The sequence below is a fragment of the Myxine glutinosa genome, chromosome 8, assembly GCF_964187855.1.
Source record: "Myxine glutinosa chromosome 8, kmMyxGlut1.1, whole genome shotgun sequence".
Classification (NCBI taxonomy): Eukaryota; Metazoa; Chordata; class Myxini; order Myxiniformes; family Myxinidae; genus Myxine; species Myxine glutinosa.
Window position 1 is genome coordinate 45,363,714 of NC_136268.1, and position 144,179 is coordinate 45,507,892.

Consider the following 144,179-nt stretch of genomic DNA (forward strand, 5'->3'; position numbering starts at 1 on the left):
ATTCAAGCACCTGCAAGACATGAGCGTCTTTAAATATGATAATTTAAATTTGAGAGATTTAATTACTTAAACGTAATTACTAAAGGCAGGGTGGGACCTGAAATAAATTTTGCATACACCTACAACAAGCAAATTGAAAACGGTCCTTCTCACCATCATTAAATCACTTATCTATCTTATCTAGATAATAATTTATTAGAGTGCCACAAAAAAGCCATCCACATGCCTTTGATGACAACAAATATTCAACAATATCAGCTTCTTGTCACTAAGAACACACATGTAGATCAACGCTGTCTGAACACTGGTGGTTAAATGAAACACTAAAATGTGAGAAATAATTAAACTCCTAACCTAAACACACACACACACACACACACACACACACACACACACACACACACACACACACACACACACACACACACACGCCTAGTTCAATTAAAAATATTTTGGGAATGCTACATTTATTTAATAGTCTTTTCTTCCGTTTAAAAGACCATACCATAGCCAACTATGCCCATCATGATATGACCATATACCATTATACCATAGCCAAAATAAATTTAGCATGTCCCAGAATATAGGGAATGGGCATTGTAGAAGCAGACTTTGTTATCAAATAAACTGCACCATTGTTCATGACAAGCCACAGCTGTTTCTCAAAAATGACCCCCACCTACATCCTCTTGTGTATATAGAGCAAGAACCAAGGCACCCAGCCAGAGAGGTCCATTGACTGGTATGCTGTGTATCTCTCTCCGTGAACATGTATTAAAGATTCTTACCAACGGTACCACCTGAGTTGGGTCTTATTAAAGACCCAACTCAGGTGGTACCGACATCTCTTCTGGCCCATCCATGGACTATATGACCCCTCTTCGGCATCACTGAAACTCCGAGAGTGTTCGATAAGAATAAATGATACTTGGAGACAAATTGAAGACCTGAGTGGAAGATGTACTTATGTCACAAAATAACATTATGCAAAATTATTAGACATGGATTGTTACCTCACTGTAGAATAGAGTTCCTGGTTGTAACTCTCTCTGCCCAAGAATGTGACAAGTACTTCTTCCAATCGAGTCTTCAATTGAAGCTGCAGCTACAGTAGATGCAGCCAAAAGGAACAACTCAGATCCAGTCAAATCACAGAAAACATCCGCTCCAAATCCATTACTGTGAAAATATTCCTAAAATAAAAATCCCCTAAAATGTCTTTCTTCCCAGTGACTGAAGAAATGGGAATTAGGATGGAATGGAAGAATCATAAGAAATACAATGGTATATGAAGTCTGACAATAAAGTTCCAGGGCTGATGTGTGTTTTTCTCGACCGGTGGCAGCACAGGCTTGGGTTTTGTAATTGGACGTGAATCGTAATCTCCTTGTCAATACTGTGTTGGCCGTTGTATTGATCGGTTGTGATTTGTAACCATACCGGTGTTATGTTAAGATTACAAGTGTTGCAATCGTGTTCAAAAGATGAACGACAAATTTATGGAAGAGAATCCTCAAGTTTTTTTGGTTATAAAACTAAACGAAAGTGGCATGGACATTTTCGACAGGTTTAAGCTGGTGTACGGGGAATATGCAATGTCAAGATCACATGTGTTTGAGTGGGCCAAGAAGTTTGTGGAAGGGAGAAAGGACGTGAATGATGACACGCAGTCGGGACCCCCATCGATCACCAAAACGGAGGAAAATGTCAAAAGGATGAGAATGGTGGTCTGATCTGACCGACGTCAGAAACTCCAATGATAGGAACTCATTCTTCATCAATAGAAGAGATCCAGGGAGCTGTGACCAATGAGCTAAATGGCCTTTCAGACTACTTCCAATGGTTACTTGAAGCATGGCGGTGACATTGGCAAGCATGTATAGACTGCCAGCGAGATTACTTTGAAGGCAACCACTAAACATTATTGGTATGTTTAGAATAAAATTTTCTATTGCTTCAATCCCGGAACTTCATTATCGGACCTGTAGGCCTCATCCAAAAAACCTAAACCTTCCACAAAACACCCACTTTAATAAGGATTTACAATGTCATACACATGATTATACCAACGCCTGTCATTCCTCTGTCTTTCCTCCAGCCAGAGGGTAGGAAAAATATCGCAAACTTTCACCAGTCTGCCCCATGTTTTATTGGCTCTTCCATAAACCTAAATCAAATCAAAACTTGCACAGATAAGTGGAGTAAAATGTGTTCAACCGCAAGACAGGTGTTAAAGCTCTAAAAGTGTAAAGTGATATCAGTGTTAAATCCAATAATTAGAGTACTGATCATCTTAAATGCTTTGACAATGCAATCACCTGCTGGACAAAAAAAAATTAAGATTCATGGTCTGGGTCAATCCATGGACGACTTTAACGACCATGTGATACACAGCTGAGAGGCTTGCCTTGAGGATTCCTTGCCAGGAGCAATCTGCATGGCAACATCATTAAATAGCAGATGAAGCATATCGATAATCGTACTCATGACGACAACGAGATCCAATTTGCTCTTACAAGCTCGATGACAATTAATATTGCTATTATCAGGAAAGGACATTCGCCACAACTAAACAAACAAGTAAACACATTGATCAAACGTATTGATATAAAGTGCCACTCTTTCTTGCAATTACAACATAGGAGTTTCCATTTGATCCAAGCAGGGCATTATCAAGGGCTGCAATTGGTCACACAGCAGAACATGGACTCTTCGTAATACTTACAAAGGCTCCAGATCCAGCCTCTGCATTTAAACTAATTTGCTGGCTGGAAGGAGAAGACAACCTCAAGACAAAACAGCTCCTGCATATTAAGAGCTGCAGTCGAGCTTTCCACGGCGACATTCAATGGGTGGAACAGAGCCACGAATGGTTGTTCGGTGCATCACTCGAAGACCAACTTCGCTGGCTGGCTGTTGAGTAGTCGGGTGCGCTTCATGTGCCACAGCCAGGTTGTCGGAGATGATGAAGTCACCAGTTTCCCACTGCAGCACAAATTGAAAGAAGCATGGACAAAACTAGAGGTTCCAGGGAACCTGAACTCAACTGGTCTATATCAATATGGTTAGAATATGCATAATAGAACCACAAACTAAATAGTTTATATGTGCTAAAAATATATGACAAAAATCGATTTTCAATATGGCCGCCCTGCCGCGCCCATTTTTGGGCGTGCAACGCCAAATGCAATCCCAAACTAGTTTATGTTTTAAAGATGCTGCATAACAAGTTTCATCAAATTTCATCAATATTTGTGACTTTTAGAGCTTAGACGTCGAATTGTTTACAGACGACAGACAGAGAACGGATGACGGACACTGGGTGTTGACAAAAACTCAGCTGGACATAGTCCAGTTGAGTTAATAAAATCAAGATGGTGGGATTTGACATTTGTGTCATTCCCAATCTGGGGACAACTTTTGCTCCAAGAGCAGCTCAGGGTAACAAAGAAAAGATGCATGCGATGACGTGTTGTGATGCAATCTGAGGCAATAATGGGTTAACAAGGAACTTTGATGCAGGAGGCCATCAAGTTACAGTATTAGCCGAGAAGTCTCACATTGTGCACGTATTGAATGGCGCAATTGTCCTTCACAAATTCCTCGTGAATTTCTGCCAGGATCTCGGCAGTCTCTTCAGCAGATGTAACACGTGCATTGGATTCTTCATAGTCCCACACAAAGCACTCGGTCATTCCAATATGGAAGCACATCGTCTGAAATAGTACAGATAAACCAGTGAGGAAAATAAATGAAATAAAATCAAACTCAGGTAGAAAGAAGCTTGTGAGATCAAGGAAGGAATATTTTCTTCCCTCAATGCTTCAAATGCATTTCATTACAGAGGAAAGTTTCAATAACTTATGACTCATCATGGTAAATTTACCATAATTTTACAGTTTTCATGGTGCCAAAGTTTATTGGCAATGGATATGCTGAATAGTGGGGCAGATAGGCAAACCAATTGTGCATTTTATGACTAAAGCATGAAGGTTTCAGCATATGATCGACATACCCCAAGGTTTTATTTGAGACGTGGAGGCAATTTGTATCTGACCTCTGGTGACCTTGAGAGGTCATTGACCTCAGCATCGCATTTTTCCAGTTTTTGCCCCTTCACTCTTCATTATAATCACGTATATCTTTGCCAAAATTGCATTTTTGTTCTGATAAAGATACTTACCTACCCTACCAAGTATTTGTGTTTATTTACAGGTGTAAAGAACACCTTAAAACTGCCCCTCCGATGAGATCAAATGAATTATTAATGAAACCTCACTCATTAAACATGTTTGCATTTAGTATTGCTGCATAAAAATTGAAAAAGACTTGTTAAATATACACAAACAATGTGGTATGTTCTTGTGCCGTCGCTGCAGCATCGTTTGATTATATTGTAACCGACAGGTCTTGTGCCACTGGGCCCTGTTGGTCATCAGTGTGGCTTCTATGCTGCTCCCATCACCCAGCCTGTCCAGATCCAACTCAGCTGGTATTTGTCCAAGTTCCTGAAACTCAAGGAGCTCCTTGGCCAGTGACACATAACCGCCACCTACTGGTGGCTTGCTTGACCTGGCAGGGCATTGCAAAGCTTCCCCTATTTCTACTTGGCAGAGAGCACAGTGTTCCCAGTTAGTGGTGCAACGTGGCTTGGGATGCTTAGATGTCGAAGGTTGGGCAGGATCAATCAGTGTATGGCGTTTTGACTTGGTGACAAAGAAGCAGACACCAGAAGCAGAAAAGAAGGGTAAGAACGGAAGGCGTCCAAGTGTCTAAGTCCAGGGTTCTATAGGTTTTCCACCACAACAATTCTGAAGAGTGCAGACCAGAGTACCAGGAGCTAGCTGAGGCATGCAGAGGGATTATCCTGCAATGCGCAAGAACATACCACATTGTTAGTGTGTATTTAACAGGTCTTTATCAATTTTTATGCAGCAATACTAAATGCAAACATGTTTAATGAGTGAAGTTTCATTAATAATTCATTTGATCTCATCTGAGGGGCAGTTTTAAGGTGTTCTTTACACCTGGAAATAAACACAAATACTTGGTAGGGTAGGTAAGTATCTTTATCAGAACAAAAATGCAATTTTGGCAAAGATATATGTGATTATAATGAAGAGTGATGGGGCAAAAACTGGAAAAATGCGATGCTGAGGTCAATGACCTCTCAAGGTCACCAGAGGTCAGATACAAATTGCCTCCACGTCTGAAATAAAACCTTGGGGTATGTAGATCATATGCTGAAACATTCATGCTTTAGTCATAAAATGCACAATACCTCCATATTTGAGCTTATCAGCCCCACTAGAACGGATTGTCACTGCCTTCCCGGCAGTCAGTAAGTCAGCAGTTTGTAATTTCCTCATGGTGCCGGAGATAACTTACAGACTCTTAAGCAAAGGACACCGTGGGACATTTAATGCTCATCAACTAATGCGGTAAGATGGGACACCCAGTTTAACATCCATCCAAGGGGCGGCAGATACATTGATGCCTCATCCTGCCTGTGAGATACCAGGCTGACAGTTTATAGCTGGGTTAGCATTCGAACCAAGGCTAGACAGCTCAAATAGGAGTGCGAGTAGCTTTTAGCCATCATGCCTGATCAAATTGCAAATAAGCTGGGACAAATAATTGAGAAAGATCGATAGTTTTAAAAAGAAGCATGGTTTAAAAATGAACAACTTTATTTTCTCAACAAATTTTAATATCTACCAATTCATGCAACAGTAAATTGATCATTTTTTAGGATTCAACCAAAAAAAAAAAAGGAATCTGATCAGCAATATTGACAGAATGTTACCGCTTTGCTTGTAATGGGATGTGGGTAGATATGAGGGTGCACAACACCCATTCGACGATCACTGACCATCCACAACCTCTCCCATCGTGCCCTCTTTTCAGGACTCAGACCCTGCAGAAGCTCCGTAAGTGGGGCAAACACTACAAAAAAAATGATTGGAGAGGGGACGTTACTGTCAGTTATGCATTGCAAGAAACTTCCAAAAAGCAGGGCATTGGTTTATGGTCATCATGTCATTGTCACATATACACAAAATGGAATGTCCCATGTTATTACCTCCGCCACCGAAGGTAGATTGAGGTTATGTTTTGTCTGTCTGTCTGTCTGTCTGTCTGTCTATGAACAAGACATCTCAAGAAGTTGTGGACGGATTTGGACAAAACTTGGTGGAGAGGTTGGGTGTGTGACAATGAAGAAATGGTTTGATTTTGGTGAATATCTGGAATCGAGCAGCATAATTTAAGCGATTATTCACCATTGCATGATGGGGCTAAAACCGATACATAGCACGATATCTCAAAACATAAGGGGCAATACCCCTGGTGCTCACCTGGTAGAATAAACAGTATACTGCACTGACTAAAGGTATTTCAAACCAATTTCAATGCTTGATAGAAGACAGGGCAGCATGTAGAATCATACTAACATAATCATAAGACTTTAAATAAATAAACAAAAAATACCTATTTTGGGGGGCAAACCCCCTCCCCCCTCCCACCCCATGTACCCATTGTACCTCCCCCAATTTTTCCAATGCCTTGAACAAACATTGGTACATCATGGATGATGAAGGTTGTGGTGACGTTTCATCGAAATAGTGTATGTAGTTTCAGAGGAAAAAGCAAATTACTATTTTTTGGGAGGGGGGGGGGGGGGTCAAACCTGGATCCACTTTGACCACAAGGTAGACCCCTTCTAGATCCTGATTTTTGAAATACCATGAACAAACTTTAGTCACAACACAACAAATATAATTTCTGCCAAATTTGGTCACAATCCCATCAGCGGTTTCGGAGAAGAAGTTTCAAGTGTTACGGACGGACGGACTGACGCGCCATCGCATAAGCTCCCCTGAACTAAGTTCCAGGTGAGCTAAAAATTATGGACGGATTTGGACGAAACTGGGTGGACAGGATGTGTGTGTGCAAGGACGAATCGATTCGATTTTGGTGAAGATCTGAATATGGATACGATAATTCTTTAATCTTTAAGTGATTCTTCACCATCGAGAGATCAGGCGAGAAGCAATATACAACATGATATTTAAAAAACGTTGTGGATGGTTATGACTAAACTTGGTGGATGGGTTGGTTCGGTGACAAGAATTGATTAGATTTTGGTTCAGGTCGGAATCCAGATCCGGCCTATCAGTGGGATACAAAACAAACTGTTCAGCCTGGTGGAGGTATGCGCTCTACCAAGTGCCCTTCTAGTTGTTTTTTTTTCATGCAACCTCAACCTTTCATGTTTCCAACAAACATACGTGACACAACACAATATTATTCGAGACAAAAATAGCCACTGAGCTTGGGGGAAGTCCCGTTACCTATCAGAGTACTCTGGGTACCAGCGATGTCAACAGTGGCGCCGCTTCTCTAAATGCACTCGGCAGGGCATTTCCTAAAGAGGAATTTCTTCCTTCCAATTGTTCATGCTTGTAACCTTTTAAATGTTGATAGGCAAGCAAGGAAGAAGCACGTGCCATTATAGTCTTTGGTATAACTCAGACGGGGTTTGAACCGCCAACCTCCCAGACTAGGAGCGGACAATCTAACGAAACCAAAACGTTTTCACAAACCCTTCAATACACAATTGGCTCAACTAATGCAATCTCTGAAAAACGGCCCCAGGATACAGTACCCTCTGAAATTTACAGTTCGATTATTTTTTCCACTGTTTGGAAGAAAAAAAAAAAAAAAAAAAAAAACTGTTTCGGTAGCAAAATAGCAAAAAACAATGCAGCAATAATGTCACCCAAATTGGTAATAGCTGAATTAAAAGAATACACACTTGGGTACAAATGAAGGCACACTATTGAGAATGTGACATTTCCCCCTTTGATACAATGAGTCGGATCTGTGCAACAATACCTGTGGCACCCTTGCGCGGTGCATTGACGATGTGGTAGAGCGAATAGGAAAATGGAGCACGCTGGAAGCTGCCATCTATGTGCCATCCTGTCCTCCCTACGCCTCTGCAGCCTTCCCGTTCATCATTGGACACGCGAAATACATCAGGATGTGGAGAGCTGATGGACACAAAATGAGAAACCACAGAATGCAAAATTGAAAAGTGTGGAACGTCAATACATCCAAGAATAGCAACAAGTTTGACTCTCTGTAGTCTCTGGTATTCCCAGTATTTCCCAGCTAGTTGGAGTTGGTGGCTCAAAGCATCATACGTTTTTGGCCTAAGACTTTCACGCAACGGCTGGCCAGAACTGAGGTTTGACCGAAGCAGAGCGTAATTTCTTAAGGGTGCCTTCGATAGCTCGCCTACTCTTTATGAAAAACCATGGTATCTTTAACGGCTGCCAACTAATGTCAGGAGAGGAATCCCAAGCTTTATAGACATTTGAGGGATAGCTCACTCTATGATGCAACCTTCCTGCCTTTCTAGTGGGACAAGAATCCAACCCAGACTAGAGAACTCAAAAGGTAAATGGGCACTCCGCACCATCATATTACACAAGGATACTACATTTTAAAATATCTTGCTACAGGTCGGGGACCCTTTATCCGGCAACCCAAAAACCAACAAAACTTTGAAAACCACACAGTCCGACAGTGTTTAACCCTTTCATTCTGAAAAGTTAATCATCCGCAAGCCTTCTGAAAAGTTTATCGCCCAATTCAAAAGTTAATCCACAGGTTATCTCGTCAGGGGAAGCAAAGTTGCGCAAATACCAGGAACAAACTTGTGAAGTGGTGTGTACTCTAATTTGGCATCACCATGTGGTGCTCTATAATTTAATGCACATAATTGTGTTTGTAATGTACAATACCCCTGCGCCGCAATCATGTCAAAACGGCATCTCAACCTCTGGACAAACTAGTGGTGCTTTGAAAAATAAGCATTTATCGCTCAGTATCAAGCAACAAGTGAAGTTGTTGCGGAAGCGTGGCTTGGGTGTTTCAGTGAAACACCCGAGTGAGGAATATGGCGTTGGTACATCGACGGTCTTAAATCTTAAGAAACAAAAAACAGATGTTACAATGTCATGGTAAGTGATGTTCCAAAGCTAATGGACAAACGGAAAACGTTACATCAGTGGAAGACAGCCAACGTCGAGTACGTCTTGTGGAGTGGGTCAGGCATCACCGTTCCACCCCCACCTTGTCCGCGGTCGGCCCAAACCTTATCTGCGGCCTCGCAAAGATCATCTGCGACCACCCACACCATGTCCGTGGCTACGCAAGATTCTGAGGCCTCACAAACATCTGCGGTCGCCCATATCTTGTCCACGGCCGATAATGCCTTGGGCTGCCCACAACTTGCCTGCGGCCACCCAAACGTTGTCCATGGACGATCAAACGTTGTCCAAGGATGCTCCAGCCCTGTCCGAGGATGCTCTAGGCCAGTCAGAGGACGCCCACACCTTGTCCGCAGCCATGTAATCGGCCAATTTCGGCCAATCATGCCTTGTTTGCAGTCTCGCAAACATTATCTGTGCTGCTCTCCCCCCTCCCAACCACCCATTGTCAGCTGCCTCACAAACGTTGTCCACGGCCGCCCACACCTTATCCCCGGCTGCACAAACATTGTCCAAGGATGCCCCAGCCCTGACCACGGACACTCCAAGCCTGTCCACCCACATTATTCCATATACAATATACATTGTGCGTTTTGATATTCTTTATCATTAATGATTTTTATCAAGTTTGTTATAAAATCATTCTTTCGGATGGAACAAACAAAATCGAATCTGTTGCGTCCTTGTCTAACATCCAACCTGTCCACCAAATTTCGTCCGAATCCGTCCATAACTTTTTGAGATATCCTACTCACAGACAGACAAACAGACATGGGTTAAAACACAACCTCAGTCCACCTTCGTTGGTGGGGGTAATACATAAATACATACATAGATAGCTACATACAGGTATTCCTGAAAACATATTCACCAGGTTTCTACCTGAAATGGCTCATGTAAATCTCTCCCTGGATTTGTACCTGTCGTTTCAAGGGTTCATCAATTTCATGGATCACCTGCAATTTGTTAATTTGGTTTGAAGGACTCTTTAGAACGTTGACTACACAATGAATCGATCATGAAAAGATTGCACTTCAATTCGAAAAAATTTGCAAATGCTGATTCAGGAGCTGCCATTTGAATGACGAGTAAAGAACGGAAGTTAGGACATGAAAGTTTTGGAATCGTTAATCAGTCTGAGACAATGGACTCGTACTAGGAATTAAACCTGTGTGAACGCAGTAACGACATTTGTTCTGTCTCAACTTACCCAAGGGTGATTGATGTATGGCAAATCTCCACTTCGTTACCTGTCACCTGACCCATGTTAAATATTTTCATGTGAATGCCAAAATCTTAATGTGGATCAAATTCCTGGTAAGGAATACAGATTATACAGGTGAGCACAAGAGACTCGATCTTTGGCAGCAAAGATGGCCGAGGCATTTCATGTTATCATATATATATAGTGTGATCAAAAATTCTTTCCTTGGAGAGGGATGCGAGAAGTGGATGTGAGATGTGAGGGGGGGGGGGGGGGGGGGAGGGAGGGAGGGAGGGAGGAAAGAGGCGGGAAACAGGTAAGAAACGAGGGTGAGAGGCGCGGGGTGAGAGTGAGAGGCAGGGGTGAGAGGTTGGGGTGAAGGTGAGAGGTGGGCGTGAGGGAGAGAGGTGGGCGTGAGGGTGAGAGGCGGGCGTGAGGATAAGAGGTGGGTGTGAGGGTGAGAGGTGGGCGTGAGGGTGAGAGGTGTGGGGTGAGGGTGAGAGGCGAGGGTGAGAGGCGAGAGGCGGGGGCGAGAGGCGGGGCGAGAGGTTGGGGCGAGAGGTTGGGGTGAGAGGTTGGGGTGAGAGGTTGGGGTGAAGGTGAGAGGTGGGCGTGAGGGAGAGAGGTGGGCGTGAGGGTGAGAGGTGGGCGTGAGGATGAGAGGTGGGCGTGAGGGTGAGAGGTGGGCATGAGGGTGAGAGGTGAGGGGTGAGGGTGAGAGGCGAGGGTGAGAGGCGAGGGTGAGAGGTGAGGGTGAGAGGCGAGGGCGAAAGGCGGGGGCGAGAGGCGGGGGCGAGAGGTTGGGGCGAGAGGTTGGGGTGAGAGGTTGGGGTGAGAGGTGAGAGGTGGGGGTGAGAGGTGGGGATGAGAGGTGGGGATGAGAGGTGGGGATGAGAGGTGGGGATGAGAGGCGGGGATGAGAGGCGGGGGTGAGAGGCGGGGGTGAGAGGCGGGGGTGAGAGGCGGGGGTGAGAGGCGGGGGTGAGAGGCGGGGGTGGGGGGTGAGAGGTGGGGGTGAGAGGTGGGGGTGAGGGTGAGAGGTGGGGGTGAGAGGTGGGGGTGAGAGGCGGGGGTGAGAGGCGGGGGTGAGAGGTGGGGGTGAGAGGTGGGGGTGAGGGGTGAGAGGTGAGAGGTGGGGGGTGAGAGGTGGGGATGAGAGATGGGGATGAGAGGTGGGGGTGAAGGTGAGAGGTGGGGGTGAGAGGGTGCCAAATACGATTGCTTCATTACATTAGGATGTCCTGCCTCCTCAAATGTATCAGTATAATTTATATAAATTATAATCTAACCGTGGGTGCTTGTAGAACGTGGACTCGAGTTCTCCAAACCACCGGCTGATCTCCACTTGTCTCTGGGCAGGTACAACACCTTGATCTTTGAAAATAAGCAGCCGGTGTTTCGTAACGTGGTCTCGAATTTGCTTCACGATAGCTGGTGGTACCTCTTCCTTCAGATCAATACCTTTCACAATGGCTCCGAGACGCTGGGTCGTTAAGTTGTACTGACGTGCCATATCCAGCTGTGTACTGTATAAATAAATAAATAAATCTCTCTTGCTTGGTTGTTAAAGTTAATTATAAAAATGAATCCGGCTATCAACTATTTATTTATAAGATTATACATTTTATATTTAAAATGCTCGGCATATATGTATTTATGTATATAAAGTTAATTACGATACAAAATGAGAGAACGAGACAGCGAGAGAGTAGCGACAAATATGCAGCCAATACACCGCTCATAAGAGTCACAATTTTATTTTTTATCGTACTGTACAACTGTACTCGTGTAAAGTGTGTCAATAATGGCGGGGCTCCTCCCACTCTCCCCTTTCCTCCTCCCACTCTCACCCCCCTTCCTCCTCCCACTCTCACCCCCCTTCCTCCTCCCACTCTCTCTTCCTCCCTCCTCCCACTCTCTCTTCCTCCCTCCTCCCACTCTCTCTTCCTCCCTCCTTCTAGAGTCCTATCCCTGTATAAAGAGAGTTTCGCCATGCGCTGACCCGAGATTTCTGGTCACGTGATTTCGTGGCGCCATTTTGTGTCTAACTTCACCGTGCGTGAACGTCAGCTTGGTACGGGAATGTTGTTTATTGCCAAACAAAATGACTGGTTGTTCTGCTTTTGGTTGTTCAAACCAATCTGGGAAATATAAGATGTATAGATTTCCAAGTGATAAAGTCAGAAGACAAATTTGGGAAGCGAAAGTCAGACGAAAGAGCTGGAAAGCGATCGACTCCTCGAGACTCTGCCAGGTAGGCCCACGCCGCTTGATGATCGATGTTCAAAAGCAATTCTATCTGCTCGGTTTTTTTTTGGTTGTCTGTCCGTTGAAAACCCTTTTAAAGGGAAGTGATTTGTGTTTGTTTATAATCTTCAAGGAGCTGACCAAAAATGCATTTCCGTGGGAAGAACCCTGCTCAATTTTTTTCGGGTAGTCCTAGCGGACCGCATATTGTCATTGATTGATGAAATGTCCCGGTACAGTGACATTGCCTGGTCTGCGGTTGGGTAGTCTGCGGGCAATCTCACTGTACCTTTTCAGAGGGAATTAATTTTGATTTTATAGGGGTGGGAAACCCATGGTCCGTTTTGTTTTCAGTTGTCTGTCCGTCCATTCAAAACTTATTCCGAGGCAAGTTATTTTTTTGGTTTAAAATCTTTAGCCTAATCGGCAATCATAAAAGCAATTTTAGGGGGGGACCTGCTCAATTTTTTTGCGGGTTGTGCAGCCAAGTCGCCAGCTATGAAACATATTAATCGATCAGGCAATATCCATCAGAGTTCTGGGCAAGGGTGTAGTAATAAATGAACGTTTCAATCTTACTAGATGCCGATGACGTTTCCCTTATGTCAGAGACAGAAGCTGACTTGCAGCTTGTTAAATCATTACAATGGAAATTGAATATAAATGTCGATAAAACTAAAGTTGTACACTATAGAAATATGGCAATACCACGTACAGAATTTGTTTTAAGTGTGTTAGACTATATGTCGGCTGGAAGTCCTACACCGGAATTGCTCTCGGCACCCTTTTAAAAATATTGGATATGCCCACACTCCTTTCTAAAAGTTATTAAAATTCAGAGAACGACAGCATTGGTTTGTCTTACTTATAATGTTAGCTCTTATATGCAGTGTTGGCTTGTAATATGCATTGCCATACCACTTTTAATATCACCACACAGCTCTTTTTCACGGCAATAGCTGAGTTTTTGACAAAACAAATATCACCTGTATGTAATAATAAGACTAAATATGTGTAGTAAATTTTTTTTTTAGCAGGTTTAGAATATATCACCCCATATCGCGAATGTACATGTATATCTAATCCGACACACTTAGACACAAAATGGCGGCCAAATTTGAGTTGACACAACTCTCTATATACAGGGACTCTACCTCCTTCCACTCACCCCTCCCTCCTCCCACTTTCTCCCCCACCTCCTCCCACTCTCACCTCCTCCATCCTTCCACTCGCCTCCTCCTTCCTCCTCCCACTCTCCGCCTCCTCCCACTCTCTCCTCCCTCCTCCCACTCTCCCCCCTGTGGGAGGAGGAAGGAGGGGGGAGAGTGGGAGGAGAAGGGAGAGTGGAAAAAGGTTGTGTGTGTCACAACGAAGAATCGATTCAATTTTGGTGAAGATCTTGATCCGGATGCAGCTCGTAGAATTTTTAAAGTGATTCTTCACCATTGAGTGATATGTCCATCCAGGTGGAGGTATGCTCTCTACTGAGTGCCGTTGTAGTATTGTCATGCTTTTACATCGTCAATATTGAATGTTTTTCCATCAAGGGGCAGAATATATAAATATTGTTTGTTCCACCTCTAGAGCAGCCCACCTATAGCTCACCATGTGAAAAAGACATTCAAAATCTGTTTTGTTGTCAGACAATCGAAACGCACTCTCTAAACAACTACACGACATGGCCAAAAGTATGCGGACATCCCTTCTAATTTGTGCATTCGGCTGTTTCAGCCACACCTATTGCTGACAGGTATAATCAAGCACACAGCCATGCAATCTTCATAGACAAACATTGACAGTACTATGGGCCGTACTGAATAGCTCAGTGACTTTCAACGTGGCACTGTCATAGGATGCCATATTTCCAACAAGTTAGTTCATCAAATTTCTGCCCTGCCAGAGCTGCTCCGGTCAAATGTAAGTGCTGTTATTGTGAAGTGGAAACGTCTAGGAGCAAAAACAGCTGAGCCACGAAGTGGTAGGCCACACAAGCTCACAGAACGGGACCGCCAAGTGTTGAAGCGCATAAAAATCGTCTCTCCTCGGTTGCAACACTCACTCACAACGGGGGTGGAAAATAGAATGGCTGCCCAGGAGAATCAGATAGAGGGGATGAAAAATGGGTTAATGGGGCTAGAAAATAGGATGGAGGACAAATTGCGGGAAATAGGGGAGCAATCCGCCCGAGAAATTAAACAAATGGGAGAGCAGATAGAGGAGGTAAAAATCGGGGTAGAAACCAAATTGGATGCTCAGAGGGATGAATTGGGACAGATGAGGGTGGCATCTACAAAGGAGATGGAGGAGATGAAAGAGGAGATACGACGAGGTGTGAGTGAGGGGGTCTCGGGGCTACGCGAGGAGGTAAAGCGAGGTGAGAAGCGTATGGAGAAAGAGGTGAGGAATAATACGGCTAGGTTACAGGGGGGCATAGAAGATCTGACGGAGGAGGTGGAACAGCTGACGGAGGGACAAAAAGAACTAGTGGAGCAGGTTCAAAAGAACACTGCGGTACTAGGAGGGTTAAAGGCGACACAAAAAGAAATTAAAAACGAATTAATAGCGACACAGAGGCAATGTCAGATGGTACGTGAGGAACTGACAATGAGGGTGGACGAGGTGACAGAGATAATGGAGACGAAGGACCGAGAGGTGAGGATGCACATAGAGACGGTCACGGTAGCCTTAGAGGACGAACTTGAGGAGACGCACCGGGGAATAAAAGAGGTGAAGCGAAAATTAGAGGAAGTGGAAGAAGAGGTGAGTGAAATTAAGAAGGGACGGACAGAAACTAAAAGAGAAATCCAGGAGGAGGTGATGGAATATGTGCAAGGTCGGTGCTCAACTCATAATGTGATGCTCACTAACCAAATAAAGAGTTTGCAGGTGGCAAAGGAGGTGCGGAGACGAGGTACGGAGGTGAGTGGCAATGTATATGATGTGAGGAAAGCTTCAGTCGGCTTGGGGGTTGCTATGGATCCGGGTGTTCGTGAAAGGCCGTTGGTGAAGTGTGCGACAGGTCTGGTGTGCGAAAAAAGAGGTGTGCGAGAATGTCCGACCATGGGGTGTGTGAGGAAAAAGTGCGCGCCGACGAGTGAGTGTGCTGTCGAGAGTGAGTCGGTAGGAGCGTGTGTGCGAGGGGGTACATGGAAGCGCGGTGTGGCAAGTGTTACGGAGGAAGTAACGAAAGAGTGTGCGCAAGAGTGTGCGCGAGAAAGGTGTGTAACAGACAGGTGCATGAGGAAAGAGTGCGCTGTCGAGAGTAAGGGTGAGTGTGCTGTCAAGAGTGGAGGTGAAAGTAGTGAGAGTGACACGGAGCGTGAGTTGGTTGTGACAGGTGAGCGAGGATGTACACCTGGAATGGAAGGATGCACACCTGGAATGGTAGAGCGTGTGTGGGAATGCACACTTGAGTTGGTCGTGAGGCACATGGTTGGGTGTGCGGGTGAGAGCACACCTGTGGTTGTCACAGAGGAGGTGACCGAGGAGGGGGCGCGAAGAGGTGTGTTGGTGAGGTGTGCGAGCGACGAATGTGTGCCAAGGTGTTCGGTGGTCAGGTGTGTGACCAAGTCGGTGAGCGGAATGAGTGTACCGAGGTGTGTAAGGAAAGGTACGAGGAGCATGGGAACAGCTGGAGGTATGAGCAAGAAAGGGGTAGCGTATGCAGGTGAAGCATGCAGGTGAAGCATCGACGGTAACCGGGTTAGAGGTTAGAACGACTTATAGCCGAATCGGGCCCTCGGTGCGCGTCGGGCAGCTTCGCGTGCCGCGAGAACCAGCGGGGATCCGAGCCGCGGCGGGTTCGAAAGGACCGCCGTACGCGATCCACGCTGGGCCTCGCTTGGAACGGCCGCGTCCGGGCTCCACTAGGCGGAGCGGGCAGCCCGATAGGAAGGGTCGTCATGGCGACCACTTTCTATTGAGACGTGCCGGCAGGTCGAGATCGGGACATTGGATGGCTCCACGCCGAGGTGGTGCGTGGGATCTCGGCCCGGGTAAGCCCCCGTCCCTGCCCCGAATGCGGGACGTATCCAGCCGCTGGCACAAAACGACCCGCGTTCATTGCTCGGCTGTACGAAGCCGGGCTGTAGACGTGAATTGGCGCACCGAGAGGATGTAATAAGTAGACGGGTGATGAGGATAGTGTTTTGGCCCCGAAATTAGAAAAAGGCAAAATTTGATGATTGGCAGTAATGATAGGCAGATGATGGGTAGAATTGGCAGTAAATGGAAAATTTTTGAATTGGCTGAAATTTGATGTGCAAAATTGGTAGTGGGAGATGCCCGATGTGGTGGGATGGCAACTCTGTCATCCCTCACAAGGTGGGGCAAATGCGCTATAGCTTATGGGGTTGATGGCAGTGAAAACTAGCCCGGGTGGGTTAGGTTATATTGGTAGGGATCTAGCGAAGATGACATTAGGTAACGTTAAGGTTTAGATAGTGACTGATACCTGTAGTGGGGACGCAGGTAGTTTAGTGTGGATGATAATGACGTGGGAGCGCAATAGTTTAAAGGGACGACTGGGAAGCGCAAGTTTCAGAGGGGAGTAGTTAGCTGAGATGATGCCGTGTGTATGAGGATTGAACAGGTGTGATTGCACAGGTGTGCAACTGAACAGGTGTGTGGAGCAGTGTATGAGGGAGTAGTGGTGATTGCGTGTTGTGTTGACCAAATGGTCCAGGAAGAGGAGGAGGGTGCAGGTGGCACCAGGTATGAGTGCACAGGTGTGCAACAACAGGTATGGAGAATGGTTGTATGGAATAAATGATATGGAGTATTGGAATGGATGGTCGTGGAGTGAGTATGGTGGAAATTGTGGAATGGAGTGGATGGTGCGAAGGTGTGAATGGGGGAAGAGGGGCGCGCCCGCCCGTCGTCATCAAGGGCGGAGCGAGAGGGTCGCGCGACCAACCAGGGCCGAGGTGAGCACCCCGATGGGCGTGTCCAAAAGGCCGGCGGCTTAATCGCCGGAGGCGCTATAAAAGGCGCGCACGAGAGAGAGTCGTGAGTTGGTCGTCAGTGGAGGAGTCAGTCAGTGGAGTCGGTGGTCAGTTGGTTGCGTTGGTTGCGGTGAGGAGTCGGTGGTGGTGGTCAGTTGGTTGCGTTGGTTGCGGTGGGGAGTCGGTGGTAAAGAGTGAACGAACGCACAAGAAAGAGTTGAGGGTTTGGACCAGACGAGTCGGACAAGGCCTGGCAAAGCACGCGACGTCCACAGCAGCCACAACAGCAGCTTGGGGGCCTGAACGGCGGCTGCTAAATGCGCCGGTTGTGCTGCAGGACCCCCTTGGACCTTCCTCTCCCTCCAGCCATCCACCTCCTGCCTTTCCATCCTTCTTGTGTACGTGAGTTTGTTCTGTTTGTTCTGTCCTGGGTTAATTAAGTCTGTATAAGCTAGTATTTTCACTGTGTCACCTGCGTCTTATGTGCTTGTAAATAAACGTGACTGCTTTCTTTTTGCTTGTGTGTAAATAGTCAATAAATTCAGTAGTATTTCCAAACCTTTCTTTGCCTTCGTTTTCCTCTTTGCATTCGTCGTTTTAGTCTTTTCCCTCATTGAGCAGCCGCGGTGCGATCTGGTCAACGTCGGGTGGAATCGGGTTCTAATCGGGGAGTAACTGTTCGGTCGCGGTTGGACCATCCGCTCGGCCCATCATACCATCTAAACCGCGATCAGTAACAATTGGTAACAATCAGTAACAATCAGTAAGTCTCTCCTCGGAAGCACCGTCAGCACAACAACTGCATGCGCAATGCCAAGCGTCAGCTGGAGTGGTGTAAAGCTCACTGCCATTGGACTCTGGAACAGTAGAAACGTGTTCTCTGGAGTGATGAATCACGCTTCACCATCTTGCAGTCCGACGGACTAATCTGTGTTTGGCGGATGCCAGGATAACGCTTCCTGCCCAAATGCATAGTGCCAATTGTAAAGTTTGGTGGAGGAGGAATAATGGTCTGGGGCTGTCTTTCATGGTTCGGGCTCGGCCACCTAGTTCCAGTGAAGGGAAATCTTAATGCTACAGCTGCAGCATACAATGGCATTATATACGATTCTGTGCTTCCAATTTTGTGGCAACAGTTTGGGAAAGGCTCTTTCCTGTTTCAGCATGACAATGCCCCCATGCACAAAGCGAGGTCCATACAGAAATGGTTTGTCGAGATCGGTGTGGAAGAACTTGACTGGCCTGCACAGAGCCCTGACCTCAACCCCATCGAACACCTTTGGGATGAATTTGAACGCCGACTGCGAGCCAGGCCTAATTGCCCAACATCAGTGTCCGACCTCAGTAATGCTCTTGTGGCTGAATGGAAGCAAATCCCCACATCAATGTTGCAACACCTAGTGGAAAGCTTTCCCAGAGTGGAGGTTGTTATAGCAGCAAAGGGGAGAGGTGGGGGGGGGGGGGGGGAGGGCAACTCCATATTAATGCTCATGATTTTGGAATGAGATGTTCGATGTTCGGGTGTCCACATACGTTTGGTCAAGTTGTGTATATCATATCAACTCATAGGAAAACAAGTGGAGCGACATTCAAAGTACACTGCCTCCATGCAAAATAAATAAATAAATAACATCCCCCAGCGCTCGACATTGCCGGGGTGCCGTTAGCACCCGGCAATGCCGCCATGCAGCACATGGAGATGGAATTGGGAGGCAGTGGTGTAAAATATTTGCTTGACTAATTGCATAACTAAAACTAGTACGGCACTCAGTAGAGAGCATACCGCCGCCTGGTTGGCCATATCACTCAATGGTGAAGAATCACTTTTAAAATTATATAATTCTCATATCCGAATCCACAATCAGATCTTCACCAACATCGAATCGATTCTTCCTTGTCACACACACAACCTGTCCAGCAAGTTTCGTCCAAATCCATCCTTAACTTTTTGACATATTCTGCTATGTATCGTTTTTGGCCTTCATGCATAACAATATGCATACAACATAAACCACAAATAACTGTTAGGCCAAGTATGAGCTCATTGAGGAATAGCACAGGGAGATGGTTAGTGAGGAAAGTCAGATGGCAGGCTTATTAAACAGGTATTTTGCTTCAACATTTACACAAGAACAGGTGAACAGGTGTTCCTGCATTTTACCAATAGGAGATTTACCAATAGTTGAGTATCTATCAAGGAGGTGAGGAAAGACTTTTGCAGAAGTTCCAGATCACAGTATTCTACCAGGAACGACCCTATATCAAATTTTGAGTTAATTCTTCATTCTGTTTTCACAACTGTGACCCGACGTCCCCACCCCCTGGGGCATGAACCAGGAGGGGGGGGGGGGGGGGGGGGCGGGCAAATTCAAAAAATCTTTCCATATTTCATGCGTCCCCCAACGTTGATTGCATAAAGAAAGTTTCATTTGTAAATGTTTAAAAACGTGCCCGCAATTGCATTTCTTGGTATTTCTCCTTTTGATCCTCGGGTGGGGCCAAAATGATAGGCCGACTGCTCTCCTACCTTCTTGCCATGTGGCGATCATAACTACCAAGTTTGATGAATAGAATATCTGCACAACTGTTTAGGAGAAGATAGCATCACTGACAGACAGTTGGATGGACGGTACCGATCACAATTAACATCCCCCCCCACCCCCCCCCGTTCCCCCCCCCCGTGGCAAATACATGATGTTCCAAAGCTTGGTTGTCGTTAAGGACGCGTAGACTGCCTGGAAACGACAAAGCCACGCCCCTCGCTGACTGTCTGGAAACCGCAAAGCCACGCCCCTCACTGACTGCGTTGAAATCGTTAAGCCACGCCCCTCGCTTCACAGAGACTGCCTGGAAATCGTTAAGCCACGCCCCTCACTGACCGTTGAAATCGTTAAGCCACGCCCCTTGCTCAGTTGTGTTTTTAATGAGTCGAAATCGATAAACGAGTGCAAGTTACAAACGTCCAATTAATTGCTTAACTGTGAGTTGCGTCGTTCTTTAAAAGGAGCAAATATTATATGTAAACAGAGGTGGGTTGATCGAGAGGAAGGAACGAGGGCAGAACACCTTCGAAGTGTGAAATGTCTGATTTAAGTCGTGATTTTAACAACTTTTGAGGCTGTTTTAAGATGATTAAAGGACAGTTATTCGAATATTTCCTTTTGGAGAATTGCTCAAAGAAATCCGCAATGAGAGAACTCCAGGGAGCTCGATGTGACGCTGAACGGAGGGATGGAGACGGCACAGAGAGGGAAAGAAAGCACAAACGGTGGGATGGATCAGAAAGGCATGTCCTCTACGAGGTCCGCCTCTCCGGCGTATAAAGAGGGCAATTCAATCACTTTACTCAGGCAGTGAACGGTCACGACCTCGTTGTCTCTTGTGGTCCTGTTTGTTTTTCATGTGAGGTTGTGAACGGTCCCCCCCCTCTCAGGCTCGTGTAGTAGGAGAGACCTCGGAGTACAGACAGGATTTCCCTCATCCTTCCCATGGGCCTTACCTCTCCCCTCCCCCTCCCCTCCCCTTGCCCCCCCCCCGTTGTTTATGTTTTTTTTTTATTTCAAGAGGGGTGTACCGTTAATGTACAAATGTTGAAGAAAATGTCACCAGGTTCCCAAGCTTCCTCTTGGAGGGGTGGTCGTTTGTAGCTTTGTGCATGAGGCCACATATGTACCAATCAATTAGTCAGTGTTGCATGGTGTACCATATTAAACCCATGATTACGTTTCTACCCTCTCATTTTATGATTATAACCACTGCCCAATCCAAACTTCGCTCTCTAACTTCCCCAAGCTGTGCGAGCCTGGTGTGGCTACCACGGAATTTGTGGGTAGTACTTTTGTATGGCACATTAACATATCATGGCAGGTGGTGCAAGCCTCCAACTCACAAGCAGATTATAAAATGGCAGCCCAGGGATGTGGTCGCAGTTGAATAAGCATTCTGAGTATTGCGCTGCAATACATGTCCGGTACCGGCAGTCTGTCGTCCGGAAAACTGTTGGGGAAATTACCAAGGGTTATTTATCCACAGGTTCTGAATTGTTCCCAATAGCTAATTACCTCAGGACGGGCTCACCTGTGATTCACACTCGGGACTTCGATTTATACACCTTGCAGACAGGTCAGCAGAAGCACGAGAAAATACGTTGTTGATAAAGAACCTTTCGAGTCACTAAATATCAGTAATTTATTATATTTTCCGGTTCACGATCAATGATCGATGTGTATATATATGTTGCTCGGCTTGGCTCCGCCCCTCCCCGAAAGCGCGTGCTGTGTCGCGCTTTTGACGTTCACGAGACGAGGCTAAGGGCGCGCGGTGCGGCTTGAGGAGAACTCTAGAATAAACAAGAGACATCCATTTTTAAAATATTTTCGTTTAATTAACGATATCTGCCAAACCACGTGCCCTATCACAAATTCCAAAAGGACATTTTAGTAGACTGATATGCTGAACAGATCTGTGAAGTTTCCCCTCGAATGGATCAAAAATGAGGGAGGAGCTCGGTTTTAAAGATTCATGCTTAAAAACGTCATAACTCTGAAAACATGTGACGCATGACGTCATGCTCGCTGACTTTTTTGTTCGGAATGGGTATGCGATTCTGCCTGCAAAGTTTGGCCTCGATCTGTTCAGCCATTGCAGAGAAAAAGGGGTTTCTGTGTTTTCACGAAAAACAATATGGCGGCCGAACCACGTGACCTGTAATTACGATTACAATATTCTCCAGACCGAGTCCCTCCTACGGTGAAAATTTGATCTCAATCGGTCCTATTATTGCAGAGAAAATGTTTTTTAAAGGAAATTAAAACTTAAAATGGCACTGAGTTAAGGATCATCAGAATTATCAGAATTACCAAAGTTCAAAGTGCCATAACTTTGTCAAAAATGATCGAAACGTCGTGAAGTTCGAACTCGATCTGTAACTCATCATGAGGAAACCATGTACCAAGTTTGAAATCATTAGCATTAAGCGTTTAGAAAAAAAGGCCGGAAAACTGTTCTTTGCGTGACGGACTGACGGACTGACGGACTGACAGACTGACGGACTGACGGACTGACAGACTGACAGACTGACGGACTGACGGACTGACGGACTGACGGACTGACGGACTGACGGACTGACAGACTGACGGAGGGACGGCGTGCAAACCTATAGTCCCCTCGGGTGTACACCGGTAGGGGATTAATAAGAGAAGTACAAGTGATATTATAAAAGTTTAAGTTTGAATGTGAAGAGAGGAAGACTCCACTCTGCAAGTTGCAAGTCATGCTTCTAGTGCAGAAACGTGTGTGCTTCATTAGATAGGGTGTATTACACTCATATACATCAAAATAATACATATTTGACAGAAAATTGTAGAAGGCAGAACAAGTGGGATAACAAGTAGAGAACATTTTTTTCCTGCACCTTCTTGCCATGTGGCGATCATAACTACCAAGTTTGATGAATATCTGCACAATCGTTTCGGAGAAGAGAGCGTGACTGAAAGACAGACGGAGCTGTTCACAATATCCCCCCGTTTTTTTTGTTTGTTGTTAAATTAGTAGCCTGGTGTTGGCTTAGCGGTTTGGGTGCCAGCTTGTGATCCTGGGATCCTGGGTTCGAATCCCGGTCAATCGCTGAATTAACGCCAGGGTGGTTGATTCAGCCTGTCGTCCTTCCAGGTCTGGAAATTGAGTACCAGTTCACTGGTAATTCCCTGTGTGTCGCAAGAGGCGACTAACAGGGTTGGTGGCAGGAAGGGCATCCGGCCGTAAAACATTGCTTCAAAAAGGGGACCACGGTGCCCGAAAAAAAAGGCTGACCCCCGCTCTGCGGGGAAAAAAGATGGCATCTAAAGACGGTTCTTTTTTTCCTTTTTTTTTCAAAATTAGTTCTCCAAGGCTCGTGGAAGATTTGTTGCACACACAAATCACGCACTCAGATGCAGAAGGTGAAAGCAGACAATACAGAACTTGATATCAGAGAAGCAAGGCTGGTAAACATGGGAAAATTTACTTTCTGGAACACACTGGTGGGTGGCGGCACCATCTAGTACTATTAGTAGAGTTTTTCCCCTCTACACTCAGCGGGGCACCTTTTCAGGAGAAATCTCCCTCCCCAAGGGGACTGTGCATGCTCTTTCCACGAAATGTGGAGAGTCGAGCAAGAAAGCAGCACGTACCATTGTGATAGTCTTTGATATGACTCCACTTTGGTTGGAATTGAACCACCGTCCTCTGAGATTCATAGTGGATGCACATTGTAAGTTAAGAGTATGTGGTCTATATTGTCCTGTGGGGGATTTTTCACACCTGCCACCAGCCTATCAGATATGTTCCCTCTGGCGCTGGTTGAAAAGTGGCCACCATGGTGTTAATAGACGTTTTTTCATACACATACACGTCGTCACGTATTGTTGCTGTTTCATGTTTATAGATACGTATTGGTGGTTGCATTCACTAACCGTTACTATTGTTACTTTGACTTGAATCAAAAATCCATGCCTTTGAAATAGAGACTGAAGGAAATATGAAACAAGAACAAAAAGACATAAAATGTCGTATAGCTCCCGCCAGGGTTTTAGTAATTTTGCTGTATGGAGTTAAAGGCTGTCAGTCGGACATCTTTGGTCGGATGACAAAACAAAATCTTCTGCATATGTATTATCATAACTCATGTATTGTCTTTGTGCCAAGATTGAAGAAAATCGGTCCATGCCTGTCCGAGAAATGGATGGGGACACGATTAAGTAACAGAATGGCCGCCAGTCGGCCATGTTGGATTTGATCTCGAAAGAAAATGACGTGCGTTTGTAAGCCATAATTCATTATCTGTGTGCCAAGTTTGAACAACATTGGCAAATGCATGTCCGAGAAATCGTTGAGGACATGATCAACATCGGGTTTTTTTACAACTAAAATGGCCGCCAGTCGACCATCTTTGATCGCATCATGAAACAAAATATGAATGCCATCATGTGTGTCTTTCTGCCAAGTATGAACAAAATCGGTCCATAGATCCCCGAGATATGGGTGCGGTCGCACTGACGAGACCAAATCCATAAGCCCCCGTTTCGGACAAAGTCCAATGGACCAAGAACCCGATGGTCACTCTGGCTGAGCTCCAGAGATCCTGTGTGGAGATGGGAGAAACTTCCAGAAGGACAACCATCACTGCAACACTCCACCGATCTGGCTTTATGATAGAGTGGTCAGACGGAAGCCTCTCTGGGTTCTTGGTCACCTCTCTTACCAAGGCCCTTCTCCCCCGATTGCTCAGTTTGGCCGGGCGGCCAGCTCTAGGAAGAGTCCTGGTTGTTCCAAACTTCTTCCATTTAAGAATTATGGAGGCCACTGTGCTCTTGGGAACCTTCAATGCAGCAGAATATTTTTGTAGGCTTCCCCAGATCTGTGCCTCGACACAATCCTGTCTCTGAGCTCTGCAGGCACTTCCTTCGACCTCATGGCTTGGTTTTTGCTCTGATATGCATTGTCAGCTGTGAGACCTTATATAGACAGGTGTGTGCCTTTCCAAATCATGTACAATCAATTGAATTTACCACAGGTTGACTCCAATCAAGGTTTAGAAACATCTCAAAGATGATCAAGAGAAATGGGAGACACCTGAGCTAAATTTCAAATGTCATAGCAAAGGGTCTGAATACTTATGTAAATGTGATATTTCAGTTTTATATTTTTAATAAATTTGCAAAACTTTCTAAAATCTTGTTTTCTCTTTGTCATTATGGGGTATTGAGTGTAGATTGATACACAACAACAACATGCATTTTAAGGCCATTTTCCCTGCTAGAGCGGGGGTTAGCCTTGCGGTCCCCATGACAATCTTCTCCATTTTGCCCTATTTTCTGCATCTCTCCTTGTTAACCCCCTTGCCCGCATTTCTTCTTCCACCATCTTCAGCCAAGTCTTTCTCGGTCTTCCCCGTCCTCTACTTCCTTCTACATTAATTTCCATCACTCTTCTCAACCAGGCACTTTCATCCTTCCTCAACACATGACCAAACCATCTCAACCTGTTCCTCTTCACAGCATCAATCACAGGCAATATTCCCATCATCTTTCGCAATTCATCATTTGTCTTCCTCTCTCTCAACGATACTCTGCACATCCATCGAACCATTCGTATTTCCACCCTTTCCAGCCTTCGTTGCTGCTCTACGTTCATTACCCATGTCTCACTCCCATAAATCAAAACACTTCTCACACATGCAGCATACACCTTTCCCTTCAGCTTCAGCGACACTCCCCTCCTCATCAGCACGCCACTCAGTTCCCGAAACTTCTTCCATGCACATCTCACTCGAGCAACTGTTGCCGAGTCTAATCCACCTTCTCCATTCAGCATGTCTCCGAGGTAGCAAAATGTTTTCACACCTTCCAGCTTCACGCCGTCTCCAAGATCCAACTCAACATTTCCTCCATCTGCAGCTCCCTTTGTGCACACCTTACATTTGAATGTAGCTGCCACACTGGTTAATGACCCTCTCAGACCACTACATTTTTGATGAACCCACTCAGCGCACATTGTACATTGAATGGAGTTCACTCCGACACCCTTCCTGCACACAGCACACGGCCACTTCCCAGTTCTTTCCACCTCACCACATGCTTTACCACTTGCCATCACCTTCGTCTTTCCGATATTCACCTTCAGACCTTTTGTCTCCATACATTCCTTCCACTTGTTCATCTTTTCCTTCAGTCCATCCATACTTTCCGCAATCAACACCAGATCATCTGCATACAACAACTCCCACGGTAAACCCTCCTCTACGTTCTGAGCCAGCACCTCCATCACAGCTACAAATAGTAGTGGACTTAGTACGGACCCCTGATGCACTCCCACCTACACCTCAAACTAACCACTGTTCCTGTCCTTCGTCCTTACAGCTGTGCGCGCTCTTTTGTACATTGCCATCACTACTCTGATCAACCATTCCTCCACTACTAACTTCCTCAATGCCCATGTCAATACTTTGCGTGGAACCCTATCGAATGCTTTCTCCAGATCAACAATCCCAAAAAACAACTTCTTCCTCTTCTCCATGTACTTCTCCTGCAACTGCCTCACAATGAAAAGCGCGTCTGTCGTTCCTCTTCCTGGCATAAATCCAAACTGCATTTCGTCGATCTTCGCTTTCTTCCTTATCCTCCTCTCCAACACCCTTTCCAATACCTTCATTCCATGCTCCAATAACTTTATCGCTCGGTACGAGCCACACTCCAGAGGGTCACCTTTCCCCTTGTATAGAGGGACGAGGGTACTCAGTTCCCCAGCCACTGGAATGCGGCCTTCTTTCACCACCAGATTACAGATCTCTGTCATTCTCTTCACACCCCAACTTGTGCCTTCAACATATCTCCCACAACTCCCGTTGGCCCTCCGGCTTTTCCACTCTTCATTGCTTTTATCACTTCCTCAACTTCCTTCTCAGTTATCTTCTCTGCCGGTCCTAAAACTGGGTTACCCTCTATGTTGCCATCCCATTCATTCTCTGTATTCAACAGCATTTCCATATATCTTTTCCATCTTCCTTTAATTCCATCTGGGTCCACAACAATTTGTCCCACTTCATCCTTCAAGCAACTCACCCCCATCACATCACACCTCTCTTTCGCTATCTGCTTTGCAATCCTGAATACTGCTTTGTGACCCTCTTCCGAATCCAAGCGTTCTCCGAATATTTTCCTCCATTCCTCCTGCGTCTTTGCTACCTCTTTCTTTGCAGCCTTCCTGGCTGCCTTTAACTTTCATGCTCTGCTGTTTCTGCTCCCGTACCCTTCGCCTTCTGCCACTCCTTGAACTTCTTCCTCTTCTCGTCAATCCTCTTTCCAACTTCATCATCCCACCACCATGTTTCCGAGTGCCTCGCTGGTCCTTTTGTCCATCCACATACCTCACCAACGGCTCCCAACAGACTAGCTTTCATTGACATCCAACCACTTTCAAGCTCAACCACATCATCCTCTACCCTACTCAGCCTCTCTTTTAATGCCTCCCTTACTGTCACCTCTTTCAACCTCCACACCTTCATTCTCGGTTGGTACTTCACCCGCCGAGCTCTCCTCGCACCTTTCACCCTTATGTCGCAGACAACCAAGTGGTGCTGTGAAACAGCCTCCTCCCCCGGGATCACCTTTGTGTCCCGGAGGTGCCCCCTATCTCGCCTACGCACCATCAGGTAGTCAACGGTTGTTGTCGACCCACCTGACGTGTATGTAACAAGCTTATTATCCTCTTTCTGGAACTGAGTTTTACAAATCAACAAATCAGCTCAATCAGCAAACTCCAAAATCCTTTCACCTTCTCGATTTCTCACACCATATCCGTAACCCCCATGAACTCCCTCAAAACCATCCATACTCCTTCCCACATGTCCATTCAGGTCTCCTCCCACCACAACAACTTCCTCATCTTTCACGTTTTCCATCAGCTTCTCTATCGCACACCAGAACTTGTCCTTCTCTTCATCGCTTCGACCAACCTGCGGAGCATATCCCGAGATGACGTTCACCAAGAGCTTTCCAATCATCATTTTCACCATCATCAACCTATCACTCACTCTAGTCACACTCACCACACTGTCTATAAACTCCTCAGAAAACAGGACACCAACACCATTCACGCCCTCCGGGCACCCTTGCCACACAAACTTGTATTTCTGTCCCTGCCTACCCTTCACCATTCTCACACCACTTCCCTTCCATCTCGTCTCCTGCACACAACATATGTCCACCCTTCCTCTGACCAATACTTCCACCACTTCTCCTGATCTCCCTGTCATTGTCCCTACATTCCATGTCCCAAACCTCAGAAACCGATCTCCACTTCGGGCTGCACCCTGCCCATATGTACTTGTAATTGTCATGGTTCTCTTTTTGAGGCAATGTTTTTTTTTATGGCCGGATGCCCTTCCTGATGCCAACCCTCTTAGTCGTCTCTTATGACACGCAGGGATACGGTGTACTTATTCTGACCAAGGTACACACTGGGAAACATTTAAAACATGGAAATTCTGGGGCGGGGGGGGGGGGGGGGGAGCGGGGGGGGGGGGGCGGCGTCAGCATTACGGCTGCGGTTTAAACATATTCCAACAATATCTAATCCAACAATATCCAAATGAGTGTAGATTGATGATGGAAAAAATGAATTGAAACGATTTCAGCATAAGGCTGCAACATAACAAAATGTGAAAAAAGTGAAGGGGTCTGAATACTTGCAACTGCTCTGAACCAACTCTTGGCCAACTCACTCGCAGACTTAACAATCGTGTTCGGCGCTCGCTGATCTCTCTTGGCCAACTCACTCGCAGATTTAACAATCGTGTTCCAACTGCTGCGCAACTGCTCTCCACTGCCATACGAACCCAACTGCTTGCCAAGTCACTCACTCCACTTCTCTTACGAAAAGTCCTGCCGGACCTCGTATCACTCCGCGGCGGTGACGTCAGCCTTGGCGCGCCACCCAATCAGTGGCCTCCACCGACTCGTTGGCTCGCTCAGGCCCCTTCCTACCACCCCACCACTCGGTCTCTGACTCTCTGTTCCTTGGTCATAGCGCGTGGTATCAAGGTGGATAGGACTGTTGGAGGTGTAAATGGCGGCGGCCATGCAGCGGTGTCCTGGCCTGGTTTCCTTCCTAAGTCATGTCAGGGGGAGGGCATTATTTTGTGTTGCACTAAGGACTTGTCGGAATGTCTATGTGGTGTGCGGTGCCAAAAGGGACAAAGGTTTGGCTAACCAGGTGAGGACACACAGGGGCGCTACTCTTTAATCCCTAACTCTACTTAACACACGAACGTCCTGGTAGATTGACAAGTATACTACTTACCCGACAAAACGCCAACACATGAAGAACTTATTACAGGGTCAGATTCTTTACACAGGGAAGACACAGGGAAGCATGTTACCTACTCAGCTCTATCTGCTCTGATCACTACCCTGCCAGACATAACAATATATATGTATATATATATATATATACACATACAGTCGTGGCCAAAAATATTGGCACCCTTGCACGTTTTTCAAATAACTCACAATTTTCTCTAAAAATAAGTTGAAATTGACAAAAGTATTTGATCTCCACAATTCTTTATTTCACTGTTAATATTACAGAACCCTTGTTTTCGATTCAGAACTTAATATATCCTTTTGATCAGAAAATATAAAGAAATGGCATTGACAAAATTATTGACACCCTCGACTTAATATTTGGTAGCACAGCTTTTGGACAAAATAAATATAGTCAAGCACTTCCTACAGCAATGAATGAGCTTCCTACACCTCTCTACTGGCAGTTTGTCCCACTCTTCTTGTGCAAACTGTGCCAGTTCTCCCAGATTTGAAGGGTGCCTTCTCCCAACTGCTGTTTTCAGATCTCCCCACAGGTTTCAATGGGATTGAGATCTGGACTCATTGCTGGCCACTTCAGAACAGTCCAGCGTTTTGTCTTGAACCATTCCTGGATGCTTTTTGAAGTGTGTTTGGGGTCATTGTCCTGCTGCAAGACCCATGACCTTTGATGGAGACCCAGCTTTCTGACACTGGGTTGAACATTGGTAAGTTGTTAGATTGTTGTTAGATTGTTAGATTAGTTGTTAGAACATTAAGAACATTAATACCCAAAATGCCTTGGTAAGTTCCTGATTTCATGATGCACAGCACAGCAACCTCAAAACATCACTGAACCTCCTCCACGTTTGACTGCAGGGAAGGTGTTCTTTTCTTTGAAGGCTTCATTTCATTTTCTGTGAACATAGAGATGATGTGCCATACCAAAAAGGTGTAATTTGGTCTCATCTGTCCACAGGACATTCTCCAAGAAAGATTTTGACTTCTTCAGGTGTATTTTGGCAAAACTCCAGTCGGGCTTTCTTTTGTCTCTTAGTTACACAGTTAGTTGTCAGTTAGAAGTTACACACCTCAGCCTGGGTCTCCTACTATAGAATCCCCTTTCCTTGAGTTGGAGACGGATGGTGCCAGTTGAAATTGTCGTACCTTGTGTCTGAAGGTCAGCTTGAATCTGTTTGGCAGTTGATCGAGGTGCTTTCTCCACCATTCAAACAATCCTTCACTGAACAATTCGATCAAGTTTTCTATTGTGGCCACGTCCAGGGAGGTTGGCTGCAGTGCCATGGGCCTTAAACTTCCTGATAGCATTGTGTTCGGTGGGCACAGGAATATTAAGTTCTCTGGAGAAGAACTTGTAGACTTGAGATTGTCCATGCTTGGCTACAATCTTGTGTCTGACCTCCTCAGGCAATTCTCTGGTTTTCTTTCTTTTCTCCATGTGCATTGTGGTACACATGGTGACACAAAACAGCAGAATGAGTCCTTTTCTCTGTTCAAACTGGTTGAATGAGTGATTTTTATATTGCAGGCACCTGCAACTCACCATGAGTGAGTTCAATTCCAAAGTAAAGGTGAATCACCTGCTTGAAATCTAATTATTTCTAACAACTTCTAAAAAGTGCCAATTATATTGCTATGGCGGTGGGGTAGTGATGACTTTAGACCAGGTAGATTTGTATAGGTAGCATGCTCTGATTGTCGTGTAGAAACCTTGATGTAATAGGTACTTGTGCAGCCCGGATGTCGGATAAAGTTGTATATTTGTCACCCATCATGAGGGGGCGGGGCATGTTAACTAGCTCAGGGATTATGTTAATTCCCTGTGTGTCTTACCCTCAGTGATTTATCCTTTGTCTCTTATAGCACCGCATTAGAAACATAGAGCAGGAATCGCCCTAATAATAAAACCAACCGGAAGCCAGGCATCAAGCACTAGGGCTGACACACCTGCCTGGCAGACACACATAGCTCAGGCAGCCTGAGAGCCATGCCCAGAAGGGCAGTGATTGGGCAGGAGTTGACCAACAGGAAGGCTGGGGTAAGAAGCAACTCGCTGATTGGCAAGGCACGACCAACGACGTCAGAAGGTGGACTGCGTGCTGATTAGTGGGGAGCTGGGTCTGTGGTGTTGGCTTGCGGAGATTGGAATAAAAGGGCCAATGACGTCAGAGTGGGACGTTAAAATAACTCTAACCGGCATTTTCCCTGTTTCTCTCTTGCCTCTCTTGCCTTCTTCTCCTTCCCGCTCTTGTGCCTGCTCACGTTCTGGACCTCGCGAATGATTGTGCGTGGACGACGGGCTCCAGGAAGCGATCGGACCGACCGTGTTCAGAAACGCCATCGGGAGATGTGCGGAGGCAGCAGGAAGAGCCCGCAGCCTGGGAACTACTGTTCTCCGTGCGTACGAGCACGGCTTGCCGCTGCAGTGTGATGAGGCCTAGTGAACAAGGGCCCATCGAGTCCTACTGGGCATGTTCCCGCGTACGGACCTCCGGGGCCTTGGCGATTCCAAGCGAGACCCCCCCCCCCCCCCCCGCACCCCGAGCTGATCAGAGTTAAGTGCACTAAATAATACAACACAATTATTTTCCAGTTTATTTTCTTCCTGTGTCTGTGTTCAATTTTTTTTATCAGAGCCTTCAAACACGCTATCACCATTACATCGACTTCCTTTGGGACCTTCAAAAAGACTCCATTTTAGTACATATCTACCATATATCCAAACACTAAAGATCCCGTCCCAACAAATTAATTGGGAAGTCAGTGTCTAACACGAAGCATGATGTTCTCCTAAAGGCCCAAATTCCACTTCGTATTTCTTAGTTAACAACCCCTCGCTCTTGCCCCATAATTGTTGATTGTTTTAACCCCTTGTTCTCATACTTTCACACTTAACAGCTGAAATGGGCTCATTCTCCCATGAGTCCCAATAAACTCGACATCTCCTGGGTTGGTCTCATGACAGTCCTTGCCTGGTACTTCCATGAGCCTGTGGATGAAATGCTTGCACAAAACATTCCAGCATTTTAATACCATCCATGCACCACTTAATTACTATGGACACCATCCTCCCTTTTTCTAGTATGATCTACTCCATGACTCATAAAAGTCAAAGCTTGTTCAGCCACTGGTTGCCATGGGTATTGGTCCCTTTGAGGTAATGGTTTAGTGGGGTCTAATTTGATAGTCACTGGCTGTGCCCCCATAATTCGTCTCACACCATTTGTATGTAGGGGAGAATATTCCATCATTATTCAGGTACTTTACTAGTACATCCAATCTCTCCCCCAAACCTTTCCAAATTCGATAGTTTCCAGAAACTATGTCCCAAAATAGTCATCCACCAGCCTTGGCACTTCTTTTCTTACTATTATCATTGGAATGATCTCCTAAGCATCATATCCTTCCGGTACCACTGAGGTCAAATGTGGAGTTACTTCAGCCGATTGTTTCCTTCCTTTTCTCACTCATTCATGGTGTTTATCTTAACATTCAAGTTGTTATTGCGGACTTCCTCTCTGGTCGTAGTCAACGTGTGGCCCTGAATGGATTTCTCTCATCTCCCCTTCCTGTTCAGGCTGGAGTTCCCCAAGGCAGTGTGCTGGGCCCTGTGCTTTTTCTGGTCTTTATCAATGATCTCTCCGACTCTCTGGAAAATCCTCTCTATCTCTTTGCTGATGACTCCACTCTCTGCCGATGCTGATGATTCCTCTTCCCTCAGATCGGCAGTCTGCAGCCTCCTCACTCTCTGAAGACCTGGACAAAATCACAGACTGGTCAAACAAGTGGAACATGTCTTTCAATCCTGACAAATCTCACACTCTTACTATGTCTCTCCGAAAAGATCGACTGGACAACCCTCCCATCCACTTTCTCAACAATCCTCTCCAAGAAGTTCTGTCGCTCAGGCTTTTGGGTCTCACTATCTGCCATGATCTTTCTTGGGAAAACCACATTTCCAAGCTGGCCTGCAAAGCCAGTCGCCGACTGGGCATCCTCCGTCGTGCGAAGTCCTTCCTAGGCACACCTGAGCTCCTCACCACATACAAGGCTTTCATCCGCAGCTCAATGGAATACTGCTCTCCCCTATGGGCTGGTGCTCCTGCCTCACACCTAGCTCGGCTTCACGCTGTTGAAACCAAAGCTTTCAGAATCATTGGAATCTCCCGCGATGAAGCTATCTCTGAGGGCCTTTCACTCACTCACCGCAGGCAGGTAGGTGGTCTTTCTGTCTTCTACCGACTCCTCTCCGGCCTTGCTCCCCCAGCTCTCTCTGTGCTCTGTCCCCAAAATATTCCTACAGGTCGCACAAGATCTGTCAGCAAGCCTCTGATGGTTAAACTGCCGAAATCTCGGCTCTCTGCTCACCTTCACTCCTTCATTCCTCTTTTCTCCCGCCTCTGGAACAAACTCCCTCACTCCCTTCAATCCCACTCCTCCCTCCAGGTCTTTAAAACAGCTGTTCACCACCATCTCTTATCTTCCCCCATCCAAAACCTTGATCTTTTCTACCCCCACTAATTCACCCCAGATCCACCTTGTTTGTAATTCCAACTTCTTTCCTGGTAGTCCTGGCAGTGTCCATATGTTTTATGCCTCTCCCACCCCCTTTCCCATGCCTCCCCCCCAAAGCCCTCTCCCTCCCACAGATCTCTCGATGTCTCCATGTCTCTCGGTGCCTGCTCCCAAATGTTGTGTTTTTGTCCTTCCCCCTCTCTCCCCATCTTGTCTACCGCTCCCGATGTTATTTGTTTTATGTCGGTTTGTCGGTTATGTGTCGGTTTGTCGGTTTGTCTTTCTGTGTGATAAATGTTCGCTCTTTCACGAGCCTCGATCTTGTATACAAAAAAAAGAAGAAAAAAAAAAGAAGTATTTAATGAGTAATTTCCCAAATTTACTTCAGTGTTCACGTCTCCAATATTCTACACAGTTGCACAATTTTAAATTAAGACTAAAATATCCCCAAATCAATTTGTTTCACATCCTTAATAGAACGCCAACACCCTTATCAGAATAGGGCACTGCATCAGAGACACAGTTGCATTACTTACAGCCCACCTGTAACAACACCTCCGCTGTCATTTGGTCAAGCCAGTGAAAATACTTGAAACTCTTATATCCCAGGGCTTTCCAATCAATATACAAGGATCTTTGCACAAATCCTCCTCTGTCCTACCTTTTCCACAGCTGTTTCAAATTTCGCTGCCTGTCTACCTGCTTGTCTACCTGCTTGTCCACACCGAACAAGTATACTTTTCTTTGCAACTATCAGTCCAATCAACAATGAATTTTCACCACAGGCATATCCTTCCACCTGTAAAATCCCAAACCTTGACACAATCTGTCTTATGGTCCAATGACAATGTCTATCTCCAAAACCTACACCATGTTCAATTTTACTTCCTAATCCGACCGGATTTCCCCGCAAACTCAGTCCATTCGTGTCCAACAGCCTTAACACAACCATCACATGAAGAAGAAGAACCTTTACTATTTCATTTTCTCCCCTGGAACATAAAATATCGAGAGCATACATACATCGTCCCACAAAGCCGTTTACAATTAGCAATCGTGTTGCCATAGCCTGTCCACGATGCCATGAAACATCATGCTGCTCTTTTCCTCGACATGCCACCTTTATTGATGAAGAATCAAAACCAAACCACTCTCAAATCCAGAGTCCCCGACCAAAATCGAATCGATTCACTCTTACTGCATATCCAATCCGTCCACCACACCTCATTCTACATTCAACCTACCCAGTATGGGTTCAGCCGAATCTTCCACAAATCGGTGTGTCCAAGACCCGGTCTGCGGAGATCCGAGCATAGATCTACTGCCATTTGACGCAACTCCCACTCGCTCTTCGCACAAGACACTTTGGGGTACATGAAACCTTTCCGTTGTCAAAGCTATTACTTGTCCAGAGATTACAAAGTAAATGTTATGCTCCGAGTACAGGCACCCACTTGCCTGCCATTTTCAAACAGTGCAATAATGCCACGCTTCAACAAGCCCATGAAGCACCAATCAGCTTCTCGACCACAACTCGATAAATATGCAAGCCCAACTCTCATTCAGAGAATATTTGACCATCGAAGCTCCACAATTCACAGACACAAGACGATAGTAAACGTCGCGTTTCCAATCAACAGACCAACCTTTAACTCCCAAACATGAAAAACAATAAGTATACAATGACTCATGCACAGTGCATTCAGAAAGTATTCAGACCCCTTCACTGTTTTCACATTTTGTTATGTTGCAGCCTTATGCTGAAATCGTTTAAATTCATTTTTTCCCTCATCAATCTACACTCTACCTCATAATGACAAAAAGAAAACAGGATTTTAGAAAGTTTTGCAAATTTATTAAAAAGAAAAAACTGAAATATCACATTCACATAAGTATTCAGACCCTTTGCTATGACACTTGAAATTTAGCTCAGGTGCCTCTCATTTCTCTTGTTCATCTTTGAGATGTTTCTACACCTTGATTGGAGTCCACCTGTGGTAAATTCAATTGAATGGACATGATTTGGAAAGGCACACACCTGTCTATATAAGGTCTCACAGCTGGCAATGCATAGCAGAGCAAAAACCAAGCCATGAGGTCGAAGGAACTGCTTGCAGAGCTCAGAAACAGGATTGTGTCGAGGCACACATCTGGGGAAGCCGACAAAAAATATATATATCTGCTGCATTGAAGGTTCCCAAGAGCACAGTGGCCTCCATAATTCTTAAATGGAAGAAGTTTGGAGCAACCAGGACTCTTCCTAGAGCTGGCCGCCCGGCCAAACTGAGCAATCGGGGGAGAAGGGCCTTGGTAAGAGAGGTGACCAAGAACCCGATGGTCACTCTGGCTGAGCTCCAGAGATCCTGTGTGGAGATGGGAGAAACTTCCAGAAGGACAACCATCACTGCAACACTCCACCGATCTGGGCTTTATGGCAGAGTGGCCAGACGGAAGCCTCTCCTCTGTGAAAGACACATGAAAGCCTGCTTGGAGTTTGCAAAAAAGCACCTAAAGGACTCTCAGACTGTGAGAAACAAGATTCTGTGGTCTGAAGAAACCAAGATTGAACTGTTTGGCCTCGATTCTAAGCGTCATGTCTGGAGGAAACCAGACACCGCTCATCACCTGCCCAATACCATCCAAACGGTGAAGCATGGTGGTGGCAGCATCATGCTGTGGGGGTGTTTTTCAGCAGCATGGACTGGGGGACTGGTCAGGGTTGAGGGAACAATGAACGGAACAACGTACAGAGATATCCTTAATGAAAACCTGAAACAGAGCGCTCAGGACGTCAGACTGGGCCGAAGGTTCACCTACCAACAGGACAATGACCCTAAGCACACAGCCAAGACAACGCAGGAGTGGCTTAGGGACAACTCTGTGAAGGTCCTTGAGTGGCCCAGCCAGAGCCCTGACTTGAACTCAATCCAACATCTCCTGAGAGACCTGAAAATGGCTGTCCACCAACGGTCCCCATCCAACCTGACGGAGCTTGAGAGGATCTGCAAAGAAGAATGGCAGAAAATCCCCAAATCCAGGTGTGCAAAGCTTGTCACGTCATACCCAATAAGACTCGAGGCTGTAATCGCTGCAAAAGGTGCTTCAACTAAGTACTGAGTTAAGGGTATGAATACTTATGTCAATGTGATATTTCAGTTTTTTCTTTTTAATAAATTTGCAAAACTTTCTAAAATCCTGTTTTCTCTTTGTCATTATGGGGTAATGAGTGTAGATTGATGAGGGAAAAAATGAATTTAAACGATTTCAGCATAAGGCTGCAACATAACAAAATGTGAAAAAAGTAAAGGGGTCTGAATACTTTCTGAATGCACTGTACAAACGATTTCTACAACACCTTTACTAATATATCCAATATGAACATTATTTAGCCCTCCAGACATTTTACAATGACTTAAACCGAAATCCACATCAAAATAAAAATTCAATCACAATATAATCGATTTAAACAACACCAACCACTAAACCCCAACCAATCACTTCACGACAGCGCTCAAATCATCGTGGAAGAAATCAATCCCTGCGGTTGGTTGCATCCCCATACAAGCCTTATCTTTATACCTATGTGGTTGGTGTGTGTGGCTGACCATGGCATGTGTGTGATCCTTTATTTGATCATTCAACCATCCATCAATGCAAAAACAGCTGTCTGTTCACATTCAGCCCCCAAAAACTCTACCACTCTCTCAATTCAAAACAAGCCCGAGGAGCCACATTTTCAAAACAATCCACTCTGTTCGGAGCTGCAAGGTCATTTCTCACAGAATGTGCCAATAAAATGAAAAGTTAAAAAAAAACGCATTTTGTTTAACAATCTTTACTTTTAAAAGGTGTTGATTTTTGACATATTTCCTACAAGTGCCTTTGCACACCTGCTGAGAAACCTGTCATGTCATTCTACAGCATGTTTGAGTTCATAGCGAATAGTGAGACATCGCACACACACAACAGTTCCCTCAGGGCACACACCTCGACCTGTCAGCCCCAGCGAGACAGGAGCCCTCCCGAATGTGGTCAAGTTCCACCATAAATCCACTTTATAGCTGCAAAATGCTGGATTCGAACCATTAGCCGAGACACAGCTCTTCGCTTCGTCATCAGCTGCATTCCTCTCCACATGCACAGCCCATAAAGCCCAAACGCTGTGACATTCAGATCCCCCATAACAAGCACTGCGGCTTATACTTTGCTTTTAAAATCGAACATCTTTTAGGCCACTACAAAAAGTACAGAAATTTTCGTAACTATAGGTTAATTAAAAATTGATGGGGACTTGACACTTAGTATTGCCCCGTGGACCAATGTGTTGATGATAACTCGCCTCTCTAACATTTCCAATTAACATCTCACGCAACAATCTTTACAGAGCCATAGAAATAAACAATTCCTTCCATATCCTTGTGAGACATCTTGTTCACAGACAGACAAACAGGTGAAAACATATTGTTATGTTTGTGGGGTAGTGATTACTGTAGTACAGGTAGATTTGTATAGATTAGTGTGCACCGATTATCATGAAGAAGAAGAACCACCATTTAAGTAGGGAATTTGTTTATCCCGAAGGGCGGATTAAGATGTATCTTCGTCCCCATTACGAGGAATGGGGCATGTTAACTAGGTCAGGGATTATGTTAATTCCCTGTATGTCTTTCCCTCAGTGATTTATCCCTATGTCTCTTTTGGCATCGCACCACACATAGGGCGAGAATCCCACATTTAAATGCAATAACAATAAAAACCAACTGGAAGCCAGTTCTGAGCACTGCCGATGGCACGGCAACCAGCTACATCAGCACCAGGTCAGGCAGGCCGAAAGCCACACCTCGAGGAGACACAATTGGTCAGGGTTTTGATTGACAAAGACGGACTGCGTGTTGAGTGGTGGAGAGCTGAGCCTGTGGTGTTGGCCTGCGGGGATTGGAGGAGAAGCATCGAGGACGTGAGAGGTTGGCCGAGAAAAGAACGAGCTGACGGACTTTTGGGCCCGTTTGGTTCCGGACTTTGGTGGGAGACGGCTGTGCACTGACATTTCTCTCTTCATTGGGCATCATTGCAGCGGCCGTGTTCTGGGACCTTGCTGGTGGTCGTAAAGAGGCAGAGCGCCAAGAACAAAGAGCCGCGGTTTCCGTGCCGAATTTGTGAGGACGGGCACGGCTGGAGAACGGGCTGCATGCCTGCTCGTTCGCCTCGCGCGGGAGGCCTTCATGGAGGCCTAGTGAACAAGGGCGCAGATGCCTTCTTCCCACAAGGCACAAGCGGTGTCGGGCCTGTGTGCTCGGAGCCTGACATTACTGACGAGACACCGATCTGAGTTAAGTCCTCACAATTAAATTACACCATTATTTTCCAGTTATTCTTACATTCCCCTTTGTCCGTGTTTAAGTCTGGTGTGGAGGATCCCATAGCAATTTAGTTGTACCGTTGTGCTTTTCTTGTTATCGGTATTTTGTTTTAATAAATCATTTTGTTATGTTTTGTACATTTTACAGCCGGCTTTGTTTGAGTTTATTTATTGCAGGTTTGAGGACTGTCGGTGGGATCCGTGCACGTAAGCGCTCTTCAGCATCCTCCTCCCCTTCCCCTCCCCACGTGTTTTAACTACACCACATTTGATGAACGCCTTGGAGTAACAACTGGTTCGGCTATTCGTTCCTTGGAAAGATTTTAAGCGCCAGGAACGCGACAATATTCTCCATTCACCTTTGGTGGCGACTGAACCCACAATCCCCAGCTCATTTGCAACCCTGCCTTTATCTATCAGCACAATTGGTGAGCTATCGCTGGCATACTATGATGGCCCCAAATAACTGCAATTATTATATGGCAATCCATACATCCGTACTTAACACTGCACACAATTTCAATTCCTACACCAATTTTTTCTTTCTTATCAAGCAACTTAGTCAAAGGAACTGCAAGGCCCGATAAAGTTTACCAAAAACACCAATACCATCCAACCATGCCCAGACATCTCTTGAGTTATCGTTTACCTTTATGTGCTATCAAGCTAATCAATTGCCTCACACAGCTGTTCTCAAAGCACTGGATCTAGTAGAATTAATAAATTTTGACACGTTATAACTCTCATCTCATGTTGTTCCAGTATTTCCTTTTATTTTAAACGAATACGCCTGATTCAACTGTTGGTCCCCATTTCTGGCACGAGTCCAACCTTTCGGCTGCGGACAACCCCGCGTCTGGGACGTTTATCATCACTCAGAATGTTTACATTCCTCCCGCGTTATTTCATTGAGCTTTACAGCTTCTGAGCTGAGCTTGTCCCAAGCCATGCCTGTTTAAGTAAGAATGGAAAGACAGCCAGCACGCACACTCAACTGTGTCTTCCCAATGCTTATGTTCCTTCACTACAAGTTCAACAATTCTTTTTTTCCTTCCGATTAGTTTTCAATGCAAAATCTTTGTGGATAAAATGCATTTTTCTTTAACCTACAAAATGACATTGACATTTCTCATTCAAAACGTTTCAGTAACATTTTCACTGGATTCTCAAATGAAAGCAACATAATTTATCTTCATCATGGAACATGTACATCGCAACATGCCTGTCTGCGCTCACCCCTCCCAGGGCACAATGCCAGCGGCAACCTGCATGTTTACATCTTCTCTGCTGGCTCACTAACTCTCTTTTTTGAACAGCTACTCCCGAGCACTTTATTTTCTCAAACATGACCATGCCTGTCTGAATTCAGACAGGCAGGCAGCTTCTGTTTGAACCAAGAATTGTGTATATATATATATAGATATATATATATATATATATATATATATATATATATATATATATATATATATATATATATATATATATATATATATATATATTGTTACGGACACGACTTAGATGTTATGATGGGCCGAGCGGAATGGCCGCTGTGTTCGCACAAGTTACCCGATTATACTCGAACGTTGGCCGAATCGCGCTACGCTAGATCAATGAAGGAAAGGACACAACGGCTGGGTTATATGACACGACACCAGGGGTACAGTTCTCAAGACCTCCGGAGGACGATATAATATGGGATATGCAGAACGTTTTAGATTACACGGCACAAGAGGTACAGCACAGAAAGGTGGGCACTTATACATGGTCTTATCTTATTCCCGACAGACCACAGACAAACGGGACAAGACTGACTCACACAGGGATTGATGGCAAGGAGGGGCAGGTAGTCGATGGCTCAAGGTGCACCTTGGCTCAGGGGCAGAATCGACTCGGTCCGGTCCAAAGATGCGGGTAGGTATCGTCGCGCTGGAGGTGACGTCCGTTCTCCTTCGTAGCTGAGGCGCATCTGACGTCACCTCCGTCTTCCTGCGCATATCCAACGGCGAGTGACACGCCCTCGGCTCGTTAGCTCCGCCCCAGATGGAATCGGTCCGCCGCTTCTTATTGGGTGCGGGGGGTTACCGGGCTCCGCCCTTGACGAGGAGCTGACAGTCAGCCCCTGAGTGGTAACCCCGTCGGAGCACATGGTCAATGGCGGCTAACTAAGCCGGAGTGAGGACGCGCACTCCCCGCGCCGCTGTTGTTGTTGTTGGTGTTGTTGTTTCATGGGGAAGAGATGCGGGGAGGTATGGGGAGGTCCTAAACTTACTACTGGTGCCATACAATCACATTCTGGTGCAACGAAGAGTCAGAATTAATGGAAACGAGTCCTTAACTGACATAGACTAAGAATAACTAGCAAGATGTCCTATAGTTGTCTACGTGAGATGCGGTGAACCTGGGCACGACATTTAATGGGGGAAAAAGGGGAAGGTCGGGGCTACAGAGTGTTGTTTACAGACAATGGGACTAGGGAATGGGGGATTGGGGATAGTTGGGGAGTATTGGGAAAATAGGGGAATATTTACAAGCGGATATGGATGGAGGCCAAATCCCATATCCGCAACAATATATATATATATATATCTATATATATATATATATATAACACAGTTTGTGTGTGTGTGTGTGTGTGTAATGTTACCGATAGACTCCTAAACGGAGAGGCTCACGTGCTTGATATTTGGCATAGACATGGCCATTGAGCCTGGGAAGAACATGGCCGACCTAAAAAAAAAAATTTCATAATATTTTTTTACCATATTTTTACCTCGGCGCATTTCAGCGAGGAATATTATGCACGGAATCTGAGGCAGTGGCAGAGCAGCGCGCTGATTCGCTCAGAGCGATCACGTGATGTTCCTTGCCGCCATAAACTCAGTTACGCGTTCGCACGTATTTCAGAGCGAAAAGCGATTGCGTTTTTTCACATTTCAGCGAGGACCATTGCCATTCACACCATATAGGTTTTTTTTTTCTTTCATCTTTACGAGATCCATATTTTTTATTCACATTTACCTCAGCGCATTTCAGCGAGGAATATTATACACGGAATCTGAGCAGGTGGCAGAGCAGCGCGCTGATTCACTCAGAGCGATCACGTGATGTTCCTTGCTGCCATAAACTCACAGTTACGCGTTCGCACGTAATTCACACGTTCAAAACAAACGAGATCCGCGAAGCGAGTTGGTCGAGTCGTGCTAACCAAGATGGCGATACAGCGGCTTCATTTTCATGGAGTATGAACATTCTATATATTTTCAATTCAGTGCGCCCGACTCGCTCACGTACTTGATTTGTGGCATAGACATGGCCATTGGGCCTTCACGGTGTAATTTGTGCGAGGCTTTTGTCCGAGTGAGATTGAGTCGAGAGGGCGAATGTACGGGTTGGGAATGTACGGGTCTCCCTTCCCCCACCCGGCAACGCCGGTACTGGAGGGCGTCACAGGATCGGTGAGTCTCCAAATCCGCTTCGTGCTGTTGCGAAGATGCAGGACGATGTCGCGATTGTTGTGCTGCTCTCCGACCATGAGAACTGCAACGTCATTGTTGACTGGCCCTCCCCTTCCCTCCCCCTCCCCCCCTCTGTCCTCCCCTCCCCCTCCCTTCCCCCTCCACCCTACCCCTCCCCCTCACTTTTCCCCCTCCCCTCCCTTTTCCCCCTCCCTTTTCCCCCTCCCCCTTCCCCCTACCCATTCCCATTCCCCCCTTCCCCCTCCCCCTCCCCTCCCTCCTCCCCCTCCCCCACTCCCCCCTCCCTCTCCCCCCTCATTGTCCTCTTCGTCTTTCCCTTTCTTGTAACTCTTCTGTAATCTCTGACACACTATCAACAGCTCTCCTTACCTCCCCCTCTCATCCTTCATCTGACCCTACCCCTCCCCTCCCCTCCCCTGCACCCGATGCTCCCCCTCTCTCTTAATTAACGGTATGCACCTCAAACATCCGGGGCCTTCGCTCAAACCTGATTGATCTCTCCATTCAGGTTGCTTCTGACAATCCAGACTTGATATGCTTAACAGAAACTTACCTCCTTCAAGATGTCTCTGATTCCTTAATATCTCTTCTTGGTTACTCCCTCCTCCGGTATGATAGACCTGAGCCTCGTCCTGGTGGTGGGGTTGCTATCTTTATCAAAAATTCTCTTCCTCACTCTGCTTGCACTGCCCTCTCTCCACCGCACACCTAGGAGTACCTCTGGCTATGGCCTCCTCTCCGCTCCCACCTTTTGTTCATATGTATTCTGCACCCTCCTCCAAACAGTGATGACGCCATTTACATTTCTCTGTCTGACAACATGGACCAACTTCTATCCACTCGTCCCAACTCTCTCTTCCTCATATGTGGCGACTACAACTGTCATCATGCCAGCTGGCTGGGTGTGGGTACCTCTCTCACCAGCCATGGCATCTCAGCAAAGGACTTCTGCGACTCATTGGGACTGACACAATCTGTCAATTTCCCGACCCGGATCTCAGTCAATGGAGTATCTTCTCTTCTAGACTTGATTATGACAAACTTGCCTGCAAATGTCTGCTGTTCTTCTTCTGCTCCAATCGGTTCATCTGATCATGTGCTTGTTAAAGTGGACATCTCTCTGGCCATTCTCATAGAGCTTCCTCAGCGTCGGCGAGTCTGGCATTTCACTCAGGCCGACTGGCACGGTCTTCAAGCAGCCATCAATCATCTGGACTGGTCTCCCATCTCTCTGCCTCTGACATCAATTCTTCCTGGGAATTCTTCCAAAGAAACTGCTCTCTCTCATGCACAGATTTATCCCATCTCGTCTTCAGTTTTTTTTTTTTTTTTTTTGTATACAATATCGAGGCTCGTGAAAGAGCGAACATTAATCACACAGAAAGACAAACCGACACATAAAACATATAACATAGGGAGCGGTAGACAAGATGGGGAGAGAGGGGGAAGAACACAAACACAACATTTGAGAGCAGGGACCGAGAGACATGGAGACATCGAGAGATCTGAGAGAGGGCGAGGGCTTTGGGGGGGGGGGCGTGGGAAGGGGGCAGTGGGAGAGGTATAAAATATATGGACACTGCCAGGACTTCCAGGAAAGAAGTTGGAATTTCAAACAAGGTGGATCTGGGGTGAATTAGCGGGGGTAGAAAAGATCAAGGTTTTGGATGGGGGAAGATAAGAGATGGTGGTGAACAGCTGTTTTAAAGACCTGGAGGGAGGAGTGGGATTGAAGGGAGTGAGGGAGTTTGTTCCAGAGGCGGGAGAAAAGAGGAATGAAAGAGTGAAGGTGAGCGGAGAGCCGAGATTTCGGCAGTTTAACCATCAGAGGGTTGCTGGCAGATCTTGTGCGACCTGTAGGAATATTTGGGGGACAGAGCACAGAGAGAGCTGGGGGTGCAAGGCCGGAGAGGAGTCGGTAGAAGACAGAAAGACCACCTACCTGCCTGCGGTGAGTGAGTGAAAGGCCCTCAGAGATAGCTTCATCGCGGGAGATTCCAATAATTCTGAAAGCTTTGGTTTCAACAGCGTGAAGCCGAGCTAGGTGTGAGGCAGGAGCACCGGCCCATAGGGGAGAACAGTATTCCATTGAGCTGCGGATGAAAGCCTTGTATGTGGTGAGGAGCTCAGGTGTGCCGAGGAAGGACTTCGCACGACGGAGGATGCCCAGTCGGCGACTGGCTTTGGAGGCCAGCTTGGAAATGTGGTTTTCCCAAGAAAGATCATGGCAGATAGTGAGACCCAAAATCTTGAGCGACAGAACTTCTTGGAGAGGATTGTTGAGAAAGTAGATGGGAGGGTTGTCCAGTCGATCTTTTCGGAGAGACATAGTAAGAGTGTGAGATTTGTCAGGATTGAAAGACATGTTCCACTTGTTTGACCAGTCTGTGATTTTGTCCAGGTCTTCAGAGAGTGAGGAGGCAGCAGACTGCCGATCTGAGGGAAGAGGAATGGAGCGGCAGAGAGTGGAGTCATCAGCAAAGAGATAGAGAGGATTTTCGAGAGAGTCAGAGAGATCATTGATGAAGACCAGAAAAAGCACGGGGCCCAGAACACTGCCTTGGGGAACTCCAGCCTGAACAGGAAGAGGAGATGAGAGAAACCCATTCAGGGCCACACGTTGACGACGACTAGAGAGGAAGTCCGCCAGCCATGCGTGGAGATTTCCATGGATACCAAAGGAGGAGAGTTTGGTGAGCAGAGCGGGGTGCCAGACAGTGTCGAAGGCACGTGATATGTCGAGGGAGACAGCTCTAATTTCCTGTTTGGCATTGAGGACCTCCATCCATTGTTGAGACAGCAGAAGCAGCATGTCCAGAGTAGAGTGACCTGGTCTGAAACCAAATTGATGATCAGAGATCAAGCCATTGGAGAAGAGGAAAGATTTCATATCAGAAGCAATGATGGATTCCATGACTTTGCTGATAATTGGGAGAAGGCTGATTGGTCTGTAGTTGCTAGGATCTGTTTTTGCACCTTTTTTGTGCAAAGCGGTGATGTTGGCTGATTTCCAAGCAGATGGCAGTTGACCTTGAGCAAAAGAGAGGGTGAAGAGAACAGAGAGAGGGTGAGATAGAGCAGCAGAGCAGGATTTTAGGACCCGTGGGCTGATGCCGTCGGGTCCAGTTGCAGAATCAGAGTCGAGGGTTGACAGAAACTTTTCCACCTTGTCAGGAGGAAAGGACACGGAGTCCAGGAGCAGCAGGGTACGACTGGGTATGGTGGGTACAGAGAGGGATGGGTTTGGGACACAAGATTTAGAGGCAAACACAGAGTTGAGGCATTCAGCTTTTTCACGTGCGGAGTCAGCTGTGTAGCCGTTTGAGGTAAGGGAGGGGATGGAGGGGGAACAAACACCAGAAACGGATTTGACCAGACGCCACCAGGATTTGGAAGAGGGAGACAGATAAGAGAGTTCGGTCTTGAGAACGGAGAGATATTGTTTCCTGGCTCTCCTGAGGGTGGACACACACTTGTTTCGGGCTTTGTGAAAGGAAATGAGATTTCCTTCCGTTGGATTTGCTTTCCAGGAGACGAAGGCAAGTTGTTTCTGGGCAACAGCCTCACCACAAGATTCTGTGTACCATGGACGGGAGGAAGGGTATGACAACTGAAGACGAGATGGGATAAATCTGTGCATGAGAGAGAGCAATTTACTTTGGAAGAATTCCCAGGATGAGTTGATGTCAGAGGTGGTAGAGTTGGGAGACCAGTCCAGATGATTGATGGCTGCTTGAAGACCGTGCCAGTTGGCCTGAGTGAAATGCCAGACTCGTCGACGCTGAGCAGGCTCCCTGAGGATGGTCAGAGAGATGTCCACTTTAACAAGGACATGATCAGATGATCCGATCGGAGCAGAAGAAGAGCAGCAGACATTTTCAGGGAAGTTAGTCATAACCAAGTCCAGAAGAGAAGATGTTCCGTTGACTGAGATCCGGGTCGGGAAATTGACAGATTGTGTCAGTCCCAGTGAGTCGCAGAAGTCCTTTGCTGAGGAGCCATGGCTGGTGAGAGAGGTACCCACACCCAGCCAACTGGCATGATGACAGTTGAAATCACCACATATGAGGAAGAGAGAGTTGGGATGAGTAGATAGAAGTTGGTCCATATCATCAGACAGCGAGATGTAGATGGAGTCATCACTGTTTGGTGGACGGTACAACACACATATGAACAAGAGGTGGGAGCGAAGGGGAAGCCGTAGCCAGAGGTATTCCTGGGGGTGAGGTGGAGAGAGTGCAGTGCAGGGCGAGTGAGGAAGAGAGTTTTTGATAAAGATAGCAACCCCGCCTCCAGGACGAGGCTCAGGTCTATCATACCGGAGGAGGGAGTAGCCCGGGAGAGATACTATGGAATCAGAGACATCATAAAGGAGGAAAGTTTCTGTTAAGCAGATCACGTCTGGTTTGACAGAAGCAACCTGTATGGAGAGATCAGTTAAGTTTGAACGAAGGCCCCGGATGTTTGAGGTCCATACCGTTAATGAAGAGGAAGGGGGAGCATCAGATACAGAACAGGGGGGAGGAGGGGTAGGGTAAGATGTGGAAGAGGTGGAAGAGGTAGGGAGAGCTGTTGAAGGTGTGTCAGACATTTCAGAATAGCTCGGAGAAAGGGAAGGATGGGGCGGACAAAAGGTTTGATGGTGATTGGGTGAGCCACAATGAGGTGTTATTTGAGGAGGGGGAAGAGCGAGGCAGAAGGTTGGGGGAGATGGAGGTGAGAGTTTGAAGGGGGAAGAAGCGGGGAGGACGCTTTGAGGAGGGGGAGTGAGCGGGGGGAAATTGAGAAGCAATGAGGGTGGGGAGATTTGAAGGGGAGGGGTGAGGGGGGAGTTTGGGAGGGAAGGGACAAGGGGAGGGATTTGAAAGGGATGGGATATGGGGGAGATTTGGAGGGGAGGGGTGAGGCAGGAGTCTAGGAGGGGAGGGGCGAGGGGGCGTCTTGGCGGGGAGGGGTGAGGGAGTAGTTTAGGAGGGAGGGGGCAAGGGGGGAGATTTGAAAGGGATGGGTGATGGGGAAGATTTGGAGGGGAGGGGTGATGGGGAAGATTTGGAGGGGAGGGGTTATGGGGAAGATTTGGAGGGGAGGGGTGAGATTGGATTTTTGAAAGTGTACGATTTATGGGAAACGAACATTTATTGCAAAATGAGTTTCTTGTGACCTTCGAGTTAAAAATACGTTTAAGGACGCTGGATGGAGGATGGAGTGCAGGAGAGTTTAGGGAATGTAGAACAAAGGCACTATAGGAGATGGATATTTTTTTTGGGATGAATTGATTTGGTGAGCAAGTCGAAAGCAGCCTTTTAAAGAAGAAGAAGAAAAAGGTGTTATAAAATATGACGGAATACATAACTTGAGGGGAAAGTGTAAACATTGAAGGTTAATGAGTGAAAACTATCTGGGGAAATGGGGGAGAAACACGTGGTCGAAGAACGAACGAACGAATAAGAATGAATAAACGAATGAGAACAGAGAAGGAAATGTTTTTTTTTTTTTGGTTTTTTTTTTTTTTATGAGTTGAGATTTACACAAGGAAGTAGGCTATGGGTGAAAAGACTGGGAATACAGAGAACGAAAGTTATTGGATCACAAACGACGGACCACTGAGAGAAAAACAAAGCCTCAAGGTTGTACAGTGCACACTGTACAAGGCCTTGCTCGCGACACGGCAAACAGACGATCAATTTATGAAAGATAAACACCGAGAAACAACCAAAGTTGCACACAATAACTTCACACACTGAAAGATAAATACAGTTTCGACAAAATACAATTGTGAACAGACTTAACTTCGAAAAACGTGGAGACCGTGTGGAGCTTCGAAAATCCCTGCCGCCGTCTCCAAGATCTCGCGAGATGTCTTACCCTTCCTCCCGTCCATGGTACACTGAATCTTGTGGTGAGGCAGTTGCTCTTAAACAACTTGCCTTTGCCTCTTGGAAGGCGAATCCAACTGAAGGCAATCTAAGTTCCTTCCACCAAGCTCGGAACAGGTGTGTGTCTACCCTCAGGAGTGCCAGGAAGCAGTATCTCTCCATACTCAAGAATGAACTCTCAAACCTGTCTCCTTCCTCCAAATCCTGGTGGCGTCTGGTCAAATCCGTTTCTGGTGTTTGTTCCCACTCCACCCCCTCCCTTACCTCAAATGGCTACACAGTTGACACCGCACATGACAAAGCCGAATGCCTCAACTCTGTTTGCCTCAAAATCTTGTGTCCCAAACCCATCTCTCTCTGTTCCCACCTTACACAGTCGAACCGAAATGCTCATGGACTCTGTGTCCTTCTCTCCTGACAAGGTGGAGAAGTTTTTGTCAAACCTCGACTCTGATTCTGCAACTGGACCAGACGGCATCAGCCCATGGGTCCTAAAATCCTGCTCTGCCGCTCTATCTCACCCTCTCTCTGTTCTCTTCACCCTCTCTTTTGCTCAAGGTCATCTGCCATAATCTTGGAAATCAGCAAATATTACCGCTTTACACAAAAAAGGTGCAAAAACAGATCCTTGCAACTACAGACCAATGAACCTGCTCCCAATATTATCAACAAAGTCATGGAATCCATCATTGCTTCGGATATCTAATCCTTCCTCTTCTCCAATGGCTTGATCTCCGATCATCAATTTGGATTCAGACCAGCTCATTCTACTCTGGACATGCTGCTTCTGCTGTCTCAACAATGGATGGAGGTCATCAATGCCAAACAGGAAATCAGAGCCGTCTCCCTTGACATATCACGTGCCTTCGATATGGTCTGGCACCCAGCTCTGCTCACCAAACTCTCCTCCTATGGTATCCATGGAGGTCTCCACGCATGGCTTGCAGACTTCCTCTCTGGTCGTAGTCAACATGTGGCCCTGAATGGATTTCTCTCATCTCCCCTTCCTGTTCAGGCTGGAGTTCCCCAAGGCAGTGTTCTGGGCCCTGTGCTTTTTCTGGTCTTCATCAATGATCTCTCTGAATCTCTGGAAAATCCTCTCTATCTCTTTGCTGATGATTCCACTCTCTGCCGCTCCATTCCTCATCCCACAGATCGGCAGTCTGCAGCCTCCTCACTCTCTGCAGACCTGGACAAAATCACTGACTGGTCAAACAAGTGGAACATGTCTTTCAATCCTGACAAATCTCACACTCTTACTATGTCTCTCCAAAAAGATCGACTGGACAACCATCCCAGCTACTTTCTCAACAATCCTCTCCAAGAAGTTCTGTCGCTCAAGATTTTGGGTGTCACTATCTGCCATGATCTTTCCTGGGAAAATCTGATTTCCAAGCTGGCCTCTAAAGCCAGTCACCGACTGGGCATTCTCCGTCGTGCGAAGTCCTTCCTTGGCAAATCCTGAGCTCCTCACCACATACAAGGCTTTCATCCGCAGCTAAATGGAACACTGTTCTCCCCTCTGGGCCGGTGATCCTGCCTCACACCTAGCTCGGCTTCATGCTGTTGAAACCAAAGCTTTCAGAATCATTGGAATCTCCCGTGATGAAGCTAACTCCGAGGGCCTTTCACTCCCTCACCGCAAGCAGGTTGGTGGTCTTTCTGTCTTCTAGCGACTCCTCTCCGGCCTTGCTCCCCCAGCTCTCTCTGTGCCCTGTCCCCCAAATACAGTCACGTGAAAAAGTAAGTACACCCCATGTAAAGTTTTGACTCTTTCAACATATTTCAACATACAGCTATTTGATCTTCATTTCAACAATATTGATAGATAAAGGTGATATAACATTCATAACAAATATCATGAAACATTTACATTTTGTAGTCCATTGTATAATTTAAATAAACATAAATGCAAATTTCGCATGTGGAAAAAGTGAGTACACCCTTGGCTCTCATAGGTGGCATTGCCCCCTTTGGCAGAAACAACCTCAAGTAGGCATTTCTTATAACTGTCCACCAGTCTCTGACATCGACTGGGAGAAATTTTTGCCCACTCCTCCATGCAGCATTCTTTCAGCTGTGCGATGTTTGAGTGGTTTCTTACATGCACAGCTCGTTTCAAATCCCCCCACAACATCTCGATGGGATTTAGATCCGGGCTTTGACTTGGCCATTCCAGAACCCTCCATTTCTTTCTTTTCAGCCATTCCTTGGTGAATTTACTGGTATGTTTAGGGTCATTGTCATGTTGCAAGGTCCACCTTCAGTTGAGCTTCAACTTCTCCGACAGATGGCCTCACATTATCCTCAAGCATCCTCTGGTACAATGAAGAATTCATAGTGGATTCTATGATGGTGAGCTGCCCAGGCCCTGACGCAGCAAAGCTGCCCCAAACCATAATATTTCCACCACCATGCTTTACAGTTGGTATCAGGTTCTTGTGGTCCAATGCTGTCTTTGGTTTTCACCAAACATGTCTTCTCGTACTGTGGCCAAATAGCTCTACCTTTGACTCATCTGTCCAGAGCACATTGTTCCAGAAGTGCTGGTCTTTGCCTAGGTGTTCACTGGCAAACATTAGTCTTGCCCTAATGTTCTTTCTGGACAGCAAAGGTTTCCTCCTGGCACACCTCCCATGTAGATCAAATTTGTGCAGCCTCTTTCTCATGGTAGACTCGTGCACTTTGACATCAACAGCGGCAAGAGCTACCTGTAGGTCCCGTGATGACATTCTGGGGTTCTTAGAGACTTCTCTCAGCATCTTGCGGTTTGCTCTCGGGCTGAACTTGCTGGGGCGGCCTGGCCTGAACAAGTTGGCAGTTGTTTGGAATCTTCTCCACTTGTAGATGATCTTCCGGACAGTCGAATGATTGATTTCAAATTGTTTGGAGGTCTTTTTAAATCCCTTGCCAGACTCGTAGGTATCTATAACCTTCTTTCTGAAGGCCTCAGAGAGCTCTTTTGATCTAGGCATGGTGACGCCACACACTTCAACAACAAAGAGCAAACCAAACTAAATGTCTGAGGTTTAAATAAGACAGGTTCCTCCAAGATCCTCTCTGATGATGTTCTAATCATTTGCAACTGAGCTGGTGCACCTGATTCTAATTTTAGGTATTTCAAGTAGTGATAAATGTAGGGGTGTACTTACTTTTTCCACATGCGAAATTTGCATTAATGTTTATTTAAATTATACAATGGACTACAAAATGTAAATTTCATGATATTTGTTATATTATATAACCTTTATCTCTCAATATTGTTGAAATGAAGATCAAATAGCTGTATGTTGAAATATGTTGAAAAATTCAAAACCTTACATGGGGTGTACTTACTTTTTCATGTGACTGTATTTCTACAGGTCACACAAGATCTGCCAGCAACCCTTTTATGGTTAAACTGCCAAAATCAAGACTCTCTGCTCACCTTCACTCTTTCATTCCTCTTCCTCTTGTCTTCATTCTTGTCTTGTCTTCCTGCATGGAACAAACTCCCTCACTCTCTTCAATCCCACTCCTCCCTCCAGGTCTTTAAAACTGCTGTTCACCACCATCTCTTGTCTTCCCCCATCCAAAACCTTGATATTTTCCACCCTCCGCTAATTCACCCCAGATGCACTTTTTTGAAACTCCCCCATCTTTCCTGGAAGTCCTTGCAGAGTCCAAGTGTTTTATACCTCTCCCACCTCCCCCCAAGCCCTCTCCCTCCCACAGATCTCCCGATGTCCCTGCCCTCAAATGTTGTGTTTGTGTTCTTCCCCCTCTTTCCCCATCTTGTCTACCGCTCCCCTTGTTATATGTTTTATGTGTCGGTTTGACTTTTTGTGTGATTAATGTTCGCTCTTTCACGAGCCTCGATCTTTTTTCCAAAAAAAACAAAACTTTTTTTTCGTTCTTCTATTTTCTATCACACTCATTCTTAACACCGACATGGACCCCCATCAATAAATAATCCATTTTCTTTTATCTTTTACTGTTTGTTCGGACTCACGCTTGGGTTTTTGGCAAGAGCGGAGCAGGTCACCGAGCGTTGGCAATACACCTACTAGAAGAGAAAGATCTCACCTTAGTTATTGTGCCCAGGTGGTCACCATCAGCTCGGTGAAAAACCCTGCTCTGTCCTCAAACCGGTGAGCCCTGCTCGCTTGCGCCAATCTGTGGGGTCTGTCCACCTTATATCAAAATATGACAGACAACACTTGATGGACAAAAGGATTATTTATTCGTACATACGGAGAGAAGAGTTTGTCCTCAGGTAATCATATATCTAAATTATATTCAAGACAGCATTTTGATTTATACTCGAGTTAATTTGGCAAAGGAAGGCAAAAGCAATGTGATATATAAGATAATAACAGACGAGCAAGCTGATGTAAAGGTCAAACTACAGATAAAACATGTTTTTGCCAGCTTTGCACAGAGATGCAATTCTGCTCAGAAACTGTGAAATGGCTCACAGCCAACTCTATACAAACATGCATATTTATTTTTGGCCTGGTTCAACTGTATCACATGATGCATTTACCCAGCATGCTTTTCGACCATTGCTGTCTCTGTCTCTGATGATCCAGAGATGACAATTATTCATTTTTACCCTGACATATATACACAAAGAATTAAGTTAAGCACCCCCACACAACGAATTAAGGTAAGCACCCCCTAATATATATTCTTTGTGTATATGTATACATTGGCATATATTCTAAGGTATGTGAGATCAAATAATGATTGGTATGACATTAGCAATTATCCATTGATGAAATTGAGTGATCAACGTGAAAAAAAGTGATTGGTTGAGTCAGTGATCCGATCACGTGGGTCCTACACACGTTATTGACGCAAAGATCGCTAGAGGTCTTCTCAGAACAATGACTGTACGTTAGAAAACATAAACGTCATCCACACTGTCCGTGATGGACCTATAGCTCCATACTTAAATTGAGGTGAAAATATGCCTAAAATTCCCAAAAAATTTCACCTTAAATTATTCAGAATAAAATATTGAAAACGGCATGATTGTTATGTTTTTATGTGACCATAATATCACTTCTCCAGAAAATATAGCAATATCATGGGTATATTACACTGTTTTGACGACAACAAACTTGTAATGTGCGAGGTTGTAAAAAAACGGGGGGGGTGCTTAACTTAATTCTTTGTGTATACATATATGTATTTATATCATATATCTGAGTCAAATACAATATATTGTATATTGCATATCTATAATGATGTACAATTCCTGCTGTGCAATCTATGATAAAAATCACAAAAATTATGCAATTTTAATTTTTTACCTCTCCCACCGAACATGGATGGAGGTTATGTTTCCACATCTGTCTGTTTGTCTGTGAACAGGATATCTCAAAAAGTTGTGGACGGATTCGGACGAAATTTGTCAGAGAGGTAGAGTATGTGACAAGGACGAAAAGATTAGATTTTGGTGAAGATCTGGATTTGGATCTGGCTAGTAGAATTTTAAAGTGAATCTTCACCATTGGGAGATCGGGCCAAAAACGACATATAGCAGGATATCTCAAACAGTTGTGGACTGATTTGGACAAAACTTGGTGGAGAGGTTGTGTGTGTGACAAGGACGAATCGATTCGATTTTGGTGAAGATCTGAATCTGGATTCGGATACGAGAATTATTTAATTATTAAGTGATTCTTCACCATTGAGAGATCGGGCAAAAAGCGATATATATAACATGATATTAAAAAAAGTTATGGATGAGTGATGACTAAACTTGGTGGACGAGTTGGTTCGGTGACAAGAACAAGCAGATTAGATTTTGGTTCAGGTCAGAATCCAGATCCTGCCTGTCAGTGGGATACAAAACATAAACTGTTCAGCCTGGTGGAGGTATGTACTCTACCGAGTGACATTCTAGTTTACATTGCTTTCCTTATATTGTAACCCACAGGACCAGAGCCACGGCGACAATTAGTGCCAAAAGGGAGAACAGTTTGCTTGGTAGGCCCGAGACTTGAGAAGGAAGTGTTGCGACTCGCGTGCGAGTTGGAGCCAGCACTCGGTCCCACTGGGTGCGAATGGCTTGAGCTGCTCCTTCCCATTGCCCGGGGCCCTGTAGTCGGAATTGGAATGGAGTGCAGGGCCCCAAAAAGACTGAGAGAGCCAAGCCTGGGTCTTGAAGGAAGAGAGGCAGGAAGTGAGGCTTGACTCCAATTAACTCTCCTATTTCGTCCATGTATGTGATATAATCCACTTGAATAGTGTGACGTTGACTGTGCATGTATCTGTGAAACAAAAAATAAACAAGATACAACAATCAAACATTGCAGATCCTCGGCCTGACTTGTTTTGTGTGGTTTTATCGTATGTATTTTATATATGTACTCCCCATATACTTGTATGATACATACTTTATGGACATACTCACATTCTAACTCTACATACTTTTGAGATTGACGGAGGTACTCGGTTGAAAAAAGATAACATGTAAAAATTGTGGTCAATGTTATCTCGGCTCTGAGGAGGAGTTCGTGCGCATTATTTATACACGGCATCACCCAATATTTTCTTGTTCTGTATGCCAGTAACTTGGAAAAAAGTCTTTTTGTCAAGCCCAGAACCATTCAGGTTGCTCTGCAGCCCCTCTCAAAGATTTTCTGTTACTCCTAAAATAGCGTATCTATGAAAATATTCAAATATGCATATCTCCTCAAGGAGTACTAGAAACATGATCTTGGTGTGTAATATAGTTTTTGACCATGGGGCATCGAGTAGGGGCATTGCTTATGTGATTTGAGGTCATGTAATTCACATAAATCAATCGGCCACCAAAATCGACCCAAAATAGCGAGTGATTTTGACATAATTTGGCAGCCTTTTCCATTTTTAGTTCAGGTCAGTCACTAGACTGGTGAGAGGTTGTCCTTTCGAAGCACTGATCATATCAATGACAACTTTGTCAAGTGTGGAATCTTGTGATTTATGCACAGTTTTGGCTGCTGAGGGAGCTAATCGAAATTGTATCCTGGTCACAGTTTTCCCCCTGTAGAAGAATGGTCTGCTTGTATCAAATATGGGTGTCCATGTCCGACTGACATCTCTCTGGAAGAAATGCTGATATTATGCCGGCCTATGGCGGCCATTTTGTGACAGATCGGGTTGACATGCGAAAGCAACCTACCTTGTGTGGTAAGAGTCTCACACACCAAGTTTGATCAAAATCCATAAATATTTGTGGACGTTAAAGTCTTAACGTCGTTTCGGAGCTGAAAACAATATGGCGGCCTATGGCGGCCATTTTGTGACGGATCGGGCTGGAATGCAATAGCAACCTACCTTGTGTTGTAAGGGTTAAACATTCTAAGTTTGATCAAAATCTGTTAATATTTGTGGACGCTAGAGTGTTAACATCGTTTTCATGACCAAAAACAAAATGGTCGCCTAAGTCCGCAATTTTTCAACGGATCGGGCTGAAATGCAATAACAACCTGGTAACAACCAACGTCACACTATTCAACCTGGCAGGATGCTGCATGTCAAGTTTGATCAGAATCGCTGGATATTTGTGGACGCTGGAGTGTTAACGTCGAAAAGTTAACGGACGACAGACGACGACGACGACAGACGACGGACGCCGGAGGGTTCAGTATGTGATGAACTCAACTGGATGGTAGTCTAGTTGAGTTAAAAATCACGTAAATATCAAAATAACTTGGAATTTCTGAATGCAGCTTTTTCACAATCATCCACCATCATTTGGGCATGTCAAAGATCTGGGCATGTCCATTTGGGCTGAGCCATCTAGCCTGGGTTTGAATCTTGGCCCAGCTAAAAACTGTCATCCTGGTGTCTCGCAGACAGAGTGAGGCATCAATGTCTGGACGTTGAACTCTGTGTCCCATCTACCAGCAAATACCAGACGGTAAAGATCGCACAGTGTCCTTCGCAAAGAGTAGGTGAGTTATTGCCAACACCCTGGCTAAATTCCTACCCTAACCTCCAGGGGGGATGCATTGGTGGAACAGCAACACCTCTCTCAGCCAATGATGTTACTCATAGTCAAGTGCTGCGTATGAAAGAAGAAGATGCTATCACAAGATGTTTTGGATGGGACATGTAAAATCATTTCCTGTTTCATATTTGCTACAGAAATCAGGACTATGAATCTGTTTCTGGTATTTTGGTGAAGCATGATAACCAAACACTGGAAAGGTACCAGGCAATAACTCCAAGTAATTTTGTCATTTTCCCAACTTACCTTTTTGCCATGGCTTCTCTTTTTTCTGCAGTATCATTCTTCATTGTAGTACAATCTGGCAATTTTGCCAATGCTGCAAAAATAAAAATACAATATAAGCTACATCAGGACAATATGTGTGAGGCTCATTGCAAATAAAGTACCAACCAACACATTGTGTACAGGAAATTGGTTCAAATATGCTCGTATAACACCAATTACCATTTTCTTTCAATTAAAGTATATGTAGGTATGCAGTGGCCCGGTGTGTACCCTGGTTAGAAGAGGTACACTGTATCCCTGCATGTTGTAAGAGGCGACAAAGGGGGTTGGCGTCAGGAAGGGGATCCGGCCATAAAAACATTGCCTCAAAAAGAGAACCATGACAATTACAAATACATATGGGCAGGGTACAGCCAGAAGTGGAGATCGGTTTCTGAGGTTTGGGACATGGAATGTAGGGACAATGACAGGGAGATCAGGAGAAGTGGTGGAAGTATTGGTCAGAAGAAGAGTGGACATATGTTGTGTGCAAGAGACGAGATGGAAGGGAAGTGGTGTGACAATGGTGAAGGGTAGGCAGGGACAGAAATACAAGTTTGTGTGGCAAGGGTGCCCGGAGGGCGTGAATGGTGTTGGTGTCCCGTTTTCTGAGGAGTTTGTAGACAGTGTGGTGAGTGTGACTAGAGTGAGTGACAGGTTGATGATGGTGAAAATGATGATTGGAAAGCTCTTGGTGAACGTCATCTCGGGATATGCTCCGCAGGTTGGTCAGAGCGATGAAGAGAAGGACAAGTTCTGGTGTGCGATAGAGAAGCTGATGGAAAACGTGAAAGATGAGGAAGTTGTTGTGGTAGGAGGAGACCTAAATGGACATGTGGGAAGGAGTATGGACGGTTTTGAGGGAGTTCATGGGGGTTACGGATATGGTGTGAGAAATGGAGAAGGTGAAAGGATTTTGGAGTTTGCTGATGGAGCTAATTTGTTGATTTGTAATACTCAGTTCCAGAAAGGGGATAATAAGCTTGTTACATACATGTCAGGTGGGTCGACGACAACCGTTGACTACCTGATGGTGCGTAGGCGAGATAGGGGGCACCTCCGGGACACAAAGGTGATCCCGGGGGAGGAGGCTGTTTCACAGCACCACTTGGTTGTCTGCGACATAAGGGTGAAAGGTGCGAGGAGAGCTCGGCGGGTGAAGTACCAACCGAGAATGAAGGTGTGGAGGTTGAAAGAGGTGACAGTAAGGGAGGCATTAAAAGAGAGGCTGAGTAGGGGAGAGGATGATGTGGTTGAGCTTGAATGTGGTTGGATGTCAATGAAAGATAGTCTGTTGAGAGCCGAGCCGTTGGTGAGGTATGTGGATGGACAAAAGAACCACCGAGGCACTCGGAAACATGGTGGTGGGATGATGAAGTTGGAAAGAGGATTGACAAGAAGAGGAAGAAGTTCAAGGAGTGGCAGAAGGCGAAGGGTACGGGAGCAGAAAAAGCAGAGCATGAAAGTTATAAGGCAGCCAAGAAGGCTGCAAAGAAATAGGTAGCAAAGGCGCAGGGCAGGAGGCATGTCGGAAAATGTTCGGAGAACGCTTGGATTCGGAAGAGGGTCAGAGAGCGGTATTCAGGATTGCAAAGCAGATAGCGAAAGAGAGGTGTGATGTGATGGTGGTGAGTTGCTTGAAGGATGAAGTGGGACAAATTGTTGTGGACCCAGATGGAATTAAAGGAAGATGGAAAAGATATATGGAAATGCTGTTGAATACAGAGAATGAATGGGATGGCAACATAGAGAGTAACCCAGTTTTAGGACCGGCAGAGAAGATAACTGAGAAGGAAGTTGAGGAAGCGATAAAAGCAATGAAGAGTAGAAAAGCGGGAGAGCCGACGGGAGTTGTGGGAGATATGTTGAAGGCAGCAGGAAGTTGGGGTGTGAAGAGAATGACAGAGATCTGTAATCTGGTGGTGAAAGAAGGCCGCATTCCAGTGGTTTGGGAACTGAGTACCCTCGTCCCTCTATACAAGGGGAAAGGTGACCCTCTGGAGTGTGGCCCGTACCGAGCGATAAAGTTATTGGAGCATGGAATGAAGGTATTGGAAAGGGTGTTGGAGAGGAGGATATGGAAGAAGGTGAAGATCGACGAAATGCAGTTTGGATTTATGCCAGGAAGAGGGACGACAGACGCTCTCTTTATTGTGAGGCAGTTGCAGGAGAAGTACATGGAGAAGAGGAAGAAGTTGTTTCTTGGGTTTGTTGATCTGGAGAAAGCATTCGATAGGGTTCCACGCGAAGTATTGACATGGACATTGAAGAAGTTAGAAGTGGAGGAATGGTTGATCAGAGTAGTGATGGCAATGTACAAAAGAGCGCGCACAGCTGAAAGGACGAAGGACGGGAACAGTGGTGAGTTTGAGGTGAAGGTGGGAGTGCATCAGGGGTCGGTTCTAAGTCCACTACTATTTGTAGCTGTGATGGAGGTGCTGGCTCAGAACCTAAAGGAGGGTTTACCGTGGGAGTTGTTGTATGCAGATGATCTGGTGTTGATTGCGGAAAGTATGGATGGACTGAAGGAAAAGATGAACAAGTGGAAGGAATGTATGGAGACAAAAGGTCTGAAGGTGAATATAGGAAAGACGAAGGTGATGGCAAGTGGTAAAGCATGTGGTGAGGTGGAAAGAACTGGGAAGTGGCTATGTGCTGTGTGCAGGAAGGGTGTCGGAGTGAACTCCATTCAATGTACAATGTGCGCTGAGTGGGTTCATCAAAAATGTAGTGGTCTGAGAGGGTCATTAACCAGTGTGGCAGCTCCATTCAAATGTAAGGTGTGCACAGAGGGAGCTGCAGATGGAGGAAATGTTGCGTTGGATCTTGGAGACTGCGTGAAGCTGGAAGGTGTGAAACATTTTGCTACCTCTGAGACATGCTGAATGGAGAAGGTGGATCAGACTCGGCAACAGTTGCTAGAGTGAGATGTGCATGGAAGAAGTTTCGGGAACTGAGTGGCGTGCTGATGAGGAGGGGAGTGTCGTTGAAGCTGAAGGGAAAGGTGTATGCTGCATGTGTGAGAAGTGTTATGATTTATGGGAGCGAGACATGGGTAATGAACGTAGAGCAGCAATGAAGCCTGGAAAGGGTGGGAAATGCGAATGGTTCGGTGGATGTGCGGAGCATCGTTGAGAGAGAGGAAGACAAATTATGAATTGCGAAAGATGATGGGAATAGAACCTGTGATTGATGCTGTGAAGAGGAACAGGTTGAGATGGTTTGGTCATGTGTTGAGGAAGGATGAAAGTAACTGGTTGAGAAGAGTGATGGAAATGAATGTAGAAGGAAGTAGAGGACGGGGAAGACCGAGAAAGACTTGGTTAAAGATGGTGGAAGAAGAAATGCGGGCAAGGGGGTTAACAAGGAGAGATGCAGAAAATAGGGCGAAATGGAGAAGATTGTCATGGGGACCGCAAAGCTAACCCCTGCTCTAGCAGGGAAAATGGCCTTAAAATGCATGTTGTTGTTGTGTTGTTGTAGGTATGCAGTGGCACCTTTGAAGATGCGTGTTGCCCAGCGGCCCTGCATCTCTGCAATGGGCATGACTGCTCCTAAGGGTTGAACTAGGCCGATGATTGCAAGTGTTGGCCGTGACAGGGATGGCAAGAACACATTCTTGTAAAGAGAAACGACATTCCCATGTACAGTTAGTGTGTGATCTACTTCAAGGAAGGAGAAGCAGAAGGTGTAGCCAGTGGCAAATATGATGAAGTCCAGGTTGTCGACTTCAGAGCCATCATCAAATATTGCACCTGTTTCTGAAAATTCTGCAACATTTGTTTTCACGATCACGCTGCCAGTAATGATGCGGTTCGGAAGGTCATCATTGATTGTTGGATGCTGACTTCGAAATCTGTGCCAATACATACCAGTTAGAGATTTGTGTATCAAACAGGAATGGATACATCATGTCAACATGCTATGGGTTAGGTGAGGACTATTATGGTTGCATACCAAAGGTGGATTAAAATCTGGCTGAAGATGGTGGTATAAAGGAATTGGATTACAAGCTTCTGGAACCCATGTCAAACTTGCTCAATTACCATATCACTATCGAAACCCCACCTCCTCACTCAGGCTCAGTAATCGGGCTTTCATTGCTGGAGGAAAGCACTGATGAGATGACGTGTGCAACCACACTCTTAAAATGCTTCTGACCACACAAAGTACTGAAACTCTATTGTGTGAATATAAAATAAAGAAAATAACAAGAAAACATCCAAGACACAGGAAGTAGCAGGAGTTAGGTAAAATGTGATTAAACCTCAAAGATGCAGGAAGTAGGAATTTACATTCCTGGAATTGGAATTTACATTCCTGGAGTAGGAATTGTAACAACAATGCCATGACAGTGGTGCTGTAAGTGGCACCCACCAGGCAGATGTACCAATCAATGATGAGCCATGGGATTTTGTTAATTTATGTTGTCTGTAAATATTAAAACTGTGCACACCTCCATCAACTTCTTTCATCACCACTGAGTTTCATTTTATATGTAAATATTTTACTTATAAATGATGATGATGTGCAACAATGACAGATCTTTATGGTAATTGTGGCACCATCAATAAAAGAACTCCAAAAACGGGAAACCACACGCTCAGTGAACACGCTCATTAATTGGTGAACAGCGTATTCAAAGGTGGATTGATTTAGCGTAGAAAAGGTGAAATACTTAAATGCACTTTACATTGCTATTACTACCTCCACCACCGAATGTGGACGAAGGTTATGTTTTCACTCCCGTCTGTGGTGACTGTGAGCAGGATATCTAAAAATGTTATCGACGGATTCAGATAAAATTTGGTGGACAGTTTGGGTGTGTGACAAGGACCAATTCATTAGATTTTGGTCAATATCCGGTTCCGGATACGAGATTTTAAAGCGATTCCTCACCATTGAGAGATCGGACCAAAAACGATATACAGTCACATGAAAAAGTAAGTACACCCCGACATTTATCACTACTTTAAATACCTAAAATTAGAATCAGGTGCACCAGCTCAGGTGCAAATGATTAGAACATCGTTAGAGAGGATCTTGGAGGAATCTGTCTTATTTAAACTTCAGACATTTAGTTTGCTTTGCTCTTTGTGGTTGAAGTGTGCGGCGTCACCATGCCTAGATCAAAAGAGCTCTCTGAGGCCTTTAGAAAGAAGGTTATAGATGCCTACGAGTCTGGGAAGGGATTTAAAAAGATCTCCAAACAATTTGAAATCAATCATTCGACTGTCCGGAAGATCATCTACAAGTGGAGAAGATTCCAAACAACTGCCAACTTGTTCAGGCCAGGCCGCCCCAGCAAGTTCAGCCCGAGAGCAGACCGCAAGATGCTGAAAGAAGTCTCTAAGAACCCCAGAATGTCATCATGGGACCTACAGGTAGCTCTTGCCACTGTTGAGGTCAAAGGGCACGAGTCAACCATAAGAAAGAGGCTGCACAAATTTGATCTACATGGGAGGTGTGCGAGGAGGAAACCTTTGCTGTAAAGAAAGAACATCAGGGCAAGACTAAAGTTTGTCAATGAACACCGAGGCAAAGACCAGCACTTCTGGAACAATGTGCTCTTGACAGATGAGTCAAAGGTAGAGATATTTGGCCACAGTACCAGAAGACATGTTTGGTGAAAACCAAAGACAGCATTTGACCACAAGAACCTGATACCAACTGTAAAGCATGGTGGTGGAAATATTATGGTTTGGGGCAGCTTTGCTGTATCAGGGCCTGGGCAGCTCACCATCATAGTATCCACTATGAATTCTTCATTGTACCAGAGGGTGCTTGAGGATAATGTGAGGCCATCTGTCGGAGAGTTGAAGCTCAACCGAAGGTGGACCTTGCAACCTGACAATGAGCCTAAACATACCAATAAATCCACCAAGGAATGGCTGAAAAGAAAGAAATGGAGGGTTCTGGAATGGCCAAGTCAAAGCCCGGATCTAAATCCCATCGAGATGTTGTGGGAGGATTTGAAACGAGCTGTGCATGCAAGAAACCCCTCAAACATCGCACAGCTGAAAGAATTCTGCATGGAGGAGTGGGCAAAAATTTCTCCCAGTCGATGTCAGAGACTGGTAGACAGTTATAAGAAACGCCTACTTGAGGTTGTTTCTGCCAAAGGGGGCAATACCACCTATTAGAGCCAAGGGTGTACTTACTTTTTCCACATGCGAAATTTGCATTTATGTTTATTTAAATTATACAATGGACTACAAAAGGTAAATGTTTCATGATATTTGTTATATTATATCACCTTTATCTATCAATATTGTTGAAATGAAGATCAAATAGCTGTATGTTGAAATATGTTGAAAAAGTCAAAACTTTACATGGGGTGCACTTACTTTTTCACGTGACTGTACAGTATAACATGATTGGTAAGAGCATGCATGGTTAGGAAGGCATGATGATAGGTAAGTGGTTATCACTTGAGCAGTACTTATCAATAACTTTGGTCAGGCATGTAGGCCACTCCCAGTAGACTGCATGAGCATTGGGCACGAGGGATAAAAAGATCACTTTCACTCCCAAGTTTGAGGTTTTGATGTAACGAGTGCCAGATCGTTGTTCCAGAGGCAGGAGAAAAGTGGAATGAAAGAGTGAAGGTGAGCAGAGAGTCTTGATTTTGGCAGTTTCCCCAGAAGAGGGTTTCTGGCAGATCTTGTGTGTCCTGCAGGAATATTTGGGGGGTACAGAGCACAGACAGAGCAGAGGGAGCAAGGCCGGAGAGGAGTCTGTAGAAGACAGAAAGACCACCAACCAGCCTGCAGAGAGAGAGAGAGAGAGAGAGAGAGAGAGAGAGACAGACAGACAGACAGACAGACAGACAGAGACAGAGACAGACCCTCAGAATAAACGTCATCGCGGGAGACATCAATGATTCTGAATGCCTTGGTTTCAACAGCGCAAAGCCGAGCTATGTGTGAGGCAGGAGCACTAGCCCAGAGGGGAGAGCAGTATTCCATTGAGCTGCGGATGAAAGCTTTGTACGTGGTGAGGAGCTCAGAAGTGCCCAGAAAGGACTTCACACGACGGAGGATGCCCAGTCGGTGACTGGCTTTGGAACCCAGCTTGGAAATGTAGTTTTCCCAGGAAAGATCATGGCAGATAGTGAGACCCAAAAGCTTCGGTGAAAGAACTTCTTCAAGAGGATTGTACAGAAAGTAGATGGGAGGGTTGTTCAGATGGTCTTTTCGGAGAGACAAAGTGAGAGTGTGAGATTTTTCACGAATGAAAGACATGTTCCACTTTTTTGACCAGTTTGTGATATTGTACAGGTCTGCAGAGAGTGAAGAGGCTGCTGCCTGCCGATCTGAGGGTTGAGATATGGAGCGGCATAGAGTGGAGTCATCAGCAAAGAGAAAGAGAGGATTTTCCAGAGAGTCAGAGAGATCATTAAAAAAGACTCTCTGCTCTCAATAATGTCTTAATCTTAATGAATGAAGACTCTCTCCACATCTCCACTCTCTGCCACTCAATATCTCAACCCTCAAATCGGCAGACAGCAGCCTCTTCACTCTCTGCAGAACTGGACAAAATCACAAACTGGTCAAACAAGTGGAACATGTCTTTCAATCACTTTAATCAAATCTCACACTCTCACTTTGTCTCTTCGAAAAGACCGTCTGGACAACCCTCCCATCTACTTTATGAACAATCCTCTTGAAGAAGTTCTGTCACTCAAGCTTTTGGGTCTCACTATCTGCCATGATCTTTCCTGGGAAAACCATATTTCAAATCTGGCCTCCAAAGCCAGTCGCCGACTGGGCATCCTCCGTCGTGCGAAGTCCTTCCTTGGCACGCCTGAGCTCGTCACCACATACAAGGCTTTCATCCGCAGCTCAATGGAATACTGCTCTCCCCTCTGGGCTGGTGCTCCTGCCTCACACCTAGCTCGGCTCAACGTGGTTGAAACCAAAGCATTCAGAATCATTGGAATCTCCCGCGATGAAGCTGATTCTGAGGGCTTTTCTCTCGCTTACTGCAGGAAGGTAGGTGGTCTTTCTGTCTTCTACCGACTCCTCTCCGGCCTTGCTCCCCCTCCTCTGTCTGTGCTCTGACCCCCAAATATTCCTACAGGATGGACAACATCTGCCAGCAACCATCTTCTGGTGAAACTGCCAAAATCAAGACTCTCTGCTCACCTTCACTCTTTAAATCCTCTTTTATTCCACCTCTGGACACAAACTCCCACACTCTCTTCAATCCCTCTCCTCCGTTCAGGTCTTTAAAACAGCTGTTCATCACCATATCTTGCCTTCCCCTTCCCAAAACGTTGATCTTTTCTACCCCCGTTAAAACACCCTAAATCCGCCTCTTTCAATCCCCAACTTCTTTCCTGAAATTCCTGGTAGTGAAATTCCTAGTAGTGTTCATTTGCTTTGTACTGTGTACCCCTCCCTCCTACCCAGCCCGCCCCCTTCAACAGATCTACCTACGTTCTCGTTCTCTACTGTTGTTGTACTTGTGTGCTTCCCTCTCCCTCTCCCTCCCTTCATTGTATGTTTTATGTGTCTGTGCATGTTTTCATGTTCAATGTGTTTGCTCTTACACGAGCTTTGATTCTGTATACCAGAAAAAAACAAAAAACCCCCAAAAAAACATCAGACCACTCACTTGAGGATCTCCAGCCTGAACAGGAAGGGGAGAATAGAGAATTCCACTCAGGGTCACATGTTGACTGCAACCAGAAAGGAAGTCTGCAAGCCATGCATGGAGGTTTCCATGGATACCATACGAGGAGTGTTTGGTGAGCAGGGTGGGGTGCCAGACCGTATCGAAGGCACGCGATATGTCAAGACAGCTCTGAATTCCTGTTTGGCATTGAGGACCTCCTTCCATGTTGAGACAGCAGAAGCAGCATGTCCAGAGTAGAATGACCTGATCTGAATCCAAATTGATGATCCGAGATCAAGCCATTGGAGAAGAGGAAGGATTTGATGTCAGAAGCGATGATGGATTCCATGACTTTGCTGATCATTGTGAGCAGGCTGATTGGTCTGTAGTTGCAAAGATCTGTTTTTGCATCTTTTTTGTGTAAAGCGGGAATGTTGACTGATTTCCACGCAGATAGCAGATGACCTTGAGCAAAAGAGAGGGTGAAGAGAACAAAGAGAGAGAGTGTGTGCAAGAGAGGCAGAGCAGGATTTTATGACCCGTGGGCTGATGCCGTCTGGTCCAGTTGCAGAATCAGAGTCAAGGTTCGACAGAAACTTCTACACCTTGTCAGGAGAGAAGGACACAGAGTGCAGGAGAAGCTGGGTTTGACTGGCTGAGGTGGGTACAGAGGGAGATGGGTTTGGGACAAAATATTTTGAGGCAAACACAGAGTTGAGGCATTCGGCTTTGTCACAAGCGGTGTCAGCTGAGGTAAGGGAGGGGATGGAAGGGGAACAAACACCAGAAACAGATTTGACCAGACGCCACGAGGATTTGGAGGAAGGAAACAGGTTTGAGAATTCAGTCTTGAGATTGGAGAGATATTGTTTCCTGGCTCTCCTGGGGGTAGACACACACTTGTTCCGAGCTTTGTGAAAGGAACTGGGATTGCCTTCAGTTGGATAAGCCTTCCAAGAGGCAAAGGCAAGTTGTTTCAGGGCAACTGCCTCCCCACAAGATTCAGTGTACCATGGATGGGAGGAAGGGTAAGACAACTGAAGATGAGAAGGGATAAATCTGTGCATGACAGAGAGAGAGCAGTTTACTTTGGAAGAATTCCCAGGAAGAGTTGATGTCAGAGGCAGAGAGATGGCAGACCAGTACAGATGATTAATGGCTGCTTGAAGACCATGCCAGTCAGCCTGAGTGAAATGCCAGACTCGTTGACGCTGAGGAGGCTCTCTGAGAATGGCCAGAGAGATGTCCACTTTAACAAGCACATGATCAGAAGAACCGATTGGAGCAGAAGAGCAGCAGACATTTGCAGGGAAGTTAGTCATAACCAAGTCCAGAATAGAAGATGCTCCGTTGACTGAGATCCAGGTCGGGAAATGGACAGATTGTGTCAGTCCCAGTGAGTCGCAGAAGTGCTTTTCTGAGGTGCCATAGCTGGTGAGAAAGGTACCCACACCCAGCCAGCTGGCATGATGACAATTGAAGTCCCCACATATGAGGAAGAGAGAGTTGGGATGAGTGGAAAGAAGTTGGTGGAAATTTGACAAAGACACGAATGGGAAAGTACTTAACTGTGATGACGTGGAGAGCTCGAAGGACGCTTCCTCACCGGAAGGATTCGGAAGCGGAGGATTTTCATGATTAGTTCATGCATTATTTCATGCATTTCAAGATTAGTTATACAAGTTATACTAGATTTCAAGTTATACAAGCAGAAGATTAGTTCATGCATTTCTTTAGGTAAATGACCACATATTCCTCAATCCAATCATTTAAAGAAAAAAAATAAAGCAACACTTACCTGTGACTGGGCTGTAAACCATAGTTGGAATGGTTAAACCGGCTGTTCAGTTGTCGTTCACCAAAAAAGTTGAGCAGAGGCTTGGGGATAAGGCCCAGGTAGCGTCTACTGATAACAATATCAATTGGATAACCATTATGTGAAACCCGATTCAGCACCCAGGCTCCACGTCGTGTGCTCAAATAAACCTGTTGGGTAAAATTATGGAAAATTAGTTTTTGTGAAACAGCATTGAGACTGATAAAAGCTCATAATTAAAAAGGACTGGACTTACTAGTCGGCAGAGCCAATGTTTCAGTGAGAATCCACTCGCCTTGGTCATGGCAGATATTGAAGTGAAGAAGCTTGAGAATTGCCATGTGACCTCCACCATTTGTAGGGTGGATTGTTCTGTAGACCAATCCGGGCGTCACGTGACGGTTGTAGATGGCATGGGAAAGATGTTACAGCGTTGTCCCACATACAGTGCATTCAGAAAGTATTCAGACCCCTTCACTTTTTTCACATTTTGTTATGTTGCAGCCTCATGCTGAAATCGTTTAAATTCATTTTTCCCTCATCAATCTACTCAATACCCCATAATGACAAAGAGAAAACAGGATTTTAGAAAGTTTTGCAGATTTATTGAAAAGAAAAAATTAAATATTACATTTACATAAGTATTCAGACCCTTTGCTATGACACTTGAAATTTAGCTCATGTGCCTCCCATTTCTCTTGATCATCTTTGAGATGTTTCTACACCTTGATTGGAGTCCACCTGTGGTAAATTCAACTGATTGGACATGATTTGGAAAGGCACACACCTGTCTATATAAGGTCTCACAGCTGACAATGCATATCAGAGCAAAAACCAAGCCATGAGGTCGAAGGAACTGCCTGCAGAGCTCAGAGACAGGATTGTGTCGAGGCACAGATCTGGGGAAGCCTACAAAAAAAATTCTGCTGCATTGAAGGTTCCCAGGAGCACAGTGGCCTCCATAATTCTTAAATGGAAGAAGTTTGGAGCAAACAGGACTCTTCCTAGAGCTGGCCGGCCAAACTGGGCAATTGGGGGAGAAGGGCCTTGGTAATAGAGGTGACCAAGAACCCGATGGTCACTCTGGCTGATCTCCAGAGGACCTGTGTGGAGATGGGAGAAACTTCCAGAAGGACAACCATCACTGCAACACTCCACCGATCTGGGCTTTATGGCAGAGTGGCCAGACGGAAGCCTCTCCTCAGTGAAAGACACATGAAAGCCTGCTTGGAGTTTGCAGAAAAGCACCTAAAGGACTCTCAGAATGTGAGAAACAAGATTCTGTGGTCTGATGAAACCAAGATTGAACTGTTTGGTTTCCGTCTGGCCACACTGCCATAAAGCCCAGATTGGTGGAGTGTTGCAGTGATGGTTGTCCTTCTGGAAGTTTCTCCCATCTCCACACAGGTCCTCTGGAGATCAGCCAGAGTGACCATCGGGTTCTTGGTCACCTCTCTTACCAAGGCCCTTCTCCCCCGATTGCTCAGTTTGGCCGGGCGGCCAGCTCCAGGAAGAGTCCTGGTTGTTCCAAACTTCTTCCATTTAAGAATTATGGAGGCCACTGTGCTCCTGGGAACCTTCAATGCAGCAGAATTTTTTTTGTAGGCTTCCCCAGATCTGTGCCTCGACACAATCCTGTCTCTGAGCTCTGCAGGCAGTTCCTTCGACCTCATGGCTTGGTTTTTGCTCTGATATGCATTGTCAGCTGTGAGACCTTATATAGACAGGTGTGTGCCTTTCCAAATCATGTCCAATCAATTGAATTTACCACAGGTGGATTCCAATCAAGGTGTAGAAACATCTCAATGATGATCAAGAGAAATGGGAGGCACCTGAGCTAAATTTCAAGTGTCATAGCAAAGGGTATGAATACTTATGTCAATGTGATATTTCAGTTTTTTATTTTTAATAAATTTGCAAAACTTTCTATAATCCTGTTTTCTCTTTATCATTATGGGGTATTGAGTGTATATTGATGAGGGAAAAAATGAATTTAAACGATTTCAGCATAAGGCTGCAACATAACAAAATGTGAAAAAAGAGAAGGGGTCTGAATACTTTCTGAATGCACTGTACATGACAGATTAAATCGCAAACCACCCCTTTTGTTGAGAGATGGTGATTCAACTCTTTCCCAAATAGTTTTCTTTACACCATGAGCAAAATACTTTTTTCTGTCCAAGATGACCACGTCAATGTTATCAAAGATGTGACCATGCTTGTTCAGTGCGTATATATAGCAGAGTTCAAAGCCTCTTCATGAGCTGGCCGATGATGTTGGTTCATACGAGCTTTAATAGTTTGTCGAGTTTCTCCTATGTAGGTTTTCAGTGCATGATGGGTCAGTCTCCACATCTGAGGTCATACACCAAGTCGCGTTTCCTGTCCTACCAGATCTTGTCCTTAACATGAACTAACTGGCTGCGCAGAATTCTGTAGGGGTTATATTGTCGTGTCCAGGGCGATTGACACTGCCTCTGAACGGATGTGCCGAACAGACATTAACTCCCTCAGACTGTGTCAATTATGGCTGACTTTACGCTCGTGTGCAGGACTGAAGAGAATCACGAGGCTCCTTATCTCTTTTAAACCCAAACGGGTGTATTTCCAAATAAAAACAAGGAAAATTTAATTCAACAATAACTATATACAAAAGAACTACGAACCTATGGCGCCACACACATGAGCACAATCACACACGGATAAAACCGAGTGAATGGAGCAGCCACGAGCAGGCTGATGGGCAGGATGAGGAGGGATGAGGAGGTAATGGGCAGGTTGACGAACAGGCCGATGAGAACAGCAGACACAGGGCAAAGGCAAGCAGGCAGGACGATCTCCTTAAAGCTCTCCTCTCCTCTGTGAGATCCTCAGAACTCTTTGAGATCTCCTCAGTCTCAGCACAATCCTCTTGCTTGCTCCTCAGACCCTCTAAAATCTCCTCAGAACTCTTTCCACTCATCTGAGCACACAAAAATGAGAGTTACAGGCTCCTTCATTTTCTTCCTAGCAACGCTCCCCCCTTGTTTCTCAGAACTCCACGATCCCTCACTGCCTCTCAGCTCATCCCCCTTGCTCTCTTGACAGCCCTCCATCACTCGATGCGTTGGGCTCCACCCCAACCATGAAACGATCATTGTTCCGTCCCTTTCTCTCCCTTACGTGGCAAAGCCCTATGCTATCTGCTTTGCTCTCCTCTGCTCTTCTCTTCTCTTGCCACCCGGTGGATGTTTGCAGGGAGGTTTGGATGCACGTTTAATTAACTTGATCCCAGCTATTTTAATACAACTCCCCACGCTTCATATGGTGCATTTTCAAACAAACAATCCTTAAGCTGATGTGTCCCTATTTATTACATCCAGATTGGCTACCTACTTGCACAGGGACCATGCTACTCCATGCAGTTCTATCTGTTCTACACTTTCTCAGGATCTTCCCACTTTCTCAGACGGCTCAGCCACATACACAGTGGTCACTCGTGTCATGTGTTTCTCGATCCGCCCCCCAGTCCCCCCCATAAACGTAAAAATAACAATATGATGTATGATGACATCAACCAATTTTTATCTGGAGGTTCTAGGTGATAAATGTAAACCTATGTCACGTGACATTGATGCAACAGTTCCCCAGTGTACTTTTGAAAGAGTGAAGGAGTTCACGTTGCATGCGCAGCAAGTCCAGCATGAATGTGTGAAAATTCACCATGTTTAGAAGTTCTCAAGATTGCGTGATGAATCCAGGGCTTCTTTAGGATTCTAACCTGGGTGCTAAAAGTGGGGTGAATCGAGATGGAGATCGCAATTTGTAAGAGGGTTCTCTGAAGAAGACGTTACAGTTCTTTCTAAGGGTCTTAACTATGCCATTACTCCTGACAAGATTCCTATTTCTGAATCCATAGCTGTTACTGAGTCGGCTTTTCCCTCGGTTGAACTTGATGAGATACAAACGGCGGAGCTTCAGTACAACGTTAGCACTTCACTTCGTTATGTAAGCTACCAACACGGAACATCGCAGAGGAAGAACGCTTGGCCATTCGCAGCCTCGTCAGTGATAAGAACATTGCGGTCCATTGTTTCAGGTACCATTGTTTCAGGTGTCCATTGTTTCAGGCATCCGTTGTTTCTTATGATGTTAGTGCTCTTTTCACCTCCATCCCGACAAAGGCCGCCATGCTGTAGTTCTCTGAATGCCGTGCTAAGGACAGCACTCTTAAAGAACGCACTAACCTCCATGTGGATCAGATTGTGGATCTGGTGTCCTTATGCTTGAACTCAACCTACTTCACATACAGATTACGTGGTTGTGCTATGGGCTCCCCCATCCCACCAATTGTTGCCAATTTGTACATGGAAAAGTTTGAAAGTGTGGTGCTGCAGAATTACAGTGGTTCCAAACCCAACTTATGGCTGAGGTATGTAGATGACACCTTTGTAGTTATAAAGAAATGTGATCAGCAAGAGTTTGTTATAAACTTGAACAGTGTGGACGAGAACATCCAGTTCACACAGGAACCATACACCAATGATCAGTTGGCCTTTCTGGATTGCACAATTCACATGAATGGTGACAGCTGCTTGCATTTTGAGGTGCACAGGAAACCGACACATACCAATCACTAATTGCAGTTTCATTAACATCACCCACTGATCCACAAATTTATCTGTCATTGACACTCTTTTCCGTCGTGCAGATACTATTCCGACCACACAGGAGGGGAAATTATGTAAGAAGGAGAACATCAGGAGTTCTCTCAGTAATAAATGCGGTTACTCTGGTTGGTCTTTTTTTAAAGCGGGAAGTAGTAAGAACAAAATCACGTCCGGTGAACAACAGGACACGAATCAAGAAACACATGACACGAGTGACCACTGTGTATGTGGCTGAGCCGTCTGAGAAAGTGGGAAGATCCTTCTACAAGTTTGCCATTGTTACATCATATAAACCACATCAAATTCTACACAGCCAGTTAGTTCATGTTAAGGACAAGATCTGGAAGGATAGGAAACACGACTTTACGTATGGCATCAGATGTGGAGACCCATCATGCACTGAGACCTACATAGGAGAAACTCGACAAACTCTTAAGGCTGGTATGATCCAACATCGTCGTCCAGCTCATGAAGAGGCTTTGAACTCTGCTATATATACGCACTTGAACCTGCATAGTCACATCTTTGATAACAGTAACTTGGTCATCTTAGACAGAGAAAAAATTGGTTTGCTCGAGGTGTAAAGGAAACCATTTGGGAAAGAGTTGAATCAGCATCTCTCAACAAAAGGGGCGGTTTACGATTTAATCTGTCACGGACGTGGGACAGAGCTATAACATTTCTCCCACACTGTCAGCAATCGTCACAGGATGCCAGAATTGCTGCACAGACCAATTTACCTTCCCAACAGTGGAGGTCATATGGCTATTCTCAAGCTGCTTCTTCACTTCAACATCTGCCGCAACTAAGGGGAGTGGAATCTCGTGGAAACGTCTGCTCTACCAGCAGGTAAGTCCAACTTTTTTCAATTAAAAACTTTTACTGTTTTAATTAGATTGGATGAAAGCGACTCAAATTTTCAGGGTATTTCCAGCTTTGGACATTTGTTTTATCAGTGCAAGCTTTTCTGTACTATTTTAAAACTCGACACAGCCAGCCAATGCTCATGCAGTTCCAGTATTCTCATTTTGGGATTGTCTGGGTGGTGTATAGGTAGAGTATGTGAGCAGCGAAATGCTTGCCTACCGCTGAGGTTTATACGTATACAATATGTATATACATACACTACATGACCAAAAGTATGTGGACACCCCTTCTAATTAGTGCATTCGGCTGTTTCAGCCACACTCATTGCTGACAGGTATATATAATCAAGCACACAGCCATGCAATCTCCATGGAGAAACATGGGCAGTAGAATGGGCCGTACTGAAGAACTCAGAGACTTTCAACATGGCACCGTCATAGGATGCCACCTTTCCAACAAGTCAGTTCATCAAATTTCTGTCCTGCTAGAGCTGCCCTGGTCAACTGTAAGTGCTCATATTGTTAAGTGGAAACGTCTAGGAGCAACAACAGCTCAGCCGCAAAGTGGTAGGCCACACACACACACACACACCGCAAAGCGGTAGGCCACTTTACACCTCGAGCAAACCACCAATCTCACAGAACGGGATCACCGAGTGCTGAAGCACGTAGTGCTTAAAAACCGTTTGTCATCGGTTGCAACACTCACTACCGAGTTCCAAATTGCCTCTGGAAGCAACGTCAGCACAACAACTGTTCGTCGCGAGTTTCAAGAAATGGGTTTGCATGGCCGAGCAGCCACACGCAAGCCTAAGATCACCATGCGCAATGCCAAGCATCGGCTGGAGTGGTGTAAAGCTTGCCGCCATTGGACTCTGGAACAGTGGAAACGTGTTCTCTGGAGTGATAAATCACGCTTCACCATCTGGCAGTCCGATGGACTAATCTGTGTTTAGCGGATGCCAGGAGAACGCCACCTGCCCGAAATGCATAGTGCCAACTGTAAAGTTTGGTGGAGGAGGAATAATGGCCTGGGGCTGTTTTTCATGGTTTGTCGGGGTTTGTTGTTGTTGTTTTTCATGGTTCAGGCTAGGTCCCTTATTTCCAATGAAGGGAAAACCGAACGCTTATAGCACAAAATGACATTCTAGACAATTGTGTGCTTCCAACGTTGTAGCAAATGTTTGGGGAAGGCCCTTTCCTGTTTCAGCATGACAATGCTTCACGCTGTTGAAACCAAAGCGTTCAGAATCATTGGAATCTTCCGCGATGAAGCTAACTCCAAGGGCCTCTCACTCACTCACCGCAGGCAGGTTGGTGGTCTTTCCGTCTTCTACCGACTCCTCTCTGGCCTTGCCCCCCCCCCCCCAGCTCTCTCTGGGCTCTGTCCCACAAATATTCCTACAGGTCACACAAGATCTGCCTGCAACCCTCTTATGGTTAAACTGCCAAAATCAAGACTCTGCTCACTTTCACTCCTTCATTCCTCTTTTCTCCCGCCTCTGGAACAAACTCCCTCACTCTCTTCAATCCCACTCCACCCTCCAGGTCTTTAAAACAGCTGTTCACCACCATCTCTTATCTTCCCCCATCCAAAACCTTGATCTTTTCTACCCCCGCTAATTTCACCCCAATTACACTTTTTGAAATACCAACTTCTGTCCTGGAAGTCCTTGGTGTCCTTGTGTTTTATACTTCTCCCACCCCCCACCCCCCTTCCCACGCCTCCTCCCCCCAACCCCTCTCCCTCCCACACATCTCCCTGCTCTCAAATGTTGTGTTTGTGTGCTTCCCCTTCTCTCCCCATCTTGTCTTCCGCTCCCTCTTTTTATATATTTTGTTTGTCTGGTTGATTTGTTTGTGAAGTAAATGTTAGCTCTTTCACGAGCCTCGATTCAGTATACAAAAAAAACAAACAACAAAAAAAAAAGCCCCTGTGCACAAAGCGAGGTCCATACAGAAATGGTTTGTTGAGATCAGTGTGGAAGAACTTGACTGGCCTGCACAGAGCCCTGACCTCAACCCCATCGAACACCTTTGGGATGAATTGGAACGCCATCTGCGAGCCAGGCCTGATCGCCCAACATCAGTGCCCGACCTCACCAATGCTCTTGTGGCTGAATGGAAGCAAATCCCCGCAGCAATGTTCCAACATCTAGTGGAAAGCCTTCTCAGAAGAGTGGAGGCTGTTATAGCAGCAGAGGGGGGGGGGGGGGGGCAACTCCATATTAATGCCCATGATTTAGAAATGAGAGGTTCGATGTTCGGGTATCCACATACTTTTGGTCATGTAGTGTGTGTGTGTGTGTGTGTGTGTGTGTGTGTGTGTGTGTGTGTATGTATATATATATATATATATATATATATATATATATATATATCTATATATGCACACACACACACACACACACACACACACACACACACACACACACACACACACACACGGTGTTTCAAAAAGACCCTGGCAACTTTGGTTGTTAATACATTTAGAATCACAAATAATACACTGATACCCTTTGGTTTATATGATACACAAACTCAAAGTTTTGTGCACACCATCAATACACTTCAATGTGAGCTCCATTTGTCACGTGGAGTACATCGAGGCGGAACATGCGTTATTGCCATATTCGGCTCAGCATGTCTACATCCACCAGTGCGCATGCAGCTGTGATCCGAGAACGAAGATCCAACAAGTTTCCCATCTTGGTGTTGTAGACAACATCTTTGACAATCCTCCACGTAAAAAAAATTAAGGGGGGGTTATGTCTGGTGATTGTGGGAGCCAGGAGGTTGGCCCGTTTTGGCCAATCCATCTACCTGGAAATTTTTCATTCTGGACAACGCGAACAACTAAGGCCAAATGTGGGGGAGCGCCATCCTGTTAAAAAATGCTATCGGGTTGCAGGTCTTCAATCTGTGGGAAGGCGAATCCTTCCAGCATGTTCATGTAAATTGTTGAGGTCACTGTATCCTCTGCAAACAAAACGGATCCACCAAGTGGTCATGGAGAAGGCCACACCACACATTGACTTTTGGACTGTCGCATATGTGTTCAATGACCACGTCGGGGGGTTTTCAGAGCTTCAGATCCTCACAGAGTGCTGGTTGACCTTCACTGATACATGAAATCAAGCTTTGTCTGTGAACATGACCTTTTTCAGGTGAGCATGACCTGTCATCTTAGATGCGACTGAGCATTTCCAATGCAAACGTCTTGCATTTGGGTCCGTCATTTGGCTTGAGTTTCTGCAGAATCTACACCTTATCAGCATAAATCTTCGGTCTTTTATGCAAAATCTTGTGCACAGTGGTGGTTGGTAGTCGCAGTTCTCTGGATGTGTGTCGGCTTGGTTTTCTGAGAATTTGTTGAAATGATTCATGTGCTGTTCAACGTCTGCTGCACTTGCGCTTTATTGACCAGTACTTTTCTGTTTCTGACAACTTCCAGTCTCCTTAAACATCTTGTACTACTCGCTAATACTAGTCCGTGATGGCAGATTCCTTCCATACCTTCTACGGAAATTACGCTGAACTTGCGTCTCGGATCTCCTCTTGATGTACCATTCAACGCACTGAGCTTTCTCGAGTGGAGTCGCCTATTTCTTTTATATTGAACAACTAGGCCTAAAATGAAGAAAACTTCATGAGTTTGTGTAATATATAAAACAAAGGGTATTGTTGTGTCATTTGTGGTACTTAATATTTTAACAACCAAAGTTGTCCAGGTATTTTTGGAACACGCTGTATAATATTGTGGTTGTGCAATTTGTGGTTGTGCAATAAAAGATTAATTTCCCCTCATAGTTTAGTTACACTACAACACGTAGCCTCGTTTAAGCTTAGTTATTTCATAGTAAATGTAAGCGTAGACCTTTCCTATGTGTAGTTTTGCGTTGAGTAGAATAATGAGAGTTAGGTCTCCTTCCAATGCTCTATGCCGCCTCGATGCTTTGAGTTTTGGCGCAAATTACCACGAGGCCGGCCTGACAAGTCGATGCAGGCCGAAGGAAGGTGGGACAGGAGAGGGGAGCCAATCAGGGCTCGAGGGGAGTGGCTTAGCACTGCGGCAAAAGGCGTGGTTTGGAACATTCGAGGCAGGCCAGGGCATGGTAATATAACCCTGTGCCCGAAGCCCCCACCTCAGTTATGGGGAGAGGCGCTCGTGAGTTATGGGGAGAGGCGCTTGTGAGTTATGGGGAGCGGCGCTTGTGAGTTATGGGGAGAGGCGCTTGTGTGTTATGGGGAGAGGCGCGCTGAACCAAGTTAAGAGTTATGAGCCGGGGTCCTCTGTTGAACAAGTTAAGAGTTCCGAGAGTGCGCGGTGTTGAATTGGGTTACAAGTTGAGTTCGCGGTTGAGCTTGAGGCAGATCCTCCGTTGAATTACGAGAGCGAAAGCGCGCCATTGTATTAATCGCACTGTGAAGGACAGCCGCGTCGGGCTACAGAGACGCGCGTATATTTTCCTGCCTGCCTTTGTTCGAGATACGCGCTGCGAGGATCCCTCCCGCCTGCCTGCCTTCCTGCCCTCGTCGGGGGACGTGCTGTGACCGGCAAGAGGGCCACGCCGGGTGAGCTGTTCCTGAACGACATAGCCGGCGCGTTCAGCGCATGAACATTCCTTCCTTCATCCCCCTGTGAGTGTGAATGGGCCCATTGTCTGGGTAGGATAAGTTAACACTGACTAAGATCTGCCATGTGTCTCTGTTTTTCGATCGATCATTGTAAATAATAATTAAACGTGTTATTTCTTTGATTCGACCGTTTCGTCCCTTCCATCATTGACTGAGCATGGTATGAATTATATCGCTCTAATCGGGTTCCAATAACAAGGTAATTGCACGGACCACGTGGTGCGCCATCCGCTCGGGTGCGCGAAAGCGTAACAATATACAGTGCGTATCAAAAAAAAGGTAATCCGAATTCAAGGGGTTAATATGCAAAGGTTATTTATTTTGACAATTTACATGTGGTTTACTAATTAAGAGGAGATCCTCAGCTTTCCATTGATACCTTCCATGCATCATTGCTGTCACATATGACCGAGTACATGTTCATTGAAAATGACAAGTTCAAATCGGATTTTTACAGGTTTGGCTAATCGATGCAAGTCAGGATAATTGGTGCAAAATGAACGTCAGATGTGAACATTTCTCAGGAATGATTGGCCTTTATGCACCCACACCTTCAACATGTCCACCTCCCCTTTCAACACAAAGCTCACAGCGGAAGAGCATGCCCTGAACTGCTCGTCTCACCATAGCCGGGTCATTGCGCAAAGCATCCACTTCATGTCGAATACGGCCCTGCAATTCGTCAAGATCACGGGGAGGAGTTACAAACACCTTGTGCTTTAAATGTCCCCAAAGGAAATAATCACATGGTGTGAGGTCACGTGATCTTGGCGGCCATTCCACTGCATGGTTGAGGGCAATGACTCGGTCTCCAAAGAGTTCCCTCAGTCGATCTCGGACAGCGATAAGACGATGTGCTGGGGCGCCGTCTTGGGCCCACCAGAGATATCTAAAGACACCACGAACCTGTCGCTCAAAGTTCTCCTCCAGCTGCGGTAAATCTTCATCATTGATCATCTGCAGATACCTGTTACCATTGACATTCCTTTGAAAGAAAAATGGTCCGATCACCTGACCTCTTCCACAAAGTCCCAACCAAACAGTCCACATTTGTTGATTCATGTTGGTGTCAAAATTAAATTCCGGGGGTTGTCCTGTCGGTGCATATTCAAGAACATTATGGGTATTGACCTTGCCGTCCATGGAGAAAGCATCTTCGTCGCCGATAACGAGATGCCTCAGGAAATTGACATCTGCTTCGCAACGTGCTATCAACCATCCGGTAAACACCAGCCTCCTGGCAAAATCCCCTGGCTTAAGTTGATGCCGGATGTGAATCCGATATGGATGTTGGTGGAGGTCCAGTCTTGTAATTCGGTTGAATGTTGCCGAAGGCAATCCCGTTCCATTTCGTCTTGCGCTGGTATCTCTAGGATGCTCCAAAACTTGCTGCCCTACTGCTGCAATGTTCATTTCCGATTGCCCAGTGCGCCTCCTACCAGAATTCCCCTTGTTGCGGTTGAAGCTAGTGCCATGCTCTTGGTATTTTCTAACATTCGCCCAGATGGTTTTTGCTGCTGGAGGCTCCCGTTCTGGGAAACGTTCCCTGAATGCATCACGAGTTCGCTGCAAACTTCCAGTTTGGTGAAAGGTTGTAACCACGAAGGTCTGCTGTTCAGTCGTAAGTTGAACCATCTTTTCAATGACTCAGATTGTCTCTAAACTCATACACTGAATGCCCATCTTAAATACCCATCTTAAAAAAAGGATGATGCAACCGACGATTACCAGACCAGCTTAACAATTTTACATAATCAACTTGGCAGTCGACAAGTAATGCGTGCATTTAAAACTGTCTTGCACAGATTAGCCAAACTTGTAAAAATGCGATTTGAACTTGTCATTTTCAATGAACATGTACTCGGTCATGTGTGACAGCAATGATGCATGAAAGGCATCAATGGAAAGCTGAGGATCTCCTCATCATTGGTAAACCACAGGTACATTGTCAAACTAAATAACCTTTGTATATTAACCCCTTGAATTCGGAATACCTTTTTTTGATACGCACTGTATATATATACAGTATATTATATATACTTTTATGTCATCACGGACACCTTGTCCGGGCGCCGTTTTCTTTGCGACACAGGAGCGCAGGTAAGCGTCCTCCCCGCCTCCATGTCCGACAAGCAAACCGTGGGCCGGGGCCCCGCTTTGCTTGCCGCCAACGGTACACCCATCCGCACATTCGGGAAGCGTTGCCTCTCCCTGCGGTTCGGAGGGCAGCACTTTCAATGGTCGTTCGTGACCGCCAGCGTGCCAATGGCACTGCTCGGTGCGGACTTCCTATGTGCGAATGGGCTGTTGGTCGACGTGAAGTGCAGACGGCTCGTCCAGGCCGAAACCTTCAGCTCGCTCGCTTGTTCGCTGAGCGGCTCGTTGAGCGGCTCACTGAGCGGCTCACCGAGCGGCTTGCCAAGCGGCTTGCTGGAGGGTTCCGTCCCGGCGAGTTTAGTTTGCATGCTTCCGGCAGCGGATGACTTTACCCGCCTCCTCGCCAGTTTCCCGGCCCTCACGCGGCCCACCTTCTCAGCGGTGGCCGTTAAACACGGGGTGGAGCACCATATCCCCACGGTCGGGCCGCCAGTCTATGCCCGGGCACGCCGAGTCGAGCCCACGAAGCTCGCGGTGGCGAAAGCGGCGTTCGCCACGCTGGAGCGGCTGGGGGTCGTACGGCGCTCCAACAGCACTTGGGCTTCTCCTCTGCACATTGTGCCGAAGCCCGGCGAGGATGGCGGCCGTGCGGGGACTACCGCCGGCTCAATGATGCCACCACCCCCGACCGCTACCCGGTCCCGCATATCCAGGACTTTTCCGCCCGGTTGGCAAACACGACCATGTTTTCCAAGGTGGACCTCATCCGGGGCTACCACCAGGTCCCCGTCCAACCGGACGACGTCCCGAAGACGGCCGTCATGACCCCTTTCGGCCTCTTCGAGTTCCTGAGAATGCCTTTCGGGTTGAAGAATGAGGCCCAGGCGTTCCAACGGCTTATGGACAGCGTCTTGCGTGACTTACCTTTCCTGTTTGTCTACCTGGACGACATCCTGGTCACGAGCGCGTCCCGGGAGGAGCACCTGCTCCACCTCCGCATGCCCTTCGGACGCCTGGGCCAGCATGGCCTAATCATCAACCCCGCCAAGTGCCGTTTCGGCGTCGCCACCATCGACTTCTTGGGGCACCGCATCACCAGGCACGGGGCCGTCCCTTTACCAGCCAAGGTGGAGGCGGTCAGGGATTTCCCGCAGCCCCGCATGATCAAGGGGCTCCAGGAGTTCCTGGGCATGGTAAATTTTTACCACCGCTTCGTGCCCCACGTCGCCCAGCTCCTCCGCACCTTGCACGAGGCCCTCCGGGGCAAGCCGGGCAAAGGTGACATCGCCTGGTCGGCGCTGATGACCGCGGCGTTTGCGGGCGCAAAGCTGGCCCTGGCCGACGCCACCATGCTGGCGCACCCAGCGCCCGATGCACCGATCGCCCTCACCACCGACGCATCGGACTACATGGTGGGCGCGGTGCACGAGCAGTGGGTGCGTGGTGCTTGGCAACCACTGGCGTTTTTTAGCCGGCAGCTTCGCCCGCACGACAGCCGCTATAGCACCTTCGACCGCGAGCTGCTCGGGCTCCACCTGGCGGTCCGACACTTCTGCCATCTGCTGGAGGGCCGCCCGTTCAAGGCTTTCTTCGACCACAAGCCCCTTGTGTTCGCAATGGCCAAGGTCGCCGAGCCATGGTCGGCACGGCAGCAGCGTCACCTCTCTGCCGTGTCCGAGTACACGACGGACATCCATCACGTGGCGGGTAAAGACAACCCGGTGGTGGATTGCCTTTCCCGGTCCGTCGTGCTCGCGGTCCACCTCGGGGTCGACTATGCCCGGATAGCGGAGGACCAGACCGCCGACCCCGGCGTCCAGGCCTTGCGGACCACCATCATGGGCCTCCGCGTCACCGAGGTGCCGTTCGACGCCGCGGGCACGGCCCTCCTATGTGACGTCTGCCTCGGCCGGCCTCGCCCCATCGTGCCTGCTGGCTGGCGGCGCCCAGTTTTTGACGCCATCCACGGCCTGTCCCACCTGGGCACGAAGGCATCCCAGAAGCTCATCGCGGCGAAGTTCGTCTGGCATGGCCTCCGGAAGGACGTCCGCAACTGGGTCAGGACATGCCTCGCATGCCAGCGCGCAAAGGTCCACCGCCACACCCAGGCCCCGCTGGCCCCGTTTGCGGTGCCCGAGCGTCGGTTCGACCACGTGCACATCGACTTGGTGGGACCTCTGCCCCCCTCGCGGGGATTCACCCACCTGCTCACCATGGTGGACCGCACCACACGGTGGCCGGAGGCCGTCCCATTGGCGGCGACGTCTGCGGCTGATGTGGCACAAGCCTTCATCGCCACTTGGGTTGCCCGGTTCGGTGCCCCCTCGGACATCTCGTCCGACCGCGGCCCCCAGTTCACCTCGGAGCTCTGGGCCGCGGTGGCGCAAGGGCTCGGGGTGAAACTACACCGCACCACGGCCTACCACCCCCAGGCCAATGGTCTGTGCTAGCGCTTTCATCGCTCAATGAAGGCCGCGCTCCGGGCCAGCCTCCGCGATGGCGGCTGGGTCGACAGACTCCCCTGGGTTCTGCTGGGCCTCAGGATGGCGCCCAGGGATGACCTGCGCGTGTCCTCGGCGGAGCTGGTCTTCGGGAAACCACTGCGGGTACCGGGTGAATTTATCCCCGACTCCACAGCTCCTTGGTCCGCGGCACAACAGCGCTCCGCCCTTCAGGAGACCGCCCGGAGGTTCGCCCCGGTGCCGACGGCACACCACGGTTGCCCGCCTTCCCACGTCACCCCGGAGCTTCGCACGGCAAAGTACGTCTTCATCCGTCATGACGCCCACGGGCACCGCTACGGCCCCCATACGACGGGCCCTTCCGCGTGCTGGAGACCGGGGACACATTTTTCACCATCGACATCGGCGGTGCCCCGGATCGCATCTCCGTGGACAGCCTCAAGCCGGCCCACCTCGATCCGGACCACCCCCTGCAAGCAGCTCTGCCTCCGCGTCGAGGCCACCCCCCGGCGGTCGGACCCCCGGCAACCCCCAGCCCCGCCATCCCGCTACCCCCCAGCCCTGCACCCATCGCCAGGGGGCGTTTCGGCCGGGTCATCCGGCTTCCCCGCAAACTCACCCTTCAGGTGCGCGGGAATTCTGGGGAGGCGCGTGTGGCGGGCACAAGGGGCAATAATTCCACGCACCAGTGGGTGGCGCGAGCGTCCAAGCGGAAAGCGAAAGCACATGCCCCGCCTTTCGACCGATCGGCCACGCCCGGGGACTAGGCGTGGCCTCGGCACATATATGCGGGCTCTAAGCTCAAGCCCGACCAGTGCTGAAGTGCGAGCTTTGAATAAAGACTTTGTATTACCAACGCGTTGTGGCCTACCTCTCTGGCAATCGAGTCGTGTGTGCGCAGCACCACAATATTATATATACTTATATATACATATACAGTGCGTATACCTGCTATTATTTAGTTTTGTGCTTCGGTGTGGCTCTGTTTCTTTTGTATAAAATGCCCACAGGGAGAGGTTGTAGCTCAATTTCAGCAGAACAAGGAACCATACAGTGATATGATAAAACAACATGAAAAGTCGCCTGAGGCTGATCCAAAGTTATTGCAAGATGAAGCTGATGAGGAAGAAGAGGAAGATGTTTTCATTACCTGTGCGGCATGCCTGCTTACTTCCACTGCAATGTCCCCGCCTGAGTTCCCAATGCCAATCACGAGCACACGCTTGTCTTTGTACTCCCATGGTTCCTTGTACTCCCTGCTGTGTATGTATCGACCCATAAACCTATCAATGCCTGTAAACACAAACCATTAAACTTGAGATCAGCAAATACAACAATAACTCAACTTCAACTACACACCGTTCTTCTCATTTCTTTTTCATGTGAATCAGACATCAATGTTCAAATTTATTTGTAATTGATTATCATCGTTGTGTCAAGGTAACAAAGAGAGTTGTGTAATGAGATGCACATAAGCATCCGGAAAATTCCTCGACCATATTTGAGACATATGGACACGTTAACTTACAGGTACATTATAAGTGCATTCTGCATTTCTGATTCCTGGGGCGCTGGCTTGAACGTTTTGCTGAACGTTGCTGAAATCTAGTATTATTTGGAATTACTTTTTGACGAACCCGCTTAATCAAACTTTGGCCGATCGATTTACTTACTGGATGAACGATTATTCGAATCCGAATCTCTTTGTATCCCATGGACTCCCTGCACTGTATTTTCGATAAAACTTTTGCTTTTCACACGACCAGACAAGTACGAAACGCTTCATTTTATATCTGGCAACAGATTATCGAATAATGAGCACATGGTAGCTCACCATTCATTTAAAAATGACAGGATGCTGTGCCGTTCGGTGCACCAATCGATTAGAGAAGGCATTTTCCTTGGCACCTCTGAGCTCCTCACCACATACAAGGCTTTCATCTGCAGCTTGATGAAATACTGCTCTCCCCTCTGGGCAGGTGCTCCTGCCTCACACCTAGCTCGGCTTCACGCTGTTGAAACCAAAGCGTTCAGAATCATTGGAATCTCCATGATGAAGCTAACTCTGAGGGCCTTTCTCTCTCTCACCGCAGGCAGGTTGGTGGTCTTTCTATCTTCTACCGACTCCTCTCCGGCCTAGCTCCCCCAGCTCTCTCTGTGCTCTGTCCCCCAAATATTCCTGCAGGACGGACAAGATCTGCCAGCAACCCGCTTCTTGTGAAATTGCCAAAATCAAGACTCTCTGCTCACCTTCACTCCTTCATTCCTCTTTTCTCCCACCTCTGGAACAAACTCCCCCACTCCCTTCAATCCCACTCCCTCCTCCAGGTATTTAAAACAGCTGATCACCACCCTCTGTTATCTTCCCTCATCCAAAACCTTGATCTTTTCTACCCCCGTTAATACACCCCAAATCCACCTCTTTCAATCTCCAACTTCATTCCTGAAATTCCTAGTCATGAAATTCCTCGTAGTGTGAATTTGTTTTATACCGTGTATGTCCTTGTTCTCTACTGTTGTGCTTTCCTCTCTCTTCCTCTCCCTTTATTGTTTTATGTGTCTGTTTATGTTTTTTGTGTTTTATGTACTAATGTGTCTTTAATGTGCTAGCTCTTACAGGAGCCTCGATCTTGTTTACAAAAAATATATAAAAATACAATTTATTTTTTTAATGTATCGATTAATCACAAGTCAATACTGTCAATTGCGGGTATGGCACCAATCCAGCAGGGATCCACTTAATGTGTGCACAATGCACTTTGACATGCAGGTGTCATGGTATGAGGGTGTCTTCTGATACCTCAGGGGGATGGATGCCCCTGCCTTGAATAATCCCAGGTCACCTGTGGGCAAGGTGTAATACCTGGCAGCCCCTCTTACCAGGGTAACGGTCCGAAGGCATGCGGTCTAAACGACAGATGGCTCTGCACAACTGGTGGATGAGAGTCCAGTCGACTCCAACAGCACAGGCGGAAGAGGGTGAATTCCCCAATGTCCAGCAGAGAGACGGAGAGGAGTGGGAGTGGCGACTCCCCCCCCCCCCCCCCCCCCGTTTATACTATACACTTACTCGTGTTTACTAGTCATAGAAAGGCAATGTGATGGCACACACCATCATAGCCCAAGGAGACTCGACATCATTATCATCATGACATAAATATTTATCACTTTATAATTGGCACTTAAAAAAAAAATTCATCAGTAATCGGTTAAAGTCGAATTTTCTAATTGGCTTAGGACATATATACATATATATATAAATATATATATATATATATATATATATATATATATATATATATATATATATATATATATATATATATATATATATATATGTGGGGCCTTGAGATCCCCCTCCCCCTTTGGCTTTATGATGTTTGAGCAATTAACAAATATAACCAATTATATGTTTGTTTTGCTTAAATTGCTATATCCTTTATATCCTTTGAAACCCTGTTATATCCTTTAAAGGATATATGTTACATTACTTTGCCTGTTATGCCTTTTAAGGATTATATACTTTGTGTGACTTTATGCCTTGTGATGGCATGTTCTCTTTTACTGTCGAAATCCAGCTTGTGTTCCCATACTGTGGTGTCGGCTGTAAGCTGTTATACTCCTCCAAATTTCTCAATATTCTCCTTGTTGACAGCTTGAGAACTCCCACCGCCCCTCCCCCCCCCACCCCCTTTGTGTTCTATTGCTGTCTAGCCAATTACCAAGTATAAACAAGTATATGTTCTGTTTTGATTGCTTTCTATATACTTTTAATACTTTTATTCCTTTCATGTCCTTTGGATATCCTTATAAGGAGTTATATGTTTTGTAAAAGCCCAGATGGCATTATCCTTTACTCTGTGAAAGACCAACCGTATCTTTCCAGCCTCCCACAAGATTGTGTCAAATCACTTTCATGTTGGCATTTTTACGACTATCCACCCTCTTTGTACTTTCCAAAAAAACAGGGTTCTAGAAAGCCGTCAACATGTTGACTGACCCATGAGTGACCTTGGATGAACCGATGAGCCCACTCTATCTTTCTCTTTGTTTTGAGAGCTAAAACCACATCCCAATATATCCCTTTAGTGAAGCTTGATCGAATTATTTCAGAGCATTCTGTTGAGAAGTTGATCATTTGTGAGCCGGGTCCACAGGTTACATACGCCGGGTCATACGTGAATGCCTCCCTTTTGTTACTTGGTGTCCGGGCCCGAGCTCGTGCTTCTGCAGTGCGGTGACGGTTTGCCTCGCATCTTGCATCACACTCTTCCTCAGTCGCGTTTACTTGCTGTTGTTGTTGCCGATGAGCCTGTTCATTGAGCCTGGTGGATCGCTCATCTTGTGTCTCATTTACTCGCAGTTGTCGTTGCTGATGAGCCTGTTCGTTGAGCCTGGTCGATCGCTCATCTTGTGTCTCATTTACTCGCAGTTGTCGTTGCCGATGAGCCTGTTCGTTGAGCCTGGTGGATCGCTCATCTTGTGTCTCATTTACTCGCAGTTGTTGTTGCCGATGAGCCTGTTCGTTGAGCCTGGTGGATCGCTCATCTTGTGTCTCATTTACTCGCAGTTGTCGTTGCTGATGAGCCTGTTCGTTGAGCCTGGTCGATCGCTCATCTTGTGTCTCATTTACTCGCAGTTGTCGTTGCCGATGAGCCTGTTCGTTGAGCCTGGTCGATCGCTCATCTTGTGTCTCATTTACTCGCTGTTGTTGTTGCCGATGAGCCTGTTCATTGAGCCTGGTTGATCGCTCATCTTGTGTCGCATTTACTCGCTGTTGTTGTTGCCGATGAGCCTGTTCATTGAGCCTGGTGGATCGCTCATCTTGTGTCTCATTTACTCGCTGTTGTTGTTGCCGATGAGCCTGTTCATTGAGCCTGGTTGATCGCTCATCTTGTGTCTCATTTACTCGCTGTTGTTGTTGCCGATGAGCCTGTTCATTGAGCCTGGTGGATCGCTCATCTTGTGTCTCATTTACTCGCAGTTGTCGTTGCTGATGAGCCTGTTCGTTGAGCCTGGTCGATCGCTCATCTTGTGTCTCATTTACTCGCAGTTGTCGTTGCCGATGAGCCTGTTCGTTGAGCCTGGTCGATCGCTCATCTTGTGTCTCATTTACTCGCTGTTGTTGTTGCCGATGAGCCTGTTCATTGAGCCTGGTTGATCGCTCATCTTGTGTCTCGTTTACTCGCTGTTGTTGTTGCCGATGAGCCTGTTCATTGAGCCTGGTTGATCGCTCATCTTGTGTCTCATTTACTCACTGTTGTTGTTGCCGATGAGCCTGTTCATTGAGCCTGGTGGATCGCTCATCTTGTGTCTCATTTACTCGCAGTTGTCGTTGCTGATGAGCCTGTTCGTTGAGCCTGGTCGATCGCTCATCTTGTGTCTCATTTACTCGCAGTTGTCGTTGCCGATGAGCCTGTTCGTTGAGCCTGGTCGATCGCTCATCTTGTGTCTCATTTACTCGCTGTTGTTGTTGCCGATGAGCCTGTTCATTGAGCCTGGTTGATCGCTCATCTTGTGTCTCGTTTACTCGCTGTTGTTGTTGCCGATGAGCCTGTTCATTGAGCCTGGTTGATCGCTCATCTTGTGTCTCATTTACTCACTGTTGTTGTTGCCGATGAGCCTGTTCATTGAGCCTGGTGGATCGCTCATCTTGTGTCTCATTTACTCGCAGTTGTCGTTGCTGATGAGCCTGTTCGTTGAGCCTGGTCGATCGCTCATCTTGTGTCTCATTTACTCGCAGTTGTCGTTGCCGATGAGCCTGTTCGTTGAGCCTGGTCGATCGCTCATCTTGTGTCTCATTTACTCGCTGTTGTTGTTGCCGATGAGCCTGTTCATTGAGCCTGGTTGATCGCTCATCTTGTGTCTCATTTACTCGCTGTTGTTGTTGCCGATGAGCCTGCTCATTGAGCCTGGTTGTTCGCTCCTCTTCGGTCACCTGTTGTCTCTCAGTCTGTTTTCGCTTAGCTGCAGCTGTCGTCGGACCAATGCAGCTCTTCCTTTCTCGGGGCATTTCGGAGATTTTGATCAGAAACTGCGTGGAATTAGGCCTGGGTCATCTAAAAGCAGAAAATCGAAAAGCCTCGTGAAAAAGAAGAAAATAGAAAATCATGAAGTGGAATTTAATTGAGAAACTGCGTCATGTAAAATCAGAGAATCCAGAATCAGAAAAAGCGATCAGAAACTGCGCGGAAGTCGGAAGTCGGAAGTCATTGTCGTCAATTGAATGTCGCATTTATTTTTTTATTCCCTGTCAAATGGCATTGGTCCCGCATTCCGAACCCGGAAGTCGGAAGTCATTGTCGTCAAATAAATGTAGCATGTATGTTTCACTCTCTGTCACATGCCGTTGGTCCCATGTCAATTGGATGAAGTTGAAAAATTAACGTTATGAAATACGCTGATGACGTCATAATTTTAAAACCCGAACTTTTTTTTAATTTTAAGGTGTGCTGTAGTTGCTCTGAGACGTACTGATTCCGAATATGCCTTTGGTTTTGCTCTGCGATGAGTAGTTCTCGAGTTATAAGAGGACAAACAAACAAACATACTTTACTGCTTTATATATATATATATATATATATATATATATATATATATATATATATATATATATATATATATACTGTATATATATATATATATATATATATATATATATATATATATATATATATATATATATATATACATATATATATATATAAAGCAGTAAAGTATGTTTCTTTGTCTGTATATATATATATATATATATATATATATATATATATATACATACAGACTTGGCATTTAATATGGAATTTTTTTTTTTCTTGACTTGGGTTTACTTTCTCAACTCAGTATATCAATCTGGTGAGTTTCTTTTACACTTTGGTGATTTATTTGTTAAAGAACCATGTCACTGATTGTCGCAGCAAGAAGTCAACAACAGGATTATATCACAGGTGGCGTGGCAAAATGTATAGACAGGTGCATTTGATGATTGGCTTCACAGTCGGGTATACAAGGGTTGTTGCATTCTGTATTTGTGGAAAACAACTGCTGCACGTCTCCAAAAGTTATTGCCGCTTCCTCTGGAGATGTTCTGTCAACTTGACAATGCTGTTTGTCATGGAGTGGTGGCTTTACGAAATTACGGCATGAAACAGTGTGCTATTGCTCAGCAGTATGGCATCACTCAAGGTCAGGTGTCAAAGATTCTGAAACGAAATGCTCAGAGGGGTGTCCCTACTCCAATACCGAGGCCAGGACGTCCCCGCAGAACCACAAGGAGGGATGATCGCCAGCTGCACCGCTTAGTCCGCAATGGCCATACCAAGTCAGCTAATCGGCTTAGGGCTGAGTGGCAGCAACTGACAAATGTGCCTGTATCCAGAAGGTTAGTCAACCAACGACTGGTTCAAGCAGGCTATCGTGCCAGGCGTCCCCTGAGAAAGCCACGCCTGACCAGACAACACCGCCAGCGCCGATTGCAGTGGGCCAGAGAGCACCGTCAATGGCAGCCAGGACACTGGAATCACGTGATCTTCAGTGACGAGTCTAGATTTCTGGTCTATCGTCAAGATGGTCGCGTCCGAGTGCGCAGACAAGTGCAAGAAGCCTACAACAAAGATTGTATAGTGCCAAGAGTCCAAGCTGGAGGTGGTGGGGTGACCGTTTGGGCTGCTTTTCATGCAGGGGGCAAAACTGACCTGGTTGTTCTGAATGGAAACCTGAACCAGTTCAAGTACAGGGCAATTCTGGAAGAAACATTGCTTCCATTTGTTCGTGCAGCCTTTCGAGGAAACTTTGTCTTCCAAGATGACAATGCATGGCCTCATCATGCTCGCATGATCCAACACTTTCTTGCTGACCGTGGTATAGAGCATATGGAGTGGCCTGCCATGTCCCCGGATATGAATCCGATAGAGAACTTCTGGGCAGAATTAACACGTCAAATCGACCACCTGGACCAGCAGCCGACCTCTGTGCGTGAATTGCAGCAGGCTATTGTCACTGCATGGCAAGCGATTCCTGTCCAAACCTTGGCAAATCTCATGAACAGCATGCCTCGACGTGTACGTGCTCTCCTGAATGCTCGTGGGGGTTACACGAAGTACTGAACTGTAATTTTACTGTCCGTAATCCCAGTCGTAATTTAACTTTTGTTTTTGTTAAATAAATATTTGGCCAATGTGCAAAATAAAGAGATACTTCTGGAAAACGTACAGAAGTTTAACACAGTACTGTCCGTGAATTGAGTTCGATATCAGTTTACATCACTTTCAAGGATCAATTTATTTGTTTCAAAATGTGAAATGTGGTTTTTGTTTCTTTTAAAGGTCACATTAACAAAATCTAGAATAATTTCAACATAATTCTAATGAACTTTTGGTTCTAAGTCATCTTGAAGTAAATTGTCAAGTAAGTTCACCGCCACAAAAAAAATTCCATATTAAATGCCAAGTCTGTATATATATATATTCTCTGATTAAACTTGAGATCCAACAAACACGGCGGTCAAAGGCGAAGTACACAGCTGATAATGAGGTGGCGTCAGGAAGGGCATCCAGCCACAAAAACATGCCTCAAATATGTCTTTTGGCGAAGCAGCCATTAGGTGAATCACGGCTTACACATGCCAGGGCGTAAAATGATGATGATGATGATGTGGAATATTTAGGGGTTTGACAGGAATGTCCTTTGGCAGCTTAATGGCGAAGACTCGCGGAAATCCCGAGGAATGTAAAATGTGACTTCATGCCCTCAAACCCTTTCTCCTTTACGTCCTCCACCCACCTCCCACCCCTGCCTCCTCCCAAATCAACCTCAACCCCTTTTCCCAACTCTGTCCATTCTCTGCCTTGCCCACCCACTTAAACTCTCTGTCTTCCACATAGTACAGCGGATAAGCTCTCATATTTTAACAAATTGTGCATTTTTTGAGAAAAGCATGAAATTTCTAGCATAGTTAGTATATACCATAAGGTTTATTTTCAGATGTGGAGGAAAGTCAGATTTGACCTCTGAGGACCGTGAGAGGTCAAATACAAGATGGCCACCAGTTCCCCAGGGGCAATGTTCAAACGCGCTTAATTTTGGAACCAAACAGCGTAGAAAAACATTTAAGGTATCATTCCCAACTAAATTGGGGATGGCCATTCATTTGGTGATACTTTTGAGATCGCCAGAATTGAAGGAAATGCTTTTAGGTCAAGGTCAAGGTCAAAACTGACCAAAAAATAAGGTCAAGAATGAAGTATCCCAAGTATGCAGATATCTTAAAATAAACCTAATGGTATGCACTAACTATGTTATAAATGTCCTGCTTTTCACATAAGATGCACAATTGTTGTGGTTATCCACCTCACTTAAGTAAATACCCTCGATGTAAAATGGAGTATGGTGGTTGGTGTTAACATTGTGTTTTTTTTTGTTTCAGAATCCCCTCTCCTGCCGTGGTGATTTTGTCGCAACCATGCCAAAGCGTCACATCCTGATGGGCGCCACCCAGCCCTGTACATCCAAGCAATCCAAGCCAGCCCCAAGCACTAACTGGGACATTTGCGTCCTCTGCCAAGTAGTAACAGACGAATCTTTGCAATGTCCGCTCAGATCAACGAAACAGCCCGTAGGTAGTGGCTATGCATCCTTGGCAGAAGACCTTCTCCGGTTCCAGACCCTTCAGCACATGCCAATGGACATCAACCTGGAGCTATTGGATGACGGAGATGGCATAGAATCCACACTGAAGGCACACAGGGCTGAGTGGCACAAGAAATGTCTGCTAAAATTCAACAAAAAGGCGTTTGACGAGCAACGTCGGGGAGAATTAACTACAGGACAACAACGAAGTACCTCTACTGTGCACATGCGATCTGCTCACAGCCATCCACAGTCCACAGAGCCTACTTGTTTCTTCTGCAATAAGCCTGCTGGTTCTGCAGGCTTACATAAAGCATCAACCTACAACATTGACACAAATGTGTGGAGGTGTGCCCTTGAAGTTGAGGACACTGCTCTGCTGGCCAAGCTTGCAGCAGGAGACATGATTGCCATTGAGGCCAAGTACCATCACGACTGTCTGCGTTCACTGTACAACAGAGCCAGGCAGGCTGCACCCAAAGGCAATGATGGAGATGATTCTTGCCTGCATGGCATAGCCTTTGCTGAGCTAGTGGCATTCTTGGAAGACATGAATAGTAATGAAGACAGTGCTCTTGTCTTCAAACTGATAGACATCGCTCAGCTGTACAAGGTCAGACTGGAGCAGCTTGGTCTGACTGTAGGTAAACGGATTCACACTACCAGACTGAAAAGCAGGCTGCTTTCTGTGCTTCCTGATCTGAGGGCATATTCACAGGGAAGAGACACACTTCTAAGTTTTGAAAAGGACATTGGACCAGCCCTCAAGATGGCCTGTTATCATGACAGTGATGCCATGCACTTAATGCGAGCAGCACAGGTGGTGCGCAAAGAGATCTTTGACTCAAGTTTCTCCTTTGATGGGTCGTTCCAGGCAAACTGCCAACAGGAGGCTGTGCCACCATCCCTCTTAGCTCTAATCAACATGATACTCGATGGGGCAAACATCAAGCATCAGACACAGCTGGTCCACACAACCACCACAAAACCTGCCCTAGCAATCTCCCAATTGATGGTGTTCAACAGCGTGAAGCATGCACGAAACGTGGATTCATCAAGCTCAGCACGTCACAGCCGCAGCCGAGAAACTCCACTCCCACTCTATCTGTCCCTCAAGATCCATGCAGTTACACGAAGTAGAGAGCTGGTTGACACACTGTTCAATCTGGGATTGTGTGTCTCCTATGACAGACTGTTGCAACTCACATCAGACATTGCCAATGGTGTCTGCCAGAGCTTTCGTGTAGAAGATGTAGTTTGCCCACCAAAGTTGCGTTATGGACTGTTCAGAACAGGAGCTGTGGACAACATCGACCACTGTCAAACACGAGATGGAGACATTGACAATTTATTCTCCCATGAAAACCAGGCAGCCCCGCCAGCTCTTTCAACTGGAGGAAAAATGCGGATTGGTGTTAAAGCAGATCTACTTCGCTGCCTGGAATCAGATCTGCTCGAAAACAACAGTACGCCTGTGACTGATGCAACAATTTTCGATGGTGCAGCTGTGGTTCAAATCCTAAATCCTGGAACATCAAGAACATTTCAAGAGTATGGAGAAAGAGTGTTTGCACCATACATCTCTGCTCAACTTGAGAAAAGCAGCCGCATTGACCTTGTCTGGGATGTATACCTACCTGCCAGCCTGAAAGCCTCAACAAGACAGAAGAGGGGAAAGGGCACCAGGAAAAGGGTGACTCCTTCTACTGTGATGCCAAAGAACTGGAAGGACTTCCATCGAGTCGATGAGAACAAAACCGAATTGTTTGCTTTCCTTTCACGCGAAGCTGTTCATCTTCCTCTAGCAGAGGGCAAGGAACTGTATGCAACAGATGGAAGTGGAGTTCTCTGCTCTCCTGCTGAGTCATACTTGGCCCGCCTTGCCCCATGTTCGCAAGAGGAGGCCGACGCTCGTCTACTTCTGCATGTGGCAGATGCTGTGCAAAAGGGGTGTAAGAAGGTGACCATACGTACCGTTGATACTGATGTGGTGGTACTGGCTGTGGCTTCATTCAGCAAGACAGCTCCTGATGAGCTGTGGGTTGCCTTTGGTGTCGGGTCAAGCTTTCGGTACATAGCTGTTCACGAAATGGTTGCCACAATGAATCCAACACAGTGTCTGACTCTCCCAGTCCTTCACGCTTTCACCGGTTGTGTTGACAGTTGTGTGACACTGTATCTGTATTTGCTGGCAGAGGAAAGAAGACTGCCTGGGAAACTTGGAAGTCTTTCCCAGAGGTGAATGATGCTTTCAATGAACTCCTATGCATGCCAAGTGAGGTCAGTGAAGGATCAATGTTACTGCTAGAGCGATTTGTGGTGCTGATGTATGACCGAACCAGTGAGAGCACGGAGTGAATGATGCCAGGAAGCAGCTCTTCACACAGAAGTCTAGAAGTCTAGAGAACATTCCTCCAACCCAGGCAGCACTGAAGCAGCACATCAAGCGCACTTGCTACCAGGCCAACTGTTGGAACCAGGCATTGGTCATGGATCCAGAGATGCCAGAGCCATCTGACTGGGGCTGGATAAAGGAAACAACTGGGTGGCAGCCTCTTTGGACCACTCTCCCTGAAGCATCAAAGTCGTGCCATGAATTGATCCACTGTCGCTGCAAGAAAGGATGCACTGGACGCTGCAAGTGTGCCAAAGCTGCACTCAAGTGCACTGCACTGTGCTTCTGTTCTGGAGACTGTTAGATTTTGATCATTACCAATTTTCATCATTGCACTTGATTTAATGTAAGCTTTTGTAGACATACTTGGTTAACTACAGTTATTTTTTCAGAGGTTATTGCATCATTCCTTGCAGTGTAAACACTTTTTTTCATCATTTCTGATCTTTGGGTGTTATGTACCTATCCCTGTACCTGAAAAAATAAAGTTTTAAAAGTTCAAATGAACTTTTTCCAATAGCAGTTCCAACTGCAGTATCATAAAAATAGATATTTAACGTAATTTGACTTTGACCTTGACCTAAATGCATGTCCTTGAGTTCTGGCGATCTCAAAAGTATCACCAAATGAATGGGCATCCCCAATTTAGTTGGAAATGACACCTAAAATGTTTTTCTACACTGTTTGGTTCCAAAATTAAGCGCGTTTGAACATTAGACCCGGTGGACTGGCGGCCATATTGGATTTGACCTCTCACGGTCCTCAGAGGTCAAATCTGACTTCCCTCCACATCTGAAAATAAACCTTATGGTATGCACTAACTATGTTAAAAATTTCATGCTTTTCTCATAAAATGCACAATTTTTGTGTTTATCTGCTGCACTAACACCCCTCTTTCTTATTCAAGTCCTAAAGCCCCCTTCCTGCCTCAGGTCCATGGCTCCCCCTTTCTTCTTCAAGTCCACATCTCTCCCAACTCCAACCTATTAGACTGCATTCCCCCTCCTCCCAACTCTATGTGCACATCCCTCCACCCCCCCCCCTATCTCCAAGTCTGCATCCATTCCCCCGCTCCCTCTCAACTCCAATTCCATGTCCACATAATAGTCACCAACTGTTAAAAGATTAACTCAACACCTCTTTTCCATGTCATCTTCCCCATGCTTATATCAGAACGAGCTGATGCGTCACACGGTCATGGATTGCTAGTCATGGATTGCTGGTCATGGATTGCTTCACCCCAATATGGGGCCATTCAAAAATTATAAAATGCTATTTTTTTCATAATTTGTGCAATCTAATGCTTGAATACATCAGTAACGTAGTGCTGGATTGCCGTGCGTTCTGACTTACGGTACCGCGTGTTCTGACTGACTTGATTAAACCTTACTATTATTCGACATATGATTAGATATTTTGAGATAACTCATCATGAATAACACTCAACCCAAACAAAGCCGATGGAAATCTGATGTTATAAACCCGGGCAATGTATAATCAGCAGCGGCCTGCAGGCCTAATGTATTAGGCCCACCAGAAAACCAAGATGTCAGCCATATCATTTTGTCTCGGTGCTATGATGGGTGGAGTCAACTGACAGTTGTGTGGTCCGGCAGCTGTCCAACCAATGGGTGCGAATTTAAAAAATCGTCCCCAACAATAACCCCAACAACAACAACATATCGCAGGTCAACAAAGCTCTTGTGGACCTGTGATATCTCACTGGTAAAAATAACAATTGATTCAATTCCACAGATTCAAAGGAAAAGAGATAACAAAAACATACCTGGGAATGAGTCCAGAGGAAGGTGTTTGTTCACATGGTGGCCAATACACACCATGACAGCATCAAACACTGTGCTTTCTTCTTTCCCATTCTCATCCACAACAGTGACATTCCATTGACCAGAAATTGCAAAGTCCACTCGCTTTGTAACTGCTGTTACTTTTCTCTGGATTGCAAAGGAAACAAATTAATATTTTATTAACTGCAAAGTGATGTCTAATTATCGCCACAACCTTGAAGGTGAAAGAAATATAAAATTAAATTGAGATATAGGAAGAGGCAAAAACCCTTATTTACCTTTGGTTATCTTTCAAAATTTGCTTGCTGTGCTGGTTCAAATTGGGATTACTTTTCATGACCTCTCATTACCTCCACTACCAAAGGTGCTTGGAGGTTATGTTTTCACCCCTGTCTGTTTGTTTGCCTGTCTGGTTGTCTGTTTGCGAACAGGATATCTCAAAAGTTGTGGACAGATTCGACGAAATTTAGTGGAGAGTTTGGTTATGCGACACTGACGATATGATTAGATTTTGGTGAAGATCTGGATCCGGATCTGGATCTGAGAATTTTTAAAGTGAATCTTCACCATTGAGTGAGTGATAGGGCCAAAAACGATACAGAGCCCGATATCCCAAAAAGCTGTAGACGGATTCGAACAAAACTTGGTGGACAGGTTGGGTGTGTGACAAGGAAAACGCGATTCAATTTTGGTGAAGATTCAAATCTGGATCAGAATCAGAAAATTTTAAAAAGTGATTTTTCACCATTGAGTGAGTGATAGGGCCAAACACAATATATAGCATGATATTTCAAAAAGTTCTGGATGACTTATGACTAAACTTGTTGGATGAGTTGGGTAAGTGACAAAATTTTTGTAAGAGTACACAATTGTCAACATCCAACAAACCTTGAAGAGGATATGTTTCATCAAATTGAACCTCTCCACAAAAAGTTGAAAGTACTGCAAAATCATGGAATGAGACATGTAGTTGGGGAAGTTCCGTGGGATGGGGAAGTCACTAAAGCACATCATCTCCTTGGAAGTGTTGATCACCAAGGATCGATACACACTTGCTTGTCCTTCCGCCGCTTCTTCCTGCAGAGTGAAGTGGTCCGCACTTGGTCAAACTTGAAAAAACAAAAACTGAAAATAAGCACAATGTTTGTTGCATCATTCTTATATATGACTCGTGGGGTAATGGTTGGAGCATCCGCTCCGAGTCAGTCGGCAATTCAAATCTTGCCCGAATCATACCAAAGACTGTAACTCTTTGAGTGCTGAATTTTTCTCTCTTTCTCTCTCTACGAGCAACAGACGAAGAAGGAAAGTCATCTTTCAGCTTGGTACTATACAGTTTGAATTTTAAAAATTTTTTATAAGTGATTCTTCACCGTTGAGAAATGTCGCCAAAAACTATATATGTTGTTAAGTTTATAGGGGATGGGCAATTGATTACCTTAATCCAGGTAGAAGTGTATGGTATAGTGTGCTCTGAATGTTGCGATGAAGAAGAAGAACCCTCATGTACCATATGTAGGGATCCATTAGACAGGGTGTCGTGTAAGAGTGTATATTTGTCCCCATGATGAGGGGTGGGGCTATGTTAATTAGTTAGGGATTCATGGTAAATCCCCTGTGTGTAAATTGCCTCTGTGGTTTTTCCCCTTTGTTCCTTACGACACTGCAGCACACACACATAGCCAAACCAAGCAATCAGCGTGCATTATAACACTGAATAAAATAACCGGAACCAAGACATTGAACAATAACGCTGGCGCGGCCACCCACCACATCGCAACACCAAGCAGGGCAGGTCCGTGAGGCCCCACCCCGAAGAGCAGTGATTGGTCGGTACCATAGAGTGAGGAGAAGGACACACTGATTGGAGCATGCACGGACGTCGTCAGATGACGTAAGAACTCTGGGAACAAAAGAGTGTGTTCCAACATTTTCCCTCTCTTGGCGTTGGGGTTCGACGAAAGATGGTCATGGTTCGTGTCTCTTTGCTTCTGGATTTCACTGCGAACAGTCGCATTTCACATTGTCCAACTCTTGATTCTGGACTTTATAAAGGAAAGTCGCATTTATTAGCCGCGTCGCAGACGCTGCTCATAGAGTGCACTCTGCTGTTGTTGTTGTTACCACGTCTTCTTCTTCTTCTTCTTCTTGTTCTTGCAGAGAAGACAAAACCTCAAAGCTCCACCCATTCTGGGAGAGCCTTCATATAAACAAATATCCACCATTTTATTAACTCGCATAGCTTTGAGGCCTGTTTTGTAGGCCCGTGGTGTCTTCCTCTCACACAGTTTTCTTTCAAATCAAATTCGATATACCATTTCATTTTTCACAGTCGCCAACATAGTTTTAGACGGTTGAAAAAAAACGGGAAGAAAATGCGATGAAAGTTGCCCTTTATAGAACAAAATGAATTCTCAAAGGCCTGTAACTTCAAGTCCATTGACATATATTTTTTTTTAAAATCGCGGCATGCTCAGTCATACACCGCCCGAAATAAGAGACGGGAAAATGCCGAGATATATATATTTTGTTTAAATCGCGGCATGGTCAGTCATACACCGCCCGAAATAACAGACGGGAAAATGCCGAGATTTATTAAAAATTCGTCCATTTGATGACAATCGTCACGATGAAATATTTAATTTATACGTCGTCACAATAATGTGGAGAGAGGAGCATAGCTTCGTTCACGTGTCGCCACATACGGGAAATTGCCGAGATATATATTTTTTTACATCGCGGCATAGGTAGTTATACACCGCCTGAAATAACAGACGGGAAAATGCCGAGATATATTAAAAATTCGTCCATTTGATGACAATCGTCACGATGAAATATTTAATTTATACGTCGTCACAATAATGTGGAGAGAGGAGCATAGCTTCATTCACGTGTCGCCACACACGGGAAATTGCCGAGATATATATTTTTTTTAATCGCGGCATGGTCAGTCATACACCGCCTGAAATAACAGACGGGAAAATGCCGAGATATATTAAAAATTCGTCGCCACACACGGGAAATTGCCGAGATATATTTTCACTTTGCACAAAAATAACATCAAGTAATCGAATCAATAGGAATGTCCTGTGCTTATAACATCGACGTTATAGGCACAGCTGCATCTAGGCATTGTGTAACATCGACGCGGCTTTTGTTTTAATTAAAACTTTTTGTACTTGTTTTTCTCTTTGTTTCGGGGTTTTGGAACGAGCAGCCGCACGTCCTTGCTTGGTTCCTGGAGTTCGAGGAAGGCGGACGCATCCGCGCATTCATTTTCTTTGCTTGGTCCGGGCAATCAGTTTGAGCTGAGATTTGACGGAGATCGGTTTGATCAGTTTGATCAGTTTAAACATTTTTCTTCCCCTGGCTCATTGGCACTGGCGGTGTGGTGGCTGTCCACGCTGAGAGACCGTGGTGCTGTGTGAAGCAGACGAGAAGAATGAGTGTGGCCTGCTCGCTTCGTGCTCGGCAGCTGGAGGATTGAACTGCATGCCAAGGCCTGTTCCCGTGCATGGACTTTGTGCCAAGGCATACGCTTTCCCGTGCAGGGACGTGGGGGCCTGTGACGTCCGGACAATCAAGTGGACCAGAGCTAAGTCCACAAACATTCATTATTTTACAATTATATTAATCTCTTTGTGTTGTATACGAGTCTGTAATGGGCGCTCCATTGAGGAATCTTAGGTTTAACGTACATTTTCTTGTTTGCTGGCATTATTTTATTAAACCTTTTTATTGTTACATTTTAATTCCATGTCGGTTTGAATTGATTACCAGGGTCGAAGACGTCGGGTGGGATCCATACAGGTAAGAGCTTCAGTAACCTTCTCTGCCTCACCCCCCGTGCATATTAACTCCGCCATAGTTGGATTGAACGCCATGGAGTGTTAAGCTTGCTCGGCTACCCATTACCTTGGAGGATCTTAATCCCAAGGAACACGACTATACAGTCACGTGAAAAAGTAAGTACACCCCATGTAAAGTTTTGACTTTTTCAACATATTTCAACATACAGCTATTTGATCTTCATTTCAACAATATTGATAGATAAAGGTGATATAATATAACAAATATCATGAAACATTTACATTTTGTAGTAAATTGTATAATTTAAATAAACATAAATGTAAATTTCACATTTGGAAAAAGTAAGTACACCCCGACATTTATCACTACTTCAAATACCTAAAATTAGAATCAGGTGCACCAGCTCACGTGCAAATGATTAGAACATCGTTAGAGAGGATCTTGGAGAAACCTGTCTTATTTAAACCTCAGACATTTAGTTTGGTTTGCTCTTTGTTGTTGAAGTGTGTGGTGTCACAATGCCGAGATCAAAAGAGCTCTCTGAGGCCTTCAGAAAGAAGGTTATAGATGCCTACGAGTCTGGGAAGGGATTTTAAAAGATCTGCAAACAATTTGAAATCAATAATTTGACTGTCAGGAAGATCATCTACAAGGGGAGAAGATTCCAAACAACTGCCAACTTGTTCAGGTCAGGCCGACCCAGCAAGTTCCGCCCGAGAGCAGACCGCAAGTTGCTGAAAGAAGTCTCTAAGAACCCCAGAATGTCATCACGGGACCCACAGGTAGCTCTTGCCACTGGTGATGTTAAAGTGCACGAGTCTACCATTAGAACGAGGCTGCACAAATTTGATCTGCATGGGAGGTGCGCCAGGAGGAAACCTTTGCTGTCCAGAAAGAACATCAGGGCAAGACTAAAGTTTGCCAATGAACACCTCGGCAAAGATCAGCACTTCTGGAACAATGTGCCAGGGACAGATGAGCCAAAGGTAGAGCTATTTGGCCACAATACCAGAAGACATGTTTGGCGAAAACCAAAGACAGCATTTGACCACAAGAACCTGATACCAACTGTAAAGCATGGTGGTGGAAATATTATGGTTTAGGCCAGCTTTGCTGCGTCAGTGCCTGGGCAGCTCACCATCATAGAATCCACGATGAATTCTTCATTGTACCAGAGGGTGCTTGAGGACAATGTGAGGCCATCTGTCGGAAAGTTGAAGCTCAACCGAAGGTGGACCTTGCAACATGACAATGACCCTAAACATCTATCTATAATTCCAGTAATCTCTGTGTGTCTGTGTGTGTGTGTGTGTGTGTGTGTGTGTGTGTGTGTGTGTGTGTGTGTGTGTGTGTGTGTGTGTGTTTGTCTGTGACCGCTGTTTCTCGACAACTACCGGTCCGATATACTTGAAACTTGCCAGGTATATTGCTGGGGACCCGAGGATGTGCCTTTTCAAGGTTTGAAATTAATCGGAGAAGTAGTTACCGAGCTATGGCGATTTAGCCGTTCGCCGTTCGCTTTGGCTTTGCGAATGGACCAAACCATTTCATGTAAATAGAGGGGGGGGGGGGGGTTCTACCGTACTCGCAAGCCGTTCGCTTTGGCTTTGCGAATGGACCAAACCATTTCATGTAAATAGAGGGGGGGGGGGGGTTCTGTGGTCGTTACTGCCACGTGGTTTCAAAGTTTTTTTTTGTTGTTGTTGTTTGCACGCATGTTTTTTTGCACCCACGTACGGGCACGCCCTAGTACCAGTAAATCCACCAAGGAATGGCTGAAAAGAAAGAAATGGAGGGTTCTGGAATGGCCAAGTCAAAGCCCGGATCTAAATCCCATTGAGATGTTGTGGGGTGATTTGAAACGAGCTGTGCATGCAAGAAACCCCTCAAACATCGCACAGCTGAAATAATTCTGCATGGAGGAGTGGGCAAAAATTTCTCCCAGTGGATGTCAGAGACTGGTAGACAGTTATAAGAAATGTCTACTTGAGGTTGTTTCTGCCAAAGGGGGCAAATACCACCTATTAGAGCCAAGGGTGTACTTACTTTTTCCACATGTGAAATTTGCATTTATGTTTATTTAAATTATACAATGGACTACAAAATGTAAATGTTTCATGATATTTGTTATATTATATCACATTTATCGATCAATATTGTTGAAATGAAGATCAAATAGCTGTATGTTGAAATATGTTGAAAAAGTCAAAACATTAAATGGGGTGTACTTACTTTTTCACGTGACTGTATATATATATATATATATATATATATATATATATATATTTATATATATATATATATATACATATATATATATATATATTTATATATATATATATATATACATCTATATATATATATATATATATATATATATATATATATATCTATATATCTATATATATATATATATACAGTGAAACCTTGACTTACGAGTGCACCAACTTACGTGTTTTCCGAGATACGAGCCGTCGCTCGGGCGGTTTATTGCTTTGAGATGCGAGCCGAGATCTGAGTTACGAGCTTACGCCACCCGCCACCAAGTGGGTTCCGGTCACGTGGTTATCTTGCCGTGCAAGCATCTCTGCCGTATATCGCTGCTGCTTTGTTTTCGCATTTTGGTTATTTTGGAGCTTACGCCACCCGCCACCAGGTGGGTTCAGGTCACGTGGTTATCTTGCCGTGCAAGCATCTCTGCCGTATATAGCTGCTGCTTTGTTTTCGCATTTTGGTTATTTTGGAAAATTTCTTAGTTTTAACCATGGGTCCTAAGAAATTGAGTGCCAAGGGCAGTACTGAGAAGAAGAAGAGGATGATGTGCTTGGATATAAAACACGCAATCGTCGAAAAACATGAGCGAGGTGTGCGTGTTGTCGACTTGGTGAGGCAGTACGATCGTAGTACTTCTACGATATGTACGATTTTGAAGCAGAAGGAGTCGATAAACCGAACTTTTGCCGAACTGACAGAAGCCGAACGATACATCCCCCAGCAAATCTTCAACTGTGACGAGACAGGGCTCTTCTGGAAAAAGATGCCGAGGAGGACGTATATAACGGCAGAGGAGAAGAGCATGCCAGGCCACAACTTGTTCAGAGTGCCGGCGATAGCTCGCCTTCTCTTTGTGGAAAACACGGTGAGATCCTTAACATCCAACAACTAATGGGATGCAAACGGGGCGCCCAGTTTAGCGGTACACACATTGATGAATCACCCTGCCTGTGATTCACCCATGACAGGTTATAGCTGGGTCGGGATTCAAACCCAGGCTGGACAGTTTAGAGTCAAGTGTGCGTACCTCCAGTCCAGGCCATCCTGCCAACTTGTATGCTGCATACAGGTGAAATATAAAGCGCGAGATATTTTTATATATACTGTATATTTAAAAAAAAATTGGTGTGGTTTTTGGCGGGCTGGAACGGATTAATAGCATTTCAATGCATTTTAATGGGGAAATTTAATTTGAGAAACGAGCAAATTGAGTTACGAGCTCGGTCACAGAACGAATTCAACTCGTAAGTCAAGGTTTCACTGTATATATATATATATATATATATATATATATATATATATATATATATATATATATATATATATATATATATATATATATATATATATATATATATATATATATTGTTACGGACGCGGTTTAGATGTTATTTACCGAGCGGTGGTATTGCCATGACCTAACAGTTCCCCCGATTCTTCCCCAACTCACCCGATTCCCCCAGACGTTGGCCAAATCACGCTATGCCAAATCAATGAGAGAAAGGACACGACGACTGGGAAAGAGGAAACGACGCAAGGGGTACAGTTCTCAAGACCTCCGGAGGAGGGTATAATTACAGTGGTGGAGAAAAGGGGTAGATTACAAGGCAGTGAGGTAAAGACACAGAAGAGATGGGCACTTAATTACCGTCTTATCTTATCCCAGACAGACCACAGACAAACGGAACAAGGCTGACTTACACAGGGATTGATGGCAGGGAGGGACAGGTAGTTCGATGGCACAAGGTGCACCTTGGCTCGGGGACAGGATAAAGCACGGTCCAAAAGATGCAGGGAGGCCTCACAGCGCTCGGAGGTGGTCTTGCTTGCTCCAAGCTCAGCGCGCATCTGACGTCACCTCCCTCTCCCTGCGCATGCTCAGTGGGGAGTGACACGCCCTCAGCTGGTTGGCTCCGCTCCACTGGGGCCGGTCCGCCGCTTCCATTGGGTGCGGGGGTTACCGGGCTCAGCCCTTGACGAGGAGCTGACAGGGAGCCCCTATTTGGTAACCCCGTCGAGCACATGTTCGATGGCGGCTCGTTGGGAAGGCCTGGTGCCCTCCCAACACCCCCTACCAACCAAGCCGGAGTGAGGACGCGCACTCCCTGCGCTCGTTGTCGTTGTTGTTGTTGAACTGTGAGGAAGAGCTGCGGGGAGGTATTGGGAGGTCCTAAACTTCCTAACGGTGCCATACAATCACATTCTGGTGCAACGAAGGGTCAGAATTAATGGAAACGAGTCCTTAACTGACATAGACTAAGAATAACTAGCAAGATGTCCTATAGTTGTCTTACATGAGATGCGGTGACCCTGGGCACGACATTTAATGGGGGAAATAGGGGGAGGTCGGGTCTACAGAGTGTTGTTTACAGAAAATGGGACTAGGGAATGGGGGATGGATAGTTGGGAAGTATTGAGGAAATAGTGGAATATTTACAAGCGGATATGGATGGATGCAAATCCCATATCCGCAACATTGCACCCTTCTCTACCTCGGGGCGTCTCGACCCGATAAATTTTTACCTACTTTTGTGTGGCACTCAGATGTAGTTCCCTCTACTATTAACTCAACCCTGAGTGCGACAGTTTTACAGATGTTCACAAATGAGTAAATATGTCCCCCTGCGACGTTGCACCCTTCTCCGAACAGAAACACACCCACAGGATAACCGAATCGCGGAAAGCATCCTCAAACTAAACATACAGCCGGTAGGGAGCATCATTTATACAAGACTACACTGATATTTACACTACGATCCAGGACCTGTTCTTTGAGGAACACATGCAGATGTTATGCATAGGGAGAGCACGCATGCCAGCATCGATACACCAACCCACGAGTGCCCTGTGGCCCTACGGCCTTTAATAATGTGCAGAGCACCCCGTCCAAGCACCAAAAGCACCACCCCATTACGCACAGTCAGCACCATCCGGTGCACCAATAAAGTGTTCATAAAAATGCACAATTAAGTGTCCATGGTCACTGGTGGTGTCGCAGCCGGCCGATGTTCTGCCGCTGGTCTTGCCTTCATGGAGTGCACTTGGCCTTCTGGCTTCTTTAGAAATAAAGAAAGGCGCCAACCGCGTCCATTTCTGAATTGTGGCCGTCAGGGGGGCCAACTAAAAGTGGTTCACCTGTATGGCATAGGTGCCACGTTGACCCAGAGGTCCATCCACGGGTGGTGCTTGACCGCAAAAGAACTGCGGTCCATTGGGGGCGGCCACAAAAATTGCGGTCCATATGGTGTATCGATCCAGGCAGCAAGCAGCGGAAGTACAGGCCTACAACTGCGGAGCCAGCACCTCTCTCTCCTCTCTGCCCCAAAGCCAGATCCTCGGAGGTGGGAGACAAAAGAAGACAAGTGAGTAAGGTGGTAAGGGCGCAAAAGTGCACGCAATACAAGGTAATGCACACTGGGGGCACATGGGAACCAGGTGAGACAGGTACGTTCCTACCGTACGCCCCCCCCCCCCACCAGGTAACCTACATTGCCCCTCCCTTACCCCTTACTGTCTACACAAAACACAACACTACCCATAAACATCTACTTTACACATCAACAACGTCCCTACTGTCTTCCCCGTTCCTCCCATAAACCAAATTCGTCTTCTCTCCCTCCTAACCAATCAAATTTGCCATTTCCAACTCTCATCAAAATCTGCCATCTCCAACTCAACATCAAAATCTGACATCACCAATTCATCATCAGTCCCTCCTAAGGAGGGAGAGATGGAATCACCCCAATGTCTCATCCACGTCGTGATGCGTCTCACAAATCCAAACCAATTCTCCTTTCCTGCAACACAAAACAAAGAAAACACAGGTGTGGAGTCATCAGCATCACCTCAGGTAAGTGGCTGCGTATGGTGCGACAGGTTCATCAATCCTAACTATTTCCTAAATGACTTTAACAACTTTACATTACCCGGGGTCTTTCCCTGCCAATCCATTGGCCAACTTACAATATGGGTTCTAAAAACCAATTCCCATTGACCAAACTGTGGTGCTTCTCAATTTGGGGTCTCACTCCCCCGATTCCTCTCCCGGTGCCCTTGCACAATTTCTGGGCTGTGACGTGTAGCTCTCCCAGCAGGTCTACCCACCTGCACACCTCCACCACTGCAGTTGCCACCCGAGCTTACCTAGCTCCTCACCCTAACCTAACTAACTGGGGAAGGCCCCTCCTGGCTCTGTCACCCCTCGGTGCCCTCTGGCACTGGGCTACCCGGGTCCGTCCTCCGGATCCTCGGGCCCCATCCACAACAACTACTACCGGCTCCCAGAGCCCACCTGCGGCCTCACCTGGCCGACATCCTCACAGTGGTGGAGTGCCCAAACCAACTACACACACTAACAGGCTACACGCCCAGCCATTTCCACAACACTAATGCACCCATCCAAATACCATTCTTCCACCCGCACCACAGATGCCAATATCCAACCACAATTTACCTAGTTTCTCTACCTAACACTTACACTACCCGCCCCGGGTACTCGTGAAAGGGGTCCACTCTTCCCCCATCCACACCTTCGCACCATGCACATCACTCCGTACCACTTACTCCAACTCTCTCCACACCACTCATTCTCTGCTCCATATATTCCACACACCTGTACTTGCACACCTGTGCTCTCATACTTGGTGCCGCCTGCACCCTTCTCTCCCCCAAGCGCATTCGCGCTGATCCACAACACTCACTACTCACCATGACACTCATCCGCAATGCTCTCTCATTCATCACTTGTACACTCACACACACCTCGGAGCATTGCCTCACCGATGCCTCATTTGAAGCTGCTCACCAGCACTTCCGTTCACACTGCATCATCTGCTCTGTCTACTCGCTTCTAAAACTCGCGCTCCTCCGTCTTCCCTTACACTCAGCGCTCCCACGTCATTATCAAACACTAAGCTACTACGTCCCCACTACAGGTACCAGTCACTAACTAACCTTAACGTTACCTAATGTCAATCTCTAGATCCCTAACAATATAACCTAACCCACCCGGGCTAGTTTTCACTGCCATACACCCCATAATCTATAGCGCATTTGCCCCATCTGTGAGGGATGGTGGATTGGCCATCCCATCACATGGGGCATCTCCCACTACCAATTTTGCACATCAAATTTCAACAAATCAAAAATTTGCCAATCACTACCCATCATCTGCCAATCATTACTGCCAATCCTTTGCCAATCATCAAATTTTGTTTTTCTAATTTCGGGGCCAAAACACTATCCTCGTCATTACAGTCTACTTACTAATGCCTCTCGGTGCGCCAATTCACTTCTAAAGCTCGGCTTCATACAGCCAACCCATGAATGCGGGTTGTTTGGTGCCAGCGGCTGGATACGTCCCGCATTCGGTGCAGGGAAGGAGGTTTACCCGGGCCGAGGTCCCACGCACCATCTCGGCACGGAGCCATCCCATGGCCCGATCTCGACCTGCCGGAATGCCTCAACAAAAAGTGGTCGCCATGACGACCCTTCCTATCGGGCTGCCCGCTCCGCCTAGTGGAGCACGGACGCGGCCGTTCAAAGCGAGGCCCAGCGTGGATCGCGTACGGCGGTCCTTTCGAACCCGCCGTGGCTCGGATCCCCATTGGTTCTCGCGGCACGCGAAGCCCGGCACGCACCGAGGGCCCGATTCGGCTATAAGTCGTTCTAACCTCTAACCCGGTTACCGTCGATGCCTCACCTGCATGCTTACACGCATACGCTACCCCTTTCTTGCTCATACATCCAGCCGTTTCCCTGCTCTTGGTCATTGCACCTTCGCTTACACACCCAGGTACACTCATTCCACTCACAGACTTGGTCACACACCTGACCACCGAACACCTTGGCACACATTCGTCGCTCGCACACCTCACCAACACACTTCTTCACGCCCCCTCCTCTGTGACGATCACAGGTGTGCTCTCACTCGCACACCCAACCACGTGCCTCACTACCAATTCCAGCGTGCATTCCCACACACGCTCTACCATTCCAGGTGTGCATACTTCCATTCCAGGTGTACATCCTCGCTCACCTGTCACAACCAACTCACGCTCCGTGTCACTCTCACTACTTTCACCTCCATTCTTGACAGCGCACTCACCCTTACTCTCGACAGCGCACTCTTTCCTCATGCACCCGTCCGTTACACACCTTTCTCGCGCACACTCTCCCGTTACACCCTCTGTAACATTCACCACAGGTGTACACTCTTCCTTACTTTTGACAGCGCACTCTTTCCCCATGCACCCGTCCGTTACACACCTTGCTCGCGCATCCTCTCCCGTTACATCCTCTGTAACACTCACCACAGGCGTGCATTCTTCCGTTACATCCTCTGTAACACTCCTCACTACGCGCTTCCATGTGCTCCCTCGCACACGCGCTACGACCGACTCACTCTCGACAGCACCCTCACTCCTTGGCGCGCACTTTTTCCTCACACACCCCAGAGTCGGACTTTCTCGCACACCTCCTTTTTCGCACACCAGACCTGTCGCACACTTCACCAACGGCCTCTCACGAACACCCGGGTCCATCTCGACCCCCAAGCTTATTAAATCACCTGGCGCATCATACGCACGACCATATTGGTCACCACTTACACCGGGTCCTCTTTCTCTTCACTTCTCCTCCATCACCTGCGAATCCCTCATCCGGTTAATGAGCACATCATCACGATCCGAACACAGACTTTGGACCAATTCTTTTACTTCCTCTTTTATCTCTTTCTTATCCCCTCTCCGTTGCTTCTTAATTTCGCTTACCCCTTCTTCCACTTCTTCTAATTTCTGCTTCACCTCTTTTATTTCCCGGTGCGTCTCCTCAAGCTCGTCCTCTAAGGCCCCCTTGACCGTTTCTATGTGCGTCCTCACCTGCCGGTCCTTCGTCTCCAATACCTCTGTCACCTCGTCCAACCTCGTTGTGGGTCCCTCACGTACCATCTGACATTGCCTCTGTGTCGCTATCAAGTCATTTTTTATGTCGTTTTGTGTCGCTTTTAACCCTCCTAATACCGCAGTGTTCCTTTGAACCTGCTCCGTTAGTTCTTTTTGTCCCTCCGTCAGCTGTTCCACTCCCAGCGTCAACTCCTCTATACCACCTTGCAATTTTACAGTCCCCTTTCTCACCTCCTTCTCCATGCGCTCCTTACAGTGCCTCACCTCCTCGCGCACTCCTCCGACCTCCTCACTCACACCTCTTCTGATCTCCTCTCCCATCACTTGCATCTCCTGCCCAGACGCCACCCTCATCTGCTCCATTTCCTCCATGTGAGCATCCAATTTAGTTTCTACCCCCATTCTGACCCCCTCTATCTGCTGCCCCATTTGTTTAACTTCCCTTTCCGCTTGGTCCCTCATGTCCCTCAATTTGCCTTCCATACTGTTTTCTAACCCCTCTAACCCCTTTTTCATCCCTTCCATTTGATTCTCTTGAGCGGCCATTCTGTTTTCTACCCCCGTTAACCCATGTTTCACCCCTTCTATTTGATTCTCTTGAGCGGCCATTCTGTTTTCTACCCCCTTTAACCCATGTTTCACCCCTTCTATCCCATTGTCTAACCCCTCTAATTTAGCTTCTAGCCGTTCCCCCATTTCTCCCATTTTGCCCCCCATTTCGCCCCCCATTACCCCCAATTGCTCACTCTGAGCCCTTATTTGCTCACTCTGAGCATCCATCCGGTTCCCCATTTCGCTCCCCAATCGCTCACTATCAGCCCTCATTACCCCCATTTGATCACTCTGAGCCTCTATACTGTTTTTCAAACCTCCAATTTGGTCTCCCATTTGTCCCATAAGGGCCCTCATTTGCAGGAAAAAAAGGTTTGAATCCACCAGCGGCGCTGCTACGGTCGCGGGCGCGGTCGCCGTAGCCATGTGCGAGGCGCCATTTTGCGCGCCCGTAACCTCGTGCGCGAGGACGCCATTTTGCGAACCTGCCGCCCTCACTGCTTCGCTCTCCTCATGTCCCTCAATTTGGTCCTGGATCGACCCTGCCTCACTCTCCTCTACCGGAACCCAGGCGTCTTGATCTCCCATAGCGCGACTTTCAAAATTCGGGTTTTTTTGTAAAACAAAATCAAATTTCGGTGACTTTATAATTTTGACCAAATTTTTTCTAGCTGTTTTTTAAAAAATTTGGTTCGGGCCTCTTATCTCACTCCCCGACACCAATTGTTACGGTCAATAACACAATTGGTGTTCCAAAATTTGGGCCTAACAAATTTAGTCCCAGGTCCGAATCCCACTCCTGACACCAATTGTTACGGACGCGGTTTAGATGTTATTTACCGAGCGGTGGTATTGCCGCGACCTCACAGTTCCCCCGATTCTTCCCCAACTCACCCGATTCCCCCAGACGTTGGCCAAATCGCGCTATGCCAAATCAATGAGAGAAAGGACACGACGACTGGGAAAGAGGAAACGACGCAAGGGGTACAGTTCTCAAGACCTCCGGAGGAGGGTATAATTACAGTGGTGGAGAAAAGGGGTAGATTACAAGGCAGTGAGGTAAAGACACAGAAGAGATGGGCACTTAATTACCATCTTATCTTATCCCAGACAGACCACAGACAAACGGAACAAGGCTGACTTACACAGGGATTGATGGCAGGGAGGGACAGGTAGTTCGATGGCACAAGGTGCACCTTGGCTCGGGGACAGGATAAAGCACGATCCAAAAGATGCAGGGAGGCCTCACAGCGCTCGGAGGTGGTCTTGCTTGCTCCAAGCTCAGCGTGCATCTGACGTCACCTCCCTCTCCCTGCGCATGCTCAGCGGGGAGTGACACGCCCTCGGCTGGTTGGCTCCGCCCCACTGGGGCCGGTCCGCCGCTTCCATTGGGTGCGGGGGTTACCGGGCTCCGCCCTTGACGAGGAGCTGACAGGGAGCCCCTATTTGGTAACCCCGTCGAGCACATGTTCGATGGCGGCTCGTTGGGAAGGCCTGGTGCCCTCCCAACACCCCCTACCAACCAAGCCGGAGTGAGGACGCGCACTCCCTGCGCTCGTTGTCGTTGTTGTTGTTGAACTGTGAGGAAGAGCTGCGGGGAGGTATTGGGAGGTCCTAAACTTCCTAACGGTGCCATACAATCACATTCTGGTGCAACGAAGGGTCAGAATTAATGGAAACGAGTCCTTAACTGACATAGACTAAGAATAACTAGCAAGATGTCCTATAGTTGTCTTACATGAGATGTGGTGAACCTGGGCACGACATTTAATGGGGGAAATAGGGGGAGGTCGGGTCTACAGAGTGTTGTTTACAGAAAATGGGACTAGGGAATGGGGGATTGGGGATAGTTGGGAAGTATTGAGGAAATAGGGGAATATTTACAAGCGGATATGGATGGATGCAAATCACATATCCGCAACAATATATATATATATATATATATATATATATATATATATATATATATATATATATATATATATATATATATATATATATATACACACAGACTTGGCATTTAATATGGAATATTTTTTTTGTGGGGGTAAACTTACTTTTCAAGATGACTTAGAACCAAAAGTTCATTGGAATTATGTTGAAATTATTCTAGTTTTTGTTAATGTGACCTTTAAAAGAAACAAAAATCACATTTCACATTTCGAAGCAAATAAATTGATCCTTGAAAGTGATGTAAACTGATATCGAACTCAATTCACGGACAGTACTGTGTTAAACTTCTGTGCGTTTTCCAGAAGTATCTCTTTATTTTGCACATTAGCCAAAAATTTTTTTTTAACAAAAACAAAAGTTAAATTACGACTGGGATTACAGACAGTAAAATTACAGTTCAGTACTTCACGAGCATTCAGGAGAGCACGTACACATCGAGGCATGCTGTTCACGAGATTTGCCAAGGTTTGGACAGGAATCGCTTTCCATGCAGTGTCAATAGCCTGCTGCAATTCAAGCACAGAGGTCGGCTGCTGGTCCAAGTTGTCGATTTGACGCGTTAATTCTGCCCACAAGTTCTCTGTCGGATTCATATCCGGGGACATGGCAGATATCTCATCTGTATCAAAAGGTAATGACCGAAAAATCCCATCCTCTACAACCTCGGTCATTCATGTTACTCAGCGACTTAATTTAATTGCAGCTTTAGACAACATCATCGAAATCGTCATCATGATCATGTGTCTCTAAGTTGTAAACATAAGTTATTGTAAATTAGAGGTTACCCAAAGTATGATGACTCTTAAAACCATATTGATCATTAAACTGCAGGACACAGTTTGGCATCAACCTTGCAAATTAATTAAAGTAGCGAAGAACCGTCCAAGAACCCTCCTTACGGATAGGTTAATTACCCCCAGAATCATGGACAAGTTAATTACCCCCAGAATACGGGACTTTCAAAATGCGCGATTCTTTGTCTACTCATTTATAATGCGTATTTTATTTCGATTTACTGTAATATTCTTTTAATATAGGTTTTAATTAATGTGTTATATTTTTATTTATATTATTATTAATTTTTTAGGCTAGAAAATGCTTATTTTACCGCAAAAAGAATTAAAATCGAAAAAAATAAAAATACCTATAGGCCGCAGAATCCCACGATATAATGAAAAATCCGATATATAATTTTACATATACTAGCGAGAAAAACCCGCGATGTACCGAAGCCGCGAAAAGTGAAGCGCGATATAGCGAGGGATGACTGTATATATATATATATATATATATATATATGTATATATATATATATATATATATATATATATATATATATATATATATATATATATATATATATTGTTGCGGATATGAGGATTATGTTTTTTTGTATTGTATAGTAAATTGTTTGATTCTGGCCCCTCCTGCCTCCAGTGTTGTGTAAAGGTTAAAAGGGTGTCCCGGTAGTTAATTCCATAAAGCACACATTGAAGGACACGATAAAACCCTTGTTCAGTAGCTTATATCTTTATTATGTGTTTTAGATTAAGGCTTTGTCTTCCATTAAAATGACACTCCATTGCACCAAGTGAAAAAGATAGATTCCCTTCATTCCCATTCCCAAAAACCTCCATTTCCCCTTTCGTCAATTGCCATTCGCATTGCCAACCAACAATTGCCGCCATTGACCACGAGGCAGGGTTGGGGAAGAAAGGTGGGTCCCCGCCTCGTCATAGAGGGGAGGAGTGAGTCAGCCCCACTCAACCAACCACGAACAAGGGGTTGGACTTGGAGAGGGTGTGGAGAGAAACATCAAGGAGGTTCGCGAAGGTTGAGGGGCGGGGCCTATATAACCCGCCGCGGGACGTTCCCCAAGCAGATGAGAGATGAGCTATGACAAGAGCTGAGTTGTGAGGTCCAAGGCTGAGCTGCGTGGTGAGGTGCAAAAGAGAGAGCTGGGTTGTGAGGTCCAAGAGAGAGAAAGGAGATCATCCAGGGAAGCACAAGGCCTGCTATTCGTCGCCTTGCTCGCCAGCAGCAGCGTCCACAGCAGCAGCAGCAGCGTCCACAGCAGCAGCAGCAGCAGCGTCCACAGCAGCAGCAGCAGCAGCAGCGTCCACAGCAGCAACAACACCCAACGAGCCGATCGTGCTGCAGGACCAGTTGGACCTCCGTATCCCGCCAAACATCCACCTGCCATTCCTATCATCATTCCCCGTGTGAGTCGTCTTCGTTTGTTCTGTCCTGGGTATTAATTAAGTCTGTTTAGATAAGCTAGCGATTTTCACTGTGTCTCTAAAAAGCTTCTGTATATTATTTTCTTATCTTTCCTTCTCCTTGGTTATTTTGAGCCTGTAAATAGTAATAAATAGTAATCGTATTTTCAACCTTTTTTTTCGTCTTCTTAATCCTTTTCTTCACATCCGTCGTCTTTGTCTTTTCCATATTGAATAGCTGTGGCGCGATATGGCCAACGTCTGGGTGAATCGGGTGAATCGGGGAAACTGTTAGGTCGCGGTGCCTCCGCTCGGCAAACATTACATCCTTAACCGCGGACCGTAACAATATATATATATATATATATATATATATATATATATATATATACAAACGAGTAATTTTTTAAAATTTATGTTGAAGGCCACTGTCACGGAGTATATAGTTATAGTCCTTATCAAGACCAGGCCTTAAATAAAATAACTGAATTGATAAATGTGAGGAAAGATAAATAAAAGAGAGCAAATGTAAAGATGAGGAGTGAAAATGAGTGACAAAAGTGTATGATGAAAAGTGTATGATGTTTGTTTGCTGATTGTTTAAAAAGTGTGTGGTGTATGATGTTTGTTTGCAAGAAAGAATTGTATTGGCAAAGGGCTACACCTGTTACACAAAGGGCTACACAAAGGGAGGAGGGGGAAGGGGGAAAGGGGATGGGGGAAGGGAGGGGGAAAAGGGAGGGGAGAAGGGGGAGGGTGGACGGGGGAGGACGGATGGGGGAGGGGGAAGGGGGAGGGCCAGTCAACAATGACGTTGCAGTTCTCATGGTCGGAGAGCAGCACAACAATCGCGACATCGTCCTGCATCTTCGAAAGAGCACGAAGCGGATTTTGGAGACTCACCGGTCCTGTGACCCACGTCCTCCAGTACCGGCGTTGCCGGGCGGGGGAAGGGAGACCCGCACATTCCCAACCCGTACATTCGCCCTCTCGACTCAAGCTCGTATTCGATTCGTATTCTTAATCGAAAGGGGAAATCCTTCGTATTCGAATTCGTAAACACGAAATATGAATTAAAATTTAATTCATATCGCACAAAATCGACACAAAACACGGTCGCATAAAAGTGAAAAAAAACGCAATGGCTTTTCGCCCTGAATTACGTGCAAACGTGTGACGTGTGACGGGATGGAACATCACGTGATCGCTCTGAGCGAATCAGCGAGCTGCTCGCACTGGCTGAGATTAGCGGGTCCTTCGCTGAAATGCGCTGAGGTAAATATGAATAAAAAATATGGATCTCGTCAAATATTGTTTCGGCCATGTTCGTCCCAGGCTCAATGGCCATGTCTATGCCAAATATCAAGCACGTGAGCCTCTCCGTTTCGGAGTCTATCGGTAACATTTGTTACGGGGTCAACCTCGAGGGGAGCCCCGGCAGAAAGATGTATGGTCCTTGGGTGAAAATAAGTCAATCAATAACGAGTCCACACCAAGGGTTACGAACAAACCCCAATATATTCCCAAATCCCGCACAGGAATCACAATGCGTTTACAGCACTTCCATACAATCCTTATCTATAGTATAGGTGGCGCCACCTTAACCCACAACAGTGTTGGCAACACTCATGGCCCTTGCCCCCAATGTCTCTGCACGCCTCCCAGGTGACGTCGAGTCGATCCAGCGATCGGGGAAGCAATGTCCGAATCCTGCACGCTTCCCAGGTGACGTCGAGTCGATCCAGCGATCGGGGAATCTAGGTCCGATTCCAATCCGGGGCTGGGAGTGAGGATACTCGACAACCTCAGCGAGGATACCCGACTTCGCAGGTTCCGCAGTAATCTGGCGCTCTCCTGACGCGCGGACTTCGGTTCACAGGGGCACGGTTCCCTTGTCCTTCACGTTCGGCGGCTCGGTCTCGAGCTGCAGTCTCAACTCTCAACCGTCTCCTTCCAATCTCTTTCGCGCACCAGGCCCAAGGTGCGACCCGTACACGCCCTCGTAGGCGTCGAGGCGAACAGCGCCGGGCGTTTGGTTCCTTCCAGGACCACACGGCACCTTGACACGTAACCGGCAATCAACCACCCCGCGCAGGTAACTCCTCTCGCCAGACGGGCTTTTCCAACTCCGTTCCAAAGTAGGTAACGATCGCCTCCGCTCGCGTCGGAGCTCTCGAAGCTTAAGATGGCTGCCCTTCCTTGTCCTCCTCCTCTTCTTCACCATCCCGTTTCCGGTCTCGTTTTTCCCAGAAGGGCTCCTGACCCTTTAATCACAACAACCTTTAATAGAATATACATTAATAAGAAATGACCTGAATTGTAACCCCCATAAACCCGGAATTCGTAACACATTACACACACACACACACACACACACACACACACACACACACACACACACACACACACACACACACACACACACACACACACACACACACACACACACACACACACAAACTGTGTTTTATATATATAGATTTTGAATATCTAGTTCCTTGAACTTTAATAATGTGGAGGTTTCAAAGAAAGTTCAACTCCAAAAGGTTCAAAGAAGTTCAGCTCCAAAAGTTTCAAAGAAAGTTCAGCTCCAAAAGTTTCAAAAAAAGTTCAGCTCCAAAAGTTTCCAAAAAAGTTCAGCTCCAAAAGTTTCAAAAAAAGTTCAGCTCCAAAAGTTTCAAAGAAAGTTCAGCTCCAAAAGTTTCAAAAAAAGTTCAGCTCCAAAAGTTTACAAAAAAGTTCAGCTCCAAAAGTTTCAAAGAAAGTTCAGCTCCAAAAGTTTCAAAAAAAGTTCAGCTCCAAAAGTTTCCAAAAAAGTTCAGCTCCAAAAGTTTCAAAAAAAGTTCAGCTCCAAAAGTTTCAAAAAAGTTCAGCTCCAAATGTTTCTAAGAAAGTTCAGCTCCAAAAATTTCAAAAAAAGTTCAGCTCCAAAAGTTTCTCAGAAAGTTCAGCTCCCAACGCACCTTGTATCGCCACAACCCCCCGATATCTTCACTCTGTTCATAGCACGTGGGCTCCAAGCCTTCATCCAGGCAGCATTTGATGGACGTGAGCCCACTCACTCCGGCTCCGATGATGCACACTCGCTTCACGACCATGGTTCCTCGGAAGAAAGATTAATGTTTATCTGGTGGTCAAATCGGTTAACACTTTGCAAACAAATCGCTGTTTTGGCGCAAAAATGCACTTCCTTTGCTAAATTTACAACCAATTGCCAAAGCTCTCCCTAAAGGCTGGGACACCGCTTCATTTGAACCTCGCGAGGTCAATGAGAAACGCAACTGCGTGTGCAAAAACAATATCGCGAAGTTCAATCTCGCGAGAGTTCACTTTTCGCGATTTGATCTCATGCCCTGCTTGCTGTCTGACTTCATTTCAACGCTTTGCTGCATTTATTGTTTGTGTTTGTCACTTGACATTGGATATCCGTCTCTCTATTTTGTCATTCCACAATCTTGTTGTAGATACTGTATTACAGCTGCTTATTAATAACGTTTTTTCCCCAATCTATAGGAATTGTTTGTTTATATGGTGGCTAGCCAGCATTAATTATTGAACGTTGTACTTTGTTGTTGTACACGTTGCTCTAATGACAAATAACATCTTATCTCGTTGTTTAGCTTATAATTAACCATTTTATCGCCTCTAAGGGTGCAAGACTTTTGCAACACCCGTGTGTGTATGTGTGTAAAATATTTGTACACAATTTACAGTGCAACATGTCACGTATGACTATACGTGTGGATATAATATACAGTACAACATATCACGTGTAATATGCATATATAATATACAGTACAACATTTCACGTATAATATGTGTATATAATACTGTATACAGTACAACATTTCACGTGTAATATGCATATATAATGTACAGTACAACATGCCACGTATAATATGCATATATAATATGCAGTACAGCATGTCACGTATAATATGCATATATAATACTGTATACAGTAAAACATGTCACGTGTAATATGCATATATAATATACAGTACAACATGTCACGTATAGTATGCATATATAATATACAGTACAACATGTCACGTATAATATGCATATATAATATACAGTACGTACAACATGTCACGTGTAATATGCATATATAATATACAGTACGTACAACATGTCACGTATAATATGCATATATAATATACAGTACAGCATGTCACGTATAGTATGCATATATGATATACAGTACAACTTGTCACGTGTAATATGCATATATAATATACAGTACAATATGTCACGTATAATATGTGTACACAATACACAGTACAACATTTCTTTCATTCCTCTTTTCTACCGCCTCTGGAACAAACTCCCTCACTCTCTTCAATCCCACTCCTCCCTCCAGGTCTTTAAAACAGCTGTTCACCACCATCTCTTTTCTACCCCCGTTAATTCACCCCAGATCCACTTTTCCAAAATACCGACTCCCCCCCCCATTCCCATGCCTCCTCCCCCCAAGCCCTGTCCCTCCCACAGATCTCCCGATGTCCCTGCTCCCCATCTTGTTCTCCCGCTCCCTTTATCATATGTTTTATGTTTTATGTGTCGGTTTGTCTTTTTAGTGATCAATGTTAGCTCTTACATGAGCCTCGACCTTGTATACAAAAAAAAAAAAAAACGTCACATATAGTATGTGCATATAATATGCAGTACAATATGTCACGTATAGTATGTGTACACAACATACAGTACAACATGTCACATATATTATATGGATATAATATACAGTCCCACCAACAGAGCCTTCACCAATACTGGAGCACCCACATTCACCAGAGCAAGAAATCATGACCCATGCATGGACCAAGCAGTCTCTTTATCCATGCTGTGCCTAATGGAGCCTTCCCCGGCACTGATGCATCCAGCTTAACCACAGCAAGCAGCCACGACTCATGGCCCAATCTGTCTCCTTACCGTGCGCCAAACCCTTCCCCAGTACTGGTTCATCCACATTCACCACAGTGAGAAACCATGACCCCTGCATGGACCAAGCAGTCTCCTTATCCGTACTGCACCCAACCCTTCCCCAATACTGGAGCATCCATATTCAATCAATTGAATATTAGACGAGCGAGTTTTTTCAATTGATATTCAATCAGGAGCAGTTAAAATAAAACGACGAGCGAGTGGAGAAAGTCTGACAAGAAAAATGACGTCATTTATTTGAATTACATGATGGAAAGAGCAAACGCAGATCTTCTATGATTTCTAAATACAGTATATTGTTATGAATTTTGGAGTAAGGGGCATATATGATTTAGGTAGATCTGCATAGGTATCATGCTCCGGTTGTCGTGGGTAGCTAGAACCATCTCGATGTAAATAAGTACAGGACCTGTCTAGCTCGAATGTCGGATTAAGTGTATCTTCGTCCCCATTACGAGGAATGGGGCATGATAAATAGTTCTAGGGAATAAGGATAAGACTCCATTGTGTGTCGTTCCCTCTGTGAACATCTCGGTGTCCGCTATGGCAATACATCCCTTATACATTAGGTAGATCCAATAGTGCACACATTAATAAAATCCCCCTCCGCCACAAGACGATACAACTGACCGGAAGAGCAACAGGAAGCGGCCGCGTACAACGACGCCATGGCAAACAGACATCGGCCAGGCAGGCAATAGCCACGCCAAGAAGGACTTGTGATTGGCCACCGACCAATGGCATGGGAGCATGGCGCCAAGCGCTCGGCCAATGGGAGGGGACGGATGAGATCGGAAGATTCGGGAAGGCTAGAAACGACGCATTGATTGGGGGAGATAGAGAGCTGACGTCGGAGGACGTCTGATAAAATTGAGAAGAGATCGACATTTTACCTCTCTTCGTTTTTCGACCCTCTCTTCCTTCGTCTCTCTTCGCCCCTTCGCCTCTGCCTATCTTCGCCTCCGCCTTTCTCTTCCCTTCTTGCCTTCTCATTCTCGTGTGGACTTTTGCCTGTAGAGCACCGATGATCATCCGCCCTGGTTATTCATCGCGCAGGGACACGAGGCTTGCCATGCACCGGCGGACGTTGGCCCGGCAGCGCGCAAGCGAGAGATGTCATCGAGGCCTGGTCGCGCTGACGGCCGAGCAGTTCCCGAGGATCGGAACTGTGCCCGGACTGCACGCTTGGGGCCTGAACGACGAGCCTGAATGGACCTGACTGCCAGACAGATAAGCTCGCATCCACAAACAACGTTTCTTTTATTTATCCGTCCATTGTTCTGTATTTGAAGTGAGGTGTGGGGACGTCCCAATTTAGGATTTAGTTTTTATCATCGCGTTTCCCTGTCCCGAAAGTTAATTTAAATAAACCTTTTTATTATTTTCCCTCTCTATTCAAAATCCGTGTTCGGTTTGAATTATTTCCCTCAGGTTTAAGACGCCCGCGGACAGTTCGGTAAATCTCGCCGTTTCTTCCTCTTTCCTTCTTCCTCCCGCGTGTGTATAGCAAATCCGCCTCCCGTGTGTGTATAGCAAATCCGCCTCCTGCGTGTGTATAGGAAATTGACCCGGACGCCTCGTTAAGCTTGTTTCCATCCACGATTCCCCGGTCTTAACCGAGGGGCAATCGCGCGACAATATCTATCTATGCACATAACTCTGTCAATAATTACCCGATTTGCCGATCACCAATAAAATGGGTACAGATGTCGTATAGACTGAATAGACAAAAATCACTAATTCCTGTGATTGAAGGTCAAAGCTAATAACTCGAGAACAGAATGAATTGAAAGGCACATCATTCGGTAAAGTGCTCAAAAAGTTAAACTATTTTGAAATATTATATGGTGGAATTGGTATATTATCATTATTATCATCACTAGCAGAGAACCCGCCCTATGGGCAACCCTCTGGTTGATCTTGTTTCAAGCGGGCAACACATTTTTATGCCATCGGATATTTTCTGCTGACACAACTTTGACTTGGATTTCTTGCTGATTTCCTTTGGTAAAATTGATCTTGCTGATTTCTGTTCAATGTAGGTGTCCTTGGTTTTTGAGGCATCTCAATTTTCCAGAAAAAAAAAAAATCAAACGTCACCCTAGCTAGCAATACCCACAACCAACTCACACCCCCCTCTTTCCCCTCCCCACCACCATCCCCTCACAATCACCCATCAAGCAGCACCCTACCTAACAATACCAATAACAACCCCACACCCCTTCCCCCCCCCTCCCCACTCCAATTTCCCCCACAATCCCCCTTCAACCGTCACCCTAGCTAACAATACCCATGGCCACTTTACCACCTCTCCCCCATCCCCTCACAATCCCTCATCAGCCATCACCCTAACTAACAATACCCATGACCGCCAAACACCCCTCACCCCGCTCCACAACCCCTCACAATCCCCGATCAACCGTCACCCCAGCTAACAATACCCATGACTGCCCAACACCCCTCACCCCACTCCACCACCCCTCACAATTCTCTATCAGCCATCACCCAAGCTAACAATACCCTACCCATGAACTCCCCACACCCCGACACCCCACTCCACCACCCCTCACAATCCCCTATCAACCATTATCTGAGCTAACAACACTCATGACCGCCCCATACCCCTCACCCCACTCCACCACACCTCACAATCCCCTATCAACAGTCACCCTAGCTAAGAATACCCCACGACCACAACACGCCCCCCCCCCCCAATCATCCCCAATCAGTATCGGAATCCGAGCCCGCAATGCACCATTTCTCCATGTATAGTACTGTCGCCGGCAGGATCATGGTGAGTTCACGATGTGACGTCACTGGCAATCTTGAAAATCGACAGTCTAAGCCAAGGATGGCGAACCCATGGCTCGCGAGCCGCATGCGGCTCTGAGCCAGCTCTTGTGCGGCTCGCGAGGGGCTGCTCTATCGGTGCATGTTTTTACATTTTAAAATGTATTTCTATTAGAAAATCAAAATGCATTTGAATGTTTGACTATACTGCCAATAAATTTGCCAATATTTAAAAAAAAAAGATAATTTTGTGGTAATGTGTTTGACAGAAATCTCCCACTCGTCATGCATGAGCCCAAACATGAAACACACTTTCGCGCAGAGAAACACACGAACACGTGCAGACCCGGAAGTTTGTTAGCTAGGCTAGCACTAGCCAAGCGGCAGTGACCGAATCCCATGGCCACATGGCAGAGTCAGGAAAACGTAAAGCTAAGCGCAAATATGAAGAGCACAGGGAATTTTTGCCTGAATGGGAGGAATTGTATTTTTTTACGGAGCAAATTGGGAAACCCTTGTGCTTGATTTGCCAGACTGCACTGTCGCATTTTAAAGCTTCAAACCTGGAGCGCCATTTCACCTTACTCCATGATAACGTGGCCCGGGATTTTCCCAAAGGCAGTGAACTTCGCAAGCACAAGGTAAATGCATTGAAACGTCAGTCAGAGAAGCAGACTCAGTTTTTTCGGAAATTAACGAAGCACTCAGAGACGGTCACATTAGCATCATATCAGTTGGCATGGAACATTGCTCGAGCTAAAAAGCCAGACAGTGAAGGGGAATTTGTGCAAACGTGTCTCAGAGATGTTGTTGCCATCCTCACTCCTGAAAATGACAGTTTGAAGCGTTTTGTGTCAGACCTGCAGCTGTCACGGCACACTGTTGAACAGAGAATATCAGATATTAACAACTCCATTGCAACACAGTTGCATACGGATCTTGAAAAACGTCGGTATTTCAGCATTGCTTTGGATGAGTCTTGCGACATTCAAGATAAGCCACAGTTAGCAATATTTGTACGGTCTGTGTCAGAAGACTGCACAATTAAGGAAGAGCTGCTTGACATTGTGCCATTAAAAGATAGGACCCGCGGCATCGACCTGAAAGAGACACTCACGACTGTTGTTGAGAAGGCAAATTTGCAATTACCAAAACTAACAGCAATAGCCACAGAGCACCAGCTATGTTGGGATCTGCAAATGGCCTTGTATGGCTGTGTAAAGTGGGCGACCTTTTCCCTGATTTTTGGACATTTCATTGCATCATCCATCAAGAGAATCTGGTGTTGAAGCTGAACTTGGACCATGTCATGAAACCTGTGCTAGAAATTGTGAATTTTATTCGCACTCATGCTCTCAAGCACAGACAGTTCAAAAACCTCATAGCTGAACTGGACGAAGACCTTCCCAATTATCTGCTTCTCCACTGCACTGTGAGATGGCTTTCAAGAGGTAACATGCTTTCCCGTTTTTTTGAATTTTTGGACCCAGTGAAGCTGTTTCTGGCAGAGAAACATAAGGACTATCCTGAGCTACATGACCCCCAGTGGATGTTAGATTTGGGGTTTCTGGTCGACATGCTGCATCATCTGAACAAACTGAATTTAGATCTGCAAGGGAAGTAAAAAATGCTGCCTGACCTGGTGCAAAGTGTTTTCACATTTGTGAACAAACTCAAGCTCTTCCAGACCCTTCTTCAAAAGGGAGAGCTCACACATTTTCCCTCCTTGTTGAAGGCAAATGGAGAAGCAGCTGAGGTCACAAAAAGGAGCATTGCTCCCTATGCAACACTGGTTAAAAATCTGCAGCAGAGTAAGTTTTGAGGACAGATTCTGCAACCTGAAGAAACAACGGCCACAGATCACGTTCCTCATCAACCCTTTCACTGCGGAATCGGATTGTTTAAAAGCCCCCTTATTGGCAGATGAAGCAGCATCCCAGTTGGAGATGATTGAACTTTCTGAGGATGACAGACTTAAATGTGTCTTGAGAGAAGGAACCACAGGCACAGAGCTTTGGAAAATTGTGCCCACAGACAGATACCCCAGTGTCAAACAGGCTGCACTCAAGCTAATGTCAATGTTTGGATGAACTTACGTCTGTGAATCAGTTTTTTCTACGCTGAAACAAGTGAAATCAAGACATCGCTCTGTTCTTATGGACACACATGTGAAAGAGTTGCTCCGAGTGGCCACAACTGAGTACAAGCCAGACCTGAAAATGATTGTGGAAAACAAAGACTGCCAGGTGTCCCACTGAGGTAATAAACGATCTATGAAAACTGTTAATAAGCTATGTATTATGATAATTATGACATAACCATAATACACATAATTATTAATTATGTCATTAGGCCTATACGTTGCTGTTGTAGTGTGAGCATACAGGTGTTGTGTGGCTCTTTGCAATGGTGTGAGGGTTTTTTTTGGCTCTTTATGCTGGACTGGTTAGCCACCACTGGTCTAGGCCCTAGGGTTTTTTCTGCACTTTGTGATTGGCAAATCAAAAAAATTCCCTTCAAATTAGATCGTGATTAATGATTGCCCATGGTTTTTCAGAATATTTTTTTGTTTGGGGTCACCTTTAAGGGTCTTATGGGTTACCACCTTATGGTCACCACCTTCAGGGTATTTTGGGTCTTGATGGTCTTTTAGGTCTTCAGGGTCTTTTCAGTCTTTGGGGTCTTTTCAGTTTTTGGGGTCTTTTCATTATTTGATGTCTTTGTGGTATTTTGGGTCATCAGGGTATTTTGGTTCTTTGGGGTCCATTGGGTCTTTGGGTATTTTCGTCCTTTTGGATATTTAAGGGTCTTCGGGGTCTTTTGGGTCTTCAAGGATCTTTGGGATATTTTGGGTCTTTAAGGGTCTTCAGGGTCTTTTGGTTCTCTTGGGTATTTGGGGTATTTTGAGTCTTTAAGGGTCTTTCGAGTATTTTGGGTCTTCATGGTATTTTGGGTCCTCTGGGTCTTTTGGGTCTTCAGGGTCTTTTGAGACTTTTTTAGTCTTCAAAGATCTTTGGGATATTTTGGGTCTTTAAGGGTCTTCAGAGTCTTTTGGTTCTCTTGGGACTTTGGGGTATTTTGTGTCTTTAAGGGTCTTTGGAGTATGTTGGGTCTTCAGAGTCTTTTGGGTCTTCGGGGTCTTTTGAGTCTTTTGGGTCTTCAGGGTCTTTTGGTTCTTTAAGGGTCTTTTGGGTCTTCAGGATAGTTAAGGGTCTTTGGAATATTTTCAGTCTTTGGGGTCTTTTAGGTCTTCGGGGTCTTTTGGGTCTTCAGGGTATTTTGGGTCTTTGGAGGTATTTTGGGTCTTTGGGGTCCATTGGGTGTTTTCAGTCTTTTAGGTCTTCGGGGGTATTTTAGGTCTTCGGGGTCTTTTAGGTCTTTGGGGTCTTTAAGGGTCTTTGGAGTATTTTGGGTCTTTGTGGCCTTTTGTGTCTTCGGGGTCTTTAAGGGTCTTTTAGGTGTTGAGGGTCTTTTGGTTCTCATCCATGTCTCATTTTGGGTCATTTTTCATGGTTTCACATGTATTTAAGGGTCCTCGGGGTTATTAACGGTCTTTGGAATATTTTCACTCTTTGGGGTATTTTGGGTCTTTGTGGTATTTTGGGTCCTTGGGGTATTTAGGGTCCTCAGGGTCTTTTGGGTCCTCTGGGTATTTTGGGTCCTCTCGGTCTTCTTGGTCCTCAGGGTGTTGAGAAGGGGGGAGGGGAGGAGGGTCTTTTGGGTCCTCTGCGTACTTTAGGTTAAAGGAGAACGGACATGAGTATAGACATCAAATGCTTAAGATTAATTAATTGTAGCAACAAAAAAGATTAAGTTTGGTGCAAAAATTGTTGCTCCAGCATGCGTGAATCATGAGATATCCGAGTTTTAAAATGCCAATAGCAGACGATTTCTGTCGCGCCGGCCAGCATTTGGTGATGACTATCATCATCATCGTGACGTCATCGGAGGAAGCTGATGTGACTGCGCAATAGTAAACAATGGCAGACACCGACTCCGATAGTTGCGTAAGTCTGGATATCAGCGATATTTCTGACCAATCTGATGCGGAAAATGAAGAGAAAGTTAATAATCTTGGGGAATCACACTCGATTCTCCCATACAGATTCGAACCATACCATCCAGAGAGTGAAGAAGAGAAATCGTCGGACACAGACACAATGGCGATCGATTTTGATCTCGGGCGCCTCCAAAATACTGAATGCTATTCATTTTTATGTCTCTTTTTTAATTGAAAAAGTTTCTTTTTCTGGTCAATGGAATACATAACTAATATCTATCTATAATTCCAGTAATCTCTGTTTGTACGTTTGTACGTTTGTTTGTCTGTGACCGCTGTTTCTCGACAACCACGGGTCCGATATACTTTTAACTTGCCAGGTATATTGCTGGGGACCCGAGGATGTGCCTTTTCAAGGTTTCATATTAATCGGACAATTACTTACCGAGCTATGTCCAAAAAACGATTCAACCAATCAGAGAGCAGCGAACTATCGCGTGTGCCGAACGTGGCGGACACACTCTGCCTCGGATGGCACATTTGAGAGCGTATTCATTTATTTCACGTTTGCAAACTATGTTGGCGTTAAACTATGTTTTAAAACTAATAAAAACGAATTTGCGATTCATTCGCTTTCCTGCGCGTTTGTGCACGCGATGGCGATTTCTTTACCAAACTCCGGAAGCCGTTCGCTTTGGACCAAACCATTTCATGTAAATAGAGGGGGGGGGGATATAATTTTAGATATAGATATAGTACGGGCATGCCCTAGTTTAATTAATGTTCGGTGCCATGAGGCAAGAAATGGATAGAAACACAGAAACGAAATACGACTTTATTGACTTAGTGCAGCACTGCAGGTGTATCAGTTGTAGTGTTCATGTACAGGCTTTAGTAAGAACAGACATACATATGCAAATACTTATTGTTTCTGGACAGGTGCAGTGCAGTTGTGGTAATTGTGAGGCCATGACTCCAACTGATCGTAAGGAAAACAAAGCGATGTTCTTGTACAGGCTTTATGTACAGGCTTCTTGCACAGGCTTTATGTACAGGCTTCTTGCACAGGCTTTATGTACAGGCTTTATGTACGATGTACAGGCTTTATGTACGATGTACAGGCTTTATGTACAGGCTTTATGTACGACTAGCAGAAGTACCCGGCATTGCCGGGCGGGGGAGGGGAGGGGAACGGGGGGAGGGGGAAGGGGAACGGGGGGGGGGAAGGGGGGGGAAGGGAAGGGGTAGGGGGGAGGGAAAGGGGGAGGGGGAAAGGAGGGGGAAAAGGGAGGGGGAGGGGGAGGGGGAAAAGGGAGGGGGAGGGGAGAAGGGGAGGAGTAGGGTGGAGGGGGAAGGGGGGAGAAGGGGAGGGGGTAGGGTGGAGGGGGAAGGGAGGGGAAGGGGAGGACGGAGGGGGAAGGGGGAGGGAAGGGGAGGGCCAGTCAACAATGACGTTGCAGTTCTCATGGTCGGAGAGCAGCACAACAATCGCAACATCGTCCTGAATCTTCGCAACAACAGCACGAAGCGGATTTTGGAGACTCACCGATCCTGTGACGCCCTCCAGTACCGGCGTTGCCGGGCGGGGGAAGGAGGGAGACCCGTACATTCCCAACCCGTACATTCGCCCTCTCGACTCAAGCTCACTCGGACAAAAGCCTCGCACAAATTACACCGTGAAGGCCCAATGGCCATGTCTATGCCACAAATCAAATACGTGAGCGAGTCGGGCACACTGAATTGAAAATATATAGAATGCTCATACTCCGTGAAAAGTGAAGCCAACTGGCGGCGGGATGGAACATCATGTGATCGCTCTGAGCGAATCAGCGCGCTGCTCTGCCACAGTCAGATTCCGTGTATAATATTCCTCGCTGAAATGCACTGAGGTAAAAATATGGTAAAAAAATATTATGAAATGATTTTTTTTAGTTCGGCCATGTTCTTCCCAGGCTCAATGGCCATGTCTATGCCAAATATCAAGCACGTGAGCCTCTCCGTTTCGGAGTCTATCGGTAACATTTGTTACGGGGTCAACCTCGAGGGGAGCCCCGGCAGAAAGATGTATGGTCCTTGGGTGAAAATAAGTCAATCAATAACGAGTCCACACCAAGGGTTACGAACAAACCCCAATATATTCCCAAATCCCGCACAGGAATCACAATGCGTTTACAGCACTTCCATACAATCCTTATCTATAGTATAGGTGGCGCCACCTTAACCCACAACAGTGTTGGCAACACTCACGGCCCTTGCCCCCAATGTCTCTGCACGCCTCCCAGGTGACGTCGAGTCGATCCAGCGATCGGGGAAGCAATGTCCGAATCCTGCACGCTTCCCAGGTGACGTCGAGTCGATCCAGCGATCGGGGAATCTAGGTCCGATTCCAATCCGGGGCTGGGAGTGAGGATACTCGACAACCTCAGCGAGGATACCCGACTTCGCAGGTTCTGCAGTAATCTGGCGCTCTCCTGACGCGCGGACTTCGGTTCACAGGGGCACGGTTCCCTTGTCCTTCACGTTCGGCGGCTCGGTCTCGAGCTGCAGTCTCAACTTTCAACCGTCTCCTTCCAATCTCTTTCGCGCACCAGGCCCAAGGTGCGACCCGTACACACCCTCGTAGGCGTCGAGGCGAACAGCGCCGGGCGCTTGGTTCCTTCCAGGACCACACGGCACCTTGACACGTAACCGGCAATCAACCACCCCGCGCAGGTAACTCCTCTCGCCAGACGGGCTTTTCCAACTCCGTTCCAAAGTAGGTAACGATCACCTCCGCTCGCGTCGGAGCTCTCGAAGCTTAAGATGGCTGCCCTTCCTTGTCCCCCTCCTCTTCTTCACCATCCCGTTTCCGGTCTCGTTTTTCCCAGAAGGGCTCCTGACCCTTTAATCACAACAACCTTTAATAGAATATACATTAATAAGAAATGACCTGAATTGTAACCCCCATAAACCCAGAATTCGTAACACATTACACACACACACACACACACACACACACGCACACACACACGCACACGCACACACACACACACACACACACACACACACACCACACACACACACACACACACACACACAAACTGTGTTTTATATATATAGATTTTGAATATCTAGTTCCTTGAACTTTAATAATGTGGAGGTTTCAAAGAAAGTTCAACTCCAAAAGGTTCAAAGAAGTTCAGCTCCAAAAGTTTCAAAGAAAGTTCAGCTCCAAAAGTTTCAAAAAAAGTTCAGCTCCAAAAGTTTCCAAAAAAGTTCAGCTCCAAAAGTTTCAAAAAAAGTTCAGCTCCAAAAGTTTCAAAGAAAGTTCAGCTCCAAAAGTTTCAAAAAAAGTTCAGCTCCAAAAGTTTACAAAAAAGTTCAGCTCCAAAAGTTTACAAAAAAGTTCAGCTCCAAAAGTTTCAAAAAAAGTTCAGCTCCAAATGTTTCTAAGCAAGTTCAGCTCCAAAAATTTCAAAAAAAGTTCAGCTCCAAAAGTTTCTCAGAAAGTTCAGCTCCCAACGCACCTTGTATCGCCACAACCCCCCGATATCTTCACTCTGTTCATAGCACGTGGGCTCCAAGCCTTCATCCAGGCAGCATTTGATGGACGTGAGCCCACTCACTCCGGCTCCGATGATGCACACTCGCTTCACGACCATGGTTCCTCGGAAGAAAGATTAATGTTTATCTGGTGGTCAAATCGGTTAACACTTTGCAAGCAAATCGCTGTTTTGGCGCAAAAATGCACTTCCTTTGCTAAATTTACAACCAATTGCCAAAGCTCTCCCTAAAGGCTGGGACACCGCTTCATTTGAACCTCGCGAGGTCAATGAGAAACGCAACTGCGTGTGCAAAAACAATATCGCGAAGTTCAATCTCGCGAGAGTTCACTTTTCGCGATTTGATCTCATGCCCTCTCATGTCTGACTTCATTTCAACGCTTTGCTGCATTTATTGTTTGTGTTTGTCACTTGACATTGGATATCCGTCTCTCTATTTTGTCATTCCACAATCTTGTTGTAGATACTGTATTACAGCTGCTTATTAATAACGTTTTTTCCCCAGTCTATAGGAATTGTTTGTTTATATGGTGGCTAGCCAGCATTAATTATTGAACGTTGTACTTTGTTGTTGTGCACGTTGCTCTAATGACAAATAACATCTTATCTCGTTGTTTAGCTTATAATTAACCATTTTATCGCCTCTAAGGGTGCAAGACTTTTGCAACACCCGTGTGTGTATGTGTGTAAAATATTTGTACACAATTTACAGTGCAACATGTCACGTATGACTATACGTGTGGATATAATATACAGTACAACATATCACGTGTAATATGCATATATAATATACAGTACAACATTTCACGTATAATATGTGTATATAATACTGTATACAGTACAACATGTCACGTGTAATATGCATATATAATGTACAGTACAACATGCCACGTATAATATGCATATATAATATGCAGTACAGCATATCACGTATAATATGCATATATAATACTGTATACAGTACAACATGCCACGTATAATATGCATATATAATATGCAGTACAGCATATCACGTATAATATGCATATATAATACTGTATACAGTAAAACATGTCACGTATAATATGCATATATAATATACAGTACAACATGTCACGTATAGTATGCATATATAATATACAGTACAACATGTCACGTATAATATGCATATATAATATACAGTACAATATGTCACGTATAATATGTGTACACAATACACAGTACAACATTTCTTTAATTCCTCTTTTCTACCGCCTCTGGAACAAACTCCCTCACTCTCTTCAATCCCACTCCTCCCTCCAGGTCTTTAAAACAGCTGTTCACCACCATCTCTTTTCTACCCCCGTTAATTCACCCCAGATCCACTTTTCCAAAATACCGACTCCCCCCCCCCCCCCCCCCATTCCCATGCCTCCTCCCCCCAAGCCCTCTCCCTCCCACAGATCTCCCGATGTCCCTGCTCCCCATCTTGTTCTCCCACTCCCTTTATCATATGTTTTATGTTTTATGTGTCGGTTTGTCTTTTTAGTGATCAATGTTAGCTCTTACATGAGCCTCGACCTTGTATACAAAAAAAAAAAAAAACGTCACATATAGTATGTGCATATAACATGCAGTACAATATGTCACGTATAGTATGTGTACACAACATACAGTACAACATGTCACATATATTATATGGATATAATATACAGTCCCACCAACAGAGCCTTCACCAATACTGGAGCACCCACATTCACCAGAGCAAGAAATCATGACCCATGCATGGACCAAGCAGTCTCTTTATCCATGCTGTGCCTAATGGAGCCTTCCCCGGCACTGATGCATCCAGCTTAACCACAGCAAGCAGCCACGACTCATGGCCCAATCTGTCTCCTTACCGTGCGCCAAACCCTTCCCCAGTACTGGTTCATCCACATTCACCACAGTGAGAAACCATGACCCCTGCATGGACCAAGCAGTCTCCTTATCCGTACTGCACCCAACCCTTCCCCAATACTGGAGCATCCATATTCAATCAATTGAATATTAGACGAGCGAGTTTTTTCAATTGATATTCAATCAGGAGCAGTTAAAATAAAACGACGAGCGAGTGGAGAAAGTCTGACAAGAAAAATGACGTCATTTATTTGAATTACATGATGGAAAGAGCAAACGCAGATCTTCTATGATTTCTAAATACAGTATATTGTTATGAATTTTGGAGTAAGGGGCATATATAGATTTAGGTAGATCTGCATATGTATCATGCTCCGGTTGTCGTGGGTAGCTAGAACCATCTCGATGTAAATAAGTACAGGACCTGTCTAGCTCGAATGTCGGATTAAGTGTATCTTCGTCCCCATTACGAGGAATGGGGCATGATAAATAGTTCTAGGGAATAAGGATAAGACTCCATTGTGTGTCGTTCCCTCTGTGAACATCTCGGTGTCCGCTATGGCAATACATCCCTTATACATTAGGTAGATCCAATAGTGCACACATTAATAAAATCCCCCTCCGCCACAAGACGATACAACTGACCGGAAGAGCAACAGGAAGCGGCCGCGTACAACGACGCCATGGCAAACAGACATCGGCCAGGCAGGCAATAGCCACGCCAAGAAGGACTTGTGATTGGCCACCGACCAATGGCATGGGAGCATGGCGCCAAGCGCTCGGCCAATGGGAGGGGACGGATGAGATCGGAAGATTCGGGAAGGCTAGAAACGACGCATTGATTGGGGGAGATAGAGAGCTGACGTCGGAGGACGTCTGATAAAATTGAGAAGAGATCGACATTTTACCTCTCTTCGTTTTTCGACCCTCTCTTCCTTCGTCTCTCTTCGCCCCTTCACCTCTGCCTATCTTCGCCTCCGCCTTTCTCTTCCCTTCTTGCCTTCTCATTCTCGTGTGGACTTTTGCCTGTAGAGCACCGATGATCATCCGCCCTGGTTATTCATCGCGCAGGGACACGAGGCTTGCCACGCACCGGCGGACGTTGGCCCGGCAGCGCGCGAGCGAGAGATGTCATCGAGGCCTGGTCGCGCTGATGGCCGAGCAGTTCCCGAGGATCGGAGCTGTGCCCGGACTGCACGCTTGGGGCCTGAACGACGAGCCTGAATGGACCTGACTGCCAGACAGATAAGCTCGCATCCACAAACAACGTTTCTTTTATTTATCCGTCCATTGTTCTGTATTTGAAGTGAGGTGTGGGGACGTCCCAATTTAGGATTTAGTTTTTATCATCGCGTTTCCCTGTCCCGATAGTTAATTTAAATAAACCCTTTTATTATTTTCCCTCTCTATTCAAAATCCGTGTTCGGTTTGAATTATTTCCCTCAGGTTGAAGACGCCCGCGGACAGTTAGGTAAATCTCGCCGTTTCTTCCTCTTTCCCTCTTCCTCCCGCGTGTGTATAGCAAATCCGCCTCCCGTGTGTGTATAGCAAATCCGCCTCCTGCGCGTGTATAGGAAATTGACCCGGACGCCTCGTTAAGCTTGTTTCCATCCGCGATTCCCCGGTCTTAACCGAGGGGCAATCGCGCGACAATATCTATCTATGCACATAACTCTGTCAATAATTACCCGATTTGCCAATCACCAATAAAATGGGTACAGATGTCGTATAGACTGAATAGACAAAAATCACTAATTCCTGTGATTGAAGGTCAAAGCTAATAACTCGAGAACAGAATGAATTGAAAGGCACATCATTCGGTAAAGTGCTCAAAAAGTTAAACTATTTTGAAATATTATATGGTGGAATTGGTATATTATCATTATTATCATCACTAGCAGAGAACCCGCCCTATGGGCAACCCTCTGGTTGATCTTGTTTCAAGCGGGCAACACATTTTTATGCCATCGGATATTTTCTGCTGACACAACTTTGACTTGGATTTCTTGCTGATTTCCTTTGGTAAAATTGATCTTGCTGATTTCTGTTCAATGTAGGTGTCCTTGGTTTTTGAGGAATCTCAATTTTCCAGAAAAAAAAAAAATCAAACGTCACCCTAGCTAGCAATACCCACAACCAACTCACACCCCCCTCTTTCCCCTCCCCACCACCATCCCCTCACAATCACCCATCAAGCAGCACCCTACCTAACAATACCAATAACAACCCCACACCCCTTCCCCCCCCCCTCCCCACTCCAATTTCCCCCACAATCCCCCTTCAACCGTCACCCTAGCTAACAATACCCATGGCCACTTTACCACCTCTCCCCCATCCCCTCACAATCCCTCATCAGCCATCACCCTAACTAACAATACCCATGACCGCCAAACACCCCTCACCCCGCTCCACAACCCCTCACAATCCCCGATCAACCGTCACCCCAGCTAACAATACCCATGACTGCCCAACACCCCTCACCCCACTCCACAATCCCCTTTCAACAGTCACCCTAGGTAACAATACCCATGACCACCCAACACCCCTCACCCCACTCCACAACCCCTCACAATCCCCTATCAACCGTCACCCTAGCTAGCAATACCCATGACCACCCAACACCCCTCACCCCACTCCACCACCCCTCACAATTCTCTATCAGCCATCACCCAAGCTAACAATACCCTACCCATGAACTCCCCACACCCCGACACCCCACTCCACCACCCCTCACAATCCCCTATCAACCATTATCTGAGCTAACAACACTCATGACCGCCCCATACCCCTCACCCCACTCCACCACACCTCACAATCCCCTATCAACAGTCACCCTAGCTAAGAATACCCCACGACCACAACACGCCCCCCCCCCCCCTCATCATCCCCAATCAGTATCGGAATCCGAGCCCGCAATGCACCATTTCTCCATGTATAGTACTGTCGCCGGCAGGATCATGGTGAGTTCACGATGTGACGTCACTGGCAATCTTGAAAATCGACAGTCTAAGCCAAGGATGGCGAACCCATGGCTCGCGAGCCGCATGCGGCTCTGAGCCAGCTCTTGTGCGGCTCGCGAGGGGCTGCTCTATCGGTGCATGTTTTTACATTTTAAAATGTATTTCTATTAGAAAATCAAAATGCATTTGAATGTTTGACTATACTGCCAATAAATTTGCCAATATTTTTAAAAAAAAGATAATTTTGTGGTAATGTGTTTGACAGAAATCTCCCACTCGTCATGCATGAGCCCAAACATGAAACACACTTTCGCACAGAGAAACACACGAACACGTGCAGACCCGGAAGTTTGTTAGCTAGGCTAGCACTAGCCAAGCGGCAGTGACCGAATCCCATGGCCACATGGCAGAGTCAGGAAAACGTAAAGCTAAGCGCAAATATGAAGAGCACAGGGAATTTTTGCCTGAATGGGAGGAATTGTATTTTTTTACGGAGCAAATTGGGAAACCCTTGTGCTTGATTTGCCAGACTGCACTGTCGCATTTTAAAGCTTCAAACCTGGAGCGCCATTTCACCTTACTCCATGATAACGTGGCCCGGGATTTTCCCAAAGGCAGTGAACTTCGCAAGCACAAGGTAAATGCATTGAAACGTCAGTCAGAGAAGCAGACTCAGTTTTTTCGGAAATTAACGAAGCACTCAGAGACGGTCACATTAGCATCATATCAGTTGGCATGGAACATTGCTCGAGCTAAAAAGCCAGACAGTGAAGGGGAATTTGTGCAAACGTGTCTCAGAGATGTTGTTGCCATCCTCACTCCTGAAAATGACAGTTTGAAGCGTTTTGTGTCAGACCTGCAGCTGTCACGGCACACTGTTGAACAGAGAATATCAGATATTAACAACTCCATTGCAACACAGTTGCATACGGATCTTGAAAAACGTCGGTATTTCAGCATTGCTTTGGATGAGTCTTGCGACATTCAAGATAAGCCACAGTTAGCAATATTTGTACGGTCTGTGTCAGAAGACTGCACAATTAAGGAAGAGCTGCTTGACATTGTGCCATTAAAAGATAGGACCCGCGGCATCGACCTGAAAGAGACACTCACGACTGTTGTTGAGAAGGCAAATTTGCAATTACCAAAACTAACAGCAATAGCCACAGAGCACCAGCTATGTTGGGATCTGCAAATGGCCTTGTAGGGCTGTGTAAAGTGGGCGACCTTTTCCCTGATTTTTGGACATTTCATTGCATCATCCATCAAGAGAATCTGGTGTTGAAGAAGCTGAACTTGGACCATGTCATGAAACCTGTGCTAGAAATTGTGAATTTTATTCGCACTCATGCTCTCAAGCACAGACAGTTCAAAAACCTCATAGCTGAACTGGATGAAGACCTTCCCAATGATCTGCTTCTCCACTGCACTGTGAGATGGCTTTCAAGAGGTAACATGCTTTCCCGTTTTTTTGAATTTTTGGACCCAGTGAAGCTGTTTCTGGCAGAGAAACATAAGGACTATCCTGAGCTACATGACCCCCAGTGGATGTTAGATTTGGGGTTTCTGGTCGACATGCTGCATCATCTGAACAAACTGAATTTAGATCTGCAAGGGAAGTAAAAAATGCTGCCTGACCTGGTGCAAAGTGTTTTCACATTTGTGAACAAACTCAAGCTCTTCCAGACCCTTCTTCAAAAGGGAGAGCTCACACATTTTCCCTCCTTGTTGAAGGCAAATGGAGAAGCAGCTGAGGTCACAAAAAGGAGCATTGCACCCTATGCAACACTGGTTAAAAATCTGCAGCAGAGTAAGTTTTGAGGACAGATTCTGCAACCTGAAGAAACAACGGCCACAGATCACGTTCCTCATCAACCCTTTCACTGCGGAATCGGATTGTTTAAAAGCCCCCTTATTGGCAGATGAAGCAGCATCCCAGTTGGAGATGATTGAACTTTCTGAGGATGACAGACTTAAATGTGTCTTGAGAGAAGGAACCACAGGCACAGAGCTTTGGAAAATTGTGCCCACAGACAGATACCCCAGTGTCAAACAGGCTGCACTCAAGCTAATGTCAATGTTTGGATCAACTTACGTCTGTGAATCAGTTTTTTCTACGCTGAAACAAGTGAAATCAAGACATCGCTCTGTTCTTATGGACACACATGTGAAAGAGTTGCTCCGAGTGGCCACAACTGAGTACAAGCCAGACCTGAAAATGATTGTGGAAAACAAAGACTGCCAGGTGTCCCACTGAGGTAATAAACGATCTATGAAAACTGTTAATAAGCTATGTATTATGATAATTATGACATAACCATAATACACATAATTATTAATTATGTCATTAGGCCTATACGTTGCTGTTGTAGTGTGAGCATGCAGGTGTTGTGTGGCTCTTTGCAATGGTGTGAGGGTTTTTTTTGGCTCTTTATGCTGGACTGGTTAGCCACCACTGGTCTAGGCCCTAGGGTTTTTTCTGCACTTTGTGATTGGCAAATCAAAAAAATTCCCTTCAAATTAGATCGTGATTAATGATTGCCCATGGTTTTTCAGAATATTTTTTTGTTTGGGGTCACCTTTAAGGGTCTTATGGGTTACCACCTTATGGTCACCACCTTCAGGGTATTTTGGGTCTTGATGGTCTTTTAGGTCTTCAGGGTCTTTTCAGTCTTTGGGGTCTTTTCAGTTTTTGGGGTCTTTTCATTATTTGATGTCTTTGTGGTATTTTGGGTCATCAGGGTATTTTGGTTCTTTGGGGTCCATTGGGTCTTTGGGTATTTTCGTCCTTTTGGATATTTAAGGGTCTTCGGGGTCTTTTGGGTCTTCAAGGATCTTTGGGATATTTTGGGTCTTTAAGGGTCTTCAGGGTCTTTTGGTTCTCTTGGGTATTTGGGGTATTTTGAGTCTTTAAGGGTCTTTCGAGTATTTTGGGTCTTCATGGTATTTTGGGTCCTCTGGGTCTTTTGGGTCTTCAGGGTCTTTTGAGACTTTTTTAGTCTTCAAAGATCTTTGGGATATTTTGGGTCTTTAAGGGTCTTCAGAGTCTTTTGGTTCTCTTGGGACTTTGGGGTATTTTGTGTCTTTAAGGGTCTTTGGAGTATGTTGGGTCTTCAGAGTCTTTTGGGTCTTCGGGGTCTTTTGAGTCTTTTGGGTCTTCAGGGTCTTTTGGTTCTTTAAGGGTCTTTTGGGTCTTCAGGATAGTTAAGGGTCTTTGGAATATTTTCAGTCTTTGGGGTCTTTTAGGTCTTCGGGGTCTTTTGGGTCTTCAGGGTATTTTGGGTCTTTGGAGGTATTTTGGGTCTTTGGGGTCCATTGGGTGTTTTCAGTCTTTTAGGTCTTCGGGGGTATTTTAGGTCTTCGGGGTCTTTTAGGTCTTTGGGGTCTTTAAGGGTCTTTGGTGTATTTTGGGTCTTTGTGGCCTTTTGTGTCTTCAGGGTCTTTAAGGGTCTTTTAGGTGTTGAGGGTCTTTTGGTTCTCATCCATGTCTCATTTTGGGTCATTTTTCATGGTTTCACATGTATTTAAGGGTCCTCGGGGTTATTAACGGTCTTTGGAATATTTTCACTCTTTGGGGTATTTTGGGTCTTTGTGGTATTTTGGGTCCTTGGGGTATTTTGGGGGTATTTAGGGTCCTCAGGGTCTTTTGGGTCCTCTGGGTATTTTGGGTCCTCTCGGTCTTCTTGGTCTTGTAGGTCCTCAGGGTGTTGAGAAGGGGGGAGGGGAGGAGGGTCTTTTGGGTCCTCTGCGTACTTTAGGTTAAAGGAGAACGGACATGAGTATAGACATCAAATGCTTAAGATTAATTAATTGTAGCAACAAAAAAGATTAAGTTTGGTGCAAAAATTGTTGCTCCAGCATGCGTGAATCATGAGATATCCGAGTTTTAAAATGCCAATAGCAGACGATTTCTGTCGCGCCGGCCAGCATTTGGTGATGACTATCATCATCATCGTGACGTCATCGGAGGAAGCTGATGTGACTGCGCAATAGTAAACAATGGCAGACACCGACTCCGATAGTTGCGTAAGTCTGGATATCAGCGATATTTCTGACCAATCTGATGCGGAAAATGAAGAGAAAGTTAATAATCTTGGGGAATCACACTCGATTCTCCCATACAGATTCGAACCATACCATCCAGAGAGTGAAGAAGAGAAATCGTCGGACACAGACACAATGGCGATCGATTTTGATCTCGGGCGCCTCCAAAATACTGAATGCTATTCATTTTTATGTCTCTTTTTTAATTGAAAAAGTTTCTTTTTCTGGTCAATGGAATACATAACTAATATCTATCTATAATTCCAGTAATCTCTGTACGTTTGTACGTTTGTACGTTTGTACGTTTGTTTGTCTGTGACCGCTGTTTCTCGACAACCACGGGTCCGATATACTTTAAACTTGCCAGGTATATTGCTGGGGACCCGAGGATGTGCCTTTTCAAGGTTTGAAATTAATCGGACAAGTACTTACCGAGCTATGGCGATTTAGCCGTTCGCCGTTCGCTTTGGCGTTGCGAATGGACCAAACCATTGCATGTAAATAGAGGGGGGGGGTTCTGTGGTCGTTGCGAATGGACCAAACCATTCATGTAAATAGAGGGGGGGGGGGGGGTTCTGTGGTCGTTACTGCCACGTGGTTTCAAAGTTTTTTTTTGCTGTTGTTGTTTGCACGCATGTTTTTTTGCACCCACGTACGGGCACGCCCTAGGATGTTTACACACACACACCCCTACACAAATTATTATTATTTTTTTTTTTTGGCAAGGAACGGGCACCCACGTACGGGCACGTCCTAGCTTATATATAGTACGGGCATGCCCTAGTCTATCTATAATTCCAGTAATCTCTGTTTGTACGTTTGTACGTTTGTTTGTCTGTGACCGCTGTTTCTCGACAACCACGGGTCCGATATACTTTTAACTTGCCAGGTATATTGCTGGGGACCCGAGGATGTGCCTTTTCAAGGTTTCATATTAATCGGACAATTACTTACCGAGCTATGTCCAAAAAACGATTCAACCAATCAGAGAGCAGCGAACTATCGCGTGTGCCGAACGTGGCGGACACACTCTGCCTCGGATGGCACATTTGAGAGCGTATTCATTTATTTCACGTTTGCAAACTATGTTGGCGTTAAACTATGTTTTAAAACTAATAAAAACGAATTTGCGATTCATTCGCTTTCCTGCGCGTTTGTGCACGCGATGGCGATTTCTTTACCAAACTCCGGAAGCCGTTCGCTTTGGACCAAACCATTTCATGTAAATAGAGGGGGGGGATATAATTTTAGATATAGATATAGTACGGGCATGCCCTAGTTTAATTAATGTTCGGTGCCATGAGGCAAGAAATGGATAGAAACACAGAAACGAAATACGACTTTATTGACTTAGTGCAGCACTGCAGGTGTATCAGTTGTAGTGTTCATGTACAGGCTTTAGTAAGAACAGACATACATATGCAAATACTTATTGTTTCTGGACAGGTGCAGTTGTGGTAATTGTGAGGCCATGACTCCAACTGATCGTAAGGAAAACAAAGCGATGTTCTTGTACAGGCTTTATGTACAGGCTTCTTGCACAGGCTTTATGTACAGGCTTCTTGCACAGGCTTTATGTACAGGCTTTATGTACGATGTACAGGCTTTATGTACGATGTACAGGCTTTATGTACGATGTACAGGCTTTATGTACAGGCTTTATGTACGACTAGCAGAAGTACCCGGCATTGCCGGGCGGGGGAGGGGAGGGGAACGGGGGGAGGGGGAAGGGGAACGGGGGGGAGGGCAGGAGAGGGGGAGGGGAGGGGGGAAGGGGGAAGGGGGGGGAAGGGAAGGGGTAGGGGGGAGGGAAAGGGGGAGGGGGAAAGGAGGGGGAAAAGGGAGGGGGAGGGGGAGGGGGAAAAGGGAGGGGGAAAAGGGAGGGGGAGGGGAGAAGGGGAGGAGTAGGGTGGAGGGGGAAGGGGGGAGAAGGGGAGGGGGTAGGGTGGAGGGGGAAGGGAGGGGAAGGGGAGGACGGAGGGGGAAGGGGGAGGGAAGGGGAGGGCCAGTCAACAATGACGTTGCAGTTCTCATGGTCGGAGAGCAGCACAACAATCGCAACATCGTCCTGAATCTTCGCAACAACAGCACGAAGCGGATTTTGGAGACTCACCGATCCTGTGACGCCCTCCAGTACCGGCGTTGCCGGGCGGGGGAAGGGAGACCCGTACATTCCCAACCCGTACATTCGCCCTCTCGACTCAAGCTCACTCGGACAAAAGCCTCGCACAAATTACACCGTGAAGGCCCAATGGCCATGTCTATGCCACAAATCAAATACGTGAGCGAGTCGGGCACACTGAATTGAAAATATATAGAATGCTCATACTCCGTGAAAAGTGAAGCCAACTGGCGGCGGGGATGGAACATCATGTGATCGCTCTGAGCGAATCAGCGCGCTGCTCTGCCACCAGTCAGATTCCGTGTATAATATTCCTCGCTGAAATGCACTGAGGTAAAAATATGGTAAAAAAATATTATGAAATGATTTTTTTTAGTTCGGCCATGTTCTTCCCAGGCTCAATGGCCATGTCTATGCCAAATATCAAGCACGTGAGCCTCTCCGTTTCGGAGTCTATCGGTAACATTTGTTACGGGGTCAACCTCGAGGGGAGCCCCGGCAGAAAGATGTATGGTCCTTGGGTGAAAATAAGTCAATCAATAACGAGTCCACACCAAGGGTTACGAACAAACCCCAATATATTCCCAAATCCCGCACAGGAATCACAATGCGTTTACAGCACTTCCATACAATCCTTATCTATAGTATAGGTGGCGCCACCTTAACCCACAACAGTGTTGGCAACACTCACGGCCCTTGCCCCCAATGTCTCTGCACGCCTCCCAGGTGACGTCGAGTCGATCCAGCGATCGGGGAAGCAATGTCCGAATCCTGCACGCTTCCCAGGTGACGTCGAGTCGATCCAGCGATCGGGGAATCTAGGTCCGATTCCAATCCGGGGCTGGGAGTGAGGATACCCGACTTCGCAGGTTCCGCAGTAATCTGGCGCTCTCCTGACGCGCGGACTTCGGTTCACAGGGGCACGGTTCCCTTGTCCTTCACGTTCGGCGGCTCGGTCTCGAGCTGCAGTCTCAACTTTCAACCGTCTCCTTCCAATCTCTTTCGCGCACCAGGCCCAAGGTGCGACCCGTACACACCCTCGTAGGCGTCGAGGCGAACAGCGCCGGGCGCTTGGTTCCTTCCAGGACCACACGGCACCTTGACACGTAACCGGCAATCAACCACCCCGCGCAGGTAACTCCTCTCGCCAGACGGGCTTTTCCAACTCCGTTCCAAAGTAGGTAACGATCGCCTCCGCTCGCGTCGGAGCTCTCGAAGCTTAAGATGGCTGCCCTTCCTTGTCCCCCTCCTCTTCTTCACCATCCCGTTTCCGGTCTCGTTTTTCCCAGAAGGGCTCCTGACCCTTTAATCACAACAACCTTTAATAGAATATACATTAATAAGAAATGACCTGAATTGTAACCCCCATAAACCCAGAATTCGTAACACATTACACACACACACACACACACGCACACACACACACACACACACACACACGCACACACACACACACACACACACACACACACAAACTGTGTTTTATATATATAGATTTTGAATATCTAGTTCCTTGAACTTTAATAATGTGGAGGTTTCAAAGAAAGTTCAACTCCAAAAGGTTCAAAGAAGTTCAGCTCCAAAAGTTTCAAAGAAAGTTCAGCTCCAAAAGTTTCAAAAAAAGTTCAGCTCCAAAAGTTTCCAAAAAAGTTCAGCTCCAAAAGTTTCAAAAAAAGTTCAGCTCCAAAAGTTTCAAAGAAAGTTCAGCTCCAAAAGTTTCAAAAAAAGTTCAGCTCCAAAAGTTTACAAAAAAGTTCAGCTCCAAAAGTTTACAAAAAAGTTCAGCTCCAAAAGTTTCAAAAAAAGTTCAGCTCCAAATGTTTCTAAGAAAGTTCAGCTCCAAAAATTTCAAAAAAAGTTCAGCTCCAAAAGTTTCTCAGAAAGTTCAGCTCCCAACGCACCTTGTATCGCCACAACCCCCCGATATCTTCACTCTGTTCATAGCACGTGGGCTCCAAGCCTTCATCCAGGCAGCATTTGATGGACGTGAGCCCACTCACTCCGGCTCCGATGATGCACACTCGCTTCACGACCATGGTTCCTCGGAAGAAAGATTAATGTTTATCTGGTGGTCAAATCGGTTAACACTTTGCAAGCAAATCGCTGTTTTGGCGCAAAAATGCACTTCCTTTGCTAAATTTACAACCAATTGCCAAAGCTCTCCCTAAAGGCTGGGACACCGCTTCATTTGAACCTCGCGAGGTCAATGAGAAACGCAACTGCGTGTGCAAAAACAATATCGCGAAGTTCAATCTCGCGAGAGTTCACTTTTCGCGATTTGATCTCATGCCCTGCTTGCTGTCTGACTTCATTTCAACGCTTTGCTGCATTTATTGTTTGTGTTTGTCACTTGACATTGGATATCCGTCTCTCTATTTTGTCATTCCACAATCTTGTTGTAGATACTGTATTACAGCTGCTTATTAATAACGTTTTTTCCCCAGTCTATAGGAATTGTTTGTTTATATGGTGGCTAGCCAGCATTAATTATTGAACGTTGTACTTTGTTGTTGTGCACGTTGCTCTAATGACAAATAACATCTTATCTCGTTGTTTAGCTTATAATTAACCATTTTATCGCCTCTAAGGGTGCAAGACTTTTGCAACACCCGTGTGTGTATGTGTGTAAAATATTTGTACACAATTTACAGTGCAACATGTCACGTATGACTATACGTGTGGATATAATATACAGTACAACATATCACGTGTAATATGCATATATAATATACAGTACAACATTTCACGTATAATATGTGTATATAATACTGTATACAGTACAACATGTCACGTGTAATATGCATATATAATGTACAGTACAACATGCCACGTATAATATGCATATATAATATGCAGTACAGCATATCACGTATAATATGCATATATAATACTGTATACAGTAAAACATGTCACGTGTAATATGCATATATAATATACAGTACAACATGTCACGTATAGTATGCATATATAATATACAGTACAACATGTCACGTATAATATGCATATATAATATACAGTACGTACAACATGTCACGTGTAATATGCATATATAATATACAGTACGTACAACATGTCACGTATAATATGCATATATAATATACAGTACAGCATGTCACGTATAGTATGCATATATAATATACAGTACAACATGTCACGTGTAATATGCATATATAATATACAGTACAACATGTTGTAGCGGCTGCCGCTGAGTTTTCACAATCGCCTTGCACCTATCAAGGACGCGGAGCGATCACCATGCCGGGCTCGTCCAGGACGCCCAGGCCCGCGCTCAACTTGCCAGGCCGCAGCCAGGACGCTGGGCCACGCCCCCTGGCGCCGGGCCTGGGCAAACCCCCTGGCGGAATAGATATATATTGCTGACTGATAAACGGTTTTTCAGAGTGCCTGAGTGTTTGATTTCATTAAAGCAACTCAGATGAATTCTAGCTTTTTGTCGCGTCCATTCTTCCGATCGACGTGGGAGCCCCGGCTCCTTCATTGGTGACCTATCGACATGGACACGGCAGTCGCCCTTAAACTGCCTACCTTCTGGGAGGCTCACGCGGCGGTTTGGTTCGCACAGGCGGAGTCCCTGTTCGCCCTGCGAGGCATCACGGCCGACGACACCCGCTTCCACCATGTGGTAGCTGCGCTCGGGTCGGTTACCGCGGCCCGCGCCCTGAGCCTCCTCGAAAGCCCGCCAGCCGCTGACAAATACGGCGCGATTAAGAAGCTGCTCCTCGATGCTTTCGCCCTCCCATCGGCGGAACGCGCACGGCGCCTGCTCGATCTGCCTGAGCTCGGCGACACGCGCCCTTCCGAGCGCATGGACTACATGCTTTCACTGCTCGGCGAGCACTCTCCGGCATTCCTGTTCCGGGAGCTGTTCTTCCGTCAGCTGCCTAACCCGGTACGCCTCGCCCTGGCAAGCACGACGATCACAGATCCCCGGGCCCTTGCCAGAGAAGCCGACAAGATCTCCGCCGCAGGACAGCGCATCGTAGCGGCGACATGGGACCCACCGCCGTCCGACGCAACACCCAGGGCGCCCGAGCACCCGGCACGGTCGACGGCCGAACTGCCGACGCCATTGGCGGCCGCTCTACCGAGCCGACCACCTCCGGCACGACGACCGAGGCCTCCACCTGACCAAGCGTGGTGTTACTATCATGCCAGGTTCGGACAGAAGGCCCGGACATGCCGACCCCCGTGCACCTTCGGCAGGCCGGGAAACGGCCGGGCCGGCGTTCATTACCAGCCATGAGTGCCGGCCACACGGGCAACTTACTGTTCATCACGGATAAAGCGTCCGGACGGCGCTTCCTGTGCGACACCGGCGCCCAACTGAGCGTCATACCCGCCTCTGACCAGGACAGGCAATCCGCGGTTTGCGGCCCCTCCTTAGTTGCGGCCAACGGATCGACTATCCGCACCTTCGGCCC

General features: G+C 46.1%; 3 protein-coding genes across 6 annotated transcripts; 1 reads left to right on the forward strand and 2 right to left on the reverse strand.

Moving 5' to 3' along the window:
* Window positions 1-2,125: 2,125 nt before the first annotated feature.
* Window positions 2,126-12,035, reverse strand: LOC137432442 (3-((Z)-2-isocyanoethenyl)-1H-indole synthase). The gene is made up of 5 exons (XM_068124381.2): window positions 11,553-12,035; window positions 7,897-8,054; window positions 5,807-5,946; window positions 3,561-3,716; window positions 2,126-2,985 (listed from the first exon to the last, which is right to left on the reverse strand). Exons 1-5 carry the CDS (start codon window positions 11,774-11,776, stop codon window positions 2,812-2,814), a joined length of 852 nt encoding a protein of 283 aa, XP_067980482.1. The 5' UTR covers window positions 11,777-12,035; the 3' UTR covers window positions 2,126-2,811.
* Window positions 12,036-12,224: 189 nt separating this feature from the next.
* On the forward strand, window positions 12,225-94,784 carry LOC137432443 (uncharacterized). Of its 2 annotated transcripts, none has more exons than XM_078783211.1 (2): window positions 12,225-12,517; window positions 91,366-94,784. In XM_078783211.1, the coding sequence occupies exons 1-2, from the start codon at window positions 12,368-12,370 to the stop codon at window positions 93,808-93,810; spliced, it is 2,595 nt and encodes an 864-aa protein (XP_078639337.1). In that variant the 5' UTR covers window positions 12,225-12,367; the 3' UTR covers window positions 93,811-94,784. The 2 variants fall into 2 exon arrangements, with proteins under 2 accessions (XP_078639337.1, XP_067980483.2); XM_068124382.2 differs by lacking the exon at window positions 12,225-12,517 and adding an exon at window positions 86,051-86,187.
* On the reverse strand, window positions 52,743-120,492 carry FMO5 (flavin containing dimethylaniline monoxygenase 5). Of its 3 annotated transcripts, none has more exons than XM_068124383.2 (8): window positions 116,442-120,492; window positions 96,657-96,845; window positions 95,750-95,915; window positions 83,095-83,237; window positions 67,215-67,402; window positions 60,295-60,653; window positions 56,777-56,849; window positions 52,743-54,803 (listed from the first exon to the last, which is right to left on the reverse strand). In XM_068124383.2, the coding sequence occupies exons 1-8, from the start codon at window positions 116,574-116,576 to the stop codon at window positions 54,452-54,454; spliced, it is 1,605 nt and encodes a 534-aa protein (XP_067980484.2). In that variant the 5' UTR covers window positions 116,577-120,492; the 3' UTR covers window positions 52,743-54,451. The 3 variants fall into 3 exon arrangements, with proteins under 3 accessions (XP_067980484.2, XP_067980486.2, XP_067980485.2); XM_068124385.2 differs by having other exon boundaries at window positions 60,464-60,653; window positions 116,442-117,081; XM_068124384.2 differs by having other exon boundaries at window positions 60,553-60,653; window positions 116,442-116,777.
* Between the last annotated feature and the right edge of the window lie 23,687 nt (window positions 120,493-144,179).

Excerpts from the sequence above, each read along its gene's own strand:
- LOC137432442 (XM_068124381.2), bottom strand. The coding sequence starts at position 11,776 with ATGGCACGTCAGTACAACTTAACGACCCAGCGTCTCGGAGCCATTGTG. Across the intron at positions 8,055-11,552 it reads ACGTTCTACAAGCACCCACG|CTCTCCACATCCTGATGTAT; the intron begins GTTAGATTATAA and ends TGTGTCCATCAG. Across the intron at positions 5,947-7,896 it reads ACCGCGCAAGGGTGCCACAG|TGTTTGCCCCACTTACGGAG; the intron begins GTATTGTTGCAC and ends TTTTTTTTGTAG.
- LOC137432443 (XM_078783211.1), top strand. The coding sequence starts at position 12,368 with ATGACTGGTTGTTCTGCTTTTGGTTGTTCAAACCAATCTGGGAAATAT. Across the intron at positions 12,518-91,365 it reads ACTCCTCGAGACTCTGCCAG|AATCCCCTCTCCTGCCGTGG; the intron begins GTAGGCCCACGC and ends TTTTTGTTTCAG.
- FMO5 (XM_068124383.2), bottom strand. The coding sequence starts at position 116,576 with ATGGTCGTGAAGCGAGTGTGCATCATCGGAGCCGGAGTGAGTGGGCTC. Across the intron at positions 96,846-116,441 it reads GGGGGTTGTGGCGATACAAG|GAAGAAGCGGCGGAAGGACA; the intron begins GTGCGTTGGGAG and ends TTCACTCTGCAG. Across the intron at positions 83,238-95,749 it reads TCCTCTGGACTCATTCCCAG|GCATTGATAGGTTTATGGGT; the intron begins GTATGTTTTTGT and ends TTGTGTTTACAG.